This window comes from Thunnus albacares, chromosome 12, assembly GCF_914725855.1.
Source record: "Thunnus albacares chromosome 12, fThuAlb1.1, whole genome shotgun sequence".
Lineage (NCBI taxonomy): Eukaryota > Metazoa > Chordata > Actinopteri > Scombriformes > Scombridae > Thunnus > Thunnus albacares.
In genome coordinates, this window is record NC_058117.1 from 2,553,556 (window position 1) to 2,697,734 (window position 144,179).

General features: G+C 38.7%; 3 long non-coding RNA genes and 1 pseudogene across 4 annotated transcripts; 2 read left to right on the forward strand and 2 right to left on the reverse strand.

Moving 5' to 3' along the window:
* Positions 1-10,446: 10,446 nt before the first annotated feature.
* LOC122993136 lies at positions 10,447-17,771 on the reverse strand. Of its 2 annotated transcripts, XR_006406342.1 has the most exons (3): positions 15,795-17,771; positions 15,358-15,527; positions 10,447-12,678 (listed from the first exon to the last, which is right to left on the reverse strand). It is a non-coding gene; the product is annotated as an uncharacterized LOC122993136 (long non-coding RNA). The 2 variants fall into 2 exon arrangements; XR_006406341.1 differs by having other exon boundaries at positions 15,358-17,771.
* Positions 17,772-17,817: 46 nt separating this feature from the next.
* Positions 17,818-53,115, forward strand: LOC122993103. The gene is made up of 4 exons (XR_006406335.1): positions 17,818-17,944; positions 49,634-49,939; positions 50,037-50,216; positions 52,751-53,115. It is a non-coding gene; the product is annotated as an uncharacterized LOC122993103 (long non-coding RNA).
* Positions 53,116-69,708: 16,593 nt separating this feature from the next.
* Positions 69,709-71,440, reverse strand: LOC122993340 (annotated as a pseudogene).
* Positions 71,441-105,271: 33,831 nt separating this feature from the next.
* On the forward strand, positions 105,272-107,226 carry LOC122993514. Its single transcript, XR_006406400.1, has 3 exons — positions 105,272-105,351; positions 105,534-105,614; positions 107,148-107,226. It is a non-coding gene; the product is annotated as an uncharacterized LOC122993514 (long non-coding RNA).
* The last annotated feature ends 36,953 nt before the right edge of the window (positions 107,227-144,179 follow it).

A 144,179-nucleotide genomic window follows, 5' to 3' on the forward strand; every position in this document is an offset into this window, starting at 1 on the left:
TAGATGTGTGTGAATGGTTAGTTTCCTCTGATGGGCAGGTTGGGACCTTGCATGGTAGCCCCTGTACCCATTCAGCGTATGAATGTGTGTGAATGGGTGAATGTGATTCGTAGTGTAAAAAGCGCTTTGAGTGATCGGAAGACTAGAAAGGCGCTATACAAGTACAGTCCATTTACCATATTTAAAAAATGAAACCAAATTTAACATCAACTGCACTACCTCTGTCCATTTTTATTTACTAATATGTGTTGATTTTTATTGGAATGTGGCAATATCTGTACATATAAGGAGCCCAAAGGCCACTTTATCTTCAGACAAGCTGATGTGCAACAAACATTGGATTTCATCTCTGAGACCAAAATGTGTCTTCCAAAAGGAATTCATTCATCATATATCAAAACTCTCTAGAGACATCAGAGCCAGTGGTAAATACCAAAGGGCCGCAGAGTTCAGACTGTTCTTCCTGGGATGATGATGGACATTGATCAGTCAGTCATCTCAGGATGTTTTTCAGTGATGGCTGGGTGAGACCAGTCAGTCATCACAGCAGCTAGCACTTTACTCTAAATTGGATAAATTGACCAGGTACTGAAAATCTAAATGATGACTTTCCAACCTGAAAATAAAATATCTGAACTTAATAAAGTGACAGAGCAGTTCTGAGATGAAAATTATAAAACCTTTTATCCTGGCTCAAAATCTATCATAGCATATCATACCATCTCTGCCATTGCTGCTGGTTGGTGCCAAATTTTGGGATACTCAGCTAGCCCAAGTCTTCATAAGTCAACTAGCTGCAAGTGTGACTGAACCAGAGAGAGGGCTCGACCAGGTCTTGTTTCAGGCCAAATGATCAACTATATCACCTTTGGACTCTGACCCAAAGAATACACTTGTCAGATAAACTGATTATCTCACTTGATTTCTCAGTCTCAGAAACAAGAGGGTTCCCACCAGCACAGGCAAATCCAAAAATGTGGTTAGAGATGTCTGTTAAATAAAGTATTTTCTAACTTGTTCAGTCAACAAGAATGACAAAGTTTGCCATAATAAAATATCGAATGTTTAACATAAAATGCAAATAGAAAGAATGAGATAAACTAATACAAAAATACAAAACAAAAGGAACACTACAGGGTAGAATAAATAAATATCTAGACAAAAGGGGAACAAAGCTGATAGCAAAGAGGGATTTGGCCTCCTTTTTCAACACACTAAAAAACAATAAAATGATACAATTAAGGTGAACGCATGCAAGGTAGGAGCTACTTGTCAACAGAGTTTACAATACCGGCTTGTTCACAACAAGCACTCAACAGTCTGTGAAAATATCACTTTCAGGTTTGTGGCCTTTTCTAAAATCAGTATTCAAAATAAATCAAACCTCTAATTGGAGATTTCTTAAAATATTTACATAACATTTTCAGAAATAAATACATGAGTCTAAACTAAAATGGCTTTAAAACAGGATAAAAATATAAACCAATAAAAGACAAAAAATAAACAATATAAGATGTCCCAATAAAACAAATCAATAATAATTAACCATAAATTACAGGGAGGCAAAACAGCAGTTACTGATACAGTACTATTCTTCAGAGTACGGCTTGTCGATTGTGTCAGGTTGAGGTCGGATCATATTTCCACCACAGACAAACTGCTCCAGAAATCATTTGTGACTGGACTGAGACCACCTTCTCAAAAGAGTGTAGTTGTTCTGGTCCACAGCTGAGTACCACTGCTGTGTTCAGATCTCCCCAAATGAATCACACCAAGGACGAAAACCAACGAGAGTCCCATTCAACTGAACTAAACAACATAGTTTCAAAAACGCCCAAAATCATGGACTAAAGCATCACAGGTAGACCAGGTTGACCAAAGAGTGACAAGCTGGACCGAAGAAAGTCCGAAAGTCGTCAAAGGAAAAATAATTGTGAGACATCTTTTAATTACAGTTTGAAACCATTAAAGAGAAGTAAAAAAGAAATCACACTGCTATATATATATTTCATGGAAAAACAATCTCATGAAAGCACAGTGCAAGAATACCACACCCATGACCACCTCACAGACTGAGACAAAACAAAACAAAAATAACAGGATACTCTTGGACTTTAATTGGCTCACAGCAGCATTTTCCTTCTCTTTAACTGCATGTATTTCCTGGCAGGCAAAATTCAGAAATGGGCTGATGCAATGACATGCTGAGGGTTGTCATGGAGGAATTAAGGGGTTTTGAGGAGGGGGGAATGGGGAGACCAAAAAAAAGTGAAAGAGGAGAAAAAGGCCAAACAAATATTGTGTTTCTGTTTCTCTCCTCTCTGGCATTGGCCGAACCTTTGATGTGGTTTACAGGGTGGATCAAAGAGAGGAAATCAATACCAATATTTCTGCAGCCTGACCAGCTGAACATCTGTCTGATCGCCTGAATGCCTGTTCACCTACCTTTCTGTCTAACTGCCTCAAAGCCTTTTCATCCACTGGTCAGTCTGATGGCCAGAATGAATTCATGTGTGTTTATCTACATACATGTGTGTCTGAAGGTCTGTTTGACTGCTTTTAAGCCTGGATATGTCTTCATTCACACATCTAATGACTGAATGCTTCGATACCATTTACCTACTTACCTTGTCATCTAATTGCATGTTTGCTTATTTGTTTCTTTCATTTGGCTGTCTGTTTCAATTGCGTTTCTATCCAGATAGGTAACCATGTTTCCTCAACATTATGGTGAGGAAATATGCAGCGTGTTTGCATTACAAAATGGTTCATAGAAAACTGCATTTTTTATCAACATAATAGATTTGTTTTAGACTATGCAATGTATTTCTTTTGTTTTCCTGCAATATCCACTCATGGCAAATAAAACATGATCGTTTTATGGATACCTTTACTGATAGTGCTTGGTCAAAGGGGACATGGAAGAAATTCCAATGGAATTTAAAACTACAGAAAATATTCACCCAAGTCTGCAGATATCATTTAGCTCTATGGAGCCTTTTAACCTCTTTTAGCTTGATGGTTTGGTATCAAGGAGCCTGTTTCTTGCAAATTTCAGTTAAATTTTCAAATCTTAGGACTGTTGCATGAAAGGAGATCCTCTTTTCTTGCATTCATTTTGACACATGTTGCAAACAGCAGCATGGATGTTGCCAAGTTGATGAAAAGGGCCCCTGGTGCACAAAATCTGCCCTCATCAACCATGTTTCCAGCTGCAGCAGGCAGCTGTATTCAGTGACCAAACTCTGGAAATGGACAGTTAGAGACTAGCTGGTGAACACTGGGAATCATTTAGCAGTTATTATTGGACTTAAACTTTTGATAAAGACAGTCAACACCGGTGTTTTCATTTACAATCATAAATTAGCCATCTATCACAACAAATACACTTTAATTTTAATGAAATAAGAATAAATATTAACTCTCATCAGGAAGTGTGCTGCTGACAGGACAGCTGCTTCTTTGGGCAGAGATGCTGTAATGGAAATTGGAGTCGGTGTGGATTAAAAGTATGGACCCTTCAGCAGTGCTTACACTCATGTCTGATGTGAAATCCTAGGAAAACACTTTCACCATAATAATTTTACACGGTGATAATATACTGTGGAAATGTAGTTTTTTCAGCATATTATGCTGCCCCCAAGTCTCTGGTCACCACGTCACTGGTGTCAAAATCATGTGCTTTGTGTGCCCAGTGTGCTCTACATATCAAAGTATTGTGTAGGAGACAGGGTTGATATAGGATGATGATCACAGGCTGACAGAAATGAATTGAAGCTTTTGCCAGTGTACCTATTTCATTCCATTGGGATTGACCTTATTCATATGTGAGACATGTTTTGAGGCTTGCAGTGGTAATGTGGTCTCCTGCTGCTCTGATTCTGCTTTAGTAATTAAAAGCTTTTTACAGTTTTACAGCAGCCAGCAGCACCGGGGAACCAAAGCAGTGTTGAAACAAAAGAAACAGATGGAGGGCTGTAAATAAAATGTTAATACCGGTCTATTCTTCTCTCGTAGTCATCGTAGTCTTGTAGCACTTAGGAGATTGTTTATCATCATTTATCATACCTCATAGCCGCTAATGTATGCACTTTGCTAAGTGTGCATTTATTATAAGAGGATACATTTGAGAGGAAAGTAGTAAAACTAAGTATGATAATAAATCATCCATCATTTCTTGACCATGTCTTGCTTCATGTCTTGCTTCTACAATCAAAACAAAGTGTACTCTTGCACTTTTAGTTGTTACAGCACAAAAGAAACATTCGATTCTTGAATAACCTACAAACCACAGACTGCAATCTCTACCAAGAGGTCTGGCATTGCATTCCTGCACTCTGACATCCTGAATGTCAAAACCGAAAAGGCTTTCTATCAGGAGAAAGCCATGCAGGAAACCAAAGAGGCAGGAAAGGTGAGAGATCGGAGGCAGGGAGATGGATCGAGGGAGGAAGGTTTTGTAGCCGGCAACCCTCCACTCTCCTTTTCATCTCATCCTCCTCACTCTGGCTGTCAGCTTCACTTCCCTGCACCACTCTGTCTAATCTAAGTAGAAAGCAGGTGGGACAGGCTGATGATGAGACATCTGACAGCATGAGAGGATGTAGAGCAGGAGGAGGGGGAGGAGGAGGAAGAAATGGAGGCAGAAGAGAGAGAAAAAGAGATGGAAGACCATTGTAACACCAAACTAACTAACCAAACCAACCAAACCCTCCTGCAAGCATAAGTAATCTGAATCTTACACAAAACTGTTTGTTGATGGCTGATACCAGTTCCATCACTTATCACCTATCACTTCACTTAAGTGTTTGATAGGCTCAGGAACGATATTCAGAAATCATTTGACGCATAATTAAAAACGAGTGAGCTAGTTTGTGGGGTTTTAGATTTTGCTAGAAAAATTGTGATTGATAGGTGATCAGTGTGAAAGTTTAACTCTAAAATCAAAATACTACAAAGTTATAACACAATTCCATGCTTCAATATGCTGTATACATTCTCACTGTACTTGTGTACCAAGTTTCACTTTATTTAAGACAACAAAATTGTAGAAATATGTTATAATATTACAGTAGTGCCCCCCTGTAGGTAGAATTGTATCAATATTACACACTTGTGCAGTGTGGCTGTACGTATAACATTCCCAAATTTGGTTGCAATCAAATTTAACATTGAAGAGTTACGGCCTGTTAAATGCATCAGGCCACGCCTTCAAAATTTTGGCAACCAACCATATGGTATGTACCAAGTTTGATGAGGATTAGATGAAATATGTGATGGTGGAACATTTTTCCAGGTGCAAATGGGCATGGCTTACATCATCTAATCAGCATCATGCAAGGAGCATACTGTGCAAATATTGTTTTGGTCTGCCTCATGGTTCATGAGTTATTAGCCAAAACGTAAAACATTTAATAACTGACCACATGGTGGTACTATTGGCGTTTCCACATGGGACACCTGTCCTTGAAGTTTGAATACTTCAGCACTTTTAGTTTTTAAGATATCAACATTCAAACATTCCTCCCGTAGACTTTTGATTATACATTTTAATATTTAAAAAAAAATTATATAAAATCACTGGAATATGCTAGAAAGAAGAACAGTAATAGTATGAATGTCCTCGAAGAGCTGAATATTTTGTTATTTGAATGGTTTTTGTTGCTGAAAGTATGCAGAAGTAGTTAGAAATTGAAAAATATACGGAAGAAGATAAAATAAAGCTTTTAAGAAAAATGCTCAGCATTCACACTAATTAGGTGAAAAATACAGCTTCACACTTATTTCAATGAAAATGAATGATAAAATGGAAAAAAAATATTCAAGATGGTCTACCAAAAAAGTAAAAAAAAACACACTTTTCAGATATCTGAATTGGGGGACCAGTTGTAATTTCCACCGGGGATGGGGGGACATGTCCCCCTCACTTTTAAAAATCCTCACTTTTACAGTTTCAGTTTGATTCATTTACTAAAATACCTCTAAGCTCACTGTATAACTGCTAAAATCCAAATGGGAGAAGCTGAGTTGATCAAAATGTTAATATGCCCCTCAAGTGCCTTCAGTTGTTACCATACTTACTGAATTCAAGTGTCTACTCCACTAAATTTTACTTAATTTACTGAATTGCTTTTTGCCCTGTGTTTCACTTATAAGGCAACATGCATGCTGCCCTATACTCTGTGGAAGTTGTTAGAACTGTATGCTGCCTGTGAGGAAGCCTTCCAGACACTAGGCCTACCTCCCCCACGCCCCACTACCTCAGACCCAAGCTAACGCTAACTTACTGGGAACACCAAGTACTGCACACTTGGGCTAATGTTAGCTACTTTAGCTAAATTGTACTAACAGGGCAGGTATCGTAATCAAATAACATTAAACTTAGTGAATTAGTGTGACAGTACAAAATCCCAGAGCCAAGGAGAGCAGCAGGTGAGCCAACTGTCAATCAAAGGGGAGTTTTTCTTTACCGCTGTCGCCAAGTGCTTTCTCATGGGGGAATTGTTGGGTCTCTCTGTAAATTAAAGAGTACGGTCAAGACGTGCTCTATTTGAAAAGTGACCTAAGATGACTTTTGTTGTGACTTGGCACTATCTTAATAAAATTGAATTGAATTGAATTGAATAGCTGTCAATCAACGCCCACACGGCAGACATCAAAGCTACTATTTTTCTTCAAATCTTATTACTGGAGCAATCATTTCCAAAATGAACACCACCACACTTATTAGAGGGCCTGAATTTAGAGATTGAGGCCATATTGATTCATTGAAAAAAAATATTTTGAATGGGAGTCAATTGGAGCTAGCATCTAGCACTTGTCGGTGGCATTGCACTTTAAGGTACTTCCACACTGACTCCAGCCTCGAGCTATGGTAGTTGCTGGTCAAAAAATAATTTAATCAGTTTTTATTTACAGAGGATTTTTCTTAAAAGATGCTAGAACTGATCATCAATCAAAGATAATGGACTAAAAAACTGCATTCTTTGTAGTAGAGATGGAGATTAACATTTATTGCGTTTAATACTACCTTTGAGTTGTACATTACCATTTTGGGAAGCATTATAACTAGTGTAATCATAAATGGTTATTTGCCAGATGATATATATTTATGTATAATGTGTGTGTCCCCTTGACTTCTGAAACCAAACCTATGCCCTTGTGTGTCCAACATTTTTTGTAACTTTGTTAAACCGACTGTGAGTCTGGCATGCACATTCACTTCACACAGCGATTAGTCAGGTGTGCAGAGGTGAGAAGTGAGCATGATCTGAACTTCTCTCTAAATATCTTTTTTAGCTCTTAAAAAACTACTGTCACTTTTTGTGACTAAAATCAAGAGCAACAGAAGGAATGCCTCTGAGGAGATTGTCCCAAAGTGTGTGCTGTTATCTCCATTTATAAATGATTACTACAGCAAGCTTTCTGCTCCACCTTTAGTGTGATCTTTTCAAACAGGTATAATTATTTTTGCCTTGAGAGGGTGTTCAGACAACATTTTGCACATTCCTGTAAGACAAGAAGTCCTCAGATTTAAACAATAAAATACATGGTTCGTATGCATGCATTTACATGTTTCCATGGTTACTTAAATGGTCTTGTATCAGTATAGTCTATCGCTTACACAGATGGAGGTTGCTTTGTTAATAGTTCATAACTAGACTGAGACCACCTGAAAAGAGGAGTCTCAGTCCAGTTGTTCAGTCTACATCAGAGTTTGATTGACAGCATTCACACCAGTCTTAACAAGCTGCAATAAACAGGAAAATAAACCAGACTTTTTAACCGAACCAAACAGGTTAGGTTTGAAAACACCCTGAAATTCTAAAAACTGTATTGAATATTTCTGAATAGATTAAAAACAGCACAGATGAGTAACACTCATTTTTATTTAGTGTCCTTGTGGTGCACATCTGACCTGAACAAGGATAGCTCCCCAAAGACAAATACTCCAACTTTCAATAAGACATGCATTGACTAACAGACAACCCCATGACACCCAACAGCAGTAATTTTCAGGTGAGTCTGCACCACTTTCACTAAGCAGACTACCATTTCCATCTGGATAAGTTGCATCCCATATTTTGCCTTTGACAGTTCTATTTACCACTGTTTCTTTTCGAGATAATCCCCTTCTATGTGTGATAGTGAAAACACTGCTCTCTGAATGATTGTCCCGTGAAAGCCTGTGTATACATCTCGCCTAAAGAAGCCTTACTGAACGATTCAATGTGCAGCTGATATGAGGTATACAAATAGTGTTCTAGTATTCTGTTAGGACAAAGAATCATTAAATACAAAGTAAAATGGAACTCTTATTAATGTCCTTTCTTATTTCTGCCATTCATCTTAAGTTTCACCAGCAATGGTTCCAGGAAATTACAGATTCTAAAGATACAAATTCCAAACTAAGTCTTAAATAAGAGTAGGTCAAAACCTAGTATATGGCTGAACCATGTATGAAACGCTAAAGGGCTTTTAATTTGAAACGACAGGTACAGGAAGTGGCAACATGTGGTGACACCTGGCCAAGATGTGGCAGCCAGTCAGTGACTCACTCAGTAAATCATATGGCATATGAGATTAAATTTGTGTCATAATAACTGAACAAAATCTCCCAAGAATCACACAAAAAAAATCAATTGAAAGTGAATGGCCTCAAAAGCAGAACTTATAATAAAACGATATTCCCCACTTTTCTCTCACTAATCAGGATTTTCTTTTGTGGTCACTTTTTTCAGTTTTACTGCTCCATTTTTCAGTTTTAGTTCTGAATTTTTCAGTTTTAGTTCTGACCATTGACTGTATATAAATATGGACGACACATCTCCACTTCTTACTGCTATGGAATAGTGACGCCAAAATATCTCCTGTCTGGGAGCTGCCATCTTGCTTGTGTGACGTCATTTGGAGCCACAGTCTCCACAGTAGAGTTGGGATGATGGCCCATGGAACACGCCCCCACAGCCGTTCGGCCGCCTGATGGAGGTTTGAGAGCGGTTGTCACAGCTGTCAATCAAATACCCCCTTTCTATATCGTCAACTAAAAACAAATTTATAAGAAAAATGAGCACTTGGACAAACATTAGCATGATGAGAACTACCTGAAATGACAGAAACCATCTTTGGGAAAAATTTATTTGACGTGTACTTTGATTTTTTAGTTTGGCTCATGTCCCATCCACTGACATGGAGGGGGCGGGACTTATAACCTATACTGCAGCCAGCCACCAGGGGGCGATCAAGATGTTTTGGCTTCATGTCTGGGGAGTTGTCATGACATCCATCTTTATATACAGTTTATGGTTCTGACACAAAGCGAGCATGTAGGCGGGTGTTACGGAGTTATGTCCCCATGTTACTTTTGGAGGGACAGGTCAATGGTCTGGAAGTTGCACAAGTGGTACGATTTATATTATTTTCCCCCATCAACTCATTCTGTTGCTCGTAACTTGCACTTTTCATAAAAGATAAAAAAAAGTGTTCTTCATTTTTTTTTAGGTTATTATTAGTAATTATACATATGCAGCAGGCAACATATATGGTTATTTATGAATTTAAAGAATGTGACACCACAACATTACATTTATGTGTGTTTGTGTTTGACATGGGACCAACTGTTATGGAGAGCTCTTGACCTAAGCTATGATGTGAGCAAAGTCAACAACTGTCAAATATGGGAAAAATATTTTCACCCATATAACAATTAGATATTTAAAATCTGATTACACAAATGTGTTTATCATCCCCTTAAACTGCTCAGTGTACTCTCAATTAAGTATAAACTTCCAGTTCTAGGAAAAGCACTAATATTTGCCATGCAGCTTCATACAAATCTACACCACAGTTGTAGCTCTTCAGGATTAGGGTTGTAAAAAGATATATCTACTAAATATATCAAATATCTAGTATAGCCGAACTAGTAATTACACTGCATGTAGATGATATGTGTTAAATAAAGTAAAGATGTTGGTTTATATCAGATATTTTAGCCAAAACAGGAGTTGAGCGTGTCAACCACTCACAATGCAATATACCCACAAGGAAGAAGAGTACAGCTTCTGTGCTCCTGAGTCCTGAATGACAGAAAAAAAAACATGATACACGCACAAAAGATACTTCCAACTGCAATAAATGAGTTTGAGAGTCGTGCTAAGTGTCACGAAAAAAATGGAAAATTTGTGTCCATGTACATGAAGCTATTTCATGAACTGGTGTGAGACTGGGTTGACTCCTATGAAATCAAAATTAGCACATCAATTAGCTCAGAGTGTTTTTGGCTAAAGCAGATATGTGGGTTGACTTTGCTCAGTTCAGTGAGAACAATTCATGCTGGCCACGTCCACACCATCTGCAGCCAAACCATTATGGTGATCTGACTGGACTGGGCTGGGCAGCCAGTGAACAGTTGGCCTCACAAATGTGAAAGAAGCCAGTGTCACAGGGTGGGGGTGGCATGTCTGTTTATTAGAAAATCAAAAAGACAAGCAGTTGTGCAGATGAGATTTACTTGGACGACTTCCCAGTGACCTCAGGGTCGTGGCATTAGTCCAGGAAACAGAGTGAAAAGCCCTGCATTAGCACTGATTCACTGCACTGTACAAGTCAAAGTGCACATTATTGAGATTGCTTTCTAGTACTTCTGCTGTTTTTGTTGGGTAGTTTATGATGGAGCGGGACAGAACAGAGACGTGGATGACATGTGACAAAGGGCCGGGGCTGGATTGACGCCTGCAGTACCACTGGTACATGTTACGTTCCTTACACAACTGAAGCACCAAAATTCCCCTGGAAGCTACCAAATAATCTTTGTTTATCACTGACATCTACAGAAATGTCATTTCAAGAAATTAAATTTGACAGCTGTCAAGATTGTTCTTGTTTTATTTTTTTAACAGAGTCAAAAACAGCTGGGATTCTAACCAAAAGACTTTCAAGATGTGTCATCATGAGAACTTTCTTTGTTGCTGAAGTGAAGCTCTCACAAAAACCTGCATAATATATTATTTGAGAGATAAGTACAAACTGATTTGGTATTTTTTAAATCAGCTTCATAGACTAAATACTGTTGGGAGCTGGCTGTCCAAGACCAAAGCAATCACAGATGAATTTTCAGATTGTTCATGTTGACAGGGTCAGAGTAGAGAGGGTCATCCCTTTCTACCTGATGGAAACAAGGTCACATTAACATGTGATCTGTATCAGGATACATTATTGAAATTGAAATTTATTTCAGCCTGCAACCAATAACAGAGACAATTAGGTTATGTGTGTGTGTGTGTGTGTGTGTGTGTGTGTGTGTGTGTGTGTGTGTGTAAAATACAGTTACTCAAATACCACAGCTGGAAACAACACAATAACATGACAAAGATTTCTACAGTCTGAAAAAGGTGTAGACTGAAACTACATCATATTGTTCCGACCCTTTATACAACACATCCTATTTGGCTTCAAGAAGAAACATCGAACAAAAAAAGGAGTGCCAATGTTCCTTTCTGATCATTCATTTTTATATTGGTTCAGTAAATTATTTTTAAACATTTTGTTAATGTTCCTCACTATACCTGTTCCATAAATTCACCCCTTTGACTTAAATACAGTGATTTCTTTGCATTAGTCCTCACAATCAGTTCATACATGCAAATGTTGCTCTCATTTTCTCAAATCATATTGAACTTTTCTCATTTTAAAGGGGAGATATTGTAGGAAGGGAGATTTCCATTTCTGTTTTGATTATAAAGCAAGTCCTTAAATAAATACTGTGAAAGTATCAAAATGCTCAGTTCAGGCAGAAATGCACACAGCCCGTACTCAGAAGCTGTGCCTTTGAATGAGCCATTTGGACTTCTGTAAGGTTGTGATTTCACAACTATATGCTCAGAGTTTGCCTCCATTGCCTCGGAGGTGCAGCTCACCCCTCCTGAAAGAAACAAAATGTTTATTTATGTTATTTACCTAGTTTATGTGCACTTGTTTCATTTCAACTCAGTGTGAGAGTGTCTTCTCTGTTTTGAGGTGATTTACGGTGGCTCTAGTTTCTCTCCTCTCCTCTGCTCTCTGTGTGCTACAATCTGTTACCTGTGGTTGACCTGTGGGCTTGCGTCACTCAGAAAACAGTTTAGCCAATCAAAAGAGAAAGGCATTGAGCAGACACAAAACAACCCCTTTCAGGCTAAGTGAGACAGAGGCTGCATCCGTGGCTTGTACAGCAGCAAGTAGGTGCTTTTTGACCATGAAAACATGCAAATGTTTGAAAATAGGCCACAAAAATATTAAGCTGGGAAAGTGGCATGATATGACCTTTCAAACAACTTTATGATACTTTCAGGTAATAGTTCATTTTTAACTGAAACATTTTAAAGCCGAACAAAGCTTTGAATTTTAGAGTCTTAAATTTGACAAACGGTGAATTTGTTGGTTCCTAGTAAGCGGTTTATTTACAATTCTTATGGCTCTCCACAATGAAAATTGTATTTGTATGTTATTTCCCCATACTTCTATGTAATAAGTTATATTTAAATCAAGCTTCATTGTCTTCCTCTTCTTTTTGGGTGAAGGGGTTGGAGGGCTAGGGGTAGCCATGGAAGAGGTTGAGGTACAGGGTGCCACAGAAGATGTGCCTGAGGTGGAGGGGCTGGGCTCTGTGGTGTCAGCACACATTGTGGGCTTGATGATCTCCTGAAAGAAAACAAATGAGAAGAAATGATATGCTAGAACTGGGTGATATGGCTATTTGTTCCATATAATATGTAATAACTATGTTCACAATATATTTCTGCAAAAAAAAAAAAAAAATAATAATAAGACACTGGTTTGTAAATTGCAACATCACATTGACTAACCATGTATCCATTCTCATATCAAAATATCAATAATCAATAAAATTCCATGCTACATTGCATTTTTAAAACAATTACCATTGCATCACCTGGTAAATGTGATTGTAGTTAATCTACAATCGAGCATATCATAGAAGTAAGGGGAAAAAAAGAAAATAGAATTACCGTAGTTTTAATTTCTTTTTCATATTTTTTCATGTATGAAAAGACTCAAAATGAACACTGTAAGCAGACTACTTGATTACTATTAAGTGAATTATTTAAACAGCATTTGTATAGGAATGACTCTATCCCAAGCTTTTTGATAAGTGGTTTATCACTGTAACCGTGATCACTATAAGCAGTTTCCACTGTGAACAAATGTCTATATATAAATATTTTGGAAACCTCACAGATAAACAATAATGGCCCTAATACTGAGCTTTTCAGTTCCATAATTAATAGATAATAGATAATAGATAGATAATAGATAATGTATATTATCTATATAATGACATCTAATCATGTGGCATCTGCATGTACACCAGGTATGAATATGCATTCTTGTTATCTTGATTCGTCTGCATTGTGATCTAAATATGCAAATTAAGTAGGCAAAGCTGACATACTTCCTAATTGGCTCAGTAGGCCGTTACCATCTATCAGTAAGCTGGATCACTGCAAGGAGGATAAAAATGAATCCACATCCATCACAGACTCAGTCCAACTCACCTCACACTGGGAGGAAGCACAGTACATGGCAGGAAAGAGTACTAAAACTATGTTTAAATAGTTTGCCATAATTTTGTCATTAAAAAAACAATTATGGTACAGAAAATGTATTTACACACATGTATTAACATTAAAATTATGACATTAATGCTAGTTTTACAGTGGCAATGGATCGGCGTTGACATTAGTGTTAACTTAGCTTACTGCTGATGTTACTGCACTGCATGACATTAGCTTTTACGATGGATGTTCCAAATTCTTAACAGTAACGTTACTAGTGTTAAGGTCGGCTTTACTAGGTTACCATCATCTATTAGATTAGTCACTGGTTTGCAAAGTTGAGCCTGTTTTATGCAGTGATGTCATCAAAGATCACCCTCACTATCTGCACTAGCTGCCAGCTCTTGTTTGTTGTGTTCTAAGTTGTCAATGTTGATATAACTGAACTGACTCAGAGGTCAATTTAGTTATTGTATTTTAACTCGTACTTCTATGTATGAGTCATTTCTGTACACTGAAACAGTGATGTGTGTCATGGTTGTGTCACCTGGTTGACGTCCATACATCCAAGTGGTAGTATACTAAATAAAATTTATTTACAAAATAGCCACATCAAACTGAAAAAAAGGCACTAGCTGCTACTTTTAAGATGAAGGTGTAAAAATACTAGCTAGCCTACTCATGTAAGTTCAATCTTATGACGTTTTTTTTTTTCAATGTTGTGATATCAAGGGTTTGTTGTCTCAGTAAACCATAATGCAGGTCAATCAATGTTTGCTTATATTTACCTCCATTATTCTTACTTATGTTTTCATAGCTGAAATTCTCAACTTGCATAACCTTTGCAAGCTGAGAATCATGACGTCATCGACGTGCAGCGTACGGGTGGCGTTGGGTAGAAGTGAGCGGCTGTCCGGAGCGGTGGTGGAAGTGGAGGCAGAAAGGAGCAGGAACAACCTGGCTTTATTGTCGGTTCGGCGAAACAGGATTTGTATCCAGAGTTCAGCCTGGCCTTCAGCCGGGGCTGAAGAAGTCTGCGCTCTGTTGTAGTAGGCGGCGTTGTGACGTCCCGGTGGCGGGCAATGAACCCGGAAGAGCGGGAGGATTTGAGCTACCGGCGAGAGAGTTGATGGAAGTAGAGTCTGCATAGAGTTGGAAAGTTTGTCTTTATCATCGTTTCGTAGGAGCAGGATGACCGTCTCCTTGAGAGCTCGCCGGAGGTGAGCAAACATCCGGTTGAAGATGTTAATCGCTTGGAAAAGAGCTGCGTCCGAGTGGGCCATTGCATGGATGCGTGTCTGGATCCCAGCTGATCAAAAGCGCGGTGTCTGGAGGAGAAGGGTTCCATGTGGATGTGGTGGTGAAGGAGATATCACGTTGGTATTGCTGGACCTAGTCGTGGGCGGTATGTTGCCGAGGAACGTGGATCACGGAGTACGGGCGGGAGGTAAGCATTTGCGATGCAAGCATGTTGTAGGTTGCGTGAGAACTGAGACGAACGGGAGAGAAAGGGGTTAGACACGCTTATATATAATATATAGTATATGCAAAAATATATAGGTATGCATGGATGATTGAATCAGTGAGGCGCAGGTGATTGAATTTAGTGAGAGAGAGGGGCGTGGTCTTGTTCCTGAACCTTTATTATAATAATAACTCCATATATTGTACCTAAGTTGTGTTTGGTATACAGATGACACATCAGCAAACAGAACATACGTGTTATTCAAAAAACATTCCATGTGAAAATGTTGGAAGCTGCATTAGTTGCATAATTTTTTCAGCAAATACAGAGATGGAGGCGAACCTAATCAGCTGATTTTCCCCTCCCATAATGAAGAAGTCGAGGTCAAGCTGATGGGAAGGGGTCATCTCTTTTGTGACTTGTGCAAATCCTCTCAGAAAGGATCATAACTTCTCCATGCTTTTTCCATCTGTCAGCCAAAACCCCTGAAGCCCTCTTGTGCTGTACATGATCTGTGAATAACAGACACATTCTAACAGTAGGTCTATATGTCACTCACAACGTACAGTGCAATTGTACAACTGTGTTGCACTAAGGGTAGGGAGCGAACGAATAAATTGGTGCATGTGTGTACTTGTGGGTGTTTGAGATTGTCAATGAGTCTACTGGTGTCTCCATAGCTTCATCCTTTCTTATAGTGCTACGCCAGCATCAAAAGGCTATTAACAAGATCATAAATATAAATAACAATGATTACACTGCCGGACCAAAAATATCACCTGACACTGCAGTTTATGTCTATAAAAATGAAACGCTGGTACAGCCAATGATACGCCTTGTAGTCTTCCTTCTCTTTTCTTCTGATCAAACACAAAACAGTACATAAAATAAATATTATAATATCTATTTTAATGTAACTCTGAATACATTGACCTCCATCTCTGTTGTACAGGAACAGATAAATACAATGACTTACATATTTATTGAACTACCAGGGAATAGGAGTGAAGAGGGAAAACTAAACAAAATACGTAATTACAACTAAAATGGATGAATGAATGCATTGATGAATAGGTCAATTAAATTAACAAGTTATTGCCAACAGAATGAATGAATGTTATCAGTCAAAAACGCAATGAGGGACCTAGACTCCAACTACAGCCAATAAAAATTTAATTTTTGAATAGCTCTTGTATCCACTGTGAGACAGAAGGTTTTCCTACTGTTTCAGTGGTGATAAAGGCTTGATGATGGGCAAACTTCCTGGAAAGCGCAGAGCAAGGCGAACAAACTCAGTGATCCTCATGTCACCAGAGTAACAGCCACATGAGAAGGCTGCTGCAGGTTCAGTGAAACAACTATGGTTCACTGCTTCTCATGAGAATGAATCCAGTCTCACACGACCTGAGGCCATGTAGTGGACAACCACAGCAGGGAGATGTCCCATTCTCAGGGCAGCGGCAGGCTGGTGAGTTAGATACAAGGAGCTCTACACTAATGGGTAATCAGAAGAGTCCTTGGAAAAGTCTTTAAAAAAATTTAACTACATGATAAAAATAGAAGATAACAAAAATAATAGATTATTCAAATGGCAACTGGTGTGTCTTGGCTTGTGGCTTAGGCATCTTAGCAGTCTTTTGCTTTTTTTCTGGAGCTTTCAGCTCTCAGTCAGAGTAAAAAGGACAACGCCCAAAATGCATGGACAGCCATCACATCTGAGAGAAAACAGAAGAAACAAAAATGGTCAACAAGCCAGCGAGCAAGCCAAAAAGAAGAAGAAAAGCCCTGACACAGAGTTGTCAAAGTTTTATAGTCTAGGAGGCATGTTTTGAATGAAAAAGGATCCTTGGTCCTCTTTCAAGGGAACGCATTACTAATTAATTCCTCTATGTGGGGAGAAAAACTGATCCTCAAATAAAAGGGAGATAATTTTATTCCTATTGAATATTTGAAGACTATACTTTGAATATTTGAAGATTTTACGCGCCTGCATATTGAATACTCACTCATTCTGTCGTCAATGTTAACACATCATGAGAACCAGTGAGAAAACACTTTGACGTTGCAATATGGATTAACCATATAAACATACAGACTAAAATCAATAAACCTTCATTTCCAACTTCAAACCATGGCTAAATAATACACTTACACTGGTAAATATCAAATAAATCAAATGCAATAATATGTGTGACTTAAAATTAACAAATTTTTAAGCACAGTTTGAATTTCATAATATAAAAAACAATTAATAGTTCTAAAACACAATAAAAGTTAACATGGGTTAGACAAGTTAAGAATTTACACATTTAATAGCATTTTCTGACAAATTCAGACACTTAGTGTGCATTAAAAAAAGAGGAGAGTGAACAACTCAAAGGAATGTGGCTTCTACTAAAATTTATGACGACACCTCATAGTTGACAGTGAAAAGCAGTCAGAACAGAACAAAGTCTTCAACTTTACTCACCTCATTTGGTTTGGAGCTATAAGGATCATACTATGCAAAATGAGCAACATTTATTATTTACTTTTTTATTTTCATACAGCCTAAATATGCATACTTCTCATTTAATTCTACGAACATCCCACAATGCACTGTAAACTGCAGTTATGTTGGGAACTGAAATTGTGTAATAGTACAGGTGACTTACTGACCTTCAAGAACTAAAATTTCAAGTTTTGTTAAATGTACAATATGTAATTTCAGCCGCTAGGGGTCTCTCAATCAAAACAATAACAAAAGACGGAGTATGATGACGGTGTGAAGTAGCAAAGGATCATGGGAGTTGTTGTCTTCATTGTTAAACAACCAGCGTCTCCGGGAGAGGATTACTCCAGTGTTCATCGTTCAGGATGTTTTTACCGGGAGACGAATTCTCCGCAGAGGTCTTCTCTTCTCCAAAACAAACGGACCCGGTGATTACAGGTAAAAACACCGAATAAAGCAGTTTCACCTATAAAATCAGTGTTTCTCCGACGATGTTCGGCAACCACCGGACGTCCGGTACGGGCTGTTAGCTGAGCTGCTAGCTGCTAACACTTGTTCGGTTTATTTCTCTTATAACTTTATATGCAGACGTTCGGCAGGTTTCTACCGGGAGCCGAATTATCTGCAGAGGTCTTCTCCTCTCCAAAAACAAACAGACACGCAGATTAAAATCGCTAAAAACACTAATTGAAGCTGTTTCTTCTTAAAATCTGTGTTTCTCCGACGATGTTCGGCGAACACCGGACATCCGGTACGGGCTGTTAGCTGAGCTGTTAGCTGTTAACACTTGTTCGGTTTATTTCTCTTATAACTTTATATGCAGACGTTCGGCAGGTTTCTACCGGGAGCCGAATTATCTGCAGAGGTCTCCTCCTCTCCAAAAACAAACAGACACGCAGATTAAAATCGCTAAAAACACTAATTAAAGCTGTTTCTTCTTAAAATCTGTGTTTCTCCGACGATGTTCGGCGAACACCGGACATCCGGTACGGGCTGTTAGCTGAGCTGCTGCTAAGACTTGTTCTACCAATGCTGCCAACATTTGCCCAGTTTATTTCTAATAACTTAAGATCCAGACGTCCATTGACTAAAATCCTTCATCCGGCTAAACTATATAGTTAAAAACGGCCAAAATTTATCAGGGTGATGTGGCTTAAAACTGAAGTCAACTAATAACAGTTTCTGTGGAACAACCACAACGCCGCTGCATTATCTTGTATGTATGTAAGTTACTCTTTGGTAGACGCCATTGTAGCGGACAAACACAGCGCCGACGTATGCATCTTGTGCACTATACTCTTTGGTAGAGAGATTATTAAAATTACTGATTTCTCCGGGTTTGAAAATTGTTGGAAACATTTGGGATAATGTAAGTACACAACTCAACAAAATATACAACATAGGTCTAGTTGTTTTTAGACATTTTAATGCAGAATAATTACATATTATAGCTAAGTAACATCTAAACAGTTAAACTGTTACATATGATAACAATCAGTGAGAATGTCTAATATCCTTTTGGTCCATCCTTTTTTGACATTAATTATGCAGAAAGACTGCTTATCCTGAAACATTTGCAGAACAAAAACATTTTAAAAATCGGGTTGAACATACATACAAAATCCCTTGACACCTGGCACTAAAGAGAGATAGTGCAAAAACTCCAGAAGAGCTATTGAAAATGCTGTCTGAGGCTTATCTGTTGTTGCAGGCCAGAGCCCATACTTGAGCAGAGTGCAGGCTTCTGGTTCACACACACACACAGATTGACTCTGAAGTCGCACAGCTGGCCTACCAAGGGAAAGAGAGAAGCATAAAGGTTACTTTAGGTTTTTGTTTTTTTTTTACAATCATTAAATTAGCATCAACAATTAAGTGCAGCTAAATGACCTGTGTATCATCAAGCGATTTTGTAGGAATGTATATCATAGTACTAAACCATTCAGTAATACATCATAAAATTACATGTATTGCTTCTAAATAATTTCTATAGACCACAATATATACTGTAAGGAATTCATTTTTTAATCATACAAAGAAATATGAAATATATTTTTATAAACAAATCTGTGTTCACAAAAGAAAAGAAAGTAAGAAAAGAAAAATAGAAACCAAAAGAAACCCAATTATGCCTAGTTTATATCAACTCTTAAACAAATCAAAATTAGTCAAACTGCCTTAACTAAATACATGACTATCAATCATCATTAAGTATTTATATTCCATTTCTCAGGTAGGTGCAAAGAATTTCTCTGTCGTCTTGACACAGTTAAACAAAACACACCAGTGCTGCTGTTTTCAACACACCTAGCCTATATTCAGCATGTTCTTTGAAAATAACGTAAAGTGGATGGTGCTGAGGATTCTCAAAAAACTCATCAATCAGCTCTAAACAGTCAAGGATAAAGGCTGGAAAAAAGTAAAGAAATATATCAAATAGAGATATTGTCCTAACTGCAGGAATTTTCCACACCTAAATAATGTTTCAAGTTTAAATATAACTGGAAAACGTAGCAGTCTGGGCTCGAGTACCACACAGTTTGGAATGGTGGTCACACCTCCTCTGCTCTAGTGCTCTGAGGGGCCCTGGAGGGCTCCGTTGTTAGTCCTGTGCTCAGCCCTCTCCTATTCATGCTGACACCTGTTAAGACCTCTAATGTCTAGGGGAACACAAGGAGTAACATAACTAGTTTACCAAAAAAAAAATGGCAAGAAAAGGCTGCTGAAACACCTTCAAAATGTAACAAGGAATACCATTTATTGACAAAAAAAAGGGATGATTAACAGAGATAAACTGACTGAAGTCGCAGCAGATAAGCATAGCAAATAAGGCATCAGTGTCTCCAAGGCCAAAACAACAAACAAAAACCCAACACTAACTAGAAAAAAAAAGTCTCAATTGGTCTACAGAATTGAAAAGAAAGACAATTTTAAGCTCCCTGGCATGACTGCATCCCGCGACATGAAGAGAACGTTGTGACATTTGTGGATGACACCACCATCATCGGCCAGATTTCGAACAACGATGAGAGTTCATATCAGGAGGAAATCAACAATCTTACAGAATGGTGCGCAGAGAGCAACCTACTGCTCAATTTCAACAAAACCAAGGAGCTGATTGTTGATTTTAGACATCAGTGGAGCAGGTGGACAGTTTTAAGTTCCTGGGTATCAGCATCACAGAGAGCCTTTCACGCACGTCACACATCTCCACCCTTGTAAAAAAAAATAAAAAAGCTCAGACACAACTGTACTTCTTAAGGAAACTTAAGAAGGCAAAATTCTTGTCCCAAGTTCCTGTTAACTTTTACAGAAGAGCAATAGAAAGCATCCTGACTGGAAACATCACAAATTGGTATGGGATGTGCATTGATCAAGGCTTTGCTGCGGGTGATTAAAACCGCCCAGAACATCATTGGTACCCATCTACCGAGCATCAGTGACATTGGTGAGGTGAGGAGCCTGCACAGAGCCCAAAGGATACTAAAAGACAATACCCACCCCAACCACAGCCCTGCTGCCGTCTGGCAAGAGATACAGAAGTGTCTGCTGTCGTACCACCAGACTACAGAGCAGCTTCTTTCCTCAGGCTGTGAGACTCCTCAATTCATCCTCTGCACTCCGATATAAAAAATAGTTTCATTTTTATGATTTATTATTTATTAATCCATTTATATAAATTCTGTTTTTTGTGAATAGCATAAAGGGACTACAAACTACATTTCATTATACAATCTTGTGTTGTAAAATGATAATAAATTCATCTTGAATCTTGACGGGTTGTGCAGCAGAGCTCCGACGTATGTCTGGAACTGGTGGTGAATCCAGTAGTGGGAGGGTTACTTACTATTTATCAATGATACAGTCTGTATCCTCCAGACATCTGTGGCTCCAGATTTTGCTTTTTTGTTCTTTTGATTATAGTATAATTGTACAAAGTAATGATGCCTTTCTCTCTTTTTATCAACATTGTTTAGCCATCTTACTTGAATTTATTGGAATAGTCAATGGACAAAACGTACTGGGGGTTCCATGAGCATGTACAGTATGAGCATTCAAGTCACGGGTTCTGGCCGTCTAGACAGGCAAATTAAAATGTGTAGTGTGAATTATCACAATGTGTAAGATCAATAAAAACTCAGTGTCTGTTCAGCTTTGTCCAAACTACACTGGACCCCACCAACGCAGCCTCTTGAGCTGTCTTATAATCAGGCCAAAGACTTTTATTGCATATTGTGCCCCCACTTTCTCTCCATTTCTCCATCTAACATTCCATAAAAAAGATATCCAGATGCAGTACAAATCACATGTTAATACTGGTTAGAAAAGTGGTGTAAGAGTCTCATTATCCCCGTATTGCAAACAGGGCTGGATTACCAGCCCCAGACCTTCAGGTGTTCTGTGTGTCAGTTTGTTTTTGGTCATTCGGTTGACTGTTTAGTATTGCACAGTTTAGTATATATTGATATTGCACGAGTAGATTGACCGTTTTGTAGTGTGCAGTCTACTGGGAGCAGTGTTGATTGTAAAGTCAGAGGGCAGCAGGAAAGAAAGACCTGCAGTATCTCTCCTTTACACACCACAAGTGAAGCAGACTGTCACTGAAGGAGCTGCCCAGTGCTGCTAGAATGTCCTACATGCAGTGGGACATGTTCTCTATCAGGGATGATAGCTTAGCCATCATTCTTCTTTCCTCTACCACCTCCACTGGATTTAGGGGGCATCCCAGGACATAGCTGGCCTTCTAACCAGTCTGTTAAGTCTCTTCCTGTCAGCAATTGAGATGCTGCCCCTGCAGAAGACTCCATAGAAGATGGCTGATGCCAACATAGATTCAAAAAAGGTCCTCAGGAGCACCTCCTGCACCCCAAAAGGCCTGAGTCTCCTCAGCAGATAGAGTCTGCTCTGTCCTTTCTTATACAGTGCATTTGTGTTGTCCATCCAGTCCAGTTTATTATTCAGGTAAATACCCAAGTACTTGTAAGATTTCACCATCTCAATGTCCATTCCTTGGATATTCAATGGTACAGGAGGAGAGTGTTTGTACCTGCATAAGTCCACCACCAGCTCTTTGGGTTTCCCTGCACTGATCTGGAGGCGGTTCTGCTGGTACTAATCCACAAAGCCCTGGGTCAGTTGTCAGATCATTCACCCACTTTTGGTCTCCCACAGGCTGGGAGTTGGGTTCCTTGTAACCAGATATGGTTTTAAGGCCCATCCAGACTCCGCTGATGTTGTTCCACTGCAATTGATCCTCCATCTTCCTCCTGTAGCTGTTTTTTCCCTCCCTTACTCTCCTTCTCAGCTCTCTGCACATTCTTCAGCTCCTCCTTATTTCCTGACTTAAAGGCCCTCTTTCTTTCCTTGAGGAGAGCCTTTATGTCAGGAGTAATCCAGGGTTTGTTGTTGGAAAAACACAGTACAGTCCTGGTGGGTACAGTGTTCTCTACACAGAAGTTGATATAGTCTGTTATACAGTGTGTTAGGCTATCAATGTCATTCCCATGAGCATCACAAAAAACTTCCACCTAGTTGAATGAGAACAGTCCTTCAAAGCCTCATCAGCCTTGTTGGACCATCTTTTCGCTGTGCGCGTGACAGCTGCCTGCCTGTGTATGAGAGGTTTGTACACAGGCAGGAGGAGCAGGAGGTTTAAGGGGTGCTTAAAGTTCAAAACCTTCATAAATATCTCTCCAGAATGTATGCATGCTCTGAAATGGTCCTCTGATAAAACAGTCAAGTCTGGATTCAGTAAATGTTTGCACAGGGAAAATACACCAAATGAAGAAATTCAGTAACCATTCACAACAGGAGGAAAGCTGCTGAACAGGGATGCTAAAAATAAACACATCACCTATACTGAAGATATTGTTTTTTTTACAGGAGACCATGCAAATTAAGATTTAGCACGATCCAAAAAAAACTTCATACCAGCAAGGCACACAGGGAATGCAGAGGCTTTTCTATTCTAGTATCTCATCGCTCCAATTATTAAGAGACTGTAGGGCACAGGGTGCAGCCCGCTGGATTATATTCATCAAGCAGGTTGTGCATGTAAGCACATGAAGAGGCTGTTTGCTCTCAGGCTTCTTTTACAGTTGTTTTTTCTTTTGCTACACAAACTATTTATGGTAAAATTAAGTGAATCTAGACTTTCATCTTTAATAGGGCAGAGATTTTGAATAGCTTTTGGCATGGAATGACCATATGTGCAGGATGTAGGTATAGTTGACCTGAGGCATAACTGAACTAAGCTGCTCAGGGCCTCCAGTCTACAAATAACAAGTGTGAAGCCATTTGTTCATACATTGTCATTTTGTTAAATTAAAGATAATTTATTTAAGTACAATGTCTTAACTTTTTGTACTTATTTTAAATGGTTCTTACTTTCCATTTAAACAAAACTGCATTCCACAGGTTGCCAGGTTAATTATTTTTGTACATTTGTACATTTGAATAGTTAATTTGATTTGATTTTTATTTGAGGTAAACACATTAAAAACAACATTAAATAGTTCCTTACAGTACCCAGCTTATTGTATTTCTAATTAGTAAACTACAGATGTGATCTTTCAATTATCACTTATAATTATGTTAAACGCAGTAAGATATTTATAGTCATTGTCCCTTCTGAAATTTCTGCGGGTGTGTGGTAACATATTTAATTTCTTTCTCTGTGTGTGTGTGCTTTTCCAAAGCAGTTTCTGCTTTACACCTGTAATAGGATGGGGGTTATGGATGGAGTAGAGTTACAAATCTGTATAGTAGCCTAAAAAGGCTTGGGCAGACCCTGAGTCAGTGGGTTTACATGCACTTAAGGAACTAGGTTTCAGTCAGCTTTCTCCAATAAGACGATTTCATAACTGTCATGTAAATGAGAAACCTGAATTCCAAAATTGGTGTAGGGGATTGGAGAAATCGGATTCCATATAAGTATCTAGGTTTCTGTTCCAACTCTGAAGCTGCTGCTGACTTTTTTTGGTGTGTGTTTGTTGATCACTAATACAGTGAAAATCAGCATGCCACGCTCCCAAAATAAGGTTGGAGGTAGACCAGAAATTGGATAGCTGATCTGCTGCATGTGTATGCTGATTTACAAGAACCAGGTTACTACAGTGCGTGTAAACACCTTCTCTGATTACCTGCATAACCTGGTTTCTCTGAGTAATCTGCTTACAGTCTAGGCATATTTTAAGATTTGCTGCTTTGAATAATAATTAGTATTTGATTTTTCTACAAAAATAGAATATGCAAGTATATGCATTGTAATATGCAAATATTGTTAAGTTCAATTGTTCAGTGCAGGACATATTGATGTCTCCTACTTCACTGAAAAGTCAATTATCACTGTACAGTGCTGCTTGAAAGTTTGTGAACCCTTTAGAATTTGCTCAATTTCTGCATAAATATGACCTAAAATGTGATCAGATGTCCATTCAAGTCCTAAAACTAGATAAAGAGACATCAGTTAAACAAATGAGACAAAAACCTTACACTTCTTTGTTTATTTATTGAGGAAAATGATCCGATGTTACATATTTGTGTGTGGCAATAGTATGTGAACCTCTAGGATTATCAGTTCATTTGACGGAGAAATTGGAGTTGGGTGTTTCAATCAATGGGATGACAATCAAGTGTGAGTCTGGGAGGCCCTGCCTTACTTAAAGAAGAGGAATCTGCGTCTTCACTATCGAAGTCTGAGCTTCACAACACAGGTTTGTGGAAGTGTATCATGGCTCAAACAAAGGAGATTTATGAGGACCTTAGAAGAAGAGTTGTTGATGCTCACCAAGCTGGAAAGGGTTACAAGACCATTTCTGAAGAGTTTGAACGCCACCAGTCAACTGTCAAGGAAGATCATATACAAATTGAAGACATCCAACACCATTGTTGCCCTCCCCAGGAGTGGTCAAACAGCAAAATCACACCAAGAGCAGGCGTGTAATACTCTGGGAGGCCACAATGGACTCCAGGGTAATGTCTAGGAAACTAAAGGTCCCTCTTGCAGTGGCTACAGTCAGTATTTATGAGTCCACCATCAGGAGAACATTGAACATCAATGGTGTGCATGGCAGAGTTGCAAAGAAAAAAGCCTGTTCTCTCCAAAAAGAACATTGCTGCTGTCTACGGTTCACTCAAGACCACATGGATAAGCCAGAAGGTGATTGGAACAATGTTTTGTGGATGGATGAGACCAAAATCAAACTTTTTGGCTTGAGTGAGAAGCGTTCTGTTTGGCGATGAGCAAACACTGCATTCCAGCATAAGAGCCTTAACCCATCTGTGAAACATGATGGTGGTGGTATCATGGTTTTGGCTGCTTTGCTACTCTGAACAATAAATAAATGAATTGTGTGATTTGTTTAATTAGGTTCACTTTATCTAGTTATAGGACTTGTGTAAATATCAGAACACATTTTAGATCATATTCATGCAGAAATACAGAAAATTCTAAAGGGTTCACAAACATTCAAGCAGCACTGTATCTGCACTGGAGGCTTCAAGTTTCCACATTCGACTTGTGTAAGCTGCATGTACTGGACAACGATTGGCTCCAAACTGGTTGTGATGTCAAATCAGCGGATGAATGCGAAAACAAACTCTGCACGTACATCATTCTGCACAATGAAGAGCTCAACATCCAACTGAAGGAACAAGAAGCAAAATAGAGCTTTGAGTGGGGTTCAGTGCATGTAAACACACTGAATATAGATAACCACTGGTTTCTAATTGTCTGTAGTGCTTGCATGTTAAACTCCACAACAGAGGGCAGAAAGGAAAGATCATTAACATGTAGCAATTCATCCTTGTTTTTAATATTCTACTGAAGCACTGACTATTAGTGAAAATAAGATAAATTCACTCTGTGAGGAAAAGCTGTGCTCTCTTACTACAGAGACTGTAGCCTCAAACCACGCTCAGTCTTAATGCGAAGACAAAAATGAATACATTTGAAAAAAATCTGAAGCAGTATCTTGCTTCACTAATACTCTTAAAATAAATGAACCATTTTTCCAACATAGGGTCAGGGGTAGAAATCAGATTACTGACCTGATGCATGTCAACATGGATTTCAGTACCCAGGTTGCTACAGTGCATATGCTATAAATATGTTGTTTTTCTTGTGTTCCTGTTAGCATACTGAGTGAAAAGGTTATACAGTGTCTGATCATCATCTCACATCTAATTACCTGTGTTAAAAGGCCTCTTTCAAAAAAGGAAACAACTGCCAACTTTGTCAACTTTTTTCCTGGTAGCCTAGTGGTTAATATTCATACCATGTAATGCAATGTCTGTGGTGTGATTTCAGCTGGGACCATATACATATAGTGCCAGTCAAAAGTTTGGACACACTTTCTTATTCAAGTGAATGGGGAAGTGTGTCCAGACTTTTGACTGGTACTGTATATATACAGTAGTGCGCAAAAGTTTTAGATTCTTATCCATTATGCAATACCATCCGGGAGGTGTCTGATGGGTCCTAAATTTATTCTGCAGCATGACAACAAGCCCAAACATCCAGCCAGATTCATAAACAACTATTTTCATCAACAACAAGAAAGGACTCCTTCAGCAGATGGTTTGGCCCCCTCAGAGCCCTAATCTCAACATCATGGAGTCAGTTTGGAATTATATGAAGAGACAGAAGTAACTGAAGCACCTAAATCCACAGAAGGACTGTGGCAACTTCTCCAAGATGCTTGATTTCATTCAGGTTTATTCTGTTTACTGTTTGTGTGTATACACACTATAATGTGGTGTATTTAATGCACAGCAATTTACAGGGCATTGTTTTGTGATATAGGCTCTCTGCAGCAGCAAATCAATGGATGAGTGCAAACCATAGACTGTAAAAAATATGGATGTAGCCACCGTGATGTCACCCAATGGTTTCTGAAATGCTGTTTTGAAGCTCAAAGTAGGCAGCCCCAGCTGTCGCCTTCTTGGCAGTGCCTCACTCCTCACTACTAACTCCCAGCTAATCCAAAATGGGCAAAAAGGTGGAGCTGAGTCAGGCCGAATGAAGCCTAGTTGCTGAAACGAGCCACCTAGCAGCTAGCAACCTGTCACTCAAAGTGGCCACGTCCTTAATTATGCATAACTTTACAGCTTGATAAAATGTAAATTGGTGAGTTATAAAAAAAAATTCACCCCCCATACAGTTGTCATGAAAGGGCAAATTAGCTACAGACACCAACACCGTTTTTTGTACCAGGCTGTCAACATGTTTAATTCTGCTGTAAATTTGGGGGTCTATGGGGTCGCTTTTGGAGTCAGCCTCAAGTGGTCATTTTAGAAACTGCAGTTTTTGGCACTTCTGCATTGGCTTCATTTTTCAGCGCCGGAGGTTTCTGCTTGGTTCAAACAGCCAACAGACCTTGTTCAGTCACTAAATAGTGAAGTCAAACCCTGTTTGATGGTGATCGTAATGAGCCTTTTGATAGTGCCTGCATACTGTGTAACTGCACTACCAGGTCTGAGCCTAACTCCACGCACTGCATAATTTTGAAAAATGCTAAAAAAAAAAAACATGCAAGGGGCTGAGGAGAAGAGTTACAAAAACATTGCAACGACATTCAAACGGGCCAGAAGTCATTGTGCATGTTGTCTTGTAGCTCTCCAGTTGTCTGTTCCTGCGATTATCAACTGGTAAAATCTTTTTTAAAACATTAACTCGCGGTGTAACCGGAGCTGTTACTGAACCTGTGCGACCACAGCTCTGCAGCACTACTCCACAGCTCTGCAGCTCCACAGAGAGGACAGGCAGTTTCCGTGGAGCTCCGGTTACACCGTGATTAAACGTTTTTAAACAAGATTTTACCAGCTGATAACTGCAAGAACAGAAAGCTGGAGAGTTGAAGAGCTGCAGGGCAAGATGCAAGGAGGAATTCTGATGTTTTTGTGGCTGCCAGCAGCTTTTCTTTTTTTGCAGATGGACAGACCCCCTTCAGCAGGCCAGCACAGCTGTAGCTGCTGTTAATTCCTGAAACCAAATCTGTCTCTGTCTATCAGCATATATTTGAAAATGAGCACAGGGCTGGGTGTTATCATTCTGCCATTTATATTAATTTCATGACGTAGAGGACTCCCAAGCGGTTGACTCTACGTCAGCAATGGCCCTGCCTTTTCAAGACTGATTTTAAACAGCAAATGACAGGTTGAGCCTTGTTCTTATAAATTTGGTGTCGATGTCAATATTAACTAAAGCATCGATGTGTTTCATCACAGTACAGTCATGTAATTTAGTTTACAGCTCAAAAAACATGTTTTAGTTCACAGTACTTATTTAAAGGCATTACTGGAGTAGCTTTGAACTGATGTGGTCACATGGGGTTTGTTTCATGGTGTAAGAAAATTATCATTTGGATGTGCCTTGGTGGTGGACTAATAAAAAGACAGAACTTATGTTTCAAATAGATCTTAAAGACTTAAACAGAGCTTCAGGCTACAGCACAAGCGAGTGTCCTTCCTGGAGCAACTTGCAAAAGCTGAGAGAAAGCTGGTTGGTAGAGGTATGCAGTCCAGATGGCTGTCAATGAACATGTGTTTGTATTTCTAATCACTAGGGCCACTTCAGGCTGTGTTTTCTACCTGAAGCACCCTGTAGACTCTCCAAATGAAGAAAATTAAATTCATATGACTTTTTTGTAAATTAGTCAATCAACAAAAAAGTCATAAACCACCTCAAGTACCTCTTTTCTTGCCTCTCAGCAGATGCAGTAATAGTGCATTGCCCTCTTTCATTCTAATAAATAAACCTGTTTTTATGAAACAGTAGCTGTTCAAGAAAAGTATTCCAAGATTCAAAATTGGCAAAAAATCACATTCTCACCTGGGGTCCCTGGCTTTTGAGTCTCCATGGCAACAAACATCACTGCATCTAATCATCTGTCACTGCCAGGCAAGCCGTGCTGTGTATCTCTGTGTGTGTGCACATGTACCTATCTCTTTGCATATATGTGTAAGGTATTGTTTGGGTGTGTTGGATGTGAGTGATGATGACTTGGTGAAGAGTTGTGGCTGTTGCTGCTGACATGCCCGGCACACTGGGGAGTAATTGTGATCGGTCCTTCAGTAGCAGAGCGAGGGCATCAGGTGAGGACGGGAGGCTTTAATAGACAGGATGAGATGAGAAGTGAGTCCAGCAGCTGAGGCCTCTGCCTCAGACGCTTGCGCAATCAAGACTGACAGGTGGTGATGGCTGTCATAGAGTCAGGAGGAGGAGAATGGAAATGTCTTGATTGGTCTGGCTGTGTGCCAGTGCAAATGCATGTTCTGCTAAGTTCTCTCGTATCAGGGGTGTCTAAACTTCTGTCCTCATGTTGATTTGTGAAGATGTTCTCATGCAAGCACTTACTGGATAGACACATGGATGTCTGTTGGGTTAGTGTCTGAGCTGGATTCTGCTCAGCTGTCAGGAGGCAGCGGCTATCAAGGAATTACAATGAGAACATTGTCATTTTCCTACCTGAGTGTCAGGAAACATGAGAGTGTGTGAGAGGTGCAGCGCTTCGGGGAATTAAAGTTTGCACTGCTCAAACCTGTAAAAGGAAAGTAATATTATGTTCTTCTGGAACAGGCTGTACAGCAGGATTCAAGCAAACTTCAATCAAATGGGGCATAGTTATCTGTAAATATACATTGAAGCAAATTATTCATTTTTTTTTATTCTACGCAACTAAACAAACAATAAATTAATAGATTATGCAATTAATCTCCTTTCTTGAACTCATTTGCCAGTTTGTATTATCTAGCTCGTGTGAAAGCTATCATTCGAACTTTGGTGCAGACTAAACCACACAGAGACCAACTAAAAACTACAGGATTTTCTGATAGTAAGTAGATATGTGATAAAACTAAACCACTAAATTCTCTTCTCTTGGTAGCTGTCAAGTATTCAGTGTCTATAATAGAGTTGTGAAGTGGCAGGAGCTATTTTGGGTGACCCTGGTTCCAGAAATAAAAATCATATTCATTTTTCCCATAGGTAGTGGCTATGTCTGAAATAAAATAAATGTACAAATAAATAAATACAAATAAAATGTTTAATGTATCCACTATATAGTGTCCACAATAATTTCACAATACAATGAAAAAAATAATGTCAATGGCATGAAGCAAGCAGCGTAAGTCATTTCACTTTTAATTTCTGGGTCACTTTTTAGTGAATTCAGCAACTATGGCACCGTATTTTAATTACAAATTCAACAACAAAGCATTTATAATTCATTACTGTCCACCATGCCAAAAAAAAAACAGTAGAAGCTTGAGCAGTGGATGTTTAAGTCACATGTTTCATGTATGTCATGAAGTCTGTTTCTATTGCACTTTGCTTTTATTGATACACCAACTTTTCAACCTTTCAATCAAGTGTGAGAACCTTTTTTCAATATTTCAATATTTTAACAGAAAACAGGTGGATAGAAACCTACATTCAAACAATATACCCTCTCACGCAATATCTCTGCCTAAAGGCCATCTCCTGGCAACCCCTAACAGGTTAGGAAACCTCTGGAGATCTCCTAAATACTGACTGAGATAAGAGTAATTTATTAAGAAATTTGATAAAATGCTTTTACTCCTAAAAGTAGAACCAAAAATGTGTTAAACTTTTGGCCAGTAAGGAGTGATTTCCTAGTCTGAGAAGCTTGCTAAATACAGCCCTAGAGCTAAAGGATAAGGATCGGATAATACCGACTCAGCCTGACCCAAAAGCCATATTTTAGCTATATCTTATTTATTACTGACCATTGGCTACCCTGTATTGTTCTCCATTCACACTTGGCATTGTGTATTTACTTATTGCAGCTGAAAACACATGGACTGCCACACTCAGAGAGAGGAAAAGAACATTTCTGTAATAAATAGGATTTAAAACTAACTGAACCCAAACATGACCTAATGCCTCAGACCCAACCAGAAACCTAATACTTGTCAGGACCCATTGAGGTTAGAGTGGGTAGTGGCACTTTAGCCTGGTGTTGTGCTCATTGACAGCTATTCTGTTTTGACATTGGTAGAAGCCTAATGGAAGAAATGACAACTCTTAAATCAACGTATTTCTTCTCTTTTCTCTTTTCTCCTTTTTCTCTTCAGTCTAGATGAGAGTCATTTACTGCTTCAAGCAACCACTAGCTGGCAGAGTGGGATGGAGAGATTTTTTGCCACTGATTAGTAAGAGCAAAGCAAAACTAAATAGCCTTCATTCCCAAACAGAAATCAGCTAATGGAACCATGATATTAGTCTAAATAATGAAGTTAAATCAAGCTAATAAGGGTCCCCCAAGGAGACATATTTAATATATTTAATCAAATGTGGTGAGAAGATTATAAATTTGGCTTTAGAAGGTTTATTTTTTAACAGAAGAAAGCACCCTTTATTGGCTTTCATTTCTGTTCAAATATAAGTGGAAATAGTACACTCTACTGCAATGTGCAGGATTTGGATTTGGATAACCACTGAAGTAAAACAAACCAAGATGATCTTATTTTCACTGAAAAGGATTAAAGAGAGCATTGTAATTTCAGCCAGAAAACTCCCATACCTCTCAGATACCTAAAGAAAGATGCTGTATGTTGAATTTCCTTCCTTTATGTGTTATAAAACGTCTACTATAACTGATTTATTTTTTTCTTAGCTTCATCCTATTGGTTTCCGTCTGGAACAACCCATTTTCCCCCTCAGAGATCAATAAAGTTTCATCTTATATCTCAATGTCCAATCGGAGCCCTCACAGTAAAAGCCACCTCCATCCACACTATGACTCCTGTGATGCTGGCAGATGTTTCAGCTAGCAGTTGGTAGATTTTAACTGCAGCCATGGCAGTGAGTCTTCCTCTTTATCAAACTGAACGGCTCCCCTGGAAGCCATGTCTACATTTATTCATTAACTGACAGGTTATGAAATTTCTTACATGCTCATCAGGAGATGACACTGGCCTGTCACTCCTTATTTACTGTGAATGAACTAGCATGAATGGGATGAATGTGCTACTTTTGTTCTGGATTTTTAAGGTAGGTGGGAAAGCCATGAGAGATTACACAGTAATTGTACGAGGGTGAGCAACAACATATTGCAAAATGCCATTATGGTGATGAAAATATGAGGCAGAAAGCTAAGGACAAGAGCTTGTTAAAAATGAACATAAAAACTACAATGCAATGACAAGGACTATTTAGGTGAGTGTCCCTGAGCAAATACAGTGTTGTAGTGATCCCAAAGTTTCCAAACACATGATGAGAAGATTACAGTTATCCCATTAACATTAATTTCAAAATGAAAGTCTTGTCACTTTCTGCTTCATGTACTAAATACATTTATTCATTTTTCAAAAATCCATGTCCAATTTACAGCCAACATTAGTTCTGAAATGCTCAATAGTCAGGTTTCCATCCAAACGTAGCACAGATTTCAAAAAAATCAGCAAAAGAAAATTCAAAATTCACTGCTGTTATATGAATATTAGGAGTTGAGTTATCGAGATAAACAAACAGTACCGTGGGATGAAACAGTGTTGCAGCTTGGGCCCAATCCTTTTTAACGTATATATAAATACATTTGCAGAACAACTGCAAACATCCACAGCTCCTGGTTGTGACTCTGCAGGACACAGAGGTCAAATGTCTGATGTTTGCTGACGACCTGGTTCTCCTGTCTCCCTCCAGAGAGGCTTACAGCAGAGCCTGGACATCCTCCACAAGTTCAGTCAGACATGGGCCCTAATTGTAAATATGAACAAGACCAAAATATTGACTTTTCAAAAAAGAACGAACTCCTGGAAAAATAAATTCACATTAGGAAATATAGAAACTGAGCATACAAAATATTATACATATTTAGGCTTGAATATCAGTTCCACAGGACATTTTGGCCTGGCTGTGAACGAGCTGAAGGAGAAGGCAAGAAGGGCTTTTTACACCATCAAAAGAAAAATACCAATGGACATTCCAATTAGGACCTGGCTCAAAATTCTAAATTCAGTAGTAGAGCCAATAATGTTATATGGTAGTGAAGTGTGGGTTGCACTTACCAGCCAAAACCTCCCAAAATGGGAGAAACACCAGATAGAAGCCCTGCATGCAGAACTGTGCAAAAACATACTTAGAGTTCACAGACACACAACCAATAATGCCTGCAGGGCAGAACTTGGTCAATGCCCTTTACTAATTAAAATTCAGAAGCGAGCCATCAAATTTTATAAACACCTCCAATCTAGCGACCCCCAGTCCCACCAGTACAAAGCCCTTCAGTTCCACCAGTTGAATAAAGATCCCCTCTGCCAGCTGCTGCTGAAGCTCTGCCCACACACACCAAAAACAATCTGGCCCAACCAAATCATCTCAAAACAAAAAGAAAATTCTATCAAATATTGGAACGAAACCACCAAATCACAAAGTATATTAGAATTATATTCGACCCTAAACAGAGAGTACATGGTGGCAGAATACCTGACCACTGTGACTGATAGAAAACTGAGGAAAATGCTGACAATGTACAGACTGAGTGGACACAGCCTGACCATAGAAACAGGTAATCGCAGGCAGAACAGGCTCCCCAGGGAGGCCAGGCTGGCTTCACTTTGTCATAAAGGAGAAGTTGAGACAGAATCTCACTTCCTATTATACTGTGACAAATATAAGGATTTGAGAAAGGTTTTCTTAGAAAAAATAAATCATATATATCCTGAATATAGGGAGAAAAGTCAATGTGCAGTAATAGCTGTAAAATATATTATATATATATATATATTTGTCTGCCACTAATTTATTCTCTCCAGTGGACGCTTCAGTCGATGTTTGAGTCACATCCTTCATGTACAGTCATGATTCGCAAAGTGTCGCCATTACACTTTGACATGTTTAGCTTTTATCAATACACCAACATTTCCACCTTACCCAAGCATTGAATATTCTGCATTTCCACTCAGGTTTTTTTAATGCGCAAATTAAAAATGCAAATAAACATTTGGATGGAAATGCACCCACTGTTATTTTGAAGATGGTCCAAAGAGCAATGTTTGCATTTTTTACCAAATGGCTTGATAATGTGGCAGTATCAGTAGGACAAGTGTAGATTTTTTCATAACATTGTGGATGAATGTGTTGAATGTGGATATGATGACCAAGCAGTTGGAAGCACGGTCTTCTATGTCGTACTGGCAAACAAAGGGAGGGTAAAAGTTACTTTGATTATGTTACTACCTGCTTCAGTGTTACCTGGATATTGTGACGTTGAAACAAAAGCAAAAATGCTTCTTATGTGATGTTATCTCTGTTATCTCTCTTAGAGGGTAAATTATTCTGTTTTGGTGGCACTTGGAAGCTGCTCGGCGTCCTCTTGATCACATTCTTCATATACATATATATATTTGTCTTTCTTGTTCTATTCTGTACACGCATCTATTGCATGACTGTCCATCCTGAGGAGGAATCACTCCTCTGTTGCTATTCCTCAATGAGGTTTCTTCCATTTTTTTCCCAGTTAAAGGTTGTTGTTTTTTTTTTTAGAGAGTTTCACCTTATTTGAATCAAGAGTCTAAGGACAGAGGATGTTGTATTACTGTACTGATTGTAAAGCCCCCTTAGGCAAATTTATATATAGCAGTTAAAAGGCCAGATATACTCCGAAATGGACACAGTCATAGATAGTGGACACACTTGCATTTTGTTTTCCTAGGGGGAATATTTACAATGCAAAATCATCGAACAGCCATGGGGTCATGCAGCTCACTAACTTGTATATGAGACATTTAGAGCAGCTTGCCATAATAACGACTTCAAGAAAATGCTGCTTGATAGTATAATTAAACTTCTCTCATTTAAACTAGGGACTTTTACAATTAGTATGATCATGTTAATTTAAAAATGGCCAAGCTATGAAAATACAAGCCAGGTTGTTGTTCTGAATATTCAGGAAAATCCACTTTAATGTTTCTTTGTGTTTGAATACAGCAGTGGGAAATAGATCACATTCATTTTGTCAAAATGGCAGCCTGCACAAACTATCCTCTGCTCAGCCATTTGAAATCATTGGTGCTCTGATCACTCATTAGCATACAGTATATCCTCTGTATGCCTGTTGGCACAATGTAATCTCTGAAGGAATTACATGAAGAATAAAGCAGGGTTTTTTTTACCCCCTCAGCAGTTCACATTTCACAGTTTGTAAGCTGCCATACTCAATGTTAAAATGGTTTTAATCCATATACATTTTTGCACAAATATTTATTTCCCAGAAAAACCATCCTTGTAGTTTGGAATAAGAGAATAATAATAAGAGAATATGACATTGCGCATGTGGTTACATACAATATGATAAAGGTGAGTGTTAGAGTTCATTCTTAACCTTGGAAACTGTAATTTGATCAAATAATCTTAACACAAGGTAATTCACTTTTTGTAGCTTTCACCTACATCAACATGTGACAACTGAGCCATCTCCATGACAACTGAACAAACTCCATTCTCTAATGAAGATGAGTTTGAATTAAAGTTCCCCCACATTAAGACACTTGGAAAAATAAACTGTGATATGTCTTTCCCACGTTAAAGTTCAATTACCTAGTTATAAATCCTTAAAATGACATTAAACTGGAATAGTTTCCTTTCAGCTGCTGGATACAAGATATCTCCTACTTTATTGTAAGGTCCATTCTCAGTGTATGTGCACTGAAGTTTCCACATCACACTTGTGTAAGTTGCATACTGGACCACGACTGGCTCCAAACTAATGGTGGGCACAGAGAGAGAGAGACATTTTTTAATGCAGCGGGGACTTAAAATTTATTTTTGTCATACTATGATCAAAAGTGTGTGACTAGTAAGACCCTCATCAATAGACCATTAGCCTGTTAGCATGCTAACATTTGTTAATTAGCCCTAAACACAAAGTACAGCTGAGGCTGATGGGAATGTTTTGCTGGTATTTGGTCATAAACCAACATATTGGACAAATTTAAATTAAATCAGATGATGGCACTAGATGAAAAGTCAGAGGGATACAATTCATCCACAATCCATCCACATTTCACACATACTCGCATACAAAAACAAAATGTCAACCTGCTGGTGGCACTAGATGAAAAGTCAGAGGATCACCAAAGTCAATATGTTGTATCTTATGGGGACCATGAATGTCTGTGCAAAAGTTCTTCTCAATCCATCCAATAGTTAAATTTCATTCTGTGGTGGACTAAGTAACTGAGCAACATAGCCATCCCTATCATCCCTAATAATCATTAGCAATAAGCATCATCATAAACTTTATTTATAATTTTAATTGCAAAGTTGTGTTACAAAGAGCTTTACAAGTACATATACTCTAAATTTACAATAATTGTGACAGCTATACACCAGATTCGTAATCCATTTATCAATCAATCAATTTTTATTTATATAGTGCCAAATCACAACAAAAGTCATCTGAGGGCACTTTTCACATAGAGCAGGTCTAGACCGTACTCTTTAATTTACAGAGACCCAACAATTCCACCATGAGCAAGCACTTTATGCATTCTAACATTTTGTATTTTGTGATGCAGTTGATTCAGTTATATTGTGCTTTTTATGCCTATATAATGACTTTCTGTAGTCTAACCTGGCCTGTGTAATGCTATTATAACCAGTTGTTATGAGGTAAGTCACACTCAGTTTAAATAATCCTTTGGAATACATTACATATACTATATATTCACTGTTACTCATTGCTGGTATGTGTTAGTGTGTGTATTACCGGGCTGTCATCTAAAACAGCTAAAAAGCACTATAATTTCTGTAAAAAATCTTTAAGACTCCTTCTCTTAGTGAAACATTTGGATGTGAATTTTATGGCTCCTGACATTGATTTCAGGACCAGAGGTGCATATTGTCCTTTTAGTTAATATCACACCAACCAACATTTCTGGAGTAACCGAATCTGTTCTTTCAGCTCTATGTCCCTGTGCCTCATGTCAACCTACTGTAATGTATGGCCAAATGTTGCCTCACTACTTCATGTCATGCCAATTACACTGCCAATAAGAATGTATAAAGCATAAAACCATTAAAAAAAAACAAATCACTTGGGTTACTTGTTAAACAGGCTATGTGGCTTTGACCATGGTTGCTGCACAGTAAATCTATTTTTATCCGAAAATGAAAAGACTGTCTGTTTTCTGTTCCCTCAAGAGAATCCTAGTCTATCCTGCCCGTGGGTTTTTAAATGCCACTGAATTACTGATAGTGAGCTGTTTAAATGGCAGTTTGCACTGTTAGTCAAAGTAAATTAGAAAGAGCACTGTGAAAATGATTTGCACTGTGCCCCCTTACCTATCATCTTTGGAATAGAAAGTAAAGCAGTGCCAGCCAGTTATCAATACACATAATTAAATGTGGCAAAAAGTTGGGTGAATTTTCCTATGGAAGCCCAGTATTCATATTAAATGATGTTTTGACCTATTAATATGAATGTAGTGGGTATCAGCCTACGCTGCCCTCTGACATGTGGCACCATTCTCTAGCCCTGACCTAACATACCTTTAAACTGCCTTTGAATCCTACCCCCAGCTTGACCTGGCCTTATATCTACATTGTATCTACTTAGGCTAATTTACATTGACTGGCTCCACTGGTTTGATAGATAGTGCCATGTCCCACTCAGTGTTCCAGCCTCCATCCATGCTTGTCTTGCTCCACACACCTATAAGATGTCCTTGAATCCTGCCCTTGTCCAAGCAAAGAGCAGTTACTCTTGCTTAATCAGGACTTAGCCTTAGCACATATAAGCTACAATGGCTGGTCCATGTGGCTTGATTGGCATTTTCATTTAAATGCCACGGCCCCCTCAGTTGTCCAAACACCATCATCTGTTTACCTACTTCTACTAGCCTTGCAACAAGCCACTGATTAAATACCCCTCTGGTATGAGAAACTATTCACTGAGAGACGCTATGCATCAAATCATAGCCAAGAAGTCAAAAATGTGTTATTCACATGAAATTATTCTTTGACAAGTTTTTAATATTTTCTGTAGGCTTTTTTTATGCATTATTGACCCTCAAATTTGTGAAAAGAAAAGGTTCTGTCTCCAAAACCAGTCTCTAACTTGCTGGTGCTGTAAGGTTCCAACTATCAGCAATTTTTATATGTAAGAATATGAGAGGCATTCAGACAGCTAACTGGGTTTGTGTCTGTTTTATGTTATAACTTGAGTCCTGCAGTAGACACAGTGATGACAGTGACTACATTCAGAGCTCAGACACAGACAGAAAAACACACAGACAGAAAAGATGTAAAATTGGGAGCAGAAAAAGACAATAAAAGGGCTCTGAAATGAAGAACAACAGATAGAGACAGCAGCAAAACAAAGGTGAGAAAATGTCTGCAAATGAATTGAGAAACATTTTTGAATGTTCTAATTGTCTTGAATTCTGTTGTTGGTAAAACTTGATTAACTGTATTATCGGTTCAAATCTGTCAGTGAAAACCAAATGTTTCATAACTAAAACTAAAAACCAAACAACTGTGCTATAAAGTAGCAAAAAAAACCTTACTAAAAATTACCTTGTACTATTACGTTTTCACTGTTTATGAGTTGAATGTTTGTAGCTCTGGCATATGAAGTGTTCTCCAGCCAGGTCAAATCATGAGTGCAATAGTGTTCGAGTGGTATGTTGATATTAAAGACAGGAAAATAAGGGCAAGCTCAGGATCCATCATCCCTGCACCAATCTGACATCAGATCAAATGTGACACATTACCCTGTCATTTCCCATGGTGTGAGTCTACCTTAATTGGCACTAAGAAACATACTGTGTATCACATCCCACCTCTCTATCTTATGCCTTATCGCGCTCATCTTTTGTATTTGGCAGGCTATCAGATTGGATAGATGTAGTAGATGGATGTATTCCACTCAATATCTTGAAATCAGGGTAAAACAGTATGATTAAATAGCTTAGCTGCCACTACATTCTCCTTAATCGCTTCTTTTTCAGGGTTGGTTGTTGGTTGGCCAGCTTAGTATTTGGAGAAAGTAAACAAAGATGCCATTACATGGTACTAGGCTTGCAATGTATCATTATGCCCTGATATATGTCAGAAAGAGTAGGGATCATACTGTCTAGTGTGTTGGTGATATATTGCTGTGTGTCAGAGTTGAAATCTGAAATACAAAACAGTATTGTCAACAATGCAGTATTCCATTATATAATGTATTTTTCTTTACCAACGAACTGCAGATTGTGACAAAATAAAGTTTACTTTTTCAATAACAGTACAGATTAAAAATGCACAGCAATATTATGTGACCAGTATGTAATTATTGTCTTTGGCCCTATGACAATCAATGGACTCTGGTGGTACTGATAAAAACAGACCAGCTTTATGTAATCATCTGCCAATCGATTGCAGTAGCTATACAACAACACTGCAGAGAAAAAGTAGCTATAAATGACCTCCCTGCTCATTGGCTCAGCCTGGTCTGGCTGTGAAGTCTGTTTCCTCATCGATTTGAATCAAACCTGTTTCCTAACCCCAACCTGTCACCTTCTGCAAAACTTAACTCAACACAACCTTAGCCCTAACACTAACCTGTCATCTTCTGTAAAAATTAAACCCAACCTTAACCCTAACCCCAACCTGTCATCTTCTGTAATACTAACCATAACCCTGATCTGTTATCTTCCGCAATGCTTTACCCTAACGTAACCTCAGCGCTATCCCCAACCCTTCATCTTCTGCAATGCTTAACTCCAACCCGGCTCTGGCCCTAACCCCAACCTGTCATTTCTGCAAAATCTAACCTAAATCTAAATTAAGCCTTTACCCCATAAACAGAAGGCAGGACTATGGGAAACACTATTTGAAGGAGATCAAACTTATATGGCAGAGTAAATAAAGACAAACAGTAAATTTATCACTCAAACCATCTTGTTTTAAATATCCATCATTGTTTATAGCCCAACTTCCTTCATTTAGCTACTGTAACTGTTCTAGCACATTTTTCTCCTGTCCAAAAAGAGATTATTACTGACATCAGTATGCTTAACTTCAGTTTTACCTCCAAATAAAGTGGTCAAACTAAAAAAGTTAGGTAATGCAGATAAACTGCTGGCTTCTTGGGGCGCCCTGATGGCCTAGGGGTTAATCCGACCATGAACCACAACGTCCCCAGTTCCTGTCTGGCTGGGACCAACTTCTGTCTTGTTTACAACCTGTCTGACTACACATTTTATGTGCTGTTGGACCAATGTTTCCACCACATGCTGAGATCTCAGCAGAAAGTTCTAACTGATACAACCCATGGCAAAAGCACTAAAATTAAACCTGAAGTTGTAACAAACTGTAGCTTCCATTTAAGACCACAGATTTCTTTTAAATGCTCTAAATGGTATGATTACAATATATTAGTAAACATTAATATGAGTAAACATTTCAACAATTACATGCAAATGAACTTTGCAGTCTACTGCAGATAAATTCAAAATAATCAGATCCCCACAAAATTTGATTTTGAGGTTTCAAGGAGTATCAATTCATTGATCCATCAATCAATCAGACATGAGTAGTTTCTCCTCTGGGCATGGATTAAAACAGGAATGCATTGTTATCGGTAAATCATCAGTAGCTCTCATCTCTGTTTTATTTACTTTAGTTGTAAGGCATTCACTTTCACACACATTGCTGAGGAAAACTGACCCTGAAAGCATATCACTGGTCAGAGTGGTTTTTGAAATAAGCCATCATCACATTGACTGAGCACACTGGCCTGAACACGCCCCCATATCTCCTCCAAAGTCCTTGGAGACTCGTGCAGAGGGCACTTCATGACAGACACTCTTTTCCGCCATATTGCTCCTGTTTGCATCACTCTCCTGCTTTCCCACACTTGTCCCTGAAAAACTGAATTAAGTGAAAACGGTTAGGAGAGAAAGATATTATTTGTTTCTGATGGATATTGCCTCATATCAAAGGCCAGTGCAGATGTGTGGAGCACTACTGTATGCAGCAGCGAAGCGAGTGGGTGGAAAGACAAAAATGGTTTGGACAGAAATAAAAGACTCGGACCACGTAGGCCCATTTTATAGAAGTTATTTCCATCTTTACAAAGTATACAGCCATTCTTAAACACCCTTTAACATTTTCAAATCGACAGATCCAACTGTAGAAAATATTTCATTTTTAGAATGTTAAATGATTCTCTAAATGCAGCAAAGACATACAACTTAATAAAAAAGATGTCAGAAAATGCTCCGAAATTTTCTTTAGATAATCAGTAGTTTTTTGTAAATCAGTCTCTGAATACAGTTTTCTTTAATTATCTTCTATTCTAGTGTGGAACACCTACTATGAGTCCCTTGCTGTATGCGTTCCCACTGACAGCTAATGCATAAGAATTTGAAATGCAGCAAATTCAAGAACAAGCTGATGTCCTTGAATCAAAAATATCCTCTTCAAAACTCATGCATAACAACAAGGTTATTATGATGCCTGTCTTAACCATCAAAGTATTGTGAATACCACATAATCCTTTTAATCCCCACAGTGGGCCAGAACCTTTTTAATCTCAGCACCACGGGAAGGAATTTTTTTTTGCATAAGCAAAATGTTTGGGTGCCAAAAACATGTGGGCTTCAAAACCTCATTCTATATCCACAGTAAAGCACTCACACATTAATATGAAGTCCTATTTAGAGATTAAACTATGCTGTATTGCATAACATGGAGGTTCTACCTGTCAGGGGAACTACCACCATGGGACACAATTTGAGAAAACAAAATAATGAGATCTTTATTCTCCACGTACCTATTGTCACATACTTAAACAATGGTTTCCCATTCTTTTTAAAGTGTAATGATAGTGCATGATAGGATTCTTATAACAATGAACTGAATGATTTTAATTTGCATATCAATAATGTCTCAGACTGCAATACTATGGACTCTTTGCAACTTTTGGACTCTTTCGATTTTATACAACATACTGCTTGGCCAACCCACAACTGTGGCCACACACTAGATTTAGTGATATCTAGGGGGCTGAACATTGTGGTTGATAAGATTGTTGATATAAATATATCAGATCACTACTTACACTGCTTATTCTTCAACATTACTTTTGTGGGCCAGCCTCTCTCTGATGAAATCACATCAATTCATGAACAAGTAAACCACTTTAACTGTAAATTAAGATCAACTCTCAACATTATGGCACCAGAGAAAATCAAAAAGAAATCACAGGTTAAGGAAGGGCCTTGAAAAAAATGAGGGAACATGTCTGTTAAAGAGGGAATTTGGAGGAAAAGCAAATTAACAATCCACTGAGAGATCCTCATGAAATCCATTTTTGTTTATAACAAAGCTTTACACTGTGAGAGACAGGAATATTTCTCTTCTCATTATTAGTGACAGTAGAAACAACCCCAGAATTTTATTTTTAACCATTTATCACCTTTTAAATCCTCCTAAACTTAGTGAAAAAATACACCATGCCTCACAGTCAAAATGCAAGGGGTTCACATCTTTCTTCGGAAGTAAAATTACTAATATCCGAGCTAGTATTGTAAATAATTTTACCAATCAAAAACCTGCCAGTGCTTCTTGGGGAAATCTTAATTCCTTTTGTAAAATTAGTGAAGGGGAACTCCCAAAAATCAAAATCATTATGCAGCTGAAATCCTCCACTTGCTCCCTCAATGCCATTCCCACTCTCTTCTTTAAGGAGGTTTTAGATAGTTTTATCTTCAATGTATTTGACATTGTAGACTGCTCTCTAGAGACAGGCATCTTCCTAGATACACTCAAAACAGCTCTAGTCAGGCCTTTACTCAAAAAGCATACTCTTGACCCTTCTGTTTTGAGTAATTTTAGGCCCATATCAAACCTGCCTTTTCTGGGTAAGATTTTAGAGAAGCCAGTGTTTAAACAGTTGGATGCATTCTTGCAAAACAACAAAATCCACAAAAAAAATCCAGTCTGGTTTTAGAAGAGGACATAGTACCGAGACAGCACTTGTAAAAGTATAAATGATCTTAGAGTGAGCACAGATAATAAAAATGTTTCAATCCTTGAAAGACCTGAAAGTTGGATTAGACTCTCTGGAACTACGCTGAAATAGTTTAATGCTTACCTCACTGGCAGAAGCTATTTTGTTACCCTTGGTGAACATTTTTCAGACAAGCGTGATTTCTCTTTTGTGGTCCTTAGGGTTAAATTCTTGGTTCACTACTGTCCTCCCTGTATATGCTTCCGATGTAAATTTTCATTGTTATGCAGATGACACCCAGTTATATTTATCTGTAGCGCCAGTCAATAAGGAGGCCCTAAATCCTTTGATAAATTGTCTCCCTAGCATTGTACAGAGGATGAGTGGTAGCTTCCTTAAATTAAATGAAGACAAAACAGAAGTTCTTAAGATTGACACAGCTGCACAGAGAGAAGAACTTTCAAGCAGGCTTGGAAATCTGGCTCTGCAGATTAAGCCAGAAGTAAAAAGCTTGGGTGTTATCCTCGACTCTGAACTGAATTTTAAAGGTCATATCAACGATGTTAAAGATAGCTTTTTATCATTTAAGAAACATCGCAAGAGTCAGACCCTACAGATGCAAGAAAGAAGATGCAAGAAACTGACTCATGCCTTTTTTTTCCCACGCTTAGATTATTGTAATGCCCTTTATACTGCTTTACCAAATAAAACCACTAATCAGCTGCAACTCATTCAAAACCCTTTTAGACTACCTGGTACTGCTGCAGTTCAACCCACTGTTGCAGAATCCTTGGCAAAGTTTGTCATATGCTCTCTCTTCAAAACAAAACATGCAAAACATGTGATTTTATCTATCCATAGTGTTGTGAAATAAATGAATGCGTGAAATAATCATGAAACCATGATTTTTCCTCAGACCATAATTATACCATCAAAATCTATAATCGTTGGATCCCTACTCCCAATTTATAGATGACAAAGAATTACAGGAAACAAACAAGAAAACAACTCTGCACCGGGCTATGCCCCATTTAGGGCCCCTGGCAGTAAACAGCCACTGTGGCCTGCTTGTGTCAGCATGGTCTGAACTCCTGGGAGAAGCTCCAACTCCTCCTTATATAAACAGTAGCTCCTCCTACTTCAGGAAATACCTATTACCCAATAGATAATGATTATAAGTCAACAGTGGAAAAATATTACTAAATATGTTGAAAAATGAACATGATCTTAAACTGCTCAAAATCAACATATGCTCCAAACATTTCACAAACCTCCCCTCCATCTATACCACACTTGGCACATTCCCCCAGGAATTTGACCATAAAAAGGAGTCCGAATAGGCGGGGACTGATTTCGCAGTTCCTGGGTCCAAACCAGAGGATGACCAAGTACAGTCTAGAGGAGAAGAAACACAAACATTCATCAAATAAAGATGTTAAAATACACAATTTTGGGGTGCCCCAGTGGCCTAATGGTTAATGCGCATACCACATAATAGCATCCACAGTTTGACTCCCAGTTACATGACCCTTGTTGCATGTCATACCCCTCTCTCCCTCTCCCTATGTTTCCTACCTCACTGACTGTCAAATAAAGGCAAAAATTGCCAAAAAATAATTACTATATTTTTATCAGGCTTTCTTCCTGAAAAATCTCATGTGTCTATGTGAATATGGCACCACTGCACAAACAACATAATACAACTACAATTAACAGGTCTCAACACCCATAAAAAAGAAAAACGCTATGTTAAATCTTAAAGTAAACACAAAAAGCAAGATATTTAATTGGCTGTCATGGGCCATGACAAATGTGGGAACAGATGGCAGTAAATTAAAGATTTTTATTATAATAAAGTAAACAACTGGAGAAATAATTGCAAATATGGAGTGTGTCAGTCAGTAACATCAGCAATGTAGGTGTGAATGTGTGAACAATGAAGTGTAAGCCTGCTGCTGCTGGCTGGGATGAGTCAAGGTGAGAGAGCCTGAACAATGCTGGGAGTTGGCCTTTTATCCTGTGGGCTGCCACACCCACATTCTCCCAGATACCTTTATGGACACAAGAATATAATAATAACTCTTTACCATACCAGAATCAATGCACTTAAGGTAGGTTAGGCAGGTGCCATCATATTGGCAGTGAGATGACCAAAGTTGCAGCTTGATTGACATCTGACTTCTTGTTGGTATAAAGCATATAAAACATGCTAAATTATTTTGCATACTAACAACTAAAACAGTATACTATGTCGAATAGTATGTATTACATATATAGGTACTAGCTGCATCAAATTTCATGCAATTCATCTAATAGTGGTGGAGAAATTTCAGCTAAAAGCACAAATATCAGCCTCATGGCAGAAATGTCAAGGGATCACCAAAATAATCAAGATTCATCCTCTGGATGGTTGGTTAAAAACCTCCAGTGCTCTGGAGTAATTCTAGGGATGACAATGTCGGTCTGTCAGTTCTACGAAGGAACCTTGAGATCCTCCTACAGTGCTGGTACCTACATTGAGCTTCTAGAGTCCTGTCACAACAAGCACTTGCGAAATTATGGTCACAGCTGATTGCAGCTGCTTCCATCAAAGAGTTTTTCTAGAATGTTTGTGTGAATTCTTTTTGCCAGCACACAGGAGAAGCTCACCTTAGAGCTCAGGTTAAAATCACTGAAATCAAGTTGTGTCCCTTCCAGTATTAGCATTCTTTGCTAGCATAAATGTTGAGTGGCGAGGCATTTCTTTCTGTGCTTATGTCAAATACCTGCACACACATATACACACACTCTCATACTCAGCTTGATACATGCATGACAGCATAATTAATTATCACTGCTCCCACAGCACCATGCCGTTTTTCCCCCAGGAGAATGTTCATTATTGATTGAAGTAATTGCAAATGTTTAAATCTCAAAGTTGAGTGCTCACATGATTGGTACTAACGGCTTCAGGTGATTTGTAAAAAAGTGAGAGAACTGGGAACAGGAATGCTTTCTTTCCAAATTCTTTGGCAACATATGCAACATGCATGCTTCCAACTGCCTGTTGTAACACGTGACTCAAACACAACCATTAAATCTAATCAGAATGTCAGTTTAAATAATTAATTTGCATTTCTCAAATTATTGGTTGCCATAAAAGCTATTACACACCTTTTTGTTTGCTGTCAGGGAAACAGTTTTTTACAACCTGGATCATATTTTCACACTTCAACCATCATTCTTACTGGTTATGATAACATCACACTCAGCAGCTTCATTATAGTGATATAAGGACACAGCCACATTGTTACATTGGCATTGGGCCTCATGCAAGAACATTTTGGTATTTTTATCCTAAAACTGACTTTTTTCATACGAGTGTTCCAAGTCAAATTCATCAAACCCTCTTATCGTAAATCACTCATTTCAGCCTGGTGAATGTCACATGTTCATGAGGAAGAGCACGTTCGTGAGATCATTAGCATAATCAGCACTGTTAAAATTGCCAAATAAGGCGACCTGTTCTGCTCCGTTTGTGGGCGAGTTTGATTAACAAAAAAATTTAAAAAAAACTTCACAACACACACTGCAAAAACTCAAAATCTTACCTTATACATTTGTCTAATTACTAGTCAAAATATCTCATTACACTTAATATAAGACACAATCACCTAACAAGTAAAATTTCAATGAGATATAGGGATTTGTTTTTAGACAATGCATCATGAATATCTTGTTAAGTGAGAGAGTCTTTAAAACATCTTGTTTTGAGTCATATCTCAGATGAAACAAGCTTTTTTGACGTGTCACAAGGTTTTCACGAAGCTGCTGTTTTATTTGTAAAAGATGATCACCTTGTTTGAAGAAATATACTTACTTGATTTAAGAAAATAAATCTGCTTTACTGGAAAACCTCAAGGTCAACAGTTTTTTCCCAACTCATACATCACAAAACAGAGTGCATTACATTCTATACAGACTCAAGTATTTATATTAAAGGTTCACTGTGTAAGAATTGGCCAGAATTTTAATTTAAAACATTCCAAAATTAACTAAAATTACTAACAGAATGTGAAGAAATAACAGTTTTGACGTTGTGTCAAAGACCTATATGTATTGTGCTGCAGAGATCTACTGAAGTTAGCATGCTAACCAGTTAGCTCCAGCCCCATCCAACCTTTACTGTCTCGTAATACCACTTTTTGTGTCAGGGGCAATAGTGAGTTACTGTAGCGTCCAGTCTGCCCTCAGTCCAACATGAAAGGAAGAGGAGGTATTGCTGCCCTAAGCCACCTGCAGTAATGGTGGAGCTAGGCTGAAAAGCTGTTGAAATTTTTGCTATAGGGCTGTTAATATGTCACTTTATTAAGTTTTAATATTTTTCAGGTGAAAAAGTAACCATTTAGATTCACTGCTCCTCTCAGGACAAAAAGGCACTGCACAGGGTGATGAGGTGCACAGAATGCATCACTGGAACTACTCTGCCGTCCCTCTGGGACATCTACACTGGGTGGTGTAGACCCAAAGCAGACCAGATTATCAAAGACCCACAACTACCTTCCAGCAGATGTATCCACTCCCTCAAAGCAAGAGCTGAGAGGTTGAGAAGGAGTTTCTTCCCCCAAGCCATACAGGCTATAAGCTCTTAATATTCTGCCCACAACTGTCAGCTTTTGCTACATGGTTGTCTGTTGCACATCCTGTTTCAGGGAAGGACTACTTTTAGCTGTTTTTATTAGTGTATTTGCAAAATTGCACAAGTTTATATTTTCAAATTATTTATATACTTTTTAAAATATATTTTATTCTATTTTTAGACATTTTCATTGTGTATTTATTAAAAGGTCAACTGTTTTGTTTTTGTTGTTGTCAAGTGTGCACCTATTAAGTTTTTACTTAGAATTATGTTCTAACTTATCTCTGTGGTGCAACAGCTTTCTGATCTGTGCAGCTTTTTTGTAATTTACCGCTGTCTTCATTGCATTTTGATATCTTGACAATGCCATAGCACAGATTTATTGTAAACAGTAAGGTTTATGCTATATTCAGTGAGTGACAATGGTGGTGGGGTGATGTGTTTGGGGGGAAGATGGGTGTGGGGGGCATTAGAAATAACCAAAGACATTGGAGATAACCAAAGATTTTCCAAATGTTTTGACCATATTCTTTGTAGCTGGTTATTCCCTTTTCCATGCAATAAACACAAACTTTTATCATGTATGTTCTGCAACATTACTAACAATTTACAGAGTAAGTAAACTGAAACTGCACTGTGTAAGAAAGCATTGTTTAATCCCATGGTATTACAAAGTCCTTACCACATCCTTTAATCAAAATGGATGGTGTCCTTTCCTATGCAATATAGACAAACTTGTACCATATGTTCCATTGTGCTACTAACTAAAACATGAAATTTTATGAAGTACACTGAAACAGCAGAACTGTCAAAGAAAATAACACTTAATGACATGATGGTTACATTGTTCTAAAAAAAGTGTGCTTGAAAGGATCATAAAATAAAATTGATAATACAATGTAACAATATGTACCAATGTAACCATTGCTTCAGCTTATTATAGAAATTACTGAGACTATATAACTGTAACAACTCAGGAGAATTTATTTAGCGTCTGGTAGCAGCATTCCCCATTGTAATAGGCTGTTTTGAGGTGTTTCAATGTTTATGTAGCCTCAGATTGTTAAACAGGCTAAATATTCCTGTGAATTTTGAATAGCCTAGCCATTAGCCTACATGACAGTTAGACTGAGAAGGGAAAAATTGAATGACCCTGTCAACAAGGACTATCCCTTTTAATACAAATCAAGTTTCATGAAAATGAGTGTGTTGGAGGTTATTTTGTTAGGGAGTTTCTGTCCATTCACTTGCTGTGGTTCAGACATGGAACTTGTCAGTTCCAAAATACATGTCTCTGTGGATTTAGCTTAAGAAATTCATGTTTTCATAACACCACACCATATAAACCTGGTCATGAATTTAGTGTGTGTGCATACTATTTTTCATACTTTTGTGGTGCTGCAATTTTATGAGATTGTTCAACATGTTTAAAATTGTTCTGAATAATCATTTGTCTTTCAAGAAGTTTTTTTTAGAGTTAAACTGGCTTCTGATGCAATGCTGCTTGTTTTTACCAGTAGTTAATTACTTTCTTTTATTTAACAGGAATCTGGCTGAGAAGAATCATTAGAAGAATCTATTAATGAGTCTCCGCTGCCACAGACATCTACTCCTGTGAAAGGATGTCCTGCCAAGTACACAACCCCTGAAAAGGTTGTGAAGTTATTCTTCCCAGAATACGCGTTGCACACAACACCAAACTTGAGCAAATCTGAAAAGAATACTTCGAGTTGGAGAAGAAAGGTGAAGGGAGCAACTGCCAAATGTCAAAGGACTTCAGATGCTATGGCAAAGAGAATAGTACTGTTCCATACCATGCTGCAGGACTGAGACAACAACAAGAATACATGGGTAAGTGTTGAAATGCATCCACCTGATAACCAAAGTGTTTCATGTTTGGCATTTTTAGTAGAGATTTGAGGATTTATTTAAATTTGTCTTGTCACAGGTCACTATGTATTCACAGCTATACAAAAGATTGCAAAACGTGAGATCCCTCCAAAAGACCACTCCAGATGGGAGATATTCAAAGGTCAGCCAAGTGACCCAGATGAATTTGTTTCAAGTGACTCGACAGTTCCAGATTGCTCCTCAGAAGGGAGTGCCACCCCAAACGGTAATGAAAGAGGTGAGTTCCAACTTTGCATTTACAAATTTACCCTTGTGCGGTGTTTGTATTTCCACTTGTGATGTTCACGAGTCTAATAAACCTGCATTGTTGGGTCATTAAAACAACAAAATCACTTACTTAAGTAATGCTAAACTAATGCATAACTCACAATGATTTAATGCATGAATTAATGCAGGATGTATCATGAATTCCAGTTGCTCACCATTAATCAATGATCAAGTCACTATGACTTTATGTGATTAGTTCACATTTAATAGATCATCAGTTAAGGACTGTTAAATCAATCAATCATCAGTTACTTCATACATTAATTGATATGTGACCAAATTAGCTAGACTCCACTTACATAAAAGTTTATTTCAGGACCATTAATTTCCTCAAATTTCTATGAGAATAGACCCAAAGGTATTTTTGATACATTTACAACATAATGGGTGGAACATGAGTTTTGTTTTGTTTTATTTTTTGTTGGTTTTTTTTTTGTATTTGTGTTGTTGTTGAAAGCAATGAAGTGTAGCATAGTAGAGAAAGATGCACTAAAACCAAAATCATTTAGCAGATAAATGACAAATTAGGGGAGAGCCTAGAGGAGATAATTGTAGATCCCAGACGAACATGTCTTCTGATGATTGGGAGCTTCTTCAAAAGTCTGAGAATTGGCAGTCTTCTTTCTCCTTTGATGCCTAGCATTCCGAAAACCCATATTCATCACTGAAAGCTGAAAGACCGAGAGTGAAAGACCTTTGACCATTGAGCTGATGTATGAGGTCCCATGCACGTAAAAGAGAAAAGTGAGGGGTCATGATAGAGCAAAAGCAGAGTGACATGAGGCTCGATAGGGTATACACACGTGATATAAGATGAGAATATGAAAGTCTTGATGTTGTAAGAAGTGTGAATATGCTAGCCATGATCAGCAACGTGATAAGTAGCTGAGAGACACCGATAAACCAGGACACCAGCACCAGTTATATGCATGATTTACCAGGATTACCTGGAATGCCTTGAACAGTGATATATCCACTTGATATAGGCTTACATAGCCTACTGAATACACTTTTAGCAACGCTGTATCCTTAAATGAGGAGGGCAATAAGGTAGTAATATTTTGAATGTTGCATATAGTTCTGTGGTTTACGAGCGCACCTGAAGCCCCCATACACTCAAGCCCCCTATACATCCTACATGACAGCTGACAACGGCAAAAAGAGGAACAGTTTAGAGGATTGGTAGCTAAGATGTGATAGGCTGATGGAAATGGTGGCAGAATCAGGTTTGTTAACTAAAAGTAATGCCCCTAATCAGCTGATACGAGAGCAGGAGAAGCAGTGTGAGAGAGAGAGAGGAATGAGAATGAATGAATAATAAACTGTCTTCCTGCTTGAACTTATGCTAAGCTCCATAAAAATAGTAGTAGTAAATCAGACTCTATCATCAAGAGAACAAATACCTTCTGTTTGTGGCAGATGTTGCTTTCATCTAGCATTACAAATTCATGAGGACCACCAAGTAGTTGTCCTGTGTTTCTCCTCTTTCTCTTCATTGCATGAATGCAGACATTTCACAGTTTCTTTCTCATTTTGGATGGTGTGCATGTACTTCATGCAATCCCATCCTGCAATATGTCAGTTTGGCGCAGCCTCAACCTCTGGGAAAATCTGTGAAAGCAAAGAAAAAAGAAAGAAAAGGTAAAAACCACAAACTGATTAATAGTCTAAATCAAGAAGCTATTATGCTTTAAAATGATTACCCAGAGCAGTCTTTTATTGTCATGTCACTTTGAGGGGTGTTTTTTTCCCCTTCATTTAACTTAAGTAGGATGTGACATAAAGCCAATTAATATGTGTTGATGACAAATATCTCAGTGCTCTGACATACTGCATAAATCTTCAAATCTTGTTAAAAAGCAAGGACAAAGCAACTGCTCTCTAAAGGAAAATCTGTCTTGAGGTTGTTCATTAAAAGATGACATGACACCACAAATTGAGTTTTAACCAAATCTCAACTTATATTAACACACTGTCTTTATGAGAAATATAAACATTTATATTAGCATCAAGCATATAAATCAAAAGCTCAAATCTTAGGTACCTGTACATAAACATTAGCTAGGGAAGATGCGACAGGATAAGAACATTATATTCCTAATGGAAAAGCTGAAGATAAAGAGAAAACAACCACAGATCAGTTACATTTCATCCTTTTGGGACACAAGAGAAACAAGACATATTGGCAATTTAACAATTTCTTCATTTAACAAACCTCCTCTGTGTGTGAGTGTGTGTGTGTGTGTGTGTTTGTGTATGTAACTCTACTATATAGTCACATTTACTGTACAGTACATGCACTGGCAGGACTATGTGAAGTTGCAATTTTGCCAAAGCATAGAAGCAGTGTCGAATTGTTTAATTAAGGTAACAACAATAACTTGACACTCACAATCTCTCCCTCTCTCTCTCTCTCTCTCTCTCTCTCTCTCTCTCTCTCTCTCTCTCTCTTTCTCTCTCTCTTTCTCTGAGATTCTATGCTAGGCTACTGAAATCCATGGTCGTTGCCATTGACACTTGTTTGGAATTAAGCCAAGTTAGCCAAACGTTGATGTTAGCCCAAAACCCTTAATTTGGATGTTACAATGCTAATCACTTTGTAGGTGTACTGAGGGACACAATGGTCAGATGTTTGGGTCCGACCTTTTTAATTTGCCTCATAGCCACAGAAAACCCGGTGTTACACATATTTGGCATGTTCTGCTGTCTTCATTATTTTGTTACAGTTCCATACACACTGAAAAAACATGTTACTAATGCCAGTGTAAAATGGTGTTCATTCTATGCAAATGTTGCAAATAACTTAAACACTCAATGTAAAATGAGACCTCTGTCCATGGGACTCTTGTTATGTGGTGAGAGAGGATGGTTGGAGGGAGGGAGGGCGAGAGGGAGGGAGTGATGAATGGTGCTCCAGTCATACACTGCAGTGAAGTAGTCTCCATGTTATGCACAGGTTTGTCAGGACTGCATATTTAGTCCTGCAAGACTTGTTTTCATGTTTTCAGTATTATTTGAAGTAGGTGATTGTCTTAAATCTAGAATAGTATCTCTATAATAGATCTTACAATAAGTTAAATACAACTGAATTGAAATGAAGAGGATGACAAGGCTAGAGCATTATGGCTTATTATGACACAAAAAGCACTACCTAATACTAGTAAGAAATGCTCAATATGAGTATTTACAGCTAACTTCAAGACATGTTTCATCTTAAAATGCTTAAATATCACTTTGTATTCTTATGTCAAGTAGGCGATGGTCTTAAATCTAGAACAGTGTCACTATTATAGAACTTTCAATAAGTTAAATACACTTGGATTGAAGAAGATGACATGAACGGTAAAAAACAAACAAGTACAACAAAAAATAATACAATAAGATAATATATACAGAACAAAAATGTGAAGAGCGTAAATCAATCAAGTCTAATTAGCACCTGTAGGACAGTATGCAAGTGTGTGTGCATGGACTTTGCAGATGTGTTTCTCACATGTGCAGCACATAGTATTTGTTTTACAGTCCTTCATTGGGGGGCGGAACTGGCATCTCCTCTTCTTGCCTGCCACAGCTGCAGCCTCAGGTGAATCAGGACAAGATTCAGCCCCCTGAACAGCTTTCACAAGTGCTGCAGAGGCTGCTGTGCGGGGGAGGGACTCCCTTCTTTGAATGTGTAGGGTTATAAGTGCCTCTCTCAGCTGCTCCAGGAACACCCTCCTCTTGTTCTGCTTATCAGGCATCCAAGTAGGGTTGATCTTGTTCCATATCACAAAGGCAGACCAGGGGCCAGCAGGCAGTCATCCTCCTGCAGCATTAAGTTCCAATCTGTACAGTCTTGTCCAGGTTTTCCGTGTTTCCTTTGTTGTGGTTGTAGTCCAGGATGATCACTGATCTCAGCCGTTTTATGTAGTATGCTCAGGAGGACCGCATTCTTGTTCCTCTTTGGGTGGTAAGAAAGAAGAGTGGTGCTGGGGGCGAAGGCAGACTTTGATGAGAAGGCCTCTTTCCCCCTTGTTGTGAGGAGTGCAGGGGGGAGCTCAGGCTTGTTCTTTCTAACTGTGCTCACCATGGTGACCTTCCTCTTCAGGAGCTGCTGGCTGTTTATAAGAAGAGAAGAAATTGTCACACATGACACTGTGTCCTCTCAGTCCATCTGTCACATCAAGCACAAACCACATCCTCTGGTTCTTCATTGGGCCTCCACTGGCTTCCCTGTGTAGACTTGCATGATATTACAATACATATACTCAAGTACATAAACCCAGTTGCTCATCCACTCATCCATTGTCTCTCACATGTCTTGCAGGTCTTGATTCACGGTTATCAAATCGCAGCATTCTTGAGAAAGTATGAAAGACTCTCAGTGGCACAATGGTACAGAAAATCACCCTTCCACTCTCTGCATCCCAGAGACTAGATGTAGCCTCGCCTTGGGACCTATACACACCTGCTAAGATTAGCAGCCTTATGTAGGCATGCAGGTCAATCTCATTCATCTTTTTCCAGCTGTCTCCATATTTACAGAAACCCTCCAAATTTGTCATCTCCAGGATGATTATTTTTCAATGGTTGGTGTGATGAATGTTGAGGCGATGTCCAGGGTATTGGCAACTGCATGTCTTGTGGGCCCTTTGGCCATCCTCATGACATTTTGTGCAGCCATCCTGCTCTGGTTGTCATATGGTGACAAGGACCATGTTATTATATATATCTAACAGCAAAATAACCTGTCTCTTTCAGCTTGGGGGATTTCTTCTTCATCTGAAGACAATGCATTGTGCTCTGGGTTGTATTCTTCCCCATATTCTTCTTCAGATACCTCTTCCTTTTCAAAATCATTTTTCTCTTGTTCCTCCTGGACGTTCTACAACCTGTTGGGCACCGAAACGTGCACCATGAGGTCTGCATGGGTCTGATTTCCTCCCCCGGCACCTGCAATTTGCAATACCGTACTCGCCCCTCCACCACATATAGCCAATTAGTTCTGCAATCTGACCCTACCTGTCAACACAAGATCCACAGCCCGACTCCAAACCACATATCCTATAATAACTTTGTGCTGTGGAAACATCTCATAGTGATCACATTACATTGGTCGTTTAGGCTCAAAAAGTGTGGGATGGGATCATGTCAGAGTCTGTTTTAATTTGGTTAGGCAGCAGTACGTTTAAAGTAGGCTATTTCATATGTGAAATTAAGATAATATATTTTAAAATGAAGGTAAATCAGGAAATACAATTTAAATGAATATTTTTTCTCACGTCACTTGATGCTAGATTTGAAAGAATTGAATGAGCAATGTGTGCCAAATTCAGAAAGATTGTTGCATGCTCCTTCCACCAGTTGAGAATGTTGAAATTCTCCTCCCTCAATGCCTTGAATTCGATGTATGTATCCACTTCATCCTGAGTGGTGGACTTATCACTGGACGTGGAAACCTCGATGTCAGATAATCCCTCCATTGCTTGAGCAAGATTAGGTCTATCCAACTTTATAAACACTACAAATATATTTCCTGATACCTTTTTTATGATAAAAACAAAGATGACAACGACAAGCCATAAAATACCTAATAACTGAAAAGCCTAATAGGCCAGGCCAATAAGCCTTCAATACAGCAGTATAGAACAGTATACTGTAATGTTAGGATAATCCTAACTTTATTCCAATTCTACCTCAATTTCATTTTAATACAGTATGCTGCTAAATAAAACCAATCAAACTACCAGTGATGTTGATAAGTTTTCAATGTAGTTAGTCCCTGGGATCCACAGGTGCTCATATGAGTGGGTCCCAGGGAAATTGAGAGGATCCCCAATAAAATGTGTACTTTTTTGACAAATTGTAGTGTTAAACTCATGTTTGAAGTTATATGGTTATACTGTAATTATGATTATATTCATGTATGTTGAAAATGTATCTGAAAATTAAACAAATAAAATCCCAAACCAGTAAATACATTGCAGACACACAGCAGCTGAAAGAAAGATAAGGTCATATTATACAGAGAAATATTAGCTTTTTTTCTGAGTGAATAAATATTAATGTGACTTATAAAATGGGAAGCTAAAGGGCAACAAGAATGCTGAGCTTTCCTTTTATCAGGAGTCATTAATAGAACCATCAAACACATCATGTTTAATTAGGAAGTAGTTTAAAAACATGCACACAAAAGGCAACCATTTAATGTATACTGCTGTTAGAAACTGAATTCAATTAGCTGATAATTAGCCTGATCAGCCACCATCAGTAATTGATACTAACATACATTATTAGACTGTAAATCATTCATCAAACCAATAACTAACAGCAGTCAACGTCAGACAACTTTATCATATCAGTTACCTGGTGTTTCTGTAGTGGTGACAAAACGTAAAAAAAATATATATATTAGCAGTTTGAATATAACATTTTAACAATTCCTTACATGTCTGCAAAAACACATAACTCTAACACTAAGATAAAAGGTGCCATATCTCAACAGTCTTCTTGTCAATTCAGCATCAATGAATGAGAATGAGAGGAGAACTGTTTCAAAAATTAAGATTTCTCACTAAAATATGTGCTGGCGCATGAACATCAATGTTGATCAATCTCTGGGCTAATCCAGTGAAACCATTGCCACACACTGTTTCAATCTGATGTCACAGCAGGCAAATTTACTGCTAGTTAGGTAACCATCTCTTTGTCTTCCCTTTTGGCTGCTTTAAGATCACTGTTTTTCGTGAAGAAGTGATCAATTGTTTTGTACCTGTGGCATTGGCAGCGCAGCTTGACGCCGTATGCTTCTTCCTTGATGAGGTACCCAGTTTTCAGCTATCATAAGCCAACACTTGCACTTTTTACAAGCAGCAAACCCAGAAATTTGGTTATTTTCACCATCTACGATCCAACCAAAAGCCTCCCAGACGTTGGATGTTGGACTCTTGAAGAAGAGTTGTGGGCTGTCATGTATTCTCCTCATCAGCCAGTCAGCTGGCAGCTGACCCAGAAAGGATTGATGTGGTGCATAGGTCAGAGGATTAAAACATTAAATTGAATTATTTTTTAAAAAATTTTATTTTAATATATTTATAATCCAACACACCCACGATCCATGTTCGTTGTTTTACCCAGAACTAAACCCTGGAAATAAAATTAAGACAAAATGCCACCCGTGAATAATTTTTTTTTGCGGGGACCCGCGGGGACCTGACCCAATGCAGCACGCTCATAGGCAAAGCCAGAACTGGGGGTATTGTCATCTACAGCACCTTTATAGCCTTTGAATGTTTATTTTGTCTGAAATACTTTTTTATTTTGTCTGAACTTGAGTCACCTGGGGGTCATTTTTCTAATGTTGGGGTCACTCCAGAAAAAGACATCAAATTTCAAGTTGGAAGCTGCACAATCAGAACACAGTGGGCTCATTGGAAGGTAGAATAAAATATGGACCTGGAAATGTGCCTAATATGTCTTCTTTAAGTAAAAAACAAAGAATAAAAGAAAAAGAGAGTGATTCACACTTTATGTCAGTTAAATCATTGACCTTTTTTGTTGCTCCAAGCACTAACATAGCAGCACTAACAGCATGGCAGGATATAACTTTAATTGTTCAACAGGTCTTGAAGTGGCCTAACTGTAATAAAAACAGAGAAGGGTGATGTCAAAGGGGGTCAGAACAATGCAACGCTTTCCCTGCTGCTTCCAGCTAAATTCTATTCATCGCTTTGATGCTCACATGTCTTTTTAATTTCTTTTAATATATAACGTTAACATGCCCAGGGACTGCAGATACAAAATTAGTGTTTTGGCTAAATCTGACACATTGACTTCATATTGATTCTATTTAATCTGTGTTATCCCTGATGAATATTCAAGTAAAATGAAGCTAAATTTTAGTTTTATTTAGTTTTAGTCTTTTGACAACAAAACAACAACAGCAACAACAAAAACTAAAGACATTTTAGTTTAGTTTAGTTTAGCTAGCATTAGCACAGCTAGCTGTGCTCTCAGCTGATCATTCTCTCACCTGTTCACTAAAATCCTCTTCACTGTCTGGGTTTAGCTTGAGAGGAGAAGCTCAAATGTGGGATAATGTAGTGATATTTCTTTAGTGAACATCTAGAGGAAGATTTAGATGGTTGACTGTCGGCATAAACCCTGAAACTGACTCATTATTTCTGATGGCAACAGGAACAATATAAATGTGGGCGTGCTGCCTGCATGTTTCACAAGTTTGTCCAGCTTCCCTGCTTCATGTCTGCCAGTCTACTGACAGAGACAGTTACTGAAGATAAGATGCTTCTTATTAACGTGTCTCGTGCAACAGGTCAAACAGCTAAATCAGCTTCTGAACAAGAGATATTATTGGCAGCTACAGTGATTCCACACATGCATGCAGCTCGTTTTATAATAAGTCTTTGAATTAAAACTGCATTTAATTTGTCCGTTTGTCTTTACGTGATGGTTTAGTTTTTATTTGTTGAATGCTGTCTGAATGCAATGTAGGACTAGCAGTTGGTATTGTGGTGATATAACTTCAGGCTCCAAGTCATTTACAGACAAGCAGCAGGACTTGTGGATGCCCCATGTCTCTACAATGAAAATGCTACAAAAATTGCAAAAAACAACAACAACAACAACAACAGAAGATTAGAAATGCAGTATTTGTTTTGCATGACCCAGGTGCTCAAGGGTCGATGTTGTACCAGATCCAGTTTCAGATGTCTCTGCCCAAAGCATATGACTGATATTTTGGGAAATGTGTCTGCATCACACTGGGGCGAGGATTAGGATTAGAGAGTAGCTGCACAGTGATTGAAGTGTGTCTGCAGATGTCTCACCAGGCTATAGCTATGCTAAATAACACACAGCTACAGTCTCAGAATAGCTCAGGCCTCTGGCGTTCATGGCGTTGAGGCGTGGGACCTTTGCTGTGCCTGCCAGTGACACTGTGTGACACATTAATGCTCCCTTCAGCATGGGAAAATTCATTTTCAGCCCCTGAAAATCTAGGAGCTGTGTTTGGTTATATATCTTAAAATCCTACATGTAAGTGTATCAGTAATGTAGGAGTGATTTGATTTGTCATGATTTTGTTGAAGGTGATTTGGAATAGAATGAGTTCTTGCAGCCTGACTTCATGCAACATTTCCTTTCGATTAAAGAGAGCACAAGTGAAAGTGACATGTTAATTTGTTCTGCTCTGAAAGTAGTACAGTATCTTCACAAATGGAGTCATGAATTGAAGATAGCGCACTTTCAATCCAGTTCAATTGCTTTGAAATAAATGTTATATATTGACACATTTCCATTGGAGAATTCAAGGAAATTGGTGCTCTAACACGGGTTAAACTGTTTTTACTACTGCAAGGATCTCTACTTTCCCTGAGGGGAGGGTACAGCAAGCCATAGTCTTACCTGAGAATAAAGTTCCAGCTCTTTGTTCATTAAAAAGTTTCTAGTGAAACTAAAGGACAAGGTCTTCTTTCCCAGAGGGGACAGCGAAAGCCCCCAGATCTATGTGACACTACAGCTCATTAAAAACACTGACAGTCCCACTGCCGTTTTATTACCGGCCATTTTCTGTCTCCAACTGCACCAGCCTGACACGTTTAAAGAATAAGAATGTGTGTAAATGTGAATGTGTGAGTAACGAGGGATAGAGCAACAGAGAAGGAGAGATACAGAAATGGTGTAAAAGGCAAGGCAGTTTTATTTATAGAGCACATATCATTACAAAGAAACTCAATGTGCTTTACATTTAAAAAGAGACAAAAACATCGAGCATATGCAACGCACTGGTATAACAATGATAAAATCGATAATAATAAAGAAACAACTTATATTTTTACATACCCACAATACCTACACACACACACACACACACACACACTAACACTGTTCATAGGCCTGAGGAAACAGGAAGGTTTTGAGCTTAGTTTTAAATGTAGATACAGTTTTTATAGATTGCAGTTCTTCAGACACAGCATTCCAGAGGGCAGGTCCACAGTAACTAAATAAAGCTTTTACCAGCCCATGATTTTATTCTGGGTACAACCAGAAAGCCACTCTCTGAAGACCTGAGAGGTCTGAGGGGGGTATAGTCAGTGAGCAGGTCAGAAATATACTGGAGAACTGAACCATTTAGTGCCTTAAAAAACAGTAGGAGGTTTTTAAAGTGAATTTTCTGTTGAATGGGAAGCCAATGAAGTGATTTAAGTATTGAAGTGAGGTGATGATGTTTTCTTATACCGGTAAGACCTACGGCAGCTGAATTTTGTATGAGTTGAAAAAACCTTTGTGAACTTGGCTTAATTCAACCTCAGCTTCATTTGTTTCCTGCTCTGCAACCAATCAGGACTCGACTGGCCCTAAAAACATGAATCCTGAGGCAAAGAGCCTACCAGTCTACTGACAGAGTAGACTGGTGGGCTGAATAAGTGTTCTTCAATAAACTGTAATTATGAACACTTAAATGTAATATTAATTTGTGGTTTTCATAAACCCAGCAATAAACACATATAACCCTGAACGTTATTCAAAAGAAAATCATTTTAAATCAATGTGATTCTTTGCTGTCCTTCGACATGGATCAGGACTTCACTGGGTCCTACAATTAATGTTAGCTGCAGGGGTGTTATTGCTTTGTTGTAGGTTTCTTTTTAAGTGCAACCAATTAAAAATCATTCTATTATATTACTAACTGCTAATGGAGACTACGTGATATGGTTAAAAGCCCCAGAACAAGTAAGTAAATTAACATTGAATATGAAGTTTGTTTTGTCAAGTACTGTATAGTAGATTAAATCTGATTTGTTACTGTTATGTATATGTTTGTATATGTTTATGCAGTGGCTTTGGTGATCCCCTGATTTTCAATCCAGTGCCATCAACAGGTTACAATTTTAATTTGTGCAGCACTTAGATTTGAAACCCAATACCTAAAAAATATGTAAATAATGACATTCATCAACCGGAGCTGTAGTGCTGCTAAACGTGTCATAAACTGTCATACATACAGAAGAAGTCATAAAGGCATACTAGCCAAGATGCCAATCCAGACAGTAAATGCTGACATGTTGTCAACTCTCCTGACATGTTTTATATGCCATCAGTGTGTGTTGCCACACACCAAACAAACAGAGCAACATTTGAATTCATTTGGAGTTGTGTTTCTGGTCATCTGGTGAACTTAAGTCTTATATTCACTCCCCTTTTATTTCTAATGCAGTATCCACTGACTCCTAAAGATGACTGGAGCTATATTCTCTACTACTGGGGTCCGTTTCACAAAGCAGGTTTAGTGAAAACTCAGAGTTTGTTAACCCTGAAATGAGGGAAACTCTGAGTTTTCCGTTTCAAAAAGGGAGGTAACTCAAACCAGAGAAAGAGGGATAACTCTAGCCTGTTTCACAGAGAGGGGTAACTTAAGCTCTCGGTCAGTTACCGTAGTAACAGACTCTATGAATCTAACCTGGTCGGGACCAGGTTTTTCTCAATGAACCTCGAGTTTCTCTCAGTCTCCGCCCTCTTTCAGAGCCACACACTCCATTTGATTTCCTCATTCATTCAGTCAGCAGGCGAGTTTTGGCGTAGCCTAGTTCTGCCGTCTGTCATTTAAAAAAATCATTAAAAAGAAAAAAAAAATCAGAGTCAGTATATTAGAAGTCCATTAGGCACAGTAACATTTTTCACTAACATGGCATGTCCTTTTGATAACGATCCCGTGGATGAAGGTGCAGCATTACTGCGCAGAGAATTAAATATTCGTCGAGAGATGGTTATCAGACCGCACATAGATGTTCTTGCATTTCCAGACAATTATCTTTTTGAGCGGTACCGTTTCACGTCACAGTCCATTATCTACATGCACAACCTAATCCGTCTTTACATTTGCAACATTACCAATTGTAGTCATGCTCTCACATCCCAGCAGATATTGTGTGTTGCGCTGCGTTTCTTTGCAAACGGAAGTTTTTTGTACAATGTCGGAGCCAGCCACTGGCCTTCCTATGTTCTGGCTTAGGGCCAGCTCCTCTGCCTCCGTTAGAGGTGGCGGTGCTGGGCCACCACCCGTTTTACGGACATCTGCCTTCTTTCTGTTGGCTGAGTAGAAGTCTGTGTTAGTTTAAATAGGATTAATTATTTACCAGAACATGATGTAGATGAGAAGACATTTATGTGTGTGAAACCAGCATTATGTTGGGGATAAAACAGCTGCTCAGTCAAACAGCCACTTAATATTTACTTTACAATGTAAAACATGATCAAAATGAGGTTCCCCCATGAGATTATGCCGAGGTCTCACCTGTTTGAACAATGTTTTTATATTTCATCCTAAACTGCTGCCAAGTGCGCTTCTCCCTCGCGGGATTGGACCTAAATGAAATAAATTAATAGGCGACCAATCAAGCAGTTTTCCTTTGTAATATTATTGTGATTACAAAGGACTACATTTAAACTTACGCATTGACCCGAGCAGCGATGTTCTCCCACGCCGTCTCCCTCTCTTTTGCAGCTGCAGCGGTGTTGCACTTCTTTTTGAAAACATGTTCAAACTCGCCGTATTATCGCATTAAGATTTCTAGTTCTAGTGGGGTGAAAAACGCCGCCCTCCTCTTCCCCGTTGCCATGGTGACTCGTTGAATCGGGGCTCCATTGATGCTGGCTTTTTATAGTTGTGGTGCACGCGCTTAACTCCAGGTGAAACTACTCCGAGTTGAATAAACTGACTCAAATCAGCTGTTCTGGAACCGGAAACTCAGAGTTTCCTATCTCAGAGTAGATCAACTCAGAGTTCAGGATTAGACTCAGAGTTTGTTGAACCTGCTTTGTGAAACGGACCCCTGGTCATCAGTAAATCGCTAATTTTGCCTGACTGCCATTTGGTGCTGAACTGCTTAGTGTACAGTTAGTTTGTTAAAGCATTTATTTTTTTGCTAACAAAACAGCTGCATGCTGCTGGAAATAAGGATAATGAGAGCTGTGAGACTGAACGAGAACAGTAAAGCTGCAAGCTGTAAAACCAAAACAATGAACTGAAAGATGCTAAAACACTCCAGAGAGCTGAGGGGAGTTGGTGATAATTCCTTGCGGGTTCATCACTATGGGCGACACATTTCACATAGTCATTTGACCCATAGCTATCAATAACGTATTGATAGTAGTGCAGCTTCACAATTTTACAAGTCTGTCTTAAAACAACAGTCAGGAGCCCAAATGAACAGTGAAACATGTTTTTCTTGCTGTAATCATTCCTCCTGTTCATACTGACCATTAGAAGATCCCTTCATGATGCACTTACAATGTAAGTGATGGGGAACAAAACCCACAGTCCTCCTTCTATGCAAAAATGTATTTAAAAGTTTATCTGAAGCTAATATGAAGCTTCAGCGTCCAAATGAGTCAAATCAAGTAGATATCTTTCAACATTACAGTCTTTTTAATGCCAAAGTCCCTCTTTTTGTTACTATACTTCCACCACAACTCAACAGGGAAACACTGTCCAACACTGGATTTTGGCCTCCATCACTTACATTGAAAGCACATTTGAAGGGGATCTTTTAATAGCCAATGCATTTCTCCATTGGCTACCAGTAGAGGTTAGAATTCAATATAAGTTTGAAGTCTCTATGATGAAGTCTAATCAGTGTCTACTGGATGTTCCCAGAGCCTGACTTAAAATAAAGAGAGACCAAGCATTTTCTGTCTTAGCCCTAAACTTTGGAATAGTTTACCACTTACTATTACATTATCCAGTTCAACTGGAATGTCCTAAGGCTTGTGGGAAATGGCCTTTGTTAAAGGCCGCTAAAAACAGAAATATAGAATAGACAACAATATTGGATTTTTTTTTTTTTTAAATGCCATCCTCAATCCTGTTCTTCAAATGTGGCTTAACTAATTCAGGTTAACATACAGTCAGTCAGTCTAAAATAATCCTGTGAACTCATATTGCTAATTTGGTTCTTTGAAGGCAGTTTGAGGACTGATTTTTAATCCTGGATGAAGTTATCTTAAGTAATAAAGGAAAAATCATCAGCATTCATATAATTGGCTGAATGCTGACCATGTTATTGCAGTAAAATGAAGTAGGTGTATTGGGAACCCAGCATGCACTGGGGCAATTCCTGGAAATTAGTCTAATTTTCTGTGTTTCTGCATTGTTACTGCTGTTATTTCGTTCTGTGTTGTGCTCCACAGTGTTTTAGATATTACCAGTTAATGTGGTTAGACTGAGAGTGATGTTGCTATGAAAATTAAACCTTATTAAAACATCTCAGAAAGCAACTTTAATATTGAATGCTATATATTTTGGTTCCATTGGTCTTTTAACAGTCAGCCTCTTAGCTCAGAGTATCCCTAACTACATTTGGATTGATTTCTTTTAGTGTTCAAACTTTCATTCTGTATATTTGTGTAATAAATTTTATTATGTAGATTAGATTAGACAGCTTTATTAATCCCCAAAGGGGAAACTCATTTGCCACCAAATCAACTCATGCAGACAACAAACAATATAGACAATGCATTCGCAGGACACAGTGAATAAATAACACCATAAAAGCCATTTGAGACATGATTACTAGCTGAAGCAAACAATATAGACATTGTATTCACAGTACACAACAAATAAATAACCTCATAAAGCCATTTAGACATGGTTGACAGCTGAATGGTGCTATGGATCTAAACCACATCTAAAAGTGTTCATTAAAAAAAATCTGACCGCTGCTGGAACAAAAGACCTTCTGAGTCATTCAGCAGGACACTGAGGCATCACTCACTGAATGAGCTTTGGTCTGGCCTTCAAAGTACAGAACTGTTTTTAGTTTGGCCCTTGTTCTCTTTTCTACAGTGACCTCAAGTGAGTCTGGGGTAAGGCCAATCACAGAGCCAGCCTCTTTAATCATCTGATTGATCCTGTTATTATCATCCTCAGTGATGCTGCTGCCTTGTTAGCCTTAAGGCACCTTAACTTCTGTCGAACAGTAATAGCAATAGCTGGGCTCCAGTCCTCAGAACTACTTTGTGCAAGAAATAAGATGATGCTCCTGTGGGAAGCAGAAAAATCAAATTTGTCAAACCTTGCAAAGAACTGGTTTGCCTCATTTAAATTTTTCCCAGAGCCAAGGAAACTGGGATTACTGGTCCCATAGCCAGTAATAGATTTCATGCCATTTCAAAGGTCCCTTGTGTTACGATTGGACATCTGTCCTTCAACCCTTTCCTTACAGTTACGTTTACCCTGTTTGATAATTGCTTTTAGCTCCCTTTGAACAATTTTAATCTTGTCTTTGTCACCACTGAAGAATGCAGTTTTCTTCCTATTAGCAGAAGCTTTAACCTCTCTTGTCACCCAAGGTTTATTATTAGAGAAGATTTTTATATAGAGAACTATATTTTTTTAGAGAACTCCCTGGGCAAGTAGTAAGGTCAGCAACTTACCACAAGCAGCTCAATGTTTGGGTCACACAGTCTCTCCTTCATCGTTACATGACCAGGATGATGCCACTGATCATTAATGTAAAGGCAAACACTGCCACTCTGTTTTTTGCCAGTCCTCCCTGGGTCTCTGTCCATCCTGTGTAGTGAAAATCCTTCCATTTTCACATGGGATTCTGGTACCCTGTCAGACAGCCAGGTCTCCATGAAACATAGTAGGCTGCTCTGTCGGTATAGGCAATCATACCTCAAGTAAGCTGTCAACTCATCTGCCTTATTAACCAGGGAGCGGACATTCCCCATAATAATGGAGGGTAACACAGGTTTATACCCCCACCAACTGTTCCTGACTTGGGCCCCTCCTCTGCAGCCTCTCTTTCTGGTCTTCAGCTTGATTTCAGACAAATTGACATCAAGATCCAATCCACCCGACACAATCAAAAATTGTTAAAAATCATTAAAAACACATAAAAACAACACAACAGATGCACAGGTGGCAGAGTCGCCAGCAAAGGGTGGCACCTCAGGAGAATGTAAAGGTAACTTTTCATGATAAAATAAAATGTGATAATTACACCAACAGATCATAATGATTTATCAATAACCTGCATGTTCTCATCTAAAATGTATAATTATATCAACATTCTTTCATTATAAATCAGCTAGATTAAGTATTTGTATCTGAAAATGAGTTCATGTTTGGGGTTCACCCTAAAATGTGTTGGTCATGATCCAGCTAACTGTCAATAAGTCTGCAGTTTTGTCTGTTTGGGTTTAAGGACTTGATGTTATGACAGTCACAGATGAATTTTAAGCCAACGCAAAGAACCAGAAAATCCAGATTCAAATCAACATCAACATTTTAATCTGGAGAATCCGGTTATCCACATACAAAGAACAGGGCCCTGATCTAATCATATGGAGTGAACAACATGGCGTACTGTGGAGAAAGGTTATGTTTATAAGGTTAGATTTTTATTTATTTGCGTTATTACAAATGTCAGTCAGATTTTAAATGACGTTTTCTTATTTTTTTAAAAGAACTTGGAAATTCAGGTTTCACTGCGGCTCCCAGATACTATGAAGATTTGAGTAATGTGACCTTATTTGATAACTCCAATGGTGTTGTGGTGTTCAAAACCTTAAGGAATTCTAATTCCATTCATACTGCACCAGACCTTTCTTCAATGATTTTCAGTCTAATGGTGTAGTCACCTGGCCAGTTTTGGCACTCCCTCTGCAGAAATGTATTTCCCCTTTATCCTTGGGAAGTGAAAAGTGGTGCTTTGGCAGTACTCCGTGTTAGTGCTTAGAGAGGTGAGCCTTGACATGGATCCCCAGCTGCTTTCTGTCCAGATCCACTTTGCAAACTCTCATCAAACAAGCTAAATTGATGCTGAGGGCGGAGAGAGAAGGTCAGAGGAGGAAAGAGAGGGGAAGCGGGGGGGAGGTGGGGGGAGGCAGCGACAAATGAGATGGGGAGGAGAGAGAAAACCAGTGAGGAGTGCAGTCTTAAGAATGGAGTAAAAAAAATGAAAGGCGCAGGGAAAGAGCGAGAAAAATTCTAAAGACTGACAGATAGAAAAGAGTGCGGTTCTCCATTAAGTCCTGTCCTGGAGCGCTGCAGAGAACAGAGTGCGACAGCTCATTAACTTCCATCATGCCTCGCTGTTTCCTGCTTATAAGAAGAGACCGTGAACCCGTAACTGCTTTCAAGACGCTGCACTTTCTTTTGCTAGTTGTTGCTGTTATTTTCTGATATGAGTGCTGTGGCTTTAGAGAATCTGACTGATGTAATAACACAGACAGAAAGACAGAGAGAGAAGGATGAAGAGAGAGATGCATCATTATCTGAACTCCAAACTATGGACTCTGTAATTTCTACACTCTTCTACTGAGTCCTCAGAATGAACAGTCATATTTGCCTTGCAAGGAAGACATCAGCACTGACACCTGCTCTGTTGGTTTCTGGCGTGAAAGAGAGGCAGGGGGGAGTTTCTAACAAACTAACGCCAGACTGGACTGGACAATCTGTACAGAAGGAGGGAACAAAATGCTCTGTTTCCATTGCCACCACATGCTGCTGATAGACATTCAGTTAGACTGCGAGTGAACAGTTGTAGGACTTAACAGAGAGCCAGCTTGGTAGATCAGGACTGTGACAGCTGGTCATTCATACTCGGTGCTGGAGGGGTTTGGGAGTGCAGGGAGTAAAAAAAAGGCCTGTTTAGAATAAATGCCTGTTTAGGTTTTTTTTTTTGCATAAAATTATATCTGTGTACTGTTTGTATAAAAGTTGTATGATACAAGTTACTATGGAGAGCTTCCTTCTCACAATCTTGAAATCAGGTGATGATGATTCTCCTTGTGTTTGTGAGAGAGTGATACAAAACACTTTCCATCAAATTTTGACAGGTCCAAGTCAGATCGCGCCACCTCACTGTTAGTCCTGCTTTACTGTCTCTAATAACCTCAACGTCATCAAACCAGATCCTTCTATGTCACCGTGTCTCGTCCCTTCCCTCGACCAATGAGAGGATGTAAAGCAATAAGGGGGTAGGGGATGTCGAACAGGGCTACACCTTTGTTCTTCAGTGAACATTCAAAATGTGATGCAAGGTAGCTCAATGAATCCTTGACAATGAATGCAAAGTATATGGTGGGACAAAAAACCTAAAATAGACAAAAGGTGAAAGGTAAAAGTAAAAGTATGCAGTTATATGGGAGGAGAAGATTTTAAAAGATGTGAATGAACACTGTCTACATGGGTAAAAGTACAAGTGAAGACATTTAATTTAGGAAACCTGGTAAAAAAATAAAAAGTTTAAAAACATGAATGAACACTATTTATAAGTATAAAAGCACATGAGAATGCATTTAAGTTTGGAAACATGGGGAGAAGAAATAAAAAGTAAACCCAATCTATAACTGTAAACTAGAAACACAGAAGAGAGAAAACACTAGTGAAGATGTTTAATTTAAGAAACCTGGTAAAGAATAAAAAGTTGAGTGAAAAAATTGTAAAAATATCCCCAACAAAGTTTAAAAACATGAATGCACACTACCTACAAGTGTGGAAGCACAAGAGAAGGTGTTAAATTGTGGAAATATGGGAAGAAAAATTTAAAGTTAGATAATAGATAACAAAAGTTTAAAAATATGTACGAAGTGAATTAATCAAGATTAATGATGTGTGTGATGTGATGTGCAAACATTTTTAATGAAGAATATGGAGAAGAAGAAAAAAAGAAAGATTAGAAGTTTTATCTGTAAGAATAAGTAACAATAAAATGAAATCAAGAATAAACCTATACAACAAACTCATTAAAAAAATTCTCATAAACAACACAAATTAAATATTACATGTTTGAAAAGGAGTAGGAAGAAGTATACACAGTGCAGTGCCTGGTTGGAACAGGCTGATTACTTGGCCTCCAGCCACTACTTCAGTGCATAGAGAAGTTAATGCAATTGATGCAAGGTGTGAATGAGTATATACACCAACAAGATGAAAGAACCTAACATTCTATTATACAAGTACTCTAATAGTAAATGTTTTTTGCTCATTTCAAGTAAAATAAGGACTTTATTTAAAAATAAAATACTGTGCATCCTAAAATAAAGTCTATCAATCATATTGGGCTCTTAGATCGTTCCTATTTTCTGTTCCTTCAGTTTGGATTTGAGTGGGTATGTTTGCTACAAAGAATTGTGCTTTGTCTGTAGTGGTGCTTCACAATCGCTGCCGTCTCAGAGCGTATGAGACAAACTGGTTTTGAACTGCCTCTGGGAAGTATTTCCTTTGTTTTACGCATGTAACTACAGTCATTGTGTATTGGGCTCTGAGTGCTTGTACCTGAACACCTCCTGTGTAGTGCCGATCTGCTAAGCGTGCTGCTAACGCTCCACTTTCTGTCTAGACATGGGGTAAGGGTGTCCATTCTTGATTAAAAGCTCTGTTTTAGCTGTCTAATTTCTCTTTTCAGAGCACTGTTCTCTGACTGTAACACGCCTCGTCTCTGCTCTCTCTGACATACTGCAGTCTGTCTGCAGAGCCCTGAAGTTCCGCCCTTCCCCTGCACAGAGCGGAGCGGCTCATTGAGTGCTGGTCTATTCAAAGTTTATCAATATTAAATGTATCACGTGGCCTCTGTTAGAGCCTTCAGGTAAACGGAGCGATGATGTCTTTGTCCTGGCTGGAGTTGATGTTCATCAGTCCAAAAGTGACTCCAGTATACGTCTGCGTCTGTAGGGACTGAATAATAGCTGGACAGCCCATCACACCCATCTGTCTCCAGATCCTCATCCCGATGTTCCATCCTGGCACAGAGCTGGAACTCGGGGACACTGTACGTCTGGATGAAGAAGAGTTTGCGTCTGCCAGCCAGCATGGGGCATGCATCTGCAGTGAAAAGATGTCTGACCATGTTAAGACGTAGACCTGCAGTGTATGAGTCTGTAGCCAGGAGATGACTGGCTGTGCCGCGGATAATTATGCAACAGATGAAGCCATCGCTTCCATGGTTCTCTCTCTGTCTAAAAATCCCTCTAAGAGTTGAAAGAATGTCATCCACACTCAACGATTTGCAGAGGACCACACTGAAGTGAAGAGTCTTAAATGTATGTTCCAACATCTCTGAGTGAGTAAGGAAAGATGAAACCATGCATTCAAGTTTTACATTGGTGATAAGTCACTAAAAAGCACATCAGACTAGGGCTGTCTGTTTAACAATTTCTTGAAATTGCTTTTTGCCCAACCAACAGTCCAAACCCCCAATGTTCAGTTTACTATCATATGAAACAAAGAACAGCTTCAAATTCTTACAAATGAGAAGCTGGAACCAGGGAAAGTTAATCATTTTTTCTTTGACAAAATGACTAAAATGATAAATAAACTGTCAAAATAGCTGCAGATTAATTTTATATCGGTAAACTCATTGATTCATGGACTGGTTGTTTCAGCTCTAATTCATATCAAACATAATTTTTTAGTGGTATAGTCTGACTGTGGCTCTTACGTCCATCATTACCCCACACAGTCTATGATAACACATACTCCTCTGAGATCAGTGTTAAATTTGTAGCAATCTAATGGACTTGGCAACACAAAAGAGCAAGAAGAGACATTTCATTAATGCACTTAAATAATTATACATGTTGAAAAATACAACAAAGAACAAAGTTATCGGCACAAATCTTACCTGACAGTTCTGCTCTCTGTATGCAGGCGCTGGGATGTTTTCTGTGGCTGAAATGAAAGTAATAATATGAAGGTGAATATCAAAGTGAATATCAAAGTGAAATACAATGACTGAACTGGGGCTTTCTAACTCTATTGTGGCTGTGGCTCAGGAGGTAGAGCAGGTTGTCCACTAAACGGAAGGTTGGTGGTTCGATTCCTGGCTCCTCCAGTCCATATGCTGATGTGTCCTTGGGCAAGATACTTAACTGCAAATTGCTCCTGATGGCTGTACCATCAGTGTATGAATGGTTAGTTTTCTCTGATGGGCAGGTTGGGAACTTGAATGGTAGCCGCTGTACCCATTCAGCATATGAATGTGTGTGAATGGGTGAATGTGATTCGTAGTGTAAAAGTGCTTTGAGTGGTTGGAAGACTAGACTAGAAAGGCGCTATACAAGTACAGTCCATTTACCATTTACTGGGTAGATATTAAATAATAGTTGCCAACAGGACTTCCATTGTCCTGAAATGGGTATTTTGACTTACATCTCTGGTAAGAACATTGGTTGTTATAATTTGCTAATATCATGCCTGTCTTGCCAATGTGGAGGGACTGTCCCAGTCTTGTTTGCTGTGGAGAACAGGAGCTATTTGGGGTGGGGGATGGAAACTAAAGAGCAGATGTTTTTCAGAAGTATTAAATTTATGAGAGAAAAAAAATAATAAGCATGAACTGTTATATACTGTCTCACTCACACGAACGTTGTTCAGATGTTACAACTAGGAAAGGAGTAAATGGAGAGACATACAAGTAAATACAAGTAATAAAGTATAATTTCAAGTACTTGGTAAACTGTTCTACTTTTATTTGTTCATATCAATCACTTTTGTTGCAAATAGAAGTATAAGTTGGTTAATGAGTTGACTTTCATATTAGCTTTTGGGATGCTTTAGGATCACTGTACATGTGAAGTTACAGTGTTTGGTTGGGATCAGATCATATGTTTCCGGTGCCAAGTATTCTACTTTATTCTTCTTTATCAGTTTCCTTCTCTGCATTTTTCCTGTCTAAATAATATGTAAAAATGTTATACTTCACATTCGCTTTACTCAGTAGGTGATTTGTTCATTTTTAACAGAGGGGGGAGCTCAGTGGGAGAGTTAAAGTTAATTGTGATTATAATTTCGATATAATAGAACTGCTATTAGGCTAAATACATATTTTGTGTAGGCCTATTCTTTTACTGGATGTGGACACTGAACATTTGAATAATGCTAATTTTCAAAACACACCATAGTCTTCATGTTATGAACTTCACCTTGAATTATGTAACTGTAGCAGCTGAGTGTGGTGTGGTCAGTGCAGGTTAATTTCTTCAATCACATTACCTGCTCCACTCCTAGGTTACATCTATAGTTAAAACTATATCTGTAGTCATGTCTTCCCTAAAATATTTAGTTACAGAGGTGGCTTGGTTTGGGGGTGTGTTTTCAGCACCACAGACGCTACTGAATGATCATAGAAATATATCAGGAATATTATAGGAATACTACAGGCAGCAGTATGTCTCTATGATCCTCTCTCTCTCTTCCATTGCTACGTTGCAACTTGTCACTTTGATCATGAAGGTGACACTACTCTATAGACTATATAGGCTACAATATAGTATAGAATTAAGTATTTGTACAATATAGTTTAGAGAATATTACAGATCCAACACGAAATTGATAGAAGGGTGGGAATGAGAGAAAAAGGCGCAATTACAAGTCTGTCTGCTACTTCAGAACCAAGGACAGCATCATAGATTTATCAATACACAGCACAGTTAGGCTACTGATATTTCAGAACCATGGTCTGGGCCATAGATTCTAACTTGCGCAAACCTCAGTCAGATGAAGGATCAATGAGTCAGGCAGACTACACAAAAATATTCAACTAAACTACCTGCACTCTCTCTGCAGGTTAACAAGGAGGATGCATTTTGGTCATTTTGCTAACAAGGGGATGGCATCCCTCCTCATCTCCCCTCACATTGCCTGCTGACTTTATTGTATGTATAAATGTTACAAACAGCTCACCACCCTCAAACATTACTTTCATTTCACTTTTTGTCAAGGAGCATTTTATTGCTTGCGATTCATTAACTCTATAAATAAAGTATTAAAAGGCAAAAGTAAAATACACTACCTGATGTCTTGTACATATTCACTTTTTTGGCTAGATCAACCCTGCCAGTGTTTCTTAAGCATTCCTCTACTAAGTGCAGCCTTTTAGATGAAATTTTATCCAGCTTCTCTGGCTCAGTAATTACATCCAAAAAATTCTGTCACAGCATGTCAAAGAAGCAAAGTAAAATTGCTGTGCAAAATTAATGTAGTTTGTTAAAATAATTACATGCAAAAAGGAAAAAAGGTTTTGACATTTTTTGTGTCAAGTGACAACACCAAAACTCCCCACCCACTCAGTAACCAGTATACACTCATTCTTTCACCATTGAATGGTCCATCTTTTCACAAGGTAACGTGCTACCTAACAAGGATTTCACACTGTTCAGATCTTTATTTCTTTTATTTATATTATCACTTATATTAGCCATAAGTACTCTGCAGTGAGGGAAACAATGATCATTCAAAAGAACTACATGTATGTTAACTTGGATTGTTGAAATATGTATGATTCATCAGATATCTCAAAGCAGGGGTTCTCAACCATTTGTAACCCAAGGCCCATTTCTGATTGTTAAAAAAATTCCAAGGACCACCTTCCCAAATAAAAAAGAAAAAAACGTAACATGACAAAAAAAAAAGGAGAAACAGTAAACTGTGCTGCAAATATGTGTTTTGCCACTGTCAGCTGTAATGACCAAAATAAATATTCTGCTTACCCTCAGTGAGACACTCGGGCTTGCTTTTGGGAAATAATTAGATCAAGTCATCAAGTGAGAGGCTGACATGCAGAGTAGCACATACGCACAGCGCTAGGCAAAATCAGCTCCTCTGTAACCGTAAAGGGTTTCTTGCTATGAGCTACATGAGCAGCAACCATATAGCTAGCTTTCAAAGTGGCTTTTGACTGAGTTGTTGATGTTGTGATGACTTTCTGTTGTGCCTGAAGCCCGTTCCTTTTCCTCAAGAAATATTAGTTTGGCTTCCCAACACATCCTGGGTGCTTTGTGTTTAAGTGTCACTGGAGCTTCGATGGTTTTAGCGCCTGATTGGACAGGATTTCACCATTCATTATGGATCCGAATTTAATGTATTCAGGATCATATTTCCTCACCACCATTTTGGAACTTTTATGGGTGCAGGTTCTCTCCCACATCACTTTTTCGTTTCAAAAACCGATCCATTTTGTGTCACTGCGTACGATGGAACGTTAGCTAGCTAACAGGGGCGACACACGTTTGTCTCTACCTGATGTGGTGATATTCAAACATAACTGGTCAATGAAATTATGCATTTTAATTTGATGTTTTTTACTTATTTGAGTTTTTGAGCACATTTAGATACAAAAATAACTAGCTTTGTAAATGATCAAAAAAATAATAATAATAATTTTAATCTAACCATTTGGCAGTACCACTGCCTCCGAGGCAAACTAGATGGTGCTCAGAGGCAGAGAATGGATGTCTTAAAGCATATCTCTCCTCAATCTTGGCAGAAACTCCCTGTGCTTCAGAATCCTCTCCACCTCATCTCAGCTGGTTCTGACCACCTTCCTCAGGATATCATAATGCCTCAATTGCAGCACAAGCTCTGCCAGAAACAGACAAGCCACATTATTGTTATAAGTCTCACACAAGTGGAAGAGCCTCTTGTGTTCACCACTGCTGAGAGACTCAGCTATTAGATTAATAACCTGAAGTAGATGTTTGTCGGGAAGAGCCATTGATGCAGGAAGATGATGACTGATGATGTTTAACAGCAATGAAGACAGATATGATGATTAACAAATAGGAACTTTCACGTTGGATCGATATGCCTAGAAACCGGATCAGATTAAATACAAACACTGCACAATGCTGGTGCAGCACCAGAAAATACGAATGCAGGTTTTTTTTTTTTAACTTTTCAATTGAAGACTAATTTATATAAGAATTAGGCTACAGTGTGTGTGAGTGCGTGCATACAGCAACACACACACTGAGAAATAAAGGCGGGGCTAGAGAGGGAGTGAGAGCGAAAGAGAAAGAGAGAGAGAGAGAAGGTAAATCAGAGAAGTGTTTGTGTGTGTTCTTTTTAGTATTTTTTTTTCTCAATTTAGACATGCACCTGCAAAGATATAGAAATAACTTTTTATAATTGTTTTTATAATTAAAAAATCCTTGTCATGTATACTTCATTAAAACAAAATAAACAAGCAAAATGAACCATCAGGATATTATCTAATAATAATTATAATACTACTACTACTAGTAGTAGTAGTAGTAATAATAATAATAATAATAATAATAATACAGAATTTTTTTTCAAGATAACACAAATTATTAAAGACATATTTTAATGTTTGTCTTAAGGACATGCAGACCCAAGATGAACAGTGCAATGATGACTCCCTGAAAGTCCTCAGATAGGGTGTTAGCATAACAAAGGGTCTGAGCCTACCCACAGATTACCCCCATAGTTAGCCTGATCCTGTTCACCTTCCACTACCTTTCATCTTTCACCACCTTAAGTCTATGGTTTTCACACTTCCCATCCTATATTGTACGGTTTTCCCAATTACCTTTTACTCCCGTTATGAAGTCATCCTCTTGTCTGTGTGCGTGTGTGTGTGCATACAGCAGCAGAAACTGAGGGGAAAAAAAGCCAGAGCTAGAGAAGGAGAGAGAAGATCATTATAATCAGGCAATTATGCAGGCAGAATTAGAAACCTTATTTTCTCTTGTGGCAGGCTGAGTGTGAAGTAGACTAATCCAAGGATGTGACTGACTATCCTTTGTTAATATGGTGCATCTGTAGACATGTATGACAACTAAGATTTGGAGGTGAAAGCCTGTGATTTTGGCTTCTGGAGAACTCGTGAGTCAAGCAAGGCTCCTCAGGTTCTAATTTGCATTGATGAGGATTTTTTTCTCTTTCTTTCCTTCTCTTTTCACTCAGTGGTAGTGAGTAAGAGATCAGGGCAGTTGTACACTCCAACAACCCAAGACTATGGCTGCACACAATCAGTGTCTTCCAGTTAGTGGTGTATAATTATACTGCATGTTTTGAGACTTTTAATTTAATTTCATATAGTCTGAGCATTGCTGCCAATTTTTGATATTGTTGTTAATGTCACGGACTGTGAGTATGTGTATGCTTTATCCCTGAAAAAAAGTATACATTTGTAAACTTTATTATAAAATAGAATGTCTTAAAAACATTGAAATAATCTAAAAATGTTTTGTGGTTAAAAATAATAGGTGGACAGTCTCTGGACCTTACCACATAGCACCCCATGGCTAGCCTGCTTCCAATTAATTCTGGTTAACCTTTCACCTTTCACTACCTTTGTCTATTGTTTTTGTTTTTTTCCATCCTATGATTGGAAGTTTTCCCCATTATATTTTGTTAACCTCTCAGTACATTAAGTCTACTGAATTCAGTTTTTTGCCCACATATACTCTGTAATAGCTGTCAAGGATTCAATGAACTACCTTGCATTACATCATGAATGTTCAATGTTGGGCATCCTTCTCCCCCAAACGTCATTGAAATGGTTCAGGTTAATCCAGCCATTCATATGTACTGTGTTATTGGTAACACCACCCTCTCCTCTCTCATTGGTTAGGGTTAGTACCACCCACATCCTCTCATTGGTCAGAGGCAAGAGCCACTGATGTAAAACAATCTAATTGGATGACATTGAGGTTACTATAGTTCAATAGGAAGGTTACTATAGTTGGCACAATCTTATTGGGACCTGTCAAATTTTGATGGAAAGCGTTTTATATCACTCTTTTTTGTGCACGGAGATGGGTTGTTCATCAAGGTATGTATACCTTTAATTCCATGACGAACTGTAATCATTGGTCTAGGTGTCTGTATGCTTCAACCACCAATCAACCACGTCTAAAGGCAAAAGTATTTATACCTGTTGGAACAGTCATGCTGAAAGGCAGGATGAAAAACCTGCCGACACAGCGTGAGATGTGATGAATCGGATAAAAGTGTTGGAAAGTTTGTGCTGTTATCCAGTCTTCCCTTAAGGGATTCATGGTGTCTCACTGTATAGAAGACAAGTTTGGGAGCAGTTGTGTGAGAAATGAAAGAAGTTCAAACCCAGCATCCTTTCACACCTCTGCACACCTGGCCAGTTGCTGTATAAAATGGCAACTTCACCGTTGAAAAGGTGTTTTAAGCATTTTGTTTGAAGCATACTGAGACCTTAGTCAGCTGTTCTGATCCAATAAACTTTTTTTTTCAAATTCAGCAAATATCTCCTCACAGTCCGCTAGCTGGCCCTTCTGTGTGTGCGCTGAAAAAAAATCGACTGTCCATACACAGCACTGGCTCTGTAAATTGGCATGTAAACACAGTGGCTTGGAGCAAGCCACACAACAATACTCCAGCCAATCAGCAGCAGGGGGCGTTCCTGCTCACGCACAGGACAGGAGGAAGTCATCAGAGCAGCAGTCTGTGTGAGGAGATGACAGTCTCCAGTCTCCAGCACCCACTGAATGGTGGGAGGACTGGCAAACTGGAGAAAGAGAGGCTGTGACCTATTCACATAACTATGAATATATGACTAGTTGGCAAATCAAGTAAAACCAAATATAACACGTATGATGCAAGTAATTCAATTGTATTTATAGAACCCAAAATCACAAATCACAGTTTTGCCTCAAAGGATTTTAGCAATCTGTACAGCATAGTGAAAGCAGCACAGCATCAGAGCAGCAGCAGCAACTTCAGTCCTCCATCTGGGTTCACAAGGGATGTGTTCAGGCATTGTATTAAGTGTAGGTCACCTGCATTTTGCAGCACTTTTAGCCCAACACACAACACTGTAGTTGAGCAATGTAAACAGATGAAAATTGAGTTGAAGCGCAAAAAAGCAGCAACAGAAATCAACACGCACATAATGACAGATTACAGTGGGTATGTCACTCCTTACTGTGCTAAGTAGCAAGGATTCTCAGCAATAGAGCAGTTGCTCTTGCAGTTATCTTATTGTCCACTGGTGTCCTTCATTATCATTTTGATGGAAATGTCTTTGAGATCTTAATTATCTGCACCAAATAAGGCAGTTTAGGCATTGGTCTTCAATTGTTTGATCAAAATTCAACATGCTAGCAACAACATTCCCTCTTTCCTCACTGGTAGCAGCATAAGGTCTTCTGGTTTAAGGAAATCATTGCTATTTTGTCAACAAAAAAGCACTCAAGAATGTTGCTTTGCTTAGTTGTATCAGCGAGGCCAATCACACAGCTCATTTTCCTCAGTTCAGTGGTGGAATGCAACAAACTACATTTACTCTCAAGTATTGTGCTTAAGTACAATTTCAAGGTACTTGTACTTTAAGTATTTCCATTTTATGCTACTTTGGAGGCACTACATTTCAGTGGAAATATTGTACTTTTTACTACACTACATGTATTTGATAGCTTTAGTTATTAGTTACTTTTCTGAACAGTATTTTATATGTAAAATATATAGTCAGTTTATAAAATAAGCATTCTTATTAATTTAGTACCCAACAGTGTTGTTAACATTAGATTTACCTTGACAGTATTACAACATTAAAATGCTTACTATATTTACAGTATATGTCAATGAATGAATATTAAAATTCCAATAATATATATGATAAATATAACACTAAACAGGGCCATTTTGCATAAAGAATACATTTACTTTTGATATTGTAAGTACATGTAGCTGTTAATAATTCTGTAATTTTACTTAAGTAAGATTTTAGATGCAGGACTTTTACTTGTAATGGAGTATTTTCCCATCCTGGTGTTGCTAATAGATCTCAGTTCTTCTTCCACCACTTATAACTCTTTCCTGATAGAATGGGACAGTGGTATTTCCTTCTTTTCTGTGCTTGATTTTTCCAAAACAGACATACTGCAGTGGTGTAAAAATGTTTGATTTATTATTTAAATTATTATTAATATTATTAATTAGAATTTAATGACAAATATTTGCAAATATAAATAGATACAAAATGAGAAGTAATATTATTCAGAAATTGTGTTTTTGACTGAGAGAGTCCTGATGCTTCCCCAGATTTTCATGGTGAGGGCATTTTATTTTTGTTAAAGAGCTCGTCATGTGCTGCAACCAGCTTGGTGTTTGAGAAGAAACCAGCAGCCAGGACATTTGGTGGAGAGATTATGTGTGTGTGTGTGTGTGTGTGTGTGTGCGTGTGTGTGTGTGTATGCGCGTGTGTGTTTATGTAAGACGCTAAGTTTCAGTTCTCGCCAGCATGCATACTTGATTTTTGGCAATGGGATTTTTTGGCAAACATTCATACATACAATTTCTCATTGTCTCTATTTCTCTTTTATTTACACAGACGCTCTAATTCTATTTCACTGCTAAGGTCAGATTTATAAACCGGCATAGCTTATTCAACAGCTGGCACAACGTCAAGCCTTCATGTGCTGAATTTCAATGCAGGAAAATATAGCAGTGTTCTGGAAATGTCTTATTTCTCCTGAACTATCCACAAAATGAGTTTCTTAATACATTTAAGGTACAGTATAGAGCAGGCAGAGAAAAACATGGCACTGTATGATAACTCATACCTGCAGAGCATCATGCTAGTGGGTTTAATTTATCGCTAACATGTTGTCAGCATGCTGGTTAGCTTAACATAATATGGTGATGTGGTCAAGCATGTTAATTTGGTTGTTTCTTTGGTTGGGACTTTTTTTTTATTGGACAGCTGTGTATGTGCACCTGCTCTCTATCTCTCTTTTCTCTTTCATATGCATCCGTTAGAGCTGGACTGCAAAAATGTGACTTTAAATATGTATTTGCTGATAAAACTTAACCGAAACAGGCAAGAGATATTTTACATTTTATTAATTGATGTAAATCTAAAACTAATATTAAAAAATGACATGATAGATTTTCACGATAACTGTTAATAAACATACAGTATAATATTCTGTAGTTAATGTGCTCTGTTTAAAGCAACTATCTGCTGTAAACCATTTGCAAACCTCACATGAGATTCTGTAGCCCTGTGCTTCATTCAGTTTGTTGTTCGATATCTTTAAAAACCTGTTCTTGTATTATTTTTCATTCAGCTCCTGAACTTATGGCCAGATCTTATAAAATGACTCACCTGAGAGGCTGCAGCACACCTGTCTGTGTGTCTCTGTGTTGCAGGCTGCTGCTGAAAGGATTTTCATAATGAAATGATGCAACATCTTCACAAACAAATCAGTAGGACAAGCTGTGGCTTATTTACCATATCCATTTCCACTCATGGAAAAAGGGAGGAATGGGGTTATATAAATATTTCTCCTAATAATGCCGAAAGAGATAGTAAATGTTTGGATTGATTACAGAACATTCTTATTGTAGCTAAGCTCAGCTGTTACTGACACTTTGGTTCTTCTTTAAAAAGGGCCTGATGTCTTAATTCGCTTTGGGAAGAAGTTTCATCCGCAGTCATACATTTGTGTATTAAAATGACATGTCTGAGTAATGATCACAAATGAGCTAATAACACCCAATGCCTGAAATTTAGTTTAGTTATGTCCAGTGAAGACGTTTTCAATTGTGTTAAGTTTAAAACATTTAAAATATGAATACAAACTCCTTCAGATTCTCCACCGTTCATTCATCACTGAATCTACTTCTGATACTGTCAGTCAGGCTGCAGCTAGTCAACAATGTGTACAACTTGAAGTTGAGGGTTGCCCCCCCCCCCCCCACACACACACACACACACACACACTTTTCACACAAACCTGGTAGATAAAATGGCAAAGATTGTTTGAGATCAATAAAAATCTGGGTTGGGACAATTCAGCAACACCGTGACAATGGTGCCAATTTAGGTCTGCTGCCAAAGTCAGTGAACATCTCTTTGGACACCAACTGAACCATTGGGCCATGACTCTGTTCCTCACCTTGCAGAAGCTGACTATTACTGAGTCATCTGCAAACTTCAGAACATACCTGTCTTTATAAAAAAGTCTGACAGTTGTTTGTGTACAAGACAAATAAAAGAGGAGGAAGGATGCAGCCCTGAGGAGACCCTGTGGAAGATGAGCACAAGACAGAGATCCATTCACTCCAACTCTCTGGTCTCTGTCAAAAAATCAATCAAACAGCAAATACTCTATGTTAAAATTTGACTGCAACCTATGTGCAAGGACATCGGGCTGAATAAAATTAAACCTTGAGGAGAAATCAATGAAAAGCAGTCTTGCACGTTTTTTGCTCCCTTCCGCATGCCTCAAAACAGCATCCTCCACCCTCCTCCTGCCCTTGAATGCAAACTGGAGGGGTCCATTCTGTCCAGAATCATGGCTAAAACCTTGTTTTCAAAGGTTTTCATTACAAGGGAGGTATGCCTGCAGGGAGACAATTATTTAATGATTTTGGTGATGTGAGTTTAGCTTCTGCAACCACAACAAAGTCCTTCCAAAGTCTACTTTCTGCTGTTCCAAAGAAGACTGAAAGATATATGAAAAAATGTCAGTTGTCAGGCACAGCTTTTCAGGAGTTTATCCACAATGTGGACCAAGACCAGGACTTTTCCTTTCCTAAATAAGAATGAAAGATTTACACACTCTGACTTCATCTATCTGTATCTTAAAGCCCTCAACCATGTCTTGGAACTCAGAGAGTGATTAATGATTAAATTTGTGTGTGTCAAACCTCAGAGACAACTTATTTAACTAATTAGCAAATTCACTGTCATACATAATAGAACACACCACACTTTTATTTTTATTCTGCAGTCCAATCATAGATTTGACTGTATCTTTATATTTTAAGTGTAGCTTGTTAACACACTTCTGGACCTCACCTTTTTGAGTGCTGTCTGCCTAATGAAACATTCATTTTTTTCTGGTTCAGCAGCTGTTTAAGGTATTTACTAACCCAAGACTTATTATTAGAAACGATTGAACACATTCTGTGAGGAATGACCAGAGAGTTCATTTAAATCTTCACAGGTTTCTTTAAAAATGTCCCAATTTGAACATTCAAAACACTGATATGGTTCCTGAATAGAATCTTCATTCCACATCCTTCCTCTTTGTTTCTTCTCTCTGCAGACTGGAACTGCATGAACAGTATTATGATCCAAGGTGCCTAGAGGAGCTTTGCAATATGATTTGTTGGCTCCCCTGATAGTCCTATAGCAAATATCCAGCACCTTACCATGTCTCATAGGGCAGGTAAGGTACTGAAAAAAATCACTAAGGGACTTATTCATGGATTTACAATTAAAATCACCCTTAATAATATCAGGTGCATCAGGGGATATGCTCTGAAAATACTGCATCACTCCCATGATGATTGTGCATTGTCCATGTTTGCCACAGGGTGGATATAAACAACTGTAATATATAATTGTGGGAATTCTCTTAGCAGATAAAAAGGGGGCAGAGACACAGTTACAAACTCAGTATTGGGGCAGCACACTGTTTCACAAACAACCAGTCTTACACCAGCAAGCGTTGTCCCAATTCAATCTTGGAAGCTGTCCAAAACTGTTGATTTCAAGGTCAGAGGTCGAGGCAGCTGGATGCAGGTGTTCCTGTACTCCGACAGAAACTGTACACTTGTTGTCAAGTCCTCCGTCACATTCCTTAAAGATGGCACATTAGCGAGCATACAGTAATAGAGGACAGAGGTATGCGGCACAGATTTTGTCTCTGTAGTCTCTGGCACAATCCTCCCTTCCTTCCCATCTTCTTCACCCGAACAGTCCTGGTTCTAGTTTGGTACATTCCAAGGTCTTCCTTCCAAAATCTCTAGTATAACAGTGCCTGGCTCCATTGCTGCAAAACTGGAATTTACAGCATTGAGTGACATTTTGGGCTGTACTAGAGTCTTTCAGGCTGGTCATACTCTTGTAGACAAAACAACCTCTAAAAAAAAAAAGACCCTAATCAGAATAAGAAAGCTCACAACCTCCATGATGACAATGGATTGGACAACAGGATGAACAATTCAAGAGAAGTTTCTCATGAAAGAGGGCTAATGGCTATTGATAAGTGTGACGGCGCCAGCGCCTGTTGCCTTTGGTCCTGTGGTTTATGTCTGTATGTTGCAGGTCGATGGTGCCGATGTGTCACTAGGGTACTAACTGGGAACACCTGGCCAGTGCCCCAGAATGTATTTAAGCCCGCCTGCCCTGATTCCAGACCCTCTCTGATCCCTTCCCCATTTACCAAGCTGTGGTTGTTTTTTTGCGTTTCCTTTTTGGTTTTGTTCTGCACTGACAACACATCCATACACTTTCAAACACCACTGATACTGACTTCCAAATCACATTGCAATTATTGTTATTTACTTTCATAAATTTCAGTTTATTATCGCTGAGTTTGGGCGTGCGTCTCCCTCCTTTGTTGCGGCCTGCGAGCCAGTCATTACAATCAGGTTAGTGGAACCAGTTATACAGTGATGCTGGTTGGACAACTGAGTGGGCCATGGCATTCAGATGAAAATGGCTATCAAGCCAGTTGGGCCAGCCACTGTAGTTTAGATACAATTTAGATATAAGACAGAGTCACGCCACAGAACAACTGCTCTTTTCTTGAACTAGAGTAGGATTTAAAAACAACTTAAAGGTACATTCGGTCAGGGTAGAGAATGGTGTCACCTGTCAGAGGACAGCACAGCCTGATACCCACTGTGGGGCCTGTTGATGGGTCAAAAGGGAGTTTGAATGTGGACTATAGTTATGTTTACACCATAAGCATGCTGGAATCCCACTTTTAGCAAACACTGTATTCTAAATATCATCAATTATTTCACATTCATTCAAATTCCTAGTTATTTTTCTTTACTTCAATTGTTTCTGTGTTATTTGATTAATAATTCAAAAATTGAAACATTACATAAAGTTTTCAAACATTTATTTTCATATTTCAATTTTAATGTTTAATTCTTCTCCAGCATTGATTCCACATTATGTTTACATTTCTAGCAAAGGTCTTCCACAACTTTTGGTAAATGTTATTTTTCCAGTTTTCAAATAATGTATGAGGTTATTACTAATTTAGTTCATGTTGGATGTTTTTCACCATCTAGCAAATATACAAAAAGGGGTATTTTCCATATTTAATAAATCTTACACTGTTTCATCTATAAACATAAGGGAAGTTTCAGTTATTTAAGTATTTCATTCTGTTTTACCATTCTGAAGAAGAGCAGTTAGCCAGTGGATTCATGTATTAACTAAGCACCATCTACACAACTTAAAGATGAGACAGAAAGCGTTTGAATGCATAATTAGTAACAGGTAACCCTCTCAACCCTATCAAGTATAATTTCCAAATGAAAGTGTGTATATTCTGTATATACACGTGTCTAAATATAATCCACTATTTCATATGAACGTATTTATTTATTTAATTCTTCAGTGTTGTTTCTTAACTGGACTTTGCTGTATGTTATTTTAATAATTAATGAACCATTTCATTCTTTTAATGTTTGATTTTAACTGTATTTAGCATTATTTTAAATATGCATTAATTTAATGTCGGATATTTTTTGACATCTAACAAATATAGAAAATTTGTCTTTTCTATAATTAATAAATGTTAGACATTTAATGTCTTTTTCAAGTTTCCTGATCATGATCATGTTACAATCAATTCAAGATTGATTGACTGGTTGATTGATTGAGTCATTAAGATCGGGATCTCTTTTTAAAGAGAGACCTATATACCAGAATAAACATATACAGACAGATGGACAGATTAGTCACAAACACATGATAGATATCATTTCACATTAAGAAAATAAATCACAAGTGGAATTGAAAATACATGAGTCAAGCCTTTTAAAATGTTCAAGTGAAATTAGAGGTGTAACTTCACATGTAGCATAGTATTTGAACTCACGTTTTCCAAATTCATCATGAACAAAGGTACAGCTAATGTTAAAGTGTCCCGTGACCTGCCATTGTAAGTATTGAATTTGAATGTAACCAGAGAGCAGAGGTAATGAGGCAGTTTTTGCAGTAGAGCCTTATAAATAAACTTCTGTTTGTTAAGGAGGACCATCCCACCTTTTCATATAAGATGCAATGGTGTGTGAGGAATTTATCACCTGTGATGACGTACAATCATGCAGACATAATTGTAGATTGTACAATCGTCTTCTGACTAGCAGAAGAGAAACATGATTTGTTTCGATACAAAAATCCAATTTTGACCTTCAGTTAGCTTGATAGGTGTCCCACATGTGTTCCACATGTTCCACATGGATCTTAAAAGTGAGATTAAAGACATACATCTAGGTACTGTATAGTTGGACATTGCATTTGTAACGTTTGCAGTTTGAGCTGATGCGGTGTAGACACAGCTCTTTCCTCCATTTCTTTACCTTTTATCATTTTGATTTTCTCCTCTCTCCTTCCATCTTTAATCTCCCCTCTCATCCTCTTCATATAGCCCTCACTCTTCCTAACCTTTGTTCTTTCTCTCTGTCTCTTCTTCTTATCTACACCCCCTTTCTCTACACATACCTCCCCTCCCTCTCTCTCCTCCCTCATCATCTTCTTTTTTTTTTAACTACATCATGTCTTTGATCTCCATGAGCTCCTGTGCGGTATTGGAAGTTCTGCAGCAGCTGAAGAAGAGCACTGTACCGCCCACAATGAGTGTGTGTGTGTGTGTGTGTGTGTGTGTGTGTGTGTGTGGAATGGGGTGTGAGAGCAAGGGAGAAGAGAAACGGAGAGATAAAGCAATAACAGTGAAGTAGAAAAGCACAGTGCTGGTTTCATGTAATGGAATTTAAGGGTCATGAATGAAGGTGTCACGCATGGTAGGTATGTTTTATCAAGTGGAGAGCGGCTGATTGAGTGCAACCTGTGTAATGTGAAGTGCAAGTCTATGACAGACTTTGTGGTGTACATTTTCTATTTTCTTCCAATGAGACGATACTCATAATTTAATAACAGCAGTTGTGATCATATGAAGGGATTCAGAAAAAGTGTGAAGGAGTGCACAAACTCTGCTCTCTGCTGCTGACTGAAGCTGCCTGAGAGAGTCTTGAACAGCACAAATTCACTGCTTCTAGTTAAAATGAATAACCGGTCTCTGAAGTTTGTGTGATACTGTGTGACTTAGTTGAATTCTCCATCTGAAAATAAACTCAATTCGAGGGAAATTGGGAAATTTAATTTAATTTTCAAAAACTGCAGTTTTCCTTTGTGAGATCAATGCAATATTATTTTCTTCATATTTTGAAATTGAAAATAGCAAAAAAAAAAAATCTACTCATGCAGTGGCTTTACTGAGAAGGGAGGAGGCTGCTGCTCCACTGGACTGGCTGATCTGGCCATCGTTACGTTTCCCCTTTGTGTGTGTTACTCCTGTTGAGTTAAACAGACCTTTAGCCACACTACCAGCATGGTTGTGTTGGTTAGTTGAGTTTTTTGATCCGTGAAGGTTTTATATTTGTAAAACTTTACTCGGGCTGAGAAAAGCATTTTAAAAATCTGTGATGTCACCACAGTGTAAAGTGTATAGGGGCGGAGCAGGAACTCTTGGGCGGGGCCAATTCATATTCAGTGCGCTGCACAACACGCGTGCAAACATGGAAGCTAGAGACTTTTTTTGGTGTATGCACCAGCCGACCAGTAGTGTGGTCACAGTTTTTCCAATAGTAATTTGGTATAAAATAAAAATAGTTCTGGAAGGCACAGACAAATGATGTCAGCCTACTGATAGAGGCGACAGATCAGAAAATGCTTCTATTTGTTGTTCTGGAGGACTTGTTGATTATTCTTGTGCATGAAACCAAAATCAGCTGTGTGTTTAAAACCATCATTTACTGATAGCCTGGCTAGAGAGTGTGTGGCACATAGCTGTTCATCTCTCTCTGTGTCTGAGAGATCAGTGGGCTTTAGATATTTCCTGACACCATTAACTCATGCTCTGATATTTGGGGTGTGATCTTTGGCTCAGCTGCCTAGAGGAAACAGAGGGTGATAATGGGTGTGTTATCCCCTGATCCAATCATTGCTAGTCCAGATGTTTTGGTCATCCTGCTCCTGTGCTGTGCCCTACAGATCCTCCCATCTCAGCACTCCTCTGCAACACAGGCATATCTGGGGTTCTTTGCTTTTAATTCACTCACACAGCCAGTCAAAACCATCTGATACAATCATTGTGGACATAGCTGTGTAGCTGCTATGCCACTAAACGCTGAGATATTACTGACATGTCCTTCAATTAAATATGTTTTGAACAGGCTTTCATTTTGTGCTCCTAGCTAATGTATCTTGATTGCTTTTGCATTTGTATCCAATTTAACACATGCCCTCTTTATCTCTGCATCCCATATGCAGCTGCACATCGAACCAGACTTTGCTGACAAGACCCTCAGGTGTGTTTGGATTCAGTGCCTGAGAGTGCTTGATTTTCTAAAAGTCTGCCTCTATTAACACTTGATGGTGGGATATTTTGTTGCGTCCTTCTCGGCAAAGGTTTTTACTACTCCAACAAAGTTATTGCTAGTGATAAACTAGGTACATCAGTGCATCACCTCTAGGTTAAGCCCCCGCATGTTGGCCAAGATAACAGCTGAAACCATAGGGTTCACCTTTCCTGTTTTTCACAGTGGCATAAAACTGATAGAGAGCCTAGTTTAGCTCCATTTTGGTGATTGTTTTAAAATTAATAGCCAGATCTTTCTCGGCACACCAAATCTGAAAACAGCAAAAGGACCACATAGTCTGCTTAATGGTCCTCGCTTTGTTTCTTGACTTTTTCCGCTCTTCAGTTTTTCTCTCATTAATTTCCTCCTTTCTTTTTTTATCTTTTTCGTCTATCCTGTCCACGTCTGTCCACCATTCATCCACGCTTAGCCCACCCAGTAAATCAAAACTCACAACAAAATCTGACATTTTTAAACAATTTGTATAGATGACTAATTGGCACAGTAATTTGTAATGCAGTCACAGGTGTGTGTCTATAGAGTACTAGTGCAGTACCCTTTCAAAACGTGCCTGTTCGGAACGGGCCGATTGCTTATTATTCCTCAAGAATCATAAATCTATGTATCAACTGACAAACATATCAATTGAAACGATAGGGATTTAACAAGTTAAATGGTTTAAATGCAGACAGAGACTTCACCAATGAGACTAAACTGAGGTTGAACCGTAGAAGCAATTTACGGCCTTCCATAGGTTGATTCTGCTGCCAATCAACCATGTCTGGGCTCCTATTGAACAGTTTTACTGCCTCTGCCTCTGTTTTTTTTTAACCTGTGTATGCTTGTTCTTCTCTCTTGGGCAGTTTAACTGAGAGGAGCGTGCCTTTGTCCCGCTCAGCAAGTCAAAGCCCAGGAGCTCCACTCCACTGTGATGTGACAGTGTTCATATCAAACAGTCCCCACTGCACTCAGACACAGAGCAGCTCACTGTTCACTTGTTTATGCAAAGCTTATTAATATTAAACATGTCTCATGTCCAAATTAAATCAAAAGAGCATCTGTCTCCTCAGTTAATCACCTGTTGAGTGTTTGATGGTTCTTTATTTATGCTATAGAACGTAACCACCATGAAACAATCAGAAGATAGCATTGTATGAATGAGAACACTCTCCAGTACTGTCTCTCTGTCAACCGCTCATGCACTCATTTCACTCACCCTCTCTGAAAACAAACAAAGCCTGACTTTTAACGTTATCAAATGAAAAGAGATGTCGTCCCCTCGTATCTCTCATGGCAGAGTCGCACAGCTCTGATCATGACATGCAGTTGCAGAGCCAGTTGCCCTGCCCATGAACGGTTCAACAGAACAGGACAGGACAACAGGACAGACAGATTCCTTCTTTTAGTAGATAGATTTTACAACAGCGTTGGATTCAGCTCAGTCAGTCATAATCAAGGATTGGAACTATTCATTTATAAATGGATAGGGCTGTAAAGGGAAAGGGGTTGAGCTGTATTTAAAACTTCAGGACTAAAGACAGAAACATTAAAAAATTAAATTTACATTTTTAGTTTGTTTATCCCAAAAAATCTCTGCTCACATGCAAAATGGTGGTGTTTCTGAATATTCTAACATGTCTTGAAACAATATATGGCATGCCAGGGTGACATATAAAATTAGATTAAATTTAAAATAATAGAATTAACAACACATTAGTTTGACTTATGTTGGTTATCCTCCATTAATTTGTCAAAAATGTAAAAATAATAAGAAAAATAATTTTCTGGCTAGCTATCTGCACAGGCCAAAAAGCTTATTTTGCTCTTACTGGAACTGAGATATTACATATTACAATGATCAATTTGTTTTTGTTTTAATATACAGTTTTACTTTTGATGGCAATGGGTAAACTCAAGCCGAGGATTAAACTTAAGCACAATTTATTGCTCAGTAACACTAAACAAACACATTTTATTGCAAAAAATGTATTTGTTTTCTATATAAAAAAACATGTTGTACAACATGATACAGTCCAGGGGTACTATAATTACTATAATTATTATAAATGTAGATGAATGCATTAATATATCCATCCATCCACCTTTTTTATAAAGTGCTTATCCTATTTAGGGTCATATCAAGTGATAAGTCATGTTATTTTTAAAACCTTTGACTGCCAACATCAGTAACCCAAGCAGTAAATTCACAATAACAACTATGTGTGATAATGATGATAATGATGATGGTGATGTGTGATACCAGGTGGCAGATAAAGAGACGATGATCTCATATACGGTAAAATAATATATATCAGTCCCGCTGTGTAGACAGGTTTGAGACAATAGCTAATTGGATGTTGGAAGGGACAATCACAGTATGAGTGATTTGTTGTTAGAATGTGTTTTTGTCACCTGAAGATGGGTCTATTTTTCTGTTAAGGAGCAGCATTCTCTCTGAAAACATAAGTGATTTTATGTATTTGGATGCCTGTATTACAATACTAGTTTAATTTAAGCTCACATTCAAATTATCCCATTTTTTTCTAGCTGTGGAACACAGCATAGAATGCAGGGAGTCGTGTGTCCTTTGTGTGGTGATGTGGAAAGCTAGGTCATAGAGGTCAGGCCGGTGGGTGAGTGTGTAGCACATCAGACTTTCATGCAGGAGACTGGGTTCATGTGCCTTCACAGACCTCCAATTATTGTTGGCTTATCTGTAAGCTTGACCAAGTCTTTCTGTTGCCTAATCATACCCATACCATAAACATAGTTCATTTGCCATAACCACAATCTATCCCTCTTCTTAACCTACTGGAGTTGACATGCGTAGGTATTGTAAAAGGTATAGTACAGTGTTACCATAATATTGACTTGGTAAGTATGCTGTATCAGACACCATCTGCATGTTCATACTGTGATATTTCTTTCCAGTAAAAGAATAAATCTTCATTGTTTCATGAGGAAATTTTACATACAACACCGATTTTACAGCACAATCCACAAAGTGGTGTCAGAAGATTGCGTTTTTGGTTTAATGATTGCTTCTCTCAGACAGCTTAGTGTTTTTCCTGAGTCCAAGTAATGGTGAGTTGTGCCAGTCATCATGCCTGGTGTTACTGGATTGTTTTGAACTGTTGGGCTGATTGCATCCTTATTAACTTGTCTGCAATCAAAATATGCTTTTGAAAGTTTGTATGTTTATATGCCTGCTGTGTGGCTCTAGGGATGGGAATGTCAGTCTGTTGATCCACATCTTTGGTCCAAACTGAAATATCTCAACAACTATAGGATGCATTGCCGTAATATTGTGTATAGATGTCTATGGTCCATTGAGAATTAAGCCTACTGACTTTGGTGGCTGTCTGACTCTCCTTCTAGCACCACACTCGCAACAGAAGATAATCTCCTGTCATGTTCATTTTGAAACTTTGAACTCATCAAAATAAACTTGGGACCCATGCATGAGCATGTGAGAGGACTGTACAACTTTCAGTTTGTGAATGACAATCATTTGTGAAACAGTGCACTGGCACAATTTACAGTGCTTGCAAATTGATTTTGTGAAACATGCCCCAGGTTGACATTTTTGTTCATTACTGAAATGTCTTGACAGCTATTCGATGGATATCCATGAAATGTGTTACAGATATCTATGGTGCCCAGAGGATGTAATGACTTTGGTGATACTCTGACTTTTTCTGCCACAAGCAGATCAAAACTTTCACTTATCCAGTGATATATCTCCACATGTACTGGATGGATTGGCACTAACTTTGGTTCACTACCCTGAGGTTCACACCAGTGTGAGTGACTGAATTCTGATGCCTGGTTGGTAAAATACACAGATTCACTAAAATCAAACTCTCTCTTTCTCATTGACAAGGACTGGTAGTGTACCAAGCATTTATAGCAAGCAGTTGAATCATTGTCACTGTAACTGTCACCAGTTAAAATGACATCAATGGCCGCAGATCATACAAGCTGTGATTAATTCATTTGAATTACGTGAATAACTTGATGGCAGTCTACAATGAAACTTGGCTATTATCAGTTTGTGTGTTTGTACTCAGCCAAAGATCATTTGTGAGAGAAGAACCTCCACTCTGTAACACTGCTGTTCAATTACGAGTGTTTCTGTAGTTCCAGCAACTCCAACAGAGTGAGACATCTTCTCTCTAGTGGATTGTGTCATGTCTATTTCACAAGTCACATTCTCCAGTTAAACTTTTATTCATATCATATTAATAATTTTAGCTGATAAATTTAAAGCGACATGTGATTCTTTTTATAAACACGTTATTCTAATATAGAGTGTTACTCACCAAAATGCATTGTGTACTTATATCCTTGAGGTCTAACAAAAGTGTTGAATGCATTCCTGTCCTCATAAAATGCTTGCAGACCTGATTTTTTAAAAGTATTTTAAATCATGTACTGTTTACATCTTTACCAGCTTACAGTTTTCTTCTTCCCTGCCTTTGCGGGCACATTGCTGCATTTCTCTGTGCATTACAGCCTCCTGTACATTAGATTAAATCAGTGTTGCATATCCTCTGCTGCTATGTAAATATAAGTACCAGATCAGACTTGATATCAGCAATATTAAATGGACTTGGATCAGGGTCAGAAAAACTTGACTGGGACATCCCTACTTATTAGTAAATGTTAACATGCTAACAAGCAAGACAGACTCTACATGAGTCTTGTAGAGTCTCCTATCTTGGCCAGTTAGGAGTTACTTTTAGCATTAGGGTGTCTTGTGAATACAGCCCCAGGTTCCCACATACTGTACATGTAGTGTATGTCAGAGTTTTACAGCGTGAGTGAGGTTTTGATTTTGTGTGACTTTTTAACCTCTAATACTATAAATCATGTTTTATGCAGCTCTGTTTTTACTCTAGTGATTGCAGTATTTTTGTCCCTGTCGGAGCCCTGTAGGAGCACTGGCTCCATTTGTCCAGAGAGCTGATTGGTCAGTAGGTGGGCTGTTTACACATTTTGATCCTGTCCTATGAATTGAATCAGCTGTGGAGCAGGTTAGCTGCACAGCATTGGTTACCATGGTGATCTGCATCGGCTAAAAATGAGCCAGCTTTGTGGGTTTAGCCACTGGGGGAAGTAAGAAACTCTGAAAACAATCAAGAGTCATAGGGGCAAAAACAAGGATAATAATGTCCAGTTTGAAAAGAGTGATCATTTGTGTGAGTGAAATGTAAATGAATAGACTCTTGGTTTTTGGAAACCATTTACTAAAAGCTCTCCTGTTAGGCACAAGAAGAAGTCTGTGTCATTCTCTGCTCCACCATATGAGGACAGTGTTGAGCTGAAGGCTTTCACAGTAAATTCATTTCATCACCTCTCTGTCTCCCTCCACTCTGACCTGCACACACCCAACACCCACACAGGCTGCTGGTGCCGACGTGTCCAGCCTTTGGTCATCAGAGAAGTGCCTGTTAATGTGTGTGGCATGTGTGTGTGTTATCAAAAATCCTCATCTTTGGCCTTCTACACTATCTTCCTACCCTCCCCCTCTTCCTCAACATCACCCCATCCATCTCCACGCCAGAAAACAGGCTAGTCTTATCCTTTGACAAAACCTCTTTGTGGTTCATAAAACATAGGGTTGTGTCTGTCTGATGGCTTAATAGGCTTTTTGTCCTACATCTTATACAGATTCAGCACCACAGACACGACATGTTCAACACATTATAATCATGTATGATAGCAGGGACAGACTGGGCATATACCACTACCCATAAAGCCCCATGTTACACTGTGCAAGACTAGTAAAAGGGATTTTATTTAAATTAGCTATCACAAGTTGCACAAAAATGCCTTTTCACTATTATATAATGATAATGACGATAGTAAAGTAATTATGTAATCTTGTAAATACTGTGTCAGATCAGATTACATTGTAATTTTATATCTGTAAATTTGTGAGGTGGATGATTTAATAGAAACTCATTTTCATATCATACAGTCCACCATAACACTACCACAACAAATTACATTTTCAGAAATTACCAAATAACTACCCACCAGTGGTGGAATGTATCAAAGTACATTTACTCAAGTACTATACTTGAGTGCAGTTTTTAGGTACTTGTTCTTAACTTGATTATTTTCATTTTATGCTACTTTGTACTTCCACCCCTTTACATCTCAGAGGGAAATATTGTACTTTCTACTCCACTATATTTATTTGACAGCTGTGGTTACATTTGAGATTAAAAGCTTATAAAATACAAGAAGTTGTTAAAGGTTAAACCAGCAGTTCCCAAACATTTTGACTTGTAACTCCTGTTTGTATTTCCTTGTCATGTTAGAGATGTTTGAGTTGTTTGCCGTTCCACCAAATATATAATTAATTGAGGCCCAAAGAAGTAAAACTTTCCAATAATTCACAAAAAGCAAAGTTTAGAGAAAAGTCTGAAAAATTACTCAAACTCTGTGTGGCAGAACTTTTTTCCCATACCCGGCTAATTTAATATATGTGTCTCAGGGGCTGACTTTCTGCAAATAGAGTACTTTTACTTTTAATTCTTAAAAAAATAAGTTAATTTAGCTGACTGTACTTTTACATAAGTAGGATCTTAAATGCAGGGCTTTTACTTGTCATGGCATAATTTTACATTGAGGTATTGCTACTTTTACTTAAGTAAAGGATCAGAATATTTCTTCAACCACTGCTATACACACCACACACAGAACTAAAGTTGGAGTTTTTATACAAACTGAACATTAAAGGAATAGTTTGACATTTTGGTTTGGACACTATCAGTGTATCATCATCTTATATATATTTTATCAGTATTAGAATGCTGGAGAGTAAGCTTAAAACACAGCACAAGCACAATTTATTACAATAAAGTTCTTGTATAAGAAAGATGCTCTGCGAGATAAATCTAAGCTAATCACTCAGATATGTGGTTTAATTAGCATATTAGAATTTATGATGAAACCACAGCAGAAGATGGAGCTAAATAACATAATCCTGTCAACCAAACCTACATTATCTAGTGGCTGTTCCCTCTTGGCTACCACTTAAGCTGCAAAACCTTCCCATTGTATATCTCTCTTTTATAGAGGCTTTAACTTTTTTTTTCTATTCTTTGCACCCCCGCCATGTTGTTTCTAGCCACACTAGCAGCATGATGCTAGGGATAACAATGTCTGGGTCATTCTGTTAAGCCAATACTTTGGTCTAACAGACAGAAATATCTCAACTTCTAATGGATGGGTTGCCACATGGTCCTGAGATGATAAAACCTACTTACTTTTGTGATCCCCTTACCTTTTCTCTCGTTCTACCACAAGGTAAAGATTTTTGTTTTTTTGTGAAGTGTCTCAACAACAAAATCAAGTCAAAACTTCAAATTGTGCAATACTTTGGTTTATTACCATACACTAGCAAAAGTAGACATTCTCATCATTCTCAGCTTTGCATTTAATATTTATTGGCAAATTTTAGCATGCTAAAAAGCTAAAACAATGATGATGAACATGGTGAACATTATTCCTTCTAAACATGTTGGCATACTGATGTTGTTGAATGTTGAAGTATTACTACAGACCCTCAGTCTTCTTACATTGTGCAGCCTAGATAATGACCCACCAAGAAATCCACAGATGACCAATCCGCCAGTTATGTCTTTATGGTGTCTATGTTCTTGAAAAAAAATATATCAGTCAACTTCCCTGGATAAATACAATGAAATGTTTAGTACAATCAACCACACCATTTTCTATATTTCCATTTATAAAAACGAGTGTCCTGTTTTGCATTCTCCTGTGTCCCATTTCCTGTTTAATTCTAAACCTCTGGACTTTTTTCTATCAGGTCAGGAAACAGACAGTTTCCTGGGAGCCTCAGTGTCCAAATCGTCCTTGAGGCCGACGGCGTGACAGTTAGAACAGGAAGCGAAGAGGCAGTGATGTCACATGTGGGACAGGAAGGGGTGAAATATGAGCAAGGCCAGCTTTTTGGTTTGCAGGTGCAGCTTCTATCTAAATCCATTATCACCATGAGCTGATGCCTCGAATGGCTGACTTTGATCGCGGCAGCTCTTCCTGTGGGATATATCACATCCTGTTTATCAGGGAGGCAGGTGATGAGGTGATCTTTTCTTTTGTGAACAGACAATTAAAATAATTATTTGCCATTAACCAAACATAAAAGAGGGTATTATCTCTAAAAAAGTTGAATGAAGCAACACAGGAAGAATAATTTAAACCATGAAGAAGGCTGAAGTGATTTTGTACTTTTTTTACCATCTTATTTTCAGGGTTTATTTGTGTTCTGTTCAGTTTGAAGTGGAGAACAATCTAAACAGATCACCAGTTTATGACAAGGTTAACTCACATAGACAGACAAGCATATTATTATGTCATTTGTTCAGATTCCTAAAACTAACTGTGTTTCCCTGACAAAGACTTCTAGCTGCAAGGTAAATGATAACTCTTATCTGTCAGGAACACAAGTGGAACTAGAGTGCCATTATAGTGCTGCAAAACCTCTAAGAGAGGAGGTCAGAGTGGATGGATCCAAGTGAACGATAGTCAATGTTGGTTTCTTTAAAGAGCAACTTAACACTGTTTTTTGGACGTTCCCTTTTCACGTTTACAAAAAACAAAACAAAACTAAAAAGAACATTGCACTGCTTCTACTACTTTCAGCTACCACTCTTAATTAATTAATTATAGGGAACACTGCACATAATCAACATTGACACAGCTAATTTGCAACCATAGTCCCCACACGATTAAGAAATGGATGAAACACTTCATTCATACATAATGTTTCAATGTCATTGCATATTAATTAACCTTATAACGCTATTTGTATCATATTTGATAAATTGATTTGATAGTGTCTGAAAGCTCTACGTCATCAACAACATCAGTCATTACACGAAAAACCTACTGTATACAATCTGGCACATGTTAGGTGCCCTCTAGTGTATTACCACTGCAATGCAAGAAGTAGAGGTCCTTTATTTAATTTTGAGAAAGGTATGATTAGATTAAAATTGCTATTTTTATTTATTTTTTTTTTTTTTTACAAATATTTTAAGATGAGAATTTTGTTATGAGCCAAGCAAGCAAGCCAGGCACAATAGACACAGTGCAATTTAAAAGTTTTACTCACTCAAATTTCAATGCCCATCAAGAACTAGTAACTTTATATTGAATATGAACACATTTAACAGGGCAAAATAAGGTTCGGAAAGCCAAGCTCCAACTGCAGTCATAACCATAGGCTGTGACTGCAGCACGAGTAGGCGCACTCCTTGCTGTGGCTATTGCTATTTCTGTTTTTGTGGTTATGGCTGTAGCTGTGGGTGTGGTTATGATTATTACTGTAGCTGTGGCTATGGTTGTGGCTTTAGCTTTGGATGTGGTTATTGTAGCTGTGGCTGTAGCTATGTAGCTGTGGTTGTAGCTGTGGCTGTGGTTGTTACTGTAGCTGTGGCTGTGGTTACAGCTGTAGCTTTGGCTGTGGTTATGGCTATAGCTGTGGCTGTGGCTATTGCAGTGGCTATTGCTGTAGCTATATGGCTATTGCTATGGCCACATTAGCTATGGCTGTGATTGTGACTGGCTGGACAAGATATTCGCCAGCAAGACAGCGGCTGTGTCCGAAATCACTCCCTTATTCACTACTCCCTATATAACAGACAGTCAGTCGTTTACTCAATAGTGAGCAACAAATTGAGATTTCAGACACTCTAATTATTTTCATTTTGTGTCATCACAAAATGAGCCAGAGGTAAAGCTCTTAATTTACCAGTTGGTCTACGTCCCAATCCTCACCTATGGTCATGACCTTTGGGTAGTGTCTGGGCTCAGCCTTAGAGATAAAGTGAGGAGCTTGGACATCCAGGGGGAGGCAGGAGTAGAGCTGCTGCTCCTTCGCACTGAAAGAAGCCACCTGAGGTGGTTTGGGCACCTGGTTGGGATGCTTCCTGGAGGCCTCCCTCTTGAGGTGTTGCAGGCATGTCCAACTGGTAAGGGACCCTGAGGCAGACCCAAAACATGCTGGAAGAACTACATATCTCTTCTGGCCTGGGAATGCCTTGGGATCCCCCAGGATGCCCTAGGATGCCCCCAGGAGCTGGAGGGCATTGCAGGCATGAAGGATGGGTTTCCTTACTCAGTCTGATGCCACCGTAACCCGGTCTCAGAAATGCAGCGGAAAATAGATGGATGGAAATTATAAATAAATAAATGCAATAAAAAAATGTGTGTTTTTGTTTTTAACAAAAACCCCACTGAAATAAATAAATTGGCATACAAGCCTGATCTATCACAAATACAATCAAACAACCAAAAAATCATTAATACAATTAGAATAGCAAAATACATAGTTATTGATTCTGTCAAAAGGTTCAATAAACACCTCAATTAAAATAATAGAGTTTTCTGATAATGATTTCATGTGTCAAGCTTTACAGGGCTACAACTAAGCCTCCACACAATTAAAAAATTGATTGCTCTCCTTACATGTCAGGGGTGGGGGTTGGTGGGTGACTGTGACATTGCTTCGTAATTCAGAAAAATAATGGAGTCAGAGTCAACTGTAGTACCAGTCAGTATGAGGGTGGCTGGAGTAAAGCACTGTAAATGCAGTAATATAGACCTCAGATTTTTTTTTTTCTTTTCTTAATTTTTTACTTGGTTCTTTGCATTTTTTTCAGAAAGAGTCTTCTTCCTGTGCTAATCACTGAGCCAAGCACTGTGCCACCCTCATTTCCGAGAGGGACTGGGGGGAAAAAAAACCTTCTCTACCAATTTACAAATACAAAATGCCCAGCGATTACAGAATTCAGCATGAAGAGTACACACACACACACACACACACATACACACTACACATAGTCCCAAAGTACAGGTTAAATTTAAAGTGTGAAAGTTGATGTCAGCAGGTCTTGTCCAGGCCCCAAAACAATTATTATGCACCATTTTTCTTTTATGGATAACGAGAACTGTTTGACCTTCTCTCTTTTACTTTCCTTTCTCCTCTCCCCCTGTGTGTCTCTTTCCCCCCTCCCCCTTCAGTTGAATCCCAGTTCCATCCCATTATGCTTATTTTTGCAAGGCTCTGCTCTGCTCCCTGTCACAGTTTTAATACCAACAACTAGTCAGGATTTGAGAACATGACACAGGTTACCAGGTTACATTGTTTGTTTTGCTGTCATTCTTCTCACACGAAGCAACATCATCTAAAGGGAAACGATGTCCATTTGCAATTGGCCTAAGAATGTGAGCATGTCACCCATATTTAAGTGAATATTGATATATTCACCCCATCTGCTGAGCTAAACCCAAATCAAACTTTCAGTTGAACTAGTTAATAATTTATCGCTACTGAACAACAGAGTTCATCATGCTGTGGTTTTGGTTTGTAGGTCAAATATTTTCTAGTGTTCTTGTTTTTCATATATACATATCTGAAACTGAAACATCAGGGCTCATTGTCTTCATCTTCTGGTTTGAAATCCTTGAATTTTTATCAATGATTATAATTGTAACATGCAGTTATGTAGAACTTTATTTATACTCCAATGGTGCAGAGTTGGGTAGGAACACGTTACAAATAGTATATTGACATATTTTGTAAAACAACAGAGATTTATGTCATGGAGAATTTTGAGGAAGTGAAAACGACATTTTCGTAATGCCTGAACTGGTAGGAAGTCGGATTTTCTTTGACTTTGAAAGTGAGAAACATTCAGACAATACCCCATATCACACCGACATGAGCACAGAAACATGTTGTGACATTGCGGTAAACAAAGCTGGTGAGCAGGTAGCTGAGATTTGCAAAGGCTCAGCTCATCAGAGGAGATTGACTGTGCAGTGCGCCATGCCAGGTAGGAAGTGTTGATAAAGACATTACTGATATAGACCATGTGAAGACATTTGAAGTAACGCCAACAGCCCCTATCAGACCAAATTCAAAAGCTGGAGAGAACTGTGTCCAAAACTGCAGCACAAGGCCACTCCAGTCATTTCCACTGTTATTCTGATGGGGAAACATATATTTGGCCACACATCACTTGAGCTTTATTCCTTGAATTTGAGAAACTTGAGGCTGGCTCCAAAAGCAAGTCAATCCCCATAGACCCCCATGTTAAAATGCCCAACTTTACAGCAGAAATAAACATGTTTACAGCCTGGTACAAAAAAATGGTTATGGTCTCTATAGCTAATTTCCCTGTTCATGACAACTGTAGGGGGATGAATTTTTATGTAACTCACCTGTTTGAATTTGATTAAGGCTTAAAGTTATGCATAATTAAGGGCGTCGCTGCTTTGAGTGACAGGTGGGTGGCGTCACAGGCAAGTTGCTACCATGGCGACAAAATTGGTTAGGTAACGTAACCATGGCGTAACCACAGATTCGTAAAGTATAGCCATAACCATCACTATTTCAGTTCATGAAGGTTAATTGTAACATTTTGGTCACCTAAAAGTCTTGTTCAGCATTTGGTTGTACTAAAAGACCCTCTAAGGAGATGGATGTTCATTTTTTTCCGGTAAGTACCTTTTGTTTTAATAGTTTTAAGTGTTTTTTTTGCTAGCGAAAATTAACATTAGCATGATCACAGTTAACCATAGACTGTAAGGCACCGTTCTAACCAAGCTAGAAGCTAGCTATAGGATCAGCTCCACCCTCTTGTCCAAATATGGTCACTCCTGGCTCCAAAAATCCAAGATGGCGACAGTCAAAATGTGAACTGCGTTTCAAATGGGAGTCCAATGGGTGACATCACTGAAAACCGGTAACACTGAAAAACTACTGATACCGTGAAAAAAACCTGTCTCTGAAAAAAGACAGACATGAAGAAAAAATCTTAAGATTGACATTGAAAAATCATCATGCAAAAAATATCAAAATAAAATACGATAATAAGATTGAAAGACTGTAATTTTTTAAAATGCCTTTGTTTTATTTTTCAGTGGAACTTTTATCAATGCCAATACATGTTTCTTTTTTCAGTGCATATTTGATTTCAATGCCAAATTTTATTTTCGATGCCAAAATGCAAATGTCACTGTTCTGGCCCCATACAAAACCACATATATTTATGCTCAAATGCACCATATTGACACGGTGGCCATATTCCTCTGACATCACACTCAGGGTGGGAAGCTTGAACACTGTCAGGTAAAGCCTGTGCGAGAATGGCAAGATGGTTGACTTTTTTTACCATCACTTTCCTTTGACCAAATTGATAAACGGGAGGATGAAAAAAAAAAGGATACAGCAACTGGATTGAAGCTTACATCCACAGTGTTGAAGGTAAGACCCGGTATGTATGAGAATAAAAACATGAGGGACAGGCAGAGCGCTCCACTGTGTTATTATTAACATTATATCTCCAGCAGTTATGTTCTTATTAAACGTTATATCTTCAGCAGTTATGTTATCATTAACGTTATCTCTCCAACAGTTGTGTTGTTAGTATGAAGCCTAGTGATTCCTAGAACTACTATTAGGAGGGGAAAGGAAGTTTTGAAAAATAAATGAGAAACATACTGATAACTTTTTCTTTTTAAATATAACAGAGTCACCAGATAGGCCAGACTCCGTGGAAGCAGATGGCTCATTGGAAGCAGATGGTGACAGATGTTCTTCACCAAATGACACATCTCAGTTTAAGAGGTCAGTACCATCAAGACGCCAAAGATTCTGGACATATTCCACTGCAAATAAAAGACAGTTTTATATATGTTGCTGGCACTATCCAAGGTCACTGGAGTAGCACAATGTGAAATCATTTTCAGTTGCACTTTTTTTAAAGAATGCATGTTATAAGGTTTGTGAATTGCATTTGGGAGGGCTCTCTTTTTTTGGCCCACCTTTGAGACTTAAGATTGCTACAGAAGCAATATGTTTTCATAGAATGCCAGTTGTAATGGTTAACTGTACTACTGCACAATGTGTGACTGTGTATTAAAGTTATTAAAATAAACTTGTTTGTTATATTTGAGAGTAAATTCTTTTCTGCTTTATATGTATAGAGTAATTGAACTCTTAAGATGAAGAACCATATAACTCAGTTTTGAAAATTCTTTTGGGCGGCCCATGTATTATCAGTTGTAAAGTCAATCCAAATAACTTTAAATACAAATGAACACAACGCTAACGTACCATGTTCAGATAATAATTTGAAAACATTGTCCCTCTGAAAACTTGAAACAGAGTTCTATGGTTCTTCATCTGAGGTATCTGAGGCATTAAATATTATCTCACAAAGCATGTTTCAAATCTATGCAAATGTTTTCTTCATAATCCTTTCCACATGTTTTATTTATTTCACACAAAAAAGTATTTGAGCTCATTAATATTAACACCAACACCCGTAGCAGCCGAGCTGCTCCTTAGATGAGATTTAAGAACCACAGGTTTACCAACTGGCTGCACTTATACACAGGTGTTATGGGGTCTGTTTTCCTTGATTAAGTTTCTCGGCAGCCCACGTACAAGTTTCTTCTGATTGGGAAATACTGGCCTTCTATATATACAGTTGGAAGCATTTTAAGCCCACATTTCAATTATTTTTCAGAACACTCAAATAGGCCTGTCATAACTGGGAATACACAATGAAATTAGATTTAAATGCACATCTCCATTGCTTAATATGGGCTTTTTATGAGTTCCAGTGGCCTCATAGGCCTACTTGCAGCTAAATTAAGGGATCTAAGAAATAAACTCAAGTTCAGGCAATACTCAGTTCAAGTGATGTGTAGATAATGGTTTTAACTATGTACCTTTCCCTGAGATGAATGGCTGCATCTGTCCATGAGAGAGGCTATCTGTCCTTGTCCTTTTGGCTTTAAGAAGTTGCCAGGTGTTTGCCACATGACAGATAAGGGCATCCCTGATTGTATGGACCTCTCTGTTTCCTGGGTGAGAAGTGTATGTGAGTGAGTGAGTGAGTAGAGGAACAACATGCACACACACACAGAGCATATGTTGATGTACAGTCCTGTTAAAGTAAAAGAGAGGATGTGTTTTTGAAGTTCAGTGTGTTTGAGCACATGCATATATTTTGTACTGCAAATACTTATACAATATACAAGGACCAGTGTCCTCATAATCTATGATGTCCTAACATAATGTCCTCATAATTCAGAGAGTGTAACTGCATTTTTCAGTGTCTAAATAACACAGTTTCTCTTTTTATTTGAAAATCCTTTTTTACCACTTGACCTGATTTTGTGTGTATCCCAGTGTATGGAATAGCGCACCCTTCAGGCGGTGGCTGCATGACTGAACATAATGATTTTAAAGAAACCAAAGCTGTAACTGAAAAAATAAACCTTTTCAAAAACCAAACAAAAATACATTCACAACAAATTAATGAACAGGATCATAACCTGGTGGTCTGGGGTCACGGGAGGGTGACACTCTGATTGGTTTATTGCGCCTAAAACACACCCATGATTAATTAGGAGACTATGGACAACCCCCTGAACTGCGCCTGGCGCATCGACCATTTTTTCTGCCGTTAAAATAGCAAAAGTGGACACATCCTAAATACATTTGCGCCATGCACTTCAGACCATGCGCTTTAGATCGCTAAAATAGGGTCTGCAATGTTAAAGCAGCATGAGGAAGGATGAAGTCAAATCGAATGCGGTCCAGCACAGCTATACATTGCAGAAAGTGTCATCTTTTTCCTATGAATATGTTGTTCATATGCTGACTCCCACAAGCATATTTCAAAGGTGTTGCTACACTTTCGGGGCAGGGAATCTTGCAAAATACAGATATAATTGTTTCAGTCTTATTGTAATGTAAACTTCACCTACCATTTGGCAAAATTTTATTAGGAGGGGAGAGAGGGCCATGTATATCTTTTTGCATATGTGCATAAATGAACTTACTGTAGGTGATAAAACATTAATTTGTTTAGCAGTGTTAATATGAATGGTACAGTGATGAGCACATCATCTGGCTTCTATCCAAATATTAGCTTTTGACCATAATCCTGGCAGTCATCTTCTTTGGTATTCCAGGCTTTGACAGTAAAAAATGCAAAGAAGACGCCTTAATCCAAAGGAAGATGTTACATTTTATGTTGCTACTGAAAGGGACAAAGTGGGACTTGATATCAAATATATCAGTGCCTTTAAAGGTACGTTGAATCTTCCGATTGTTTAAGTGTTGTTAAATTTCGAATATGTCACTTTTCTCCTTGTCACTAGGTTGTGGCATCTTCACTTCTGTTCCGTTTGAAAGAGTAGACTTTGTTTTGGAATATAGAAGTGAGCTAATAAGCAAGGAAGAGTGTGAGAGGAGACAGATAATTTACCGTGACCGCCTCAAGGTGTTCATGTTTGAGTTCCATTTTAATGGAAAACTGTGGTGGTGAGTATTATATGTTGATGCGTAGTGTTAACAGAATTAAACAATATGTTGCTTTTAGTTTGTTGAACATACAGACATTTTAAATAGAAGGCCCCTTAGTCAGGCTAATTTATACTCAAATGAATAGAATGATTTGAAATGAATTGTACTTGTGTTTTTCTAGTGTTGATGCAGCAAAGGAGGATGGTCACTTGGAAGACTTGTAAATGTTGACCATATAAACCTTTATGCCAAGATGAAGTAATTAACTGTGCAAAGGAGGCCCATCTGTGTTTGTTTGCAGCATGAGGCAAAAGTCCAGTAGAGGAGATCATCTATAATTATAGTGATTCAGACTGGCCATAGAGATGCAAGTTGGTCATTTCTTTACTTGATTGTTCTCATAAAGAAAATGCTCAAACTATAGAGAATTTCACACACATAAATATTGTATATTGTCCATCAAGCTTCAGTTTGAGACAGTTATTCACATTATTAATTGATATAGTGAAAAAGATTTACACTGGCACATACACATGTCAAAGATACTGATTAGATTTTGAGCTCATTGGTCTGATATTTGTTGTTAAACTCTTTTTAGAAAGTTGCAGGGAAGTCTTTGGAAGGGCAACATGATGAGGGACCATCCACATTACAGCACTCTACGAGTACTCAAATGATATCTAAAAGTCTATGGAAAAAAAAGGTGTCTGCAGGTGCATCAACTGGTCTGCTCAAAAATTTTGACAAGTGAAATGTGCTGAATAATGAATGATATTAAAGTTGTGAAGCTACTTATAAATAGTAGCTGTCAGCATATTTAACCTTTTACTTCTACTTCCTCTCTCTTGTATGTTAAATATTTTGATGTTCCTGATTTGAATAATTACACAGTATTGACAGTTGGCTAGTTATTTGTTCCAAGTAAAAACCCAACCTTTTCAGTCAGTTCCATTGTTTCAATTGTCGTAATATGCCTGCATTGACGTCAAGGTGGATTTTTCCCTTGAAGCACTCAGAAAAAATGTCATGATAGCCTTTGCATACCTTTTCCACTCTGAAAAGCGTGTTAGGAGAAAGTCCTTACACACCATTGTCCATATAAATCATATCACACACTGGCGACAGAACACCCACACACACACACACAGAGTACCAATGAAACACGTTGGTTGATTTGACATTTTGCTGTAATGTCATTCAGCATGACATTGGATTTAATTTACCTTTCCATCCTTGTTGAGAGGACAGACATAATTCTGGAAGATTCTAGTTTTTTCATAGTCAACAGACTATAATCATTTGGCTTGTAAAGTAACTAAAAAACATTTTCCGAGTGGATTTCTTTCCCTCAAAGCACTCACAGAGAAACAGCCATGTTACCTTTTGCATAATGTTACATGGGGGAAATCCTGTTGTCATAAGATATTTATGATAATATCTTTTTTTTTTTTCATTTTGCAGGGTCCTGATGAGGAAATGCCTCTGAGAAATTCTGGGGACACATATTCTCCATCCACAGTTGAAGAGTTTGAAGAGGTATATCCTGATAAAAGAGAGATTTTAATTAAAATCTTGCAGTATTTGTCTATATCTCACAAAATAATCTGGTGGGGTTTAAAGCAAAGTATTCTATTCAAATCCTAAATATCCTCTTGATTGGTGCATTCCCAGTACCTGTCTCTTTCTTTTCCCTTTCCTCCATACTTTATCTGTTACAGATGACGACTGACACCATTGGACTCAGATGGCTGCGAGCAACCTGAAGTCCAGTGCTTGGTCCTTTCAATAAGGATGGAAAGGTAAATTAAATCCATTCCATCCCATTACTTATGGGAAAACGTCATATTGACCAACATGTTTCATTACTGCTGTTTGTGTGTGTGTGTGTTCTGTTGCCTGAATGTGATATGCTTTATATGGACAATGGTATGTAAGGGCTTTCTTGTAACATGCTTTTCAGAATGTAAGTCAGTATAGTGTCTTTGGGTGTGTAAAGCAGTGTATGAGAAATATGACTTGTGAGGCCCATACAGTTTATAGGGTCCTGCCTCCAGTTGGGGTTGATTGTGGCGTCGCTTGTTTTTAAGAGTATCTGTACAACCTGCATTTGATTTATATGTTAATCCAATGTGTATGGTAGTTTAGTTACATCTGATGGATGACGACCCAAACACTGGTAATATGTGGAATGCAAAATAACATCCTGTTAAACAATAATCATGGCAAATCTAATAACTATAAAGGCACAAAGTCACTCAACAAAAAACCTTCCAGCCACTGCAACCCAGTAGTGTCACCATCCCAGCAAGTCGGTTGGAAATAGATAACCAATACCAACCAATAGATAACCAATGAAGAAATTAAGTGAAGATTATTTTGGAAGATTCTAGTTTTCACAGTCGACAGACTGTAATCATTTGACCTGTCCAGTAACTAAAAAAGATTTTTAGAGTGGATTTGTTTCCCTCAAAGTGCTCACAGGAAAATAGCCATGATACTTTTTCATATTGTTACACAGGGAACATTCTGTCCTCAAGATATTATGATAATACCTACTTGTTCTATTTCTTAAGTTCAATTGTACTTTTTTGATTGGTTATGTAATTACATTTTACAGAACATTTTAAACACCAGATTTTATTGTGCCCTTTTATAAAGTTTTATGCTTTGTTTGGTTTTTCTCCCCCTAATGTGTATGGTTAGCTGGCTCTGGATAACAACATATTTATTTTAAATACAAACAACAATGACACTTTTGCAAGTGTCTCAGCCGCCCTTTATTATTCTTGCTTGGGTATTTTACACTCACATTTACAAAACTAGATGTTTCAATCAATGTTTTTAGCCTTTTGGATATTGTAGGAGAAAAGGTCTTTGATTTTTTTGGCCATATCACCCAGTCACACCTCAGTTCTTTGGAAATGAAAATTCATTTGCACACTTTATTGGATTGCATTGTTGAACCTTTTTTATGTTTTTTTATCTTTACCTTCTGACGTAGCTTATTGTGTCATTGTGTCAGTTAAGTATTAAAAGTTAAGTATTAAACTTATGAATGGCATATCATTAAAAAAAAGTACTTTCTGTGTGCATATGGAAAATGCATGTTAATGTGTTATGTTAATCCTTTCAGACTTTCTTATTGGTGCTATTATTGGAATTATTATTTTTATCTCTAAATCTCCAAAATCCTGCAAGACATTCTTGACAGAACTTCTAAAGCTGTATTTCCACACTTATTTTTATCCTCCCTCTTAAAGGAAAAGGACAAATTAACACAGACAGACCACTGTGTTCATTTTTAACCCATCTGCTCTTGTTCTCTATTGTAGATAGCCACTGAGAATCAGTTCTGCAGTCCAAGTGAAATGGATACAGTTGTCAACAGTGAGAAGGTAAGTTGAATGATGAATGCCAGTTTCATTACTGGCAAGCTAACAGGCAGACCGGGAGTTCTGATCAATCAATATAGATACCATTAATAAGTTCAAAACAGATATACAGCGGGATATTTGTGTGATTTTGAACTGCTGTCTGTGCAGATTACACTTCACTAAATGTAACAGAGGAGAAAAAAATAGACTAGTCAGTGTGGATTGATATGTTTGAAAAAATGGAAGCGTATCTGTCAAGTGCATGAATATTAAGAGAGACGCACAAGTGACAGATGTCAAAAACATTTCTAAAAACACTTTCTATGAGGATTGGCCGTTCTGTTGTTGCGCCCCCCTGTTGTAACTCTGGGCCCCCCTTGGGGACACAAACCCCAGTTTGGGAACCACTGAGTGAAGTGAACACCAAAGGCCAAAGAACTGGCAGGAAAGTTTATTCACTGTATGTACTGTCAAGGCATGTACATATTCTTAATGTCCACAGATGCTCCTATAAGCCAGGAAATACAGTTGTGAATAAAGAACCTGGGAGAGCCAAAGCACTGGGTTTGGCTGTAGTTTGGAGTCTGTATTCTGTCAGCAGATCTCAAGTGGAGTGTGAAAGCTCCCAAATGTGATGAAATAGGATGAGATCGCCTCAGTTGTGTGAAAATATGACCTCTCTATTATTCAGTTTGCTCTCTCTACAACAAACACAGATAAGACCTTACAAAGTATGAATACATGCAACAGAAGCTCTGTGAAGTGGGACATTTGTTGTTATCTCTATGTATGGAGTTCCTTGTACATAACCTGGAAGAGACCGTCAAACCCTCCAACTTCCAGAGAGTTGTGCAAGCAGTTGAGAAAGTTTCAGGTTTTGATGAAGACGAACACTCATACCAAACACCAAGTCTTGCTCTGAAACTGAGACATACACCCTGGAAAACCTGTGACATCATTCATTGTTGGGTCCCCATGGCTGAAGATGCAGAACTGATGAAGTCCACTGACATGTTCAAAAAATTGTACATATCCAAGTCGTCTGAGTTGGTGTCTCACAGTGCCCTGAATACACTGAGTGATGCAAGGTATAACAAGCCATCAACATTACCCTTCACTGAAGATATTCAGATGCTTCACCAGTACCTTGTGAAATCTGCTGAAAGTGCCTTTTGCAGCCTGAAGCAGGCCACCACATAGAACTATGGTCAACTTGCAGAAGTTACACTTGTACAAATCATTGTGTTCAATCGCAGATGTGCTGGGGAAAGAGACAACACAACACTCCATGAAGATGTTGCCGTGGGGTTATCAAAGGCCGAACACAGGCTCTGAAATTGAAGTCATGGGGAGAAGGGGCAGAAAGGTTGCAGTCATGCTTACGCCAAGCATGATTAATGTTATATCACTACTGGTCAGTAAAAGAACAGAATGTGATGTTTGTGCCACAAATGTCTTCCTGTTTGTGAGACACAAATCAATGAGCCACTACAGAGGACAGGTCTGTTTGCATATTCATGCCAGTGTGGAGCAAAGCCCCCTGCACCTCAGACTGACACAACTCAGGAAACATGTCGCCACACTCTCAATGACCTTAATTTAAAAAACAACAAACTTGATCAAGTTGCAGATTTCCTGGGTCATCTGTGTCCACCGAGATATCTGTTCCCACAACACAATTGGCTAAGATTTCCAAGTTGCTGATATCAATGGAGAAAGGACATCTTTCCACCATGCAGGGGAAATCACTGGATGAGACTGAAATTGAATATTTGCATTACAATTAGCAGTTCTAGGTGTGTTGTGAGTATGTTCTTATTCTTTCTAGATACTAAGTCAAAAGCATATCAACTTGCCATATCCAGTGGTCAACAAAACTTTCCAAGCTAAGGCTGGGAAATAATTCAACATTCTAATTTATCAACTTTCAGTGGATTAGGATTGTGGTAACGTTGTCATATTGTGGAATCATTTTACAAAATTCTATTGTCCAAATTAAAATTTGTTTGTAAAGTTGTTATCCAAAACTACAGAGCCCCTGATGTATCTGTGAACACAACATAATGACTACTAATAAATATACAAATAAAATACATATTAGAATAGAATAAAAATAAAAATACAGACGTATGAAGCTAGCAAAGCGTTTCTGATTCTGATAAAAATTAACAAAATTAACCATTCAAATAAAATATGGTGCATTCCTTATAGGTCAGTCACAATTGACAAATGGCAACCCCTGCTCTAGATTCTTGAAGTTCCTCATCCAATAGGCTTCTTCATTTTACACTAATTACAGAATTGGGCCCTTAAATGATAGTACTATATGTTAGGCTAAAAATACTATTTCTAATATGAAGTTAAGTGTTTTTTCTGTCCAGCTATTTGTGTGAGTTTTATTAATACTATTTACTAGATGACATTGCATTGAGTGACGATGACGCTGAGGACAGTGGGAGCCAATCTGATGACAGTGGCACAGCAGTCACAATGTCAGTGTGTGGAATGAGGCGGTGGATGCTGCATTAAACTTGACAATCATAGAGCAGGTCCATGACATTGAAGATTTTGGTTGGTTACCTCACATCATGGTTGGTTTTTCTGTGAGTAAAATGCATTTTTTACTGTGAAAAATTTTACTTAACCAAATCAAATTACGTGTTTAGCAGGAGCAGTATCATCCACAGTAAATGAGACTGTCCCTCCCTCTGAAGATAAGGCGAGTTTGATTGATAGCACAAAAAGGCATTGAGACAAGGTGTAAAAGAAACAAAGGCAATGTGAAAAGACAAATAAGATTTAAGAAGAATGACTAATCGTCAGTAACATTAAATCTATGTCCATTTCTGACTGCCAGTTCACCAAAGCTGGGCTGCCTCAGGGTCTGTTTATGGTCAATCAGAACTGGTGTGTAGGACTTGTAATCCAACCACATCGAAAATCAAGTGTTCATAGTCGTTCAGATTGGTCACATTCAAAGGTGGAGAAAGAGCTTTCTGTCATATAAGAAATGAGGGGGACAGGGGAAATGTGATATTGTGCAAATACAGGGATAATAGCGCATATTTTTAATACAGTCTCTCCTGGAAAACATTCAGAGTGCTGCACTCTGTTGTTCACATAGTAAGTAACGGAAATAGTTATGTCAAAAATGTTGAATACCTGACTCCTTTCTCACCTTCACACAGCTGGCCAATCACAATTAATGATAATGTGATCTGACCCCTGAATGGGGGGTACAGAATTTAAAGTATTGCACTTACTTCAGGAAGATATGAATTATAGATCTGGGAGTTTTAAAGGTTCTATATGTAGGAATCAGAAATTCCTTCTCATTAGTGACATCTGTGGCCATTACAGCTGTAGTCAACATCCTGGTGCTTGTGACCCAACCTGCAAACCACTGACTTTCTTTTTTTTACCAACTATGTTTACTAAAGACCAGTAGGCTCAGTGAGCTGTGGGCGGGGAGTAGTGAACTGTGGGCGGGGAGCAACGAGCTGTGGTTGGGGAGCTACCCACTGTGGCTGGGCAGCAACGAGCTGTGGTCCGGGAGCAACAAGCTGTGTTCCGGGAGCAACAAGCTGTGGTCCAGGAGCAACAAGCTGTGGTCAGGGAGCAATGAGCTGTGGTTGGGGAGCAACGAGCTGTGGCTGGGCAGCAATGAGGTGTAGCCAGGAAGCAACGAGCTGTGGCCAGAGAGCAACGAGCTATGGTCGAGGGGCAACACGCCGTGACTGGGCAGCAACAAGCTGTGGTCCAGGAGCAACGAGATGTGGTCGTGGAGTAACATGTTGTGGCCGGGCAGCAACAAGTTTTGTTGTGAAATGTGTGCTTATTACAGTCTTTGGACTACCCACAGGAGAAACAACAGGGGTAAGCTATGTTCTGCTATCCCTCTGGAGCTTGTTTTCTGCTCCTTTGTTGATGACATAATGTTGTTTTAGCTGTGTGTGCTAAGGAATGTGTGACTTGTCATTGCAAGGGTGTTTTGTTTTGAAATGTGTAGTGGTTGATGGAGACAGCTAGCTGTTTCATTAGCTGGAAAGCTAATATCTGCAGGGTATTTAGAGTCGGATAGCACTGTTTTTGTTGTGTTATTGTGTTGTTGTGTCATTATGCCGGTTGTTTGTTGATGTTTGCGGGAGAGAGGCAAGGCACTTAGGAGCATGCAAGAACGTCACCTCTGTTGGATGTTCATGGAAAATCCATCAGAGGGAGCACCATGGCTCAGTGCAACTGTTGCTGTGGAAACAGCAGGACCGGAGGTGGCTGAGGGAAGAAACATAAAAGAAGGAGCTGCTGGAGCGGGTGGAGTCGAAAGCGTAGAGGTAGCTGCAGCTGAAGGAAGGGAAGAGGAAAGGATGGGGGGATGTATGTGGGGGGGTTGATTGTGCAGCCTGCGGACACAAGGATGAGAGAAAAGACGAAAAACACAAGATAGATCAGACAGGGGGGGAGCAGGCACAGGGGAAGATACGACCTGGCCCTGTGAGAGGGCTGAAGCAGTTGGCTGCGTCGTGACGTCATCGACGTGCGGCGTACAGGAGGAGCTGGGCGGGGAACCAGGAAGTGAGCGGCCGTCTGGAGCAGAGGTGGAGGTGGAGGCAGAGAGGAGCGGGAAGAACCTGGCTTTGGGTGCTTCCCAAGTCTCTTAAATTGCATCCATGTTTCCCTCACTTGTTTCTTTTCCTTGCGTCTTAGTCCCTCCCACCTTGGATGCAAGGAAACCAAGCGAGGAGAGAGGAAAAGAGGAAATTTGTATTAAGAACCATTTCTACTTTCCACTATTTATTGATTATTTGCACCTGTATTTTTTGATAACCCTGATGAACCCTGTGAATTCATCATTCAGAAACTTGGGACGCCTGTCAAAATGGCGCATCAGGAACAACTTCCGGTTCGGGCGAGTAGCAAGGAGACATAAATTAAGAGACTTGAGATGTACCCTTTATTGTCCGTTTGGCAAAACGGCATGGTATCTGGAGTTCAGCCTGGCCTCCAGCCGGGGCTGAAGAAGTCTGGGCTCTGTTGTAGTAGGCGGCGTTGTGACCTCATCGGTGTGCGTCGGCCCGGCGGCGGACAATTAACCCAGAAGAGCGGGAGGATTTGAGCTGCTGGCGAGAGAGTTGATGGAAGTAGAGTCTGCACAGAGTTGGAAAGTTTGTCTTTATCATCGTTTCGTAGGAGTGGGACGACCGTCTCCATGAGAGCTCGCCGGAGGTGAGCAAACATCCGGTTGAAGATGTTTATCGCTTGGAAAAGAGCCGCGTCCGAGTGGGCCATTGCGTGGGTGCGTGTGGAGCGTCTGGATCCCAGCTGATCAGAAGCGTGGCGTCTGGAGGAGAAGGGTTCCATGTGGATGTGGTGGTGAAGGAGATATCACGTTGATACCGCTGGATCTAGTCGTGGGGGGTATGTTGCCGAGGAACGTGGATCATGGAGCATGGGTGGAAGGTAAGCGTTTGCGATGCAAGCATGTCGTAACTGTTAGGTCGTGTGAGAACTGAGACGAAAGGGGTTAGACACGCTTATATAGGTATGCACGGAAGTTTGAATTAGTGAGGCGTAGTCTTGCTCCTGAACCTTTGTTATAATAATAACTCAATTTAAAGACGTGAAAGTGTTTGTTTTGACCTCATAAGTCACATATTTGTCAAAAAGAGAAGTGCCTGCATAAACCAGTAGTGTGAGGGTGGTCTGTATGAAGTTTTATAGGATGTATTTGAAGTCTAAAGTGAGCTTTTTTGGAGTCAGATTTTGTGGAGTGTTGTAACCTAACTCCCATAGCTCTAGGACCTCAGGAAAGGTTAGTCCATCTAAACCATCACTGGGCATGTTTGGAGAAAAAGTCCCTCTAGTAGTACTTGTGTGTGTGTGTGTGTGTGTGTGTGTGCGTGCGCGCATCTGGCCTGTCTCCCCTCCTTATATTGTTTCTGTCTGGACGAAATCACCCAGAGAAATTCATCTGACATCAGGCTTTGCCATGCCTAATTTCTGTTAATCCACAGAGACACACACACAGTCTCTTTTTCCCCACTCACACACATACACACACTCACAATCATAGCCACAAACACACAAATAGCACCCAAATGGAGTTGTATCAAGGAGCAGCATGCATCGCAGAGAGACGGAGCAGAACGAGTTAATTTGTACAGTGCTAGGAAACACTAATTCCTTGTAGCGTTTGTTAATTCCCATCATCGGGGCAGAGGCAGCTCCTCTGTGAATAACAGCTCAGAGCTCTGACAGGCTGCCAGCCGTGCATGTGCATGCCCCTGTTTATATTTGTGCACTTACTACTGCTGCACTGGGGATCAGCTTTGGAGTTTGAAAGATAATGAATAAATGCAATGAAAACTACTCAACTACGCCATATGAAGTTTAGAGGAGCATTGTGTGTGTGTGTGTGTGTGTGTGTGTGTGTGTGTGTGAGAGAGAGAGAGAGAGAGAGAGAGAGAGATCAAAATAATATTACTGTCACATTTGAAGTAAAGCCTCTAATTAGGCAATTAAGTTGCTGTTGCCAATTATAAACAGACAGACAAACTAACTGATGTTAGTTTTGTTTTTATATTTGTCATTCTTAATTTTACTACTAGCGTAGGAATCACCTAAAAACTCCTACAGCACTTTTCACTGTTGCTAATGAAAAACTAAATGTTACAAACTGCAACTTACTGACATTGTACAATTTAAGGATAAATCCAGTTTATTACAACTTTTGTCTTAACCCTCTGCATCAAAATTCATACCCCTTAATCTTCAAATCATCATGTTAAACTAGAACACACAGACATCATACACACACTGTACACACAACTTTGACTATTTTAGCAATGTCACATTCCTAGCACTGTCCTCCAAAGAAAAAGGACAGGGTTAGTCATTAATGCAAGTGCTCCAAAAGCATATACTGTATATATGACCTGCTGCATCATTTTGAGTCACTTTTACCCATAAACACATTTTGAGTTTTCTATATCTAAGAAAGAGGAAAGTCTCAGCTTTATGGTAATATCAACATTATCTCTCCACACCAAATATTCTATGAGACATGCTCTTCCAAAGTTTGACTGTCATCTAACATAATTTTTTGAGAAAAAGGGCATTAAAGATAATAATTCATTTTCAGCCATTTTTCACATGGATTAAAACAAATTTATGAAGACTCAAGTCAAAATGAACACAATAGTTATAGTCTAAATAGTCTAAAGTGATACACATACCTTCACATATATGTGCACGTGGTCACATACACGAGCACATACAAGGTACAGGCCTAGAAGGCCATGTAGGCAAGAATCCAAAACATATGGAATACAACTGATTGAATATTAACAAATATACTGTACATATGATGTAATATATAATTGTATATTTAAATATAATCATATAAAAATATATAACATAAAATATTAAATATGGAGCCACGTGCCCACAGGTACATGCACAAACTTAACCAAATAATAAAAAAACTATATTAGAAAATAGAATGTGAACAAATATTATGTACATACAATGTTATATAATAATATTGTATTGAAATAATGTAATGTATAATGTATTTAAATCATTATAATGAAAATGTTAAATATACACCCCCACCACCACCACCGCCACACACACACACACACAGGTAAATGCACAAACACACAAGCCTATATCCAAACAAAAAAAATATGAATAAATATTATGTACATATAATGCTATATAATATATAGTATTTTTAGATATAACAGGAAGACTAATGTGGGATACTTATATATATATAATTAAATATAGCCACTTGCACAAAATTGAGCTAAATTATGTTCATATAATGTAATATAATCTAAATTCATGTAATTTAATGTAATAATACAGAATATGTTTAATATTAATATACAGTACTGTGCAAAAGTTTCAGGCACTAAAAGTAAAGTGAGAATGCTTACAAAAATATTGCCATAAATTGTTTTAATTTATCAATTAACTTCTTTCAAATGAAATCAATCTTTGCTGTGAGCAGCTTTGCCTTTAAAACAGCAGCAGTTCTCCTCGGTTCACTTTAACACAGTTTGGATTTATTATTTAGGCCATCTCAGGTGCTTCTTCTTGTAATCCCAGACTGACTCTATGATGTTGAGATCAGGGCTCTGTGGGGGCCAAACCATCTGTTGCAGGACTCATCATTCTTCTTGTTGCTGAAAATAGTTCTTTATGACTCTAGCTGTATGCTTGGGGTCATTGTCATGTCATTAATAAATTTGGGACCGGTCAGACACCTCCCTGATGGTATTGCATAATGGATAAGAATCTAAACATCTAGGGTGCCTAAAACTTTTGCACAGTACTGTATATATATATATATATATATATATATATATATATATATATATATATATATATATATATATATATATATATATATATATATAGTTCAATGGATGAAGTTAGTTCACTGTGATAACATTTTTCCAAACTGACTGAACAAGTCTGGCGTTCAAGGGCTAGAAATGTCTGTTACAAATACTGTTTAGTGATACAATAGTGGAGATATTTACTCTTGTCACTTTGACAGTTCAGTAAAGTTAGATTCAAGGCACACACTCACAACAGACACCAAATACACCACACTTGCAGGGAACCAAAAAGTACACTGGCCCAGGCTGGAGACAGACCTTTAAAAACAAGACAAAACAAGACAAGGAAGGAAAGAATGAGTAAAGAGTGATTCGCTAATTATACAATTATTTATTAATCATATGTGTATAAATTATGCATATATCTTGGTCAGTACCTTTTGTCACATGCACACACACATTGACATGGATTTATGTATCATTCTTGCATTTTTTATTCTTGCAATATTTATTTTGTGTTATATTTCCTCACAATCTGAGGAGGTGACACTGACAACAATTCACCCTATATGTTCATTGAAACATTATAGTTGTAGTAAAGCTGTAGTGGATGGTGAGGTCTCGGCTACAGGGTGGATTTGGCCCAAGCTTGACACCCAGCATACCAACTGTTGCCCTGCAGCTTGTAACCATGTCCTGGTGTGCCTGACACTCTATGCCGACAATGCAGAGGTGTTGCTCCTGCTTCCTCAACTTTGCTGACTTCACACAGTCCTGTAGGTTGGAGCTGTGGTAGATGGCGTTGTTATTTTTTTGGCAGACCCAGCACAAGTCTGTCATTGGTTTCCCAATGACAATGTTGGGGGTCTGCTGCCTCCACAGCACACAGGAGCGCACAGACAGTGTGGGTGTCTCTATGCGCACCTGCTATTTTGGTTCATGTACGTGCTGCAGCGCAAAGTGCAAAAGGGCTGAGTGAAGGTGAATATAGATCAGCGGGTGTGGTGATTATTAAATACTCTCTCAGCCAGTCACATCACTGCTCTCATAGCACGTGAGTAACCACCTTTTGGGAAATTGATATACACGTGCTGTACAGTATTGTGTATCTGCATTAAAGGGTGATGAAACACCAAGGGCTTTGTGGTCACTAGACAACGGTCAGTTCTGCAGGTCATGTGAATGGCTGGGGTCCAAAAAGACAGGGCCCCTAAGTATCATTCCTTTTTCTGTAGTGATCAATAAAACTACTAGTGATTGGAACAGAGAAAAAGCAGCCAATTGTAAATTAGTTATCTGATTAAGGTTTGTTTTTTTTTGTAGCTGTTTTTTTAAGATAATTTTAGTATTTTGCCTTAATTTGATAATGACAGCTGAGATACATACTGAGAGAGGGGTATGATGTGTTTTTCAGCTGGAGTTGAACCAGGGTTATGTGGCATACAACTTAACTAGCTGGTCACCAAGATGCCCCCCATTGGCTGACACTGTGGCACACTGTAACACTCTGTCAGGTTAAGCGATTGTGCATGTGAACTTCTTTCCAATATAATAACTTCTCTATACAATGTGATTTTGTGTGTGCAAAAAAAAAAAAAAAATCCTGCACAAAATGTCCCATCATGCACTCCAAATTGAGACATTAATATGATGCCATATGAGAGCGGCACAGGTAAGTTATTGTTGTGCCATTCATGCGAGGAGTCAGCCAGCCCTGCCAGAAAAAGACACTAATGCACATACTCTATGGTCCCAGAAACATGAAGGAACTTTCTTTTTATGTTTCACAATAGCCTTGGAACATGGTATCCAGTTATTTTAATACATACACCCATGGGACTCACTTGGATGGTGCAGTACAGCAGTGTGGCTGGAAGGATGATATCTGGTAGTGCTGCGGCTGATAGTCTTGTAACATTTTCTGTAACCTATGAGTTACCATAAAGGTCTTCCCTTTAGGCCGAAAATAACAATAATAATAATAATAATAAAAAAAACCCTAAAAAGTCTTCTTGTAATTCTCTTCCATGAAGATAAGCCTTTCTGATTAATGTAACAATACTGTCTTTCCTCTGGCACCAGCCTCACTTCAAACTTTTTGCTCACCTATTTATAAGGATCCATCACTAGAATCTAGTGTTATTTTTGATGTATAATATTTTGTGTTTAGCAGAGCTTCTTTAGTGGCGCTAAAAACTGGTTGAAACAACAAGATATGCACATATTTGGAGCTCTTTGTTGAGTGGATCAGTTAGAAATAATGCAGGGAGGAATAGTACAAGCAACCTGACTGTGTTTTCAAGGGCGGATGATGTCCCGTTTGAAATTTTCGGAAACATCAAATCCATGTTTAAAGCATATTTTAGAAGACGAATGGTATAATTTACCAATACTCTTACCTGAACTTGTTCTTATGCTATGAACAAGTTTAGAACTGACTTAAACCATGCATTCACACAAATCATAAAGGTCCCACAGTCTTAAAAAATTATGTAGTCAATATTTATTCAATGTTAACACTATATTAGAACCATTGTACAATGACTGGGCCTAAATATACAACATTTAAAAGTGTGAAATTGCTAATAATACACAACTTATTTACTAATTATAAGATTAATAGTTAAAATGTCATCCAGAAATCATCATCACACATTTACCAACTTTTTCTTTTGTTACTGACATGCTGTGTGGTAGTGGCGTTACAGGTACGCAGGCTGTATACAGGATTCACAATCAGGCTCCAAATGGTTTTGCCAATGACATGTTTACCAGCCAAATCTGCCTTTTCTGTCTCCTACCTCTGAAACTATTATTTGTATTTCACTAGCAGTTTCTACAGTTTTACCATCATGGCCCTCTTTGCAATGAGTGACAGCTCTCTCCACTGCTGCACTGCTCCAACAGAGCTTTTCTTGTATAGAGAAATGGGGGTGTGGTAGTATGCTAATTACCTACAGTGGGCACGCACTTGTCAATTTAGAATGATTCTGATTCACTAACATATGCATGGTAGTAAGACCAAAGTTTGCTGGTGCGCACTTGTCACAAATCCATATCAAGTAATTATAATTTATTTGGATAATACAGAAACACGTGTTTGACAGAAGTTTACTTGAGCTAATCAGTTGCAAGCTAACGTTAAGCTTGAGAAGCTAGGTTTCCATTAGCCTGGCTAGCACATTGTACTCCAGCAGTGGAGTTAAACTGGATTTCTTAGGCTCCAGCTGGGTTTGTAGTGTGAAGTTGGTCTGTTTAAATAGAGCAAAGACAGACAGACGGGCAGGCTGCGCATCTTGTTTGTGGCTCCATTTTTAAAAGGCACTGGCGGGCTTGCACCATCCGACCCTTTTTGTTTGCCAACTCAGGAAGGTCTGCAGCAGATGCTTATTCAGCCTCCGTTTACCGGAGAGACAGTCTCTCACAGTGAGCCGTGGCTTCCACTTTTTCTTCAGTATTTTTGGAGCATGTTTGCAGGGTGTGTCTACGTCTCAGGGGAAAAGCTTTTCTTTCTTTTTTTGTAATGCAGACTTCTCTCTCCGTGTGTGTGTGTGTGTGTGTGTGTGTGTGTGTGTGGCCGGGCTGTGGAGGTGTGATGTGACAGTGCTAGTTATCCTCCCTTTGTGATCTGTCACCGGCTGGGCTTTCTTCTCCTAACTGGACCATCTTTGTGCTTTCTGAAATGTTAATTTCCGTCCAGTTGGATTTTGGATTAGATCTGGTAAAACTTTAATAGCACCCATGGGAGGAGTCGGTCTCTGCAGCAGCAGCAGCAGCAGCAGCAGGGAAGAATAGGATCCAGCCTTTAGATAATAACAGCAGCGAGCCACAGAGGTGCCCACCTCCAAAAGTTGTAATTATCAGTATTATTATCAGTTATATTTACCCATTTCATTTGTAATATTGCAGGTTTGCATAGACATTGCATGTTTGAGCTCTGATGCCACTGTTGACAGATATTAAAACTGACAGTTAAAATCTCACCTCCAGTTCTTGCTGAAGAACAGACGACCCGTGTTGACCATGTCTCCTCAGCCATTTTTTCATCCAGACTTGTTTGGCTTTTGTTTTTTTCTCACTGCAAAGCATTACTAAAGCAAGTTGTTGCACCATGTCACTTGTCATTTTGTTTACATCTGCTTTCCCATGAGATCACGTGAGGTGTTGCATTGCTCCTTCTGGCACAATAATCTTAATAAAATCCTGTAGTGTGTGATGCACCATTATTTTTAAATCATGTAGTGTATACATGTTTGAGATTAGAGAGAAGAACATCTGTGAAGTTTCTCGAATACAAATACATTATTCAGCAAAGCACAAATAGTGGGGGGGGGTTACGAATATTTGTTTCATACAAATATTTCAAAAATTATTTGTTTTCAGGAAGAAAAATAAACCATGTCAAATACCAGCGTGCAGGTCGGTTACATCGCTGTCTCAGTGTCTCTCCTCTGCTCCGCTGTGACGTCTATCAGCAGGTCTCAGTGAGGGGAGTCACATCCACCTGCTACATGACGCACATTTCTTAATTTGGACATCACTTCCACAGTTGGGAATGTTCCCCAGAGATAAAGCTGAGCTACTGACACACGCTTCATGAACAAGCTTCATGAACACTTATTGTAACACTTTAATTTTCTAAAATTAAAAGCATAATAAAAACAAAAACAGGATTTTTAAGCCTCTGTCCACTTTTATTCGAATACAAATACAATTTTTTTTGCTGCCTCAACAAATACAGATACAAATACAAATACTGGGCTCTCTGCACATCCCTAATGTGCACGATGCAACTCGATTTCAAAATGGGTTAAGATTTTAAAACTCCTGTAGTCTGAGCCCAGCTTTAAGGCATGAGTTATAAGCTAAAAAGTATTTAGTTTATTATAGTGAGAGGAAATATTTTGAGGAAGCAATTGCAGTGTTTGGCCAACTGCGTGGCCACGGGGAGCTACACACAACATGTGGTCTTTGAACAATAAATGTAAAAGCTGATAGTTAGTTCAATGGATGAAGTTAGTTCACTGTGATAACATTTTTCCAAACTGACTGAACAAGTCTGGTATTCAAGAGCTAGAAATATCTGTTACAAATACTGTTTAGTGATACAATAGTGGAGATATTTAGTCTTGTCACTTTGACAGTTCAGTAAAGTTGGAGTCAAGAACATCAGGGACTGCTCAACAAAGACCCCTCCCCAACCTCACCTCTTCTCCTCCCTCCTCATCTCTTTAAAAGCATGAGGAGTCATCTCTGATTAACTGCAGACACCTTGTAAGATAACCTCATGTGCTCATCTTTCAGGCTGATGACCAAAAGCCTCATGTCGCAGTTCAACATGAAGGGCCACGGCTCAAAAAGGGCGTTTCAGCTAACAGTGCTGTACACAACGTTGATTGGTATATACCAATATATATACCAATGCAACCGATGCAAACAGACTATTCACAATAGGCGGTGATTAGGAAATCATATTTAGACCTTAATACTTACTTGCGTGGGAAAACTGAACAGAATAGAATATAGTAATATTTCATAGTTGATCTGGCAACTTGGGTAACGTCAGACAAACATAAAAAAACGTATGGATCCACATGTATGATGATTATTCATAATAAAGGTTGAGAGCCATGTATTGTTAATAAACATTGTACATTATCTGACTATTAAATACTAGTTTTTGAATGATTAGCAGCGAGGGGAAAAAAAGATTATGGTAGGTTGTGATGCACTTGCACATTGTGCTCATAAATTATTTTTTCCAGTTCACACATATCTATTTTAGGGGAAATTCGAGTGAAATACTCACACTGTAGATCCCTGTGGAGGCTATACCTGCAACCCAAAATAATCAAGGAACACCCTATAATATTTATACAATTTAACTGTTTTGTTTTTTTTTTCCATCTGACTCACCTCTTGTCTGGTTCTCTGTCTCACACACAGACACGTTTTTTCAAATGTCTTATTTTGAGAGTAATTATGAATATATTAGGATATAATTATAATTAGGTTGAATTCAAGTCATTCAAACAGCCTGAAAAAAAAAAAAAAAAACAACTTTTCAATTTTGACTTTGCAACCAAATTTAGACGTAGAGGGATGTCTGGATACTTTACTCTGAAAATCAAAAGATGGCTCTCCTTAATTCAGATTTAACCAAAGCACTCACTGTGGACTCTGCACTACAAAGTAGTTATTAGCCCTCTCTGTTAAATTGAATTGCTGTACAGTGACTACAGTGTTCTGTCCTGACGTTATCTGTGATTCAGGCCTGCCTTCACAGTCCAAGATAAGCACATCAAAAGCTGTGTCCAAAGCAGCAGAGATTCAGTAGAAATATCCAGAAGATTGGGTATCTCCTCTCTTTTGCCAACATAGAAAAAGTGATTCATCCTTCTGTCTTTCTCTGAACTGATTGCTGCAGTGAATTTCTCTCTGCCCAAACTCACCTTTTTCAAAACCCAGCAGCCTGAGTACAAGTGAGAGGAAGGAAGTCACTTTACTGGGAATTGCTCATACTGCACTTTTTTACTTGTCTTGTGGGATTGTTATTTAGAAAGAGGATTCTAATTTTGTAGTTTACCTTTACGTTACTATTTTAATGTACTGTAACCCAACAGACAAAACACATATAACACATACACTAAAGCACCTAAAGAGCATGTCTGCATTTTGCCTTGTGATTTCCACAGCTAATGCACTGACTATACAGATGTTAGCTTAAGCTAGCTACTGCAGAAACATACAAACTGTGTGTGTGGAGTGGGGAGACTCATTTGTTGTGACCTGCTAGGGGGTCAGTTGACAGGAGGAGGCATCCAAAGGTGTCAATAGGCTACTTTTTTGGTAGCTTTGCTAGTTTTGCTCACTTTTGAGGGTAATCAGTGAAGAAGCAAAGGCTATGGCACAACTGTCCTTTAAAGAATTAATAAAAGGGCTAAAAACCTTTAAAAACTGCTATGTTTCTTTATTCATTCACCTCTATTTAGTTTAGAAAAGCTAGCTAAGCTACCTCCTTCATTAATATTCATTCAAACATAATTTCTAATTAATTACATTAAGGATCCCTCAATATAATTTACCTTTCAATTTCCGTATTACAGCTTTATTATCGCCTCAGATGATTAAATGTGTGGGTGTTCTGCCTAGCAAAAGGCTGTCAGATAATGAAGAGGACACTGCTCACTGTACTATAGAGATGGCAAACATCATTTTCATTAAACAGTTCGTACTGCGATGGATCAAATGTTTTTTAATAAAAACTCATAAAACAACATAGTGAAGCCCACAGTCAGACATCATGATATTAACTTGCACAGCCAGTAGTGGTCATCTGGCAGCAGGCTACACATGCAGGTCGTAGTGTGTGTCTGTAGCTGAGCTTATGTGATGTGGTGGTCATGGTGAGAGGAGGCACAGGTCCTGTCTCTGTTTGGCAGCACTGGGAATTTGCTCAACGCCCTCCTGATCTCTTCATAGGTGTTTACAGTCTCTCAACAGTATAATTCTGTTGTCCTATTTTTCTATACTGTCATTTTGTTATTTTGATCTATTCTGTTACACACATCTACTGCATGTTTGTCTGTCCTAGGAGAGGGATCCCTCCTCTGTTACTCTGCTTGATGTTTCTTCCATTTTTTCTCTGTTAAGGGGTTTTTTGGGGAGGTTTTCCTTATTGGAAGGTCTAAGGTTAGAGGTTGTCGTATGTTGTACAGATTGTAAAGCTTCTTGAGGCATATTTGTGACATGATGGCTTGATACCTCAGTTGACTGATCTGTTTCTGTTACTCTCTTCCTGCTTCCCCTTTTTTCCTCTATTTGCTGCACTTTTTTAAATTGTGGTATGTTTTAAAATTATATTACATTAAATCATAATTTTAATACCTGCACCCGCACCCACTTGTGCTTTATGAAGTTGTACAACCTCTACACATGCACATTGCTTCGTGTTTAGTATGAATACACACATTCTCCAGCATGTTCTTTCATATTTGCATTTCTTGATTCAGACTTTGCCAGTTTTATGCTTGTGTATGAATCTTTGGGAGTCAGTATAGACTCATATTATTTTGTACAAACACCAGTATGTGTCATGAACCAATGCCATTTTCACAAATTAATTCAGTCACTTGAGATTTACAGACACATCAAGTAATTAAGCATTTATAGCGAATGGTTATACAGTTAGATTTGGTGGGAAAGGCTTTGCTGTTTGAGGGAGCTCTCAAAGAATCCAAGCAGAATGCCTGTCGGGGATTTAACGGACCCCTCTTAACAGACACATACTGTACATTCATTGAACATTAATCTTCAGTCAACACTATACGATACCACACAGATGGAGGTTGAGGTGCAGGAGAGAGCTGTGTTGGTATGAGCGTGAACATCAGAATAAACAGTGTTGATACTGTCAGCTAATAATGTCTGTGCTGTACACCTGTGTGAGTGTGATTGGATGTTACTGATGTATTTGTGAAGCAGCTGCTGCTATGCAGCGTGTTTCTTGTTATGATTATCTCTCAGAGAATATGGTTTGCCTCTATTTTAAGATACAGGACTCATTTTATGGATCTTTTGGGAAACCAGGTAAAAAACCATCATGAGTCGGAGGTTATTGAGAATCTATACACCTCATCTGAATCACAGGGATTAAACCAGGGGAAAATCTGCATCTAATGTGATTTAAACCTGATCTGCATTGGATGATGGTAATGAGAGGTCAAGAGGTCATGGACAGTAGTCATCTATGAGTACAATTTGCATCTGTGATGACTGGACAGAACTGTGCTGATGTCTGATGTGCACTGTCTGTGCTGCATGTACTCTCTCCTGTCCTTTTTCTGCTTTCATCATTTCTCCTCTCTGGTTTTGTAACATTCTTTTGTTCCTTCTTTGCCCTTTTCTGTCTTTGATTTTATCGCCTCTGTTTTCTGCTTGTCTCTGTTATTCTGTTCTGTTGCATTTTTCTAGGAAATGTCTTGTTCTGCTGTTTTGCCGTCTGCTCTACTGAGTAGTTTTCTAGTCCCATTGCTAAAGATGCAATAATAAGATTTCTCTGCTCAGTAGCACAAAATGACATTGATATTTTAGCTGAGGGGGCTGAAAGGCTTGATTATCAGCACTGTCAGAGGCCCCGTATATAAAATTGTATAGACTGTAAACCAGAGGTTTACTGAGGGTGAGTTGTGAGCAACAATTTGCGTCAAAACTCGTAATTGTTCTTTGAGTCATAACTCAATCAAATCTGAATATACAGAAATAATACACATATTAAGTTTCTCCCCGAAGTTTCACAAATACACATCCATAAATCTGCTTAGAAATCAACAAAACAAAAAGCTTTTTTTTGCAACAAAAGCCTTTGGTAATAACTAACATTTGTCTTTGTTTTCGATGCCTAATCATTAGTTTATGTCACTTTAAAACTAATCTGGCGCTCACAGAAACTGTATACGCTCAGGTTTGCTCTGCTTGACATTTTCTCTCTGCCAACAGAGACGCAGGGTGCAAAGAAAGTGCTCAGATTCTTTGGTTGATGTATCTGGTTTGGCCTGAGTATGAAGCTCACAGCCATCATGAATGAGCATCACTTCAGTATTTTTGTGTTCGCTACAATCTCAAACCAATGTCTATGATTGGTTAAGTAACAATGACATGTTAAGGCTTAACAGAATTCAGCTTCAAAAAACTGCAGCCATTTATTTATTGTGACAGGAGCTGTACCTACAGTACTTCTTTCCCCTAACCCTAACCCTGACCCAAACCCTGACCCTAAACCTAACCCTGACCCTAACCCTAAACCTAACCCTGACCCTAACCCTAAACCTAACCCTGACCCAAACCCTGACCCTAAACCTAACCCTGACCCTGACCCTAAACCTAACCCTGACCCTAACCCTAAACCTAACCCTGACCCTAAACCTAACCCTGACCCTAACCCTGACCCTAACCCTAACCCTAAACCTAACCCTGACCGTAACCCTGACCCTGACCCTAACCCTAAACCTAACCCTGACCCTAACCCTAACCCTGACCCTAACCCTAAACCTAACCCTGACCCTAACCCTGACCCTAACCCTAACCCTAACCCTAAACCTAACCCTGACCCTAACCCTAACCCTAAACCTAACCCTGACCGTAACCCTGACCCTGACCCTAACCCTAAACCTAACCCTGACCCTAACCCTAACCCTGACCCTGACCCTAACCCTAAACCTAACCCTGACCCTAACCCTAAACCTAACCCTGACCCTAAACCTAACCTTAACCCTAACGCTGACCCTTATCTTTTAGATTTTTCCCTTTTACAAAAGCATGTTTACCTGTTCTGCAAGGGAATGTGCATTAATGTTCCCATCTGAGAGTATATGTCCATAATTTATTTATGTCACATCCATAATGTACCCTCAGTGTACAAAATACTTCATTAAGGACATCCTGGAGATGTGTAATAGCTCCTTTTATACAACCTACATCTCAATTATCTCAGAGCACAAAATCTCTTTCCTGCTTTGAGTGCTTCCTCTTTATCGGCATCCCTGCCTTTGTGTTGGCTTTATATTTAGTAAATTTTAAAGGAGAAATGGCTTTTTACCTGGATTCACCTCTCACTGTACTTCATGAAAAGAGCATCATTAATATTTTTCTTTATACAGTGTATCTTCAGGTCATCACTACAGTGCCTAATTTAAATCACAAGGCCTCCTGAAGAATCTCAGAATGTGATGTATGGTTAACTCCACTAACAGTCCTAGGGAAGCCTGTTTTTGTGTCACAAGAACACACCATTCATCTGTCACATAAAAGAGAGATTCCATCAATAAGTGACATGTATTACAGACAGACAGATAGATCTCCTCTTTACATTCTGCGCTGTCTTGGTCCTGCTTTTGAATTTGCCAGGCCAGTGTAAGCTTTTAAATGCCAAGAACAGACAGATGATCTGACTTATTCTCACATCAATCCAAAGATCTCAGCAGGTCCAGCTGATTGAGGCTGATACACAACACGTAATAGTTAAGGGACTGATAAGAGTTAAGGGACTACAGCTTTAGTCACATCTCAGAAACTCATTTATGAAAGGTGACGTAATTTTCTAACTAGATACCTACATCTATAGGCCAATTTCAGTCAGCACAGCTTATTACAGATAAACTGTGCCGACTGACGGATCAGAAGAGATTTGGTGTTTGGGGGGTTTGTGTCTTCATGGTGAGGTGCTCATTTGCGAGTGAAATATATGACTTGAATAATAAACCATGCCGCTTAATTTCTCCTCTTTGTATAACCTAAATAGAGAGCCAAAGTCATCACATCACTTCCTGTCTGGCCACTGTTCCTCTTGCTTCTGCAAATTGGTGAAATCTCTCAATCAAGATGTATTGGACCTCAATCAACAAATGAAAAAATGAAGCGTGTTTACTTTTATTATTTGAAGAAGAACTGCTATCCACTGCAGCACTGGAAATTAGAAATTATTGTAACCTTTGTGATTTTTAGTTAAACAGCGGTTATTTGGTAAGCAAAGCAACTACAGCTCCTATAAAAATGTACATATGCAGCGGCACTGATACTTGCGTCATAGTAACTTAGTTTCATTCAGATCCATAGCATTTGCCAACACAAGGCCGTAGTTTTAGTTAGCATTGTTACAAATGTCAGTGGAATTTTGAATGCAGACCTGCCAACCCAGGACAAATTTTCTGAGTACCACTTCGGTGACCTAGATGCGTCAGAGGCAAATCACGGCTGTTTGCACAATGAATTATTGTACATAATTTGCATACATATGCATTACGATACATCATTTGCATACATGCAGCAGCCAAACAGACAAAAAAGTGGTTCTTGATAGCAATAACAGATTGCTTAAAAATCTGCAGATGCCAATACTGTTAGTTGGTCATTTATGCCTGTTTGTCCATTTGTCTTTCACCTGCCTAAACACAGCTTACCAAGGAACACAGTTTCACTTATGCTACACACTAACCTCCCACTACTGCTGCATTTTTGATTGGCTGAACTTTTGTAAACTCCCCTGAATGCAGGATGAGTCATCAAACATTTGAAACAGTTTTACAGGAAGAGAAAAGACAGGGATTCTGATGTAAAAATACTGATATTTTTTTTTACTTAAATTTGGCATATAACAAGAGATAAATGAACAATTAACACAGGGACACAGGATTAAAAGCTAGGAAAATGAAATGTTTCATTTTATGGGGCCTTTAAGCTACTTACTATGGTCAGTCACCTCCTCTCATGCACTCAGTGGCACAGTAGTTGAGTGGCATATAGTCCGTTGAAAAAAAAAAAATTAGTTAAACAGTTATGAACGACTGCCCTAAAATTTTCTCTTTGTCAGTAAAACACTGACAGAAAATGAAACACATGCTTACAGTTTATCTGTTGCTAAATTAGTTCCCTAGTTAGCTACAATGCTAATGTCTTAGCTTGTCAGTCGTGTGGATAACTAATGAGTTGTTAACATATAGCGTGACTCTCATTCTGCCAAACCAATATAATGGTAAGTTAGGACTCCTCTTTTGTTTTGTTTCTTTCTTTGATTTACCAACACCTGCAGTGTAGAAATATATCTGTCTCACTTGTAATCTGATATTGAACACAGTCCACCTCTGTGAAAGACATGTGTGCCCACTATGGTCTCATTCAGAAAAAAAAAGATAGGTATATGTATTTAATTCACTTTTGGAGAGTCAGTGTAAGTGTCCGTACAAATATAATGATGTGCTCGCTCTGTATGCAGACAGGAAGCTGTGTGTGCGTGCGTGCACTGATTCAGTGCACGTGTCTGAGTGTGCGTAAGAACAGTCTGTCTCATTCACATTCGGACCATCAAGCTTGTGTGTGTGTGTGTGTGGATGTTTATCTGATTTCATTAACTTGAATTATACTGTGACTTCATTCAAATTAACTTAACAGGAAGCACACTGCCAGACGAACAAATTGTACAGAATGCCCGCTCATTGAATCTCATTGTACGTGGCGCAAGCATTTAGATAACACTTTTAATGTCTTGCATTACATTTGATTTGTTAATATAAAGTAAGTAATAATAAGAGAATATCATAGAGGGCTATCATATCAGAGTTTTCTGTTTCCATGGAGTTCTGCAGAATTATTTTCTGGACCAGCACACACTTGAAATTTTAATCACTGTGTCATGGTTATGCATAAGCTCAGTATGTGACTGCACACCACAGACCAGACAGCCCAAGCATTTACATCAGTTTGCATCAGACGTGGCGTGTTCTTCATCCCTACTGGCTTCTGTCATTGTGGAACACAGGGTACTTTCATGGAATCTCCTTTCGAAAACTCAATTAACTCACCACTATAGACAGAACACATTTGTGGTTGCAACATTGACCCCAGCCAAGATACATTGTTGAATCTTAAAGGACGGGTTCCCAGTTTTTCAAGTCTGTCTTTAAAACAACAGTCAGGAGCCCAAATGAACATTGAAAGAGGTTTTTCTTACTGAAATCATTCCTCCTGTTCATACTGACCATTAGAAGATCCCTTCATGATGCACTTACAATGCAAATGATGGGGGACAAAATCCACAGTCCTCCTACTGTGCAAAAATGTATTTAAAAGTTTATCTGAAGCTAATATTAAGCTTCAGTTGTCCAAATGAGTCTTTTTAGTGCCAGTCCCTCTTTTTGTTACTGTACTTCCACCGCAGCTCAACAGGGAAACACTGTCCAAGGAAACACAAAGAGGGAATCTGATGCTAAAAAGTAAATGTGGCAGATATCCACTTGATATGACTGCTGAAATCTCATATAAGCTTCAGATCAACTTTTACATGCATTTTTACACTAAATGACCTTGGACACACTGTGGAGTTTTGCCTCAATTACTTACATTGAAAGTGCATTTGAAGGGAACCTTCTGACGCCAGTATGAACCTCTTTCAGTGGTCATATGGACACCTGACTGTTGTTTTAAGACACACTTGATAAATTGTGAACCTGTCCTTTATGCCCCATTGGAACTAGATTTATTTCTCTAGAGGAGGTAGGCTGACTTTATCATTACCTGTGCTGGTCAGTGATTTTACGTCTCCAGTCTCCAGTCCGAAGGACATACATGGATACTTTTTCACGCCCACCCAGATAATAATTACAGCTGCAATGACCTACTGTTTATCATGTAATTTAAATCCCATACAAGCGCCATTCTTCAAAACATACATTTTACATGCTGTACCACTTTAAGAACCATGTTTGCCACCGGATGCATGATGTAGACAGAAGAAGTAGTCAAGGTGCAGTAAGCTGATAAATTGCCTCAAGTGATGTGACTTGAGTCAGTGTCAGTTGGGGCTGAAGACTACAAGTTTGAAAATGAAACAAATCTGTGGGTGTGAGGTTAGAAAGAAATGATGTTACCAGACCTGTGTAGCTGCTCCTCACCTCTGCTAGAGGCTAGCAGCTCCAGGCTACATTAGCCATTACTAGCATAACATACCTGAATCTATACAGTTGAGTGATTGTGGGTAATAATTTTTCTAAAATGTTTAAAAATTTTTTCAAACTGTTCAAGGTGAATCCGACAATGTTATAGGAGTGTGATGCTCTATTTAGTGAAGAAGGCCCTGCCTATGAACAGAGATGTTTTCAATCACTCCGGCTGATTACCAGCGGTGGAAAGTAAGTACAGTTACTTAGGTATTGTACATAAGTACAGTTTACTTGAGTATTTCCATGTGATACTACTTTAAACTTCCACTCCACTAAATTTCAGAGGGAAATATTGTACTTTCTACTCAACTACATTTATTTGACAGCTTTAGTTACTTTTCAGATCAATATTTTACATGCAAAACAGATGACATATTCTATATATTTTATATTTGTAATTATAGCACTTTGTAGAGATCTGTTTTCACCTTGACATTAAAGGGTCTCTTTCTGTTGTCAAAAAATCTACATTAAATCCTCTTTGATTAAATGTTTTAAGACAACAAAACATGACAAATTCCAAAAATGCTGAATACATTTTCCAGGCTCCGCATATCTCTATCCCGTATATATAATAATAAATATAATGCTGAGTAATATTTGTTATATATATTGGGCAGACACAAACATAAAATATATATGTACAGTACATTTTGCATAATGAGTACTTTTACTTTCAATACTTGAAGTAAATTTTGCAAATACTTGTTTAATTAATGTTTTAATTAATGTTTTAATGCAGGACATTTACTTGTAACAGAGTACTTTTACGTTGTGGTATTGCTACTTCTACTTCATTAAAAGATCTAAATATTTCCACCTCTGCTGATTAGACAACACATTCACACACATTCAGACAAAATCCGGCATTGCGGCACTAACATGCACATGAGGTGTGGGCATGTCACTACATTTGTGCCCATTTGTTTGACGTATTTGATCGTAGTACAAGTAGAAATACTAACCAGAAATTATGGCTTGCAGCCTGATACACCAGGCAAGTCTACAGCGATTTACACCTTTGTACACTCTCATGGCAGGGTTGTACAGCTTTGGAAAGGTCATCACGGAGTCTCTCTTCCACCTTCACAATCCTGCGGTAAAAAGTGGAATGCTATAATGCTATATGGTAAACAAGATTCTCGGTCTGGAAAACATGTTAAGTCATTAAACTTTACTAATAAGAATAGTAATAAGAACGATAACCTCGTAAGTTGTTCCACTCTAACAGGTGAAACATAACAGGGGAGTGAAAGAGATGTCAGGCAGAGTGAGTGAATGCAGTCTGCAAGATTGGAACTGCTGCATGATGATTTTTGCTGCTACATAAAATGACTTGTTTGACAGCAGACATTAGTGTACTTTAAGCATCATTTGACAGACAATTATTCCTTGAATAGCACCTTCACATCTTCATAATTTTCCACTTGCCAGTCACAGAGCAGCTCATGAAACAAAATCACACTTGTAGGGAAACAAGAAAGCATGGAAATCTGTTTAGCTTTTGATGTTTGACTACAATTAAAGTTTAGCAGAGGCTGTATGAGGCTTTTTTCCTGTCTTGATTTCACTTTTTTTAATTCTTTCCCTCAAAACCCTGTCCTCGCACTCACATAGCCCCTGCTTGTGCTTAGATTTGCTCTGCCTCTGCTCTAACTCAATGCTTGCACTCAGATATATTGTTTGCGTGCACAGATTTCCTGCTCCAGCTTCAGCCCTTCTCCTCGCACTCAGGCAGCTTCTGTGTGCTCTTAAAACATCTGCTCTCAGATTTCTGCTCTGCTCTCAGATTCTTTTTGCAATAACCCTGTCAAAATTCCCCAACCAATAGACTGTCAGATGTAGTGCTGACCAATGTAATGATCCCTGCCTTCTTGTGGGTGCGTTTGCTTTACTTTTTAGAGCGTCCGATACAGGCGGTTATTCTTTAACCAGGTTCATCCACTCCTGCCCTCCAGGGCTTTATTAAATGTACTTCCCTTGCTTTCTTGTACGACTTTTGGAACAAAAAGACAGTCAGAGAGTCTGTACTTTTTACTAATAGCTACATAAAGTATAATAGTAGTTGTGCGTTACGTGAACACTGTTGCAAGGCAACTAACAACAAAATTGATGCCACAGTGTTTTGTTTTTAAATCTGTATTTCACTGTTTAGGAATGGGAAAAGTACCAACAGTACCAAAAATACCAACAGCAAAAGCTTACACATTAAGACAGTAGAAAACAAACTTCAATGAGCTACTACATTTTTAAAACGGGTGAGTTTATGTTTTCACAATTATCTCAAAAACAGCTTGGCCTAGCGTCAAAATTCTTTCATCATTTTAATCTCTCAAGTCATCTACATCTGGTCTTCTGCTATAAAAATGTCAAATTTTGTGATTTTTCCCAATCTGCTTGTACCTGATTATTGCCTCTTGAGGCTATGTTTGAAAGTTACTTTTGTTTTCTACTGTCTTAATGTGTTAGCTAGTGTTAGTTACTTTTGCTGTTGGTACTTTTCTAATTCCTTAAAAATGAAATACAGGTAAAAAACTAGAAATACCACCTTGTGGTTGTATGCCTCTGCCAACCAGTCATGTTGCCATTTACATCCATGTCTGTCAAGACTCATATAATATTTGTAATGACTTGAAGGAATTTAATAAAAGGCATTAAGTGTATTTTTCTTGTATGTGTTCACATGCTAGGCCAATAAAGTTGATTTTGACAGAACACAAAGTTGTAGCCATGACAGTATACAATGCTTCAGATATGGATGTTGCTGCAAAGAAGCTACAAATTCTTCAGCAGCACAGACGATCTATACAATCACCACAGTTTCAAAGTGGGCTAGCACAAGGGGGTTTATCCCCCCACTCACAGTCTCACCTTGAGTATGAATTGCATTAAGACCATACAATCAGCTCCCATTTTTCATCAGTTAACCTGCAAGCACCTAAGAGAAATCAATCCCACTATGACTTCCAAGAAAGCGGCGGACAGTGACCAGATCTGCCCAGCCTGCCTGTCCACTTGCATCAGGAGCTTCGACCTACACCACCGCTGTGAGAACTGCCTGGGACCAGAGCATGCCGACCTGGTTCTCACTCCATTGTTGTCATGCCCTTACTGTGCTCTCCTACCCAAAACTGAGAAGCAGTGAAGAGCAGACACTGTGGACACTGAGGATGTGTGGCCGCTGCAAGACTCATATGTGGTCGATGAAGCCCCGGAGATCCTGGACCCGTTTGATGGGCCGGATTCGGGCGACTCCACCCCCTCCGTCCATGAATCATGGGGCTTGCATTCCTTCCTCTGGCAGGTAAGCCGGAGCTCAGTGGTGGCACACCCAGGGGACCCTGGGGTCCCCTTTTCTGTTTCGACCTCCCTGGCAGCGGTAGGCGGCCTCCTCTGGGAGCTCCTGGAGATTATTAAGAAGGCAGCCGCCTAAAAAGATCTTGCCGCCAGCACAGGAAGCCACTCCCCGGATGAGATGTATGGAGATTTTCCGCTAGTCTAGACGGCCAGATGAGAACCTGTGTGGCGGCATCAGGGAGTATCACGAAGGGGCGGCCACGGAACCAAAAAGCCTTGAAGCAAATGTTTCCATCTATGTTCCCATTACAAAGGTGGAGGGTCTTACTGACTGTGGCTTCCCTTCTGTTCCCCCTCTGAAGTCTTACCTCACAGCTTATTTTGGCATGGGATGAGCCAATACAGTGGCAGGACGACGGCCGGTACTACCGTCCTCCAAAGACCAGCTGACTGCCCATCTGGATGACCGGGCTCATCAGTGCACCTTCCAAACATCAGTGGCGGCCAACAATATCTCACTGCTGGCTTTCTCCATGACAAAGCTGGCCGCTCAGCCCACAGAGCTGCCCCCTGATGTGGCTGCCAGCGCCATCCTCACCTTGTGCTCTTCCATTGCTGTCTCCCAGGCTTGGATTGTAGCTTGGTAGACTATGATCCACAGCAAGCTCTGGCCTCAACAATCCTCCATCCCCGCAGCATCAAGGAGAGACTCCCTCGATGTACCCATCAGTCTGGACGGGCTGTTTGGCATTTCCACACCATGGTAGACGCTATGAAATCAGCATTGGAAAAGGCTGAAAATATCTGACGGCATGTTGCTAAAGGTGATGACTCAGAACAACTTTGTATTGATTTGCAGTGACCCTTCCCTCTAAGGGTAGAAGTCGACCCAAACCATGCCAGCAAAATGCCCCCCACAGCATAACAGCCACCAGATCCCCTCACTGTAAGGGTCAAGTATCTGTATATGTTCCACAACATTACTGAGTAAAACATGACATTCACTAAGTAAGCTGAAACTGTACTGTAAAAGGAAGCCATGTTCGTTTCCACGGTATTACCAAGCCCTTACCATATCCTTTTTAACTGGTTATTTCCTTTTCCATGCAATAAACACACTCAAACACTCAAACCTCAATTTCACAACCCTGTTGTCTAGGGATTTTTCTCATGATTTTATAGTATTTCACAAAAAATTAACTTAATCTGGTATCAGTAAAGTAAGGCATTACTCATATAAATGAAATACATTTCCCACATCTCTTCATATAACATAAAATTATAATCCTTTTAATATTTATTGTTATTTTCTCAGGCTCTCATTACACATTTATCATTTAGTCCATTATTCCTTGTATTGCCTCTATTATGAAAATGTCTGTTCCATTTGTATTCCATTATTTCTATTATGGTTATTTCTATTTCATAAAAAAAACTATGTAAAGATGTATAAAAACAACTATTTATTTAGTCCAGACACATCCGCATATAAAACAAAGCTGATTGTGTAGCTGTGCCTATGACTCTCCTGGCATCCTTGATGGACATTACCATTGACCTGTTATCTCCATGTATTATGCTGCTTATGCGCTCTGCCTGTTTACCTGTTCATTCAGGTTTTCTCCCCCAGGATTTCACCACAAGGTGGTGCTGAGGCACCATTAACAGTATCAAATGATAGTCTTGACTGATGTGATCAATTGTAAGACTGAGTGGTTGGAAATTTGCAGGATGAAGGGGGCAGGCCTACAGCGTCACTGTTACACATGTTATTCATGTTTTATACCTTAACATTTCTATCTACTGTATCGTATCGTTTATTTTCCATTATTATTACAGTTGTGCTGCTTTAGGGAAACTTAATAAGATAACTTACATAGCCAGAGACAAACGCTAAGATAGCACAACACTTTTTCCTTTCTATCCTCCTCCTCTTCATCCTAGTTGTTCTCACTTGCAGTTGCCTCCTCAGCTCAACAGCTTCCTCTTGTGCTTCTCCGTAAAGTATACTGACGGTAGTTGCTAACATTTCCTGGTCCATCTTTGATCTTAATAGTTATTTCACCTTAATTCTTTATTCTTGTTTAAATCAAACGTGAACCACAAGCAATAGCTTTTCCCGCCGTTGGCTCATCATGTACAGAAAATTTGTGGCTCGTGAAACTTAGAGGCCCTTTGGAAAAATGAATAAATAAATAAAACAAACAACAGAAGCAGTATGAAAGGGGACTGTCATTGCTTTATTACTATAAATAGACATTACATTGTTAGTGTACAGTTATAGAGTAATCAGCTGAGCTTAGGGTATAGCGAAACACTAATTGTTTGTGGGTGAACGCAAGTCTGTTCTTTGCATTTGTGAGTTTAAGAAAGGCCTCTTTTTTATGGAAAAATGTGTGTCTTGCATTTAATATACTGTGAGTTATAGCATGTATTGTTTATTAACAGTGGTGAACCATAGCCCTGGACCCAAGACCTATAGGACCACATGTGGCAATAAAAAAATCAAACATAGCAATAAAAATAATAACCAAAGCCTGATCACAAGGAAGTTCAGCATATTAAAGGTTTATTTGTCCTAAGTGGCTTCACAACACACAAAAGTGATTCCTGAAAATTGGTCAAACCCTACCTGCCAATATTTAGATTTCCAAACACGGGAGGTTTTTTTGGCAGGTTGGTTGGTGGGTTATAAAGTGCAGTGAATGGATGGTACATGCCATTGAAAGCCATGTGTTCAGTGTTGACAATCTGCTGAATCTCTCATCTTATCTACTGACTGGTGGTAGAGGGCCACTGATAAACACCTCAGCTGAAAGAGCTGAATGTGTTCAACAGATCAATAAAGTCTCGTATTTCAGCTATTTTTTGACAACATCATGGGTCCCTGAAGTTTTTCACAGTTGGGTGTGCAGCCATCATATGCATGATTCTTTCTGTCATGTCAGAAACACACAGGACATACACCATTTTGTTGTTCTTACTGCACATGCTTTTTACATCTTTTACAGCAAAGTCACCCACAAGTAGAGGCCCAGTTGTTAGCCTTCTCTGTAACCTTTTACTTTCTGAGTTACTCTAAGTCCTTACCCTGCTGTGTGAAGATAAGAGGTTATCCAGGTCATCAGACGGAGATCCAGGGTCCTGCAACAGGTGGAGCAAATCTGTTCTCCAACTGGACAATTTGGGAGGTTTGTTGCTAGCTCTCCCTTTCGCAGCTGTCTATAATAATGTAGTCCAGCCGGTAGCATCACAAATCTCAGGGTGCTGGGCTCTGCCTGCTACTCGTCTTCCCATTTCCCAAGTAAATGAATTACTCTTAGGCTTTACCCCAAAAGAGTTCCAAATAGGACTGCCACTTTAGCCACTACCACAGATTTATTACCCAGTACACAGCCCTCCTGTTTCTTGGAAGCCTTGTTGGTGTTCATTAGCCAAGTGTTAGCATGATCTTGTCCACTGTTTTGAGGCCATGTTAAAGTGTTGGCATTCCCACACAGTCCATTCACCTCCATGTTCACTTCTAACTGATGAATTTTAGTTCACAGCACTGCAATTTTCTGTAGAAGTTTGTGGAAATTATCTGAGGAATAGGGGCTATTTTGCTGCTAATTAGCTTTAGCTAAGTACCACGTTTCCAGTCAGTTGCAGTACAAGCTTGTTCTGTTGGGTGGCCACACTCATGAGGAGGTCATAAAAATGTTGAAATATGGCAATAACCTACTACATGTACAAAAACATTCAGTCCCAGTGATTTCCAGGAGCTGCTGCTCATAGTTTCTCACAGAAGAAAAACAAGAATATCAGCAGAAAAATGCAAGTAGAGGCAAGAGCAAGCAGCAAAGCATCGGCACTGTAAGAAAGCAGGAAGCAAAGCCAGACACTGAGCTGAGCAAAGAAAGACACTACCTCCATTGTCTACATTTTCAATACACTACAAACCTCTGCCAACTGTACAAGCACCACTGTAAAAGCAGTATTTCCGCACATTTGTAGAAAAATACGGTGAAAGAATCGAAAGCCTGTCATTACCTGCTATCATCCTTTTGTTGCGTGTAAAAATCATGCGCTGCCTACCTAATTATCATGAATTAACATAATGGCAGGGAGGATGTGAAGTGTCACATATTCATTGAAGAGGGAGGGGAACCTGTGTGTGTGTGTGTGTGTGATTTTTCAAATAGGCAAACTGTGAACATAACACAGTCATTGAAAAAGAAACACAGATAAACATGGAATTTTCTGTATTGTTAATAAATATACTGTAATTTGTATATTGAATGTATGTGAAAGAAAATGAAAAGACTGCATTAAATTAGGATTCAGCCTTTAGTTTCACTTTCACTAAACAATGTGAATTACAAGCTTAATTGTTGAATATGCATGTTTTTCACATGTGGAATCAATAATTTCCTGTGGCATCATGATAGCATGCAGGTGTTTAAATAGAAAAAGAGAAAACACATACCTCCCCCCACGCTTTGTCTTAGATTGGCATATTTTTCACTTTTTTCCCCATGAGATTTACATCAACATGTCTGAGTATATAAAAATCCCCATTGATAATAATCTTATAATGTAATGACTAATGAACTGAGCACTAATTCACGTACAAAAACAAATCATCACTGCCATACCTTTAAATTAAATTAATTTCAGTTGCCAACATTGTAAAGTAAGAGCATTAAATCAAAGTGCTGTACTATGAAAGCAGACATCTCAAGGGATTAGGTGCCACATACACAGCTCTCTTGCATGTATGCCAACATATGAAGCAAATAAGATGGATCAACTGCTGTAAAAGCGATGTTACGGAATATTATTCTGTCTGAACTAAGAAAAAAGCATAGTAGAACGTGTTTCATGTTCTGACCATCAAGATCATAACCACTTATATTCAAGCAGACTGGAAATTAAAAAATATCACATTATAATGTATAGTGCATTGAGATATGTTTTAATATATAAATCTGTGGTGGAAACAATTGCAAAACTATTGCAGTGACACTGACTAAAGAAAGATTCCAGTTTATTATACCTTGGGTCTTATTCACATAGTGTTGGCCAACATTCACATCACTTAAAATGACGTTGTACTCACCAAGTTACAGTAATCGGGGAACATTGTGACATCACTGTATGGGAGACGGGACACGGGAAACATGAGCAGTCAGACAATTAGACAGAGGTTAAAGAACGGTTCTAAACAAACCCCATAGGATATCCATACTTAAAGAAAACATTAAAATTGCATAAGTTTACTGACCAACTTCATGGTTCAGATTTGATCCACCATTCTTGCAATAGTTATGCCCATACAGTTTCCAGTATTTCAGGTGCACTCACTTTCAGTTTTCCTCCAAATCAAGTGGTTTCGAATGTAATGTGTACCCCTGGTTTGAGCAGGTATAAATGGACTATCTGACAGACTGTTATCATTATAAATATATTATAGATTACAAGCCTTTTAAAATTCAGCACCAATGTTTTTTAGGTGGTTATTCCAGCAATATCCTTCAAAGGCACCAAGGTATAGGAAAGGGTTATGGTGATCCAAGGACATTGGTGATGAAGCCAAATGCACTCACCGAGCACTTTCTTAAGAACACCTGTGAAATCTAATGCAATCCAATACATAAGCTATGCTATAAATTCTGCTTTTATGAAACGTATACATTTTCATTACATTATATTGAAAAGTCTTCTTTCATGATCAGTGAGTGTATACAGTATACTGTATTCTTATCCACCAATAAACATTACAATAAAACTTGAAAACAAAGTAGATAGAAACAAAACAAAAAAAAATCAGAGGTTCCAAAACCACAATAACTAAAAATAACATCTATATAGGATTCATCAGATGTTGTTTTAGCGACTGTGTGAAAGAATCTCTACTTTTGATGTGTTGTATGTCTGTGGGGAGCAGATTCCAGACAGCAGAAGCTCTATAGAGAACAGTTCTCATCATACCGTTTGTGCACATAACACTGACAGATTCTCAGTGCTGATTGACATGTATTATATTAATGACAGAAACCAGTATATACCATTTTTTTGCAAAAGAAGTGTGGTATATTATTCCAAATGACATTTTGCAAGGATAACAGAAGACTGGGTTTTAATTTAGCCTCCATGGCCATGATTATCTGAATTATGTGATGGATATCCATGCAGTTTTGTACAGACATTCATGTTCCCCACAAGATGAATCCTACAGACTTCAGTGACCCCCTGAATTGGCTTGAAGTGTCACCATGAGGTTGACACTTGTTTTTGAGTGAAAACTCTTGACAACTATTGAATGGATTGCCATTAAATTTGGTACAGGCATGCATGTCCCTGTCAGGATGAATAATCACTTTGGTGATCGCTGACTTAACCGGGGGTCAAAATTTTAATTTGTCTAATACTTTGGTTTATGACCAAATACCTGTAAAAACTGATGACAGCAGCCTCACCTACACTTTGTGTTCAGTGCTAATTAGCATGTTAGCCAACACTCTAAGTTAAGATGATGAGGATAGTGAACGTCATACATCCACTAAACATTAGTATGGTTACATTGTTGTGGTGAGCATCTTAGCATTTAGGTCAAAGCACTGCTGAGTCTAAGTACAGCCTCACTGATTCTGACTCTTATGCTTGTTTATATAGCATAATATGCTGTACATAATAATATATATATATGCAACAGTCTTTGTATCCAGTTGATTTCTGATGATTTCTTTTAAATGGTGCTCACTGACGTGTGATGAGAAGAGTGAGTGATGTTACTCTGAAAGAAAAACACATACAGTAGTAGTAAGGATACTGAATAAAGTAGTTCATAACCTTTGAGAGAAAGCATGCCGATATACAGAAGAATGCACACTGGACAATAGCAGCAGAATGTGATTGTGGCAGAACATTTTAACAAAGTTAAAACTCTTTCCAGTCTTTCTGCAACATCTCTACACCAAAGTGCTCCTGTTTGACATGATCAGGTAAACTAGAACTGTCATCTGACTTGTAAGAGATCATTTTCAGCCGATTCTTTTTTACCCTTCAAAAATCAACATCTTGCAATTGTGCAATCTAAATTTAGTATGCTGATGTTAATGAAACTAAGTTATATATTCTTATTGTACCTGTGTGTGTGTTTGTGACACAGAAAGAGAGAAGCATGCAAGCACGAACAAATCTGTTAAAAAGTGTTTTTTTATCAATCAAGATTCAAGATTTAGTTGTCATTTTCTTGTATACTTGCATACATAAAAAAAGAAAATGCTGTTCCTCAGTTCCACAGCAGTGCAACAACAGAAAGTATAAAGACGTATATCTAAAAATTCTCTTGAAAAACAATAAAAACATATAAATTCCAAGAGAAAAAAAAGAACAGTTAGCAGCACAGTGCATCAAAGTGCATTTAGAGAGAAAGTGCATGTTTCAGTTCAATGTTGACAACTTGTACAAGTCTCAGTTCGATGTTGACAGGTGGTGCATGTCAATGAGTGACCAGCACTGATGGGGAGTTATATAATCCATTTTGCTGTCCAGAGAATGAACATTAGTCAGAATGATAGTTAGAAATGCTGGTTTGTATGGATTAGTAGTTAGCCTGGCTTGCACTCTTCTGTACTTGCCTCACTTCTGTGTTCTGTCACACCACTTTCAACATTTCCTCTCTGGTGCAGCTCCAGGCAAGGACGTGGTCTCCTTTAGGCCCACTAGGCGTAGCACTCCAAGCTCACTCAGCTGATTTAGCTCTTCCAGCCAGTATTTCTCATAGCAAAAGTCTTTGTTACCAATGTCCAAAAGAAACTGATGATCATAGACATGGTTCTCCTGCACTCCACACGATGACACAGATGTAGACATAAACATGGACAAAGACACTGCATAGTTGGATCTAGGAGAAGCCACCGCAAACGTCGGTTGTGTTGCCATGACATTTGTCTTCCAGTCATATAAGGTACAATCACAGTGAAATGTAATGTAGACGATGACCTCATTTAGGATCGTAGTGGCCTGAGGTAGAAGCTCCTCCAGAGCTTGCAGCATATCTGGTACCTTCTTCCTGATCTGCAGTACGGAGAAAGCAGCAAACAAGCAGGCTGTTATCCAGATGGTTGGGATCCTTAATGATTCTCCTAGCCAGGAGGCTAGGAGAATACCAGGCAATGATGTTCCCCGTCAGGACGCTCTCAATGGTGCAGGAGTAGAAATTCCTCAGTATTTTTAAGGGGATACCTGGAATTGCCTCAAGTGTCTGAGATGAAACAGTCTCTGCCTGCTCTCACCACTGAGTCAGTATGCAGTGCCCAGGTCTGGCCCTCAGTGATGTGGACACCAAGGTATTTGAGGCTGTTCACCCTCTCCACTGAAGACCCGATATTAAGGGGGGCATAGTTCCTTCCCTGCTTCTTCCCAAAGTCTACTATCAGTTCCTTAGTCTTGCTGACATTCAGGAGTAGATTGCTGTCCTGACACCACCGGGTGAGGTTCTCTACTTTCTTCAAGTAGGCCTTTTCATTGTTATCTGTGATCAGGCCCACCAAAGCTGTGTTGTCAGCAAACTTGATGATGGCATTGGAATCAAAAGTGGCTACACAGTCACGTGTGCACAGGGAGTACAGCAGTACTCTGTAATCTGTTATAGTTCTTAGACCCTGTCACATGCTTCTTGCTTTGTAGGCTGCTGCTTTATAATTGTCCATGTTTCCAGAATGCAGGTTGGCATGACATGGTTTTGGTAAGTGGAAGTCCATGGTTTCTGGTAGTGGAATGATTTAACTGTAATTTTGGGTACAGTTTCTTCTGTTGTTTCACAAATTAAATCCACCACAGACTTAGTGAATCCATTGATGTCACTGGTGCTTTCGATTATGGTGTCCTGACTCCAGACTGTGTCATGTAGTGCAGACTGTAGGGTGGCCTCTGATTGGCATAATCTTCTTAAGGTTAGCCTGATTGAAGTCTCCAGCAACAATGAGTGCAGCATCAGGATTAAAATGGTAAATATACTGCATTTATATAGTGTCTTTCTAGTCTTCCGACCACTCAAAGCACTTTACACTACATGCCACATTCACCCATTCACACACACATTCATACGCTGATGACAGAGGCTGCCTTGCAAGACACCAGCTCATCAGGAGGAGTTTCTAATAATTCACACACACTCACACACCAATGGCACAGCGCTTGGGAGCAATTTGGGATTCAGTATCTTGCCCAAGGACACTTTGACATGCAGATTGGAGGAGCCAGGGATCGAACTGCCAATTTTCCAATTAGTGAATGATTGCTCTACCTCCTGAGTCACAGCCGCCCCAGTCTGTGAGCAGTTCAAGTCTTTGCAAAGGTCCAACAGGGCAGCTTCTGTACTTGCAGGTGCTGGGATGTAGATCACTGTGATAATGACGGATGTAAATTGGTAGAAAGTGCGGTCTGCATTTGATTGATAATAACTCCAGATCAGGTGAGGAGGAACGGGATAGTATTTTAATCTTCCCACTGTCACACCGGTTCTTATATACCATAAAGCACACGCCCTGATCCTTTTTCTTGCTAGAGTCCTCTGTTTTATCACATCGGTATACAGAAAAAAAGTCACCTGGTTGGATGGCGCTGTTCGGTATTCTAGAATTTAGCCAAGTTTCGGTGAAATAAGGGACATTACAGTTCCTGATATGCTGTTGGAAACTGATGCAGGCATGGAGGTCATCCAGTTTATTATTCATGCTAACATTGGTTAGCATCCTGCTAGCCAATGTACAGAAAAGATCCTTGTAGTAGGGATTGCAGCCAGTGTTTAATCCCACTATCTCTGTGTTTCCTCCGATGTTGAGATGGATGCAGAGATGGTCTTGCTTGTCTATATGGTTGGGAATGTAGCTGGTGTTTATCCCCTCCACCTTTTCCTCGATGTTTATTCTGATATTTCCATTGATATTCCTTCATTTGAAAACCTTGACCGGCCAGGCAGAAGGAGAGTTTACAAAGTGGTGAATTGACCATTTCCCTATCCTGATGAGTGACTCGCAGTATGTTATCATTGCCCATATTATTCACAAAAAATACAACTAATACTGTAAAAATAAACATTAAAAGGCGTAAATTTGCATAAATTTAGTGGAGCTAACAGAAAGGCGAGTAGATAGTAGGGATGTGCAGAGAGCACAGTATTTGTATCTTTATTTGATGAGGCAGCAAAATTATTTGTATTTGTTTTTGTATCCGGGTAAAAGAAAAGAAGAATAAAGGAGAAAAGAAAGTTACAATAAGTGTTCATGAATAAACGACCTTATGAAGGAGGTCCCCACATTGGGTTTCAAACTGGAGTCTCCCAGATCATAGACTGCTCTGACTACTGAGCTAAAATTTTACTCATTGCCTCATTGCAGACAGACCTCTACCTATTTATACACCCATAATACAGAGACAGTAGAGCATGTAACATGTAGGTAAGAACTTCAAAGGTGATTATTGCTTTACACTTTTCATTTATTGCCTATTTTTTACAACCTAACTTTGTGGAAAGGAGAAGGTGAACAACAGGTTATGGACAGTCCCATGGGAGCACTTCGCGTTTGTCAGTAGCTCAGCTTTATCTCTGGGGAACACCTCCAACTCCGGGGGTGATGTCCAAATTAGGAAATGTATGTCATGTAGCAGGTGGATGTGACTCCCCTCATTGAGACCTGCTGATTGATATAATAATGGAGCAGAGGAGAGAGACTGAGATAGCGATGTAACTGGCCTATGCTCTGGTATTTGACGTTTTTTTTTCTTCCCAAAAACAAATAATTTAAAAAATATTTGTCCAAAATAAATATTCGTTAAATATTCGTTCAGGCAAATCCCTCATA